We start from the raw sequence: 144,179 nt of genomic DNA on the forward strand, positions 1-144,179 counted from the left end.
AAGGTAAAGTTGTAGAAAGAAAATAAAAACTTTTTAGACTAGAAGAATATCGGTTCAAAAGAGCCCCCAAATTTGCATTTTTCCAAAGGGGCTAGTCCAACGTTTTTTGTCAAAAATTGAGATTTTTCCATTCTTTGTTTTTATGCAAAATAAATCGAGAAAAAGTGCTGAAGAAGTTCTAGCAAGAAAATGAAGACTTCCTTGTCTATAAAATTATCGATTTAATCTCGCCCTTAAATTTGCATTTTTCCAAAGGAGTAAGTCCATGGTTTTTTTTTCAAAAAATTGACGTTTCTCCAACTATTGTTTTCATGCAATATGGATCGCGAAAAAGTGATTGGTGAAGGACTAGAGATTTTTGCATGGTTTGTTTTTATGCAAAATGGATGGAGAAAATTTTTTTTTTTGAAGTTCTAGACAGAAAAGGAAGACTTTTTTTTACTATAAAGACATTGATTTCAAAAAGCCGCAAAATTTGCATTTTTCCAAAGGGGTTAATCTATGGTTTTTGTCAAAAATTGAGATTTTCCCGTCTTTTTTTTGTAGAAAATGGATCTAGAAAATGCGTTTGGTAAAGTTGTAGAAAGAGAGCCTTTTTAGACTATAAAAACATCAATTTTAAAAAAAAAAATCCAAATTTGCATTTCTCTAAAAGGGTCAGTGCACATGCATGGGTTTTGTGAAAAAATTGTCATTTTTCCAAGTATAGTTTTTATGTAGAATGGATCCTTGTAGGTCTAGAAAGAAAATGAAGCATATTCCAAACAAAAACATCAATTTAAAAAAGCCGCAAAATTATCATCTTTCCAAAAGGGGTAGTCCATGGTTTTTGACAAAAAATGGACATTTTTCCATCGTTTGTTTTCGAGAAAAAGTGTTTGGTGAAGTTCTAGAAAGAAAATGGAGCCCTTTAGGCTAGAACAATATCGATTTTAAAAAAATTCCAAATTTCCATTTTTCTAAAGGGGTTAGCGAATGGTTTTTGTAAAAAAAATTGACATTTTTCCAACTGTTGTTTATATGCAAAATGCATCGAGAAAAAGTGTTTGGTGAAGTTCTAGAAAGAAAATGCAGCCTTTTAGACTGGAACATTATTGATTTAACCCCCCCCCTTCAAATTTTCATTTTTCTTAAGGGGTTAGTCCATGGTAGTTGTCAAAGATTTGACATTATTTTTTGCAACCAGTACATTGTTCTTATTGAAAATGGATCGGGTAAAAGTAATTGGTGAAGTTCTAGAAAGAAAATAAAGCCTTTTAGAGTAGAACGATTGAAAAGAGCTTCAGAACTTGCATTTTTCTAAAGGAGTTAGTATATAGTTTTTGTGAAAAAATTGACTATTTTGCAACTATTGTTTTTATAATATTGTTTTTATGCAAAATGGATCGACAAAAAGTGTTTGGTGAAGTCTAGAAAGAAAATGAAGCCTTTTACACTATAAAAACATCGATTTAAAACAGCCCTTAAATTTGCATTTGTTTTGTTTAGGACAACAAGTTTTTGGTCAATGGAATAAGAAGAGAAAGATAGTCCCAGTTGAAATTATAAAATTCCAATGTGTAGGCCTTTATAAGAGCATGATCAAATATGACAGACTACCAAGTAACGTAGCCATGCTGGTTAACAACACGGAAAGTTTATATTTGTTTAGTTCCCACAGATAATGGAGGTATGCTTTGTCTTCTGTCAAAAGATAATCCCTAATAAACGTTTTCACAATAAACATCTTGCAGTGTATTAATTAAAAAGGGGTCTAAAAATAAACCCATTGTTCGGCTTTATTCGTCGATGTTATCTAAACATTGACCTAAGCGAAGAGATGGAGAGTCACGCTATCGAGATTATTACTATTATATCTGTTCTAACGGGAGTCACCCAGTGAGTAAGAAGCGTTTAGTGTCGCCGAAAGTCCTGCTTTTGGCGCAATTAAGGTCCATTGTTACTTACGTTATAAAAAGCTAGGAGGGAAAAGGAACGAAGCAGTAGCCGTGTGTTTGTGACTAATCAAAGTGTGGATTTTATTTTGATTTGATTAGGTGAACAATTAAGGTGCAGTCTCACGTCTGAGTTTGGGGAAAAAATGACAGCCGATCAGCTTTCATTTTGGGATCCAACTGTCATTATTACTACAATATTTGCCTTGCTGCTATTCTCCTATTGGTATGGAACAACTGGCTTCTCAGTTCTTCAGCGTCTCAAGGTTCCGGGGCCGAAACCTATTCCATTCGTTGGGAATATTCTCGATGTTCGTAAGTACGGCAGCGTTCACTTGATGATGCTCGATTATGCTAAGAAATACGGAAAGGTCTTCGCTGTTTCGCTCGGAAGAAAACCCTCTCTAGTCGTCGCAGACCCAGAAATGCTGAAGAGTGTCATGGTGAAGGATTTCATGTCGTTTCACAATAGAATGATACCATTACCTCCTCCACCAATGAATGCAAATGTGTTCTCCGCGCGTGACGAGACTTGGAGGCGGATTCGCAACATTTTGACGCCATCGTTTAGCTCCAAGAAAATGAAACTTATGGTTCCTCTGATAGAAGAGTCGTGCGATATATTTCTGAAGGAACTTGATCAAATTGCTGACACGGGTAAGAGGATGATAGAATAGATCATGATTGTAGTTCTGACGGTGCATGTTCTTATGAACAACAAAAGCGCTCATCCCGCGATGTATGATTCATCGCCAACCTGCGGGATATGAGATTTTTTTGTCAAGCGGCCAATTTTCGTGGTGAAAAAAGCAAAGCTTATTTATCTGCTTAATTGTGATTTGCAGATAACTACAATGTACTAAGGATAACGAAAATCGATTTGAAAATCGAAAATCGATGTTTAACGGAAGTGTGTGACGCTTTTGAAATCGAAAGGTGACCAAACGAGCGGGAGCGAACGGCACCTCCCTTCTCAATGTAATCCCCGCTTCTTTGGCTGTTGACAATACTCTATCCACTAGCTGCCCTCCACAAAAAAGACCAGTCAAGTCCAGTCCAGATTTTCCAACCAGCTGTGCGGACGTCATCAACAGAATTGACGTGAGTCAAGAGAGAATATGAGCTGTTTGACCTGATCAACCTCGTCACTCTCCAGGGTTCTCTTCTACCCATAGGAGAGGACAAGGTTGTTTCCTGATTAGTCATAGATATTTGTAGCGGTCTGCCAGTTCCACTTACGCAAGTGAAAGCTGGCTTCGTTGCGTTGAGTGAACGACAATTCAGCAATGCATTTCCGTGATAACAGGATTGCTGAATGGGATGAATACATACTGGACTGGACTGGGCTGGACTGGTGGCTCCTTTTGATTCACTCTTGTCACTGTAGTAAATTATTTCGCTGTATTGGTACTATACAATTCCTGGCTTTTGCAACCATTCAAATGTTCCGACTGTCGTGCCGTAAGTATTTCATTTTGTTGCCATGTCCTTGATTCGAGTTAAAGTTGATATTAGGCAGTTTCCATGGCAATATTCCAAAAATATTTTTTTATTTTAATTTCTTTGTAGGAAAGACAGTGAATGTTATGGACTGGTTCAGTAAGTTGGCTTTAGAAGTTATCTTCTCGACTGCTTTTGGCATCAAAGCAGACGTACAAACCGATCCAGACGAGAAACTTCTTAAGAAAGTAAGGACGCCTTTTCATTTCCGTTTATATTACGCATCCTTAGTCGCATTCCCATCCTTAGTACGGTTCTAAAGCTTTTATTAAGTCTAAGATCCAATATGGGCTATTTTGGAAAGGTCGCTTTGGAGATTATTCGTCAGCGTCGGGAGTCTGGGATCCCGGAACGTCAGGATCTCATGCAGCTTATGCTAAAAGCGCAGCAAGAGTCCAACGTTGATGGGGTCAGCAAAATCACTGATGAGGAAATCGTCGCCCAGTGCATAGCATTCCTCCTTGGAGGTCACGAGACCTCGATGATATCACTTTCCACTTCCGCGTACCATTTGGCTTTATACCCGGCTGTCCAAGAAAAGCTGCGAAAGTGTATTTGTGAATACATGGAGACGAACCCGAGCACTTCATTTTATGAGATATCACAAGGCATCGAATACCTTGACTGTGTCATAAACGAAACGCTGAGGGTGTTCCCGCCGGCGCATCAACTGAATCGCGAGTGCACCCAAGATTGCGTCGTCAACGGCATTGCAATTCCCAAAGGCATCGAAATAATTATACCTTTCTATACTCTTCATCACGACCCTGATGCCTGGGAAGACCCGGAGAAGTTTGACCCCGAGCGATTCCGAAGCCCTGCCAAAGAAACCCGACACCCATATCAGTTCATGCCATTCGGAGCAGGCCCAAGGATATGTCTTGGGATGAGGCTCGCCCTGATGGAGGTTAAGATACTGTTGGTAAAAATCCTGTTGAAATACAAGTTTGTGCGATCACCCGAGACTCAAGTGCCTATGGCCATGCATGCTGGTAATACCCTGGCTCCAAAAGATGGGGTTCATTTGAAGATCGAGTCTATTTAGTGTAACGTTATCGAAATTTACCAAAAACATTAACCCATCATAATCAAATTTCGCAAGCCTCACGCTAAGGCCATCTAAGCAGAGAATTATATGGAAAGATAATACTTTTTACTCTCTTAGGAAATTGTATATTGGTTCTGAAAAACCATTTTATGGAGAACAAGAAAGCTCTTACAGCGGCGTTCAGTCTGACTTGCTTGGAGGTTAGATCGAGAAATGAGGAGGCGATTAATTGTACACGAAACAAGATTTACTCGCGAGAAGTTTTTTACTTCCTACTTTATCGACGTCGATACTTTTTATTTGTTTCTGAACTGATTTAGTAGGCGTGTTAGCGACGACCGGAAATACGTCTGCGGTCGCAGGGTATACGCGTGTATTATTACACGAAAATTGAAGGGCCTCGATTACAGCGAATAATATCATTACCAGAGTTCAAAAAAGTGATTTACATGGCACGTCATTTCAGTCATCACCGAAAGTAAACCGCATACTCATCACAAGACCCATTTGCATCCAATGAAAGTTTTCACCTTCCGACCATCGCAGTTTTGCCAATCAAGATTCTTTTTTTTTCCGACCACTTAGTGTTCACTTGTTCCAAAGTAATCAACGTTTTGAAGCGATACAATTCGTCGACCGACAGGTTTTGGAAAAGCTCTAAATTTAATCTTTCCTAAGCTTTATTCACCAAACGTGCTTGGCTTCGATCACGCAACGATTCCTATTCCTATTTTCCACGGTCTCCGCCAGGAACGCCAGGCACAATGACTCCCCTTTCGTGTCATAAATACGAAGAAAAACGCGTTAAAGATTATGAGTCCTGCTGCTTACGGAAGGGAGACTAATAATAAAAAAGTTATTTGTATTTGTTTTTTATACACGGATAAGGTACGATTAGACAAGTTTAGCTATAATTAAGCAAGGCCTAAAGGCGATTTTACAAGGAGAGTAGCTGTACGCAAACAAGGTATAATTAGTAATGAGTAATGAGTAGTAAGATTAAGGTAAAAAGTAATACTGAAAGGCTCAGCGTGTACTTTGAGTTATAATTACGCATGCGCGCGGGAGGTTGCTACGCACTAAAGGCTCGTGCGACTGAAGCTTCTTGGTCCTTCTTGAGTGCTTAGAAATTCAAGGTTATCCGACATAACTCAATAGTACACGTTTAGCCTTTTACCATTTGTTTTATAACATAATCAAAAGAGAAAGACATTTACATTAAGTAAAGAAATGACGTGAGTGTTGTCATCTGCGCGCGCTATGGCGTGTTCAAATCATTCTTAGCAATGTGTTTTCGTTCGTAAAACTATCTTCCTGAACAAGAAGTTCTCTGTCTTCATGTAGATTGTGAAAGTATTTTTATGTAATCTTAAACGACGTTTGTACACATTCTTTCAACACTTAAATAAAAACCGTAAGTTTGAGTAACTAATACTAATAGTCTTTTGTCTTTTTCCATTATCGTTCAGCTAAACAACGTAACAACGGCTACAGTTAGACAACGTAAACACTCTCCTCTGTTTTTGAGAAATCATTTTATTAATGAAAAAAAGAAAAATCCATTCTTAAACTGATATAAACTAAAGTAACATGGCCGCGCTCCAGCGACCTGTCTCCAGGCACTTAGCGACGTTTGCAACATGGTGGCGGGCAGGTTCGGATGCATGTGTGTGAGCAGACCACTGGACAGGGGCTGGGACCGCCGGGGGGAGCCGGCTGACCTGCAGCACCGGGGAGACCTGGGGGACCTGGAACACAGGAAAAGGTGATTTCTCTCTCATTATTGATTCTCTCGAAAATTTCTTATCTTTATTAACGTGTAAAACTAATGGCTGGGATTTGAGATTTTCGAACCCGAAGGCCAGTAGCACTTGTGCAGCGAAGATGGCCCACTCACTACCCCTGTGGGGGAGATTGCTTGATGGAGACAGACTAGACTAGACCAAGTTAAAAGGAGTAATGTGCGTCTTTCGCTTTACCCAAGATGCAATTTGTTTTTCCCCAAAAAACTTTTTATAGCGCTCACATCCACCAGTTGTTCGTGGAGCTTTACAACAATATTAAAAATAATTATTTATAGTAATAAATACATAAAATAGAAATAAGAAGATATAAAACATTAAACTCGAATAATAAATGAAACCATTATTAATAAATTTCCTAAAAGGGTAGGTCTTTATATCTTTTTTAAAAGTAGAAACACTGTTCGATTTACGAAGGTTTAAGGGAATATTGTTCCACAGTCTTGGAGCACATGGACAAAATGCACTGTTTTAGTGTTGGATTTTTGTTGCAAAAGAATTTCTAGGAAATTTGAACGAAGTGTCCTAGAATGATTCTGGTACTGAAGTAATTCGACCAAATACCGAGGGCCAAGACCATTTAGAGCTTTAAAAACCAGCAAAAGTAACTTGAACACAACATGGTAGGAAATCGGAAGCCAATGAAGTTTTACCAGGATTGGACATATATGATCAAACTTACGAGCACTAGATACAAGGGTATTGTATCGTCCCCAATTTCTTAAAGGACGATTATTAGTCCAAGAGAAATTGAAAACAATACGGATGCAAAAGTTTGTGGGGGAAAACAAAATTTCATCATGGAGAACGTGAAATTTGCAGATTTTGAACGCGAAAAAGTCATTACCTGGTGGTCCTGCATCTCCAGGAGGACCTTGATTTCCTGGCGGGCCTGGGGGTCCCATGGGGCCATCACGTCCAGGTGGGCCTGTAGAGAGAGAGAAAAAAGGTGAAATTTGATCTATGAACCAATGCAAAGTCTATACGCGGTTTACTAATAATTATACAAAGCGTTTCTTTTGGCCTGACGATTTTGTGGATAAAATGCCAAAATGAATGCTGCGCTGCGAGTGGTCCAGTTTTGAAATATATCGTGACTGCCTCTGAATCTGTGAATGGAATACCCCTGAGGGAATCAGTGATTCTTGCGAGCACCAGTGTTTCGATTCTGTTAACTATAGTGTAATTAACTTGTTTCTGTGCTTTGGTTGGGACGACTCTTTTAGCTGCCAAAGAGGCGAAAGGTTTGTTATACGATGGACATGTAAGGTTTGACCCTCGACAAGTATATGATAATAAGTATGATAAAGATTTATCAAATTCAAGCCCTAGAAAAAAACACTTGGCACTAAACTTTACCTCACATTACCTTGAGCGACAACTGCATTTCTAATTGAAGCCGGTATCCACAGAAAGAAGATTTAAAGAACAGGGCCCAGTTGTTCGAAGGCCAGTTAGCGCTTAACCCAGGGTTAAAATTAACCTGGGTTTCTTTTTCTTTTGTTAAAAAGCAATTTCCCGGATAATTTTCTCTGTTATTTTTAAGAGCATCCAATCATCAACTTGTTGACAAAAAGAATTAAACTGGATTTACTTTATAAGCTTCCGTGTCTGAATTCAAATTTAGCACTGACCCTGGGTTATCTTAACCCAGCTTTGAACAACCCGGGTCAGGATACGAAAAATGAACAGTGAAATTCGTAGCAATTCCTTGCAATTTACCTGCTGGTGCACCAGGAAGTCCTGGAAGTCCAACTGGTCCAGGGAGACCGAGTTGTCCTGGTGGTCCCTTGGGACCATCTGGTCCAGGAGGTCCTTGAGGTCCCATTGGACCATCCATACCTGGGGGACCGGGGGGTGGAGGTGGAGGAGGTGGGGGAGGGGGTGGTGGTGGCGGTGGTGGTGGTGGTGGAGCTGGATTACAACATGTTACCGTACAACGCGGGGCGCAACTTTCGGGACAACCTGGCGGACACGGATTAGGACTTCTTTTGTAGTGCCGAAGATGTTCTGCAACAATAACAACAACAACAACAAAAAAGAATGAAATGTATAACTGTGTTATACATATCTTTACTGTTAAATTAATATTGTTTTATTAGAACTCGTTAGTTCTTTTTTCAGAACAGTACCAGTAACAGAATATGCTAGGAATGCGTACTATATCCTATTCAAACGGGGCCATCATACCCTTGACTGTCAAGGGTAAAGTTGTAAACCATGTAATTATCTATCAAGACATAGCCTCTCTTAGTAGCTTCTTTTTCGTCGATACCTTGATAAGATGAAGTAGCTTCGTCACATTTCAGAGACACAAAAATAGAAAAAAAAAATCAAACAAAAGCCTTCAATTTTGAATTCCTGTCAACAAAATACAGTGGTCTGAGTAATACCATGAAATCTGTTTGGCGGTATTTTTACATTCATGCCGCTGTTTGTTGATCACAACGGTTTTTTAAAACGTGAAATTTGCCTTTTATAATTTCAATTTTCAAGGGCAATGTTGAGAAGATGAATGGTAAATGTTTTGATCTCTCGTTTTCATTTAGCAAAATGCTATAAATTCGTCTGAACGAAAACCTTAAAAAAAATCGCATGTTTTACCAGAAAAAATAATCTACCCAAAACGAAACAAAACAAAACACGGTGAGTGGTAGGTCATTATTCATAATTGCCTGCTGGTATTACGCTACTGGAATGTTCACGCTCTTTTTAGCCAACCAATCATCATCAGTTTCGCACATAGCAGGCTCCCTTCCTTTAATTTCGTTCATTCTTTTCTGAAATAAAATAAATTTCGGGATCTGCTCTTATGTAACTATGATTATAACATCGCACTTGGAACTTACGCTTTAACATTCATTTTTGATAGCTGATCAGAACGCGCAATAAATTTGTCTGGATTCTACAAGCTCATTAATAATTCTTAAAGTTTACACAAAGCTGGTCATAACTTTATGGTAGTTACCTATTTTAGATTTTTTCTTAGATAATTCCGTCTTCGTCGAAGAAGATGATTCAGCTTGTAACTTTACCTTGTCAGGGTTTTATCATTAAGTTTAATATAGATTTACATGGTTTTCCGAGAAGTAACCAATCATAGCAGCCAAAAGCTTACTTCCTAAAATATTAAACAAGAAAACGTCTTTGCTTAAAGGAAACTGATATAGCGGAGACTTACCTAGCGATGACGCCGAAGCGAAGGAAGATATATAAAGAACAGATACCAACACTAGTAGTAAGCCCTGCATCTGACCGAAAGGGAAAAAAAGACAAAATTTAACTTTACGTCGATAAGGAAAGTGTTTATTATTTATTATTTGACATGACTTCTTGTGCCTCTCAAACTGTGACTTATATAAATCCTCTTTGTTAGATTTTCATAAGTTTCCTTTACAAATACAGTACTTTCATATAAAGAAAAATAAAAACTGAATAAATTCAACTTAATTAGAAATATTAGCAAACGGTCACTTAAGTTGTAACGTCCTCTCGTGTTCAAACTAAGGTTATTTTAGACCAGTTTGAAGGCTTGAGAAATAGAAATTTATCATGTTTTAACTAAAACCTTCAATGTAATTCGAAATTTGCTGCAATGTTCATTGCAAAGTGTGAACTGTTCAGTATACACTTTTTTCTTAACATCTCTGAACTGCTCGCTGGAAAATTCTCCAATGATAATCCTTGACATTTAATTTATAACTAAAAATTACAAGTGACCAAATATTCGTGAGTGTAAAATGTGCAGTTGTAAAACCAAGCATTGCTACAGAGCATATATTCAAAATAACTAATTGGTTATAATAATAAAATCGATGTTAGCAACTTGAAAATTTCCTAACTCTAAATATTGACTAATCGGATCACGAAACAAATAGACTAAAAATCAAAATAAACTCATTTGATTTGTCCCAAAATTTACAAATAAAACCAAAGGAAGCCATAACTAATAAATTAATCGAAACATCAAGAGACAACCAATAAACTGAGTGAAGAAATGATAGAAATTAAGACAAAAAAAGTTCTCTTACCTTGTTTGTGCAAAGCTGTCTTCGAATTGTGTTTCGCGTCTTTCAAACTCTGGCCCTTAAACGTCTGATATTGCTGAATAATTAATCAGTTCACTTTTTGGTTCATCTGGTTTTTTTAACGCTTCATAAGATTGGGATGGCTGGTAAAGTTTCGGAGCTGATCAAGCATTCGAAAACAAATTCGCAAAGAGTATAAAACATCCATAGCTAACTGAAAAGCGCGGACATATTAACAATCAAACTATCTCCTTCGAGATAAGCTAGGCTCTACTCGTGCCCTGTTGAAATGCGGCAATCTAGTTCCACGGTCATGTTGACCTAAATTGCGTCACTATGAATGGCGTTTTGATGAACCTATTGTTCGGATAACAGGTTACATGGTCAAAAATTTTGGTTTCAACGGGTGGCAATGGGTTCTAAACGGATCTTTTTCGTCAGGCCAGCGAGATGTCAAAAGAAGTGTTCAGTGAAAAACCAAGACGTCGAAAGGGCAACCGGGCCACAACCGCACGATACAAGAAGTGCTCTTAAGGCAGAAACTAACGCCACAACTGTAGAGCCACAACGTGTTTTACATTTTTTACTGATGAATAAGACTTCCAGTAAGAGCTACTCGGTCGTGAAGTTTTCTTTGCCTTGAATTGACCGGTACCTGCTTAGCTCAGCTCAGGGCAGTGATTCTGAGAAGGGATTTCAGCCATCAAAATTTTCCTAATACTTACCAAGCTGCAATAAAATTAGATTAGAAATAGATTTGAACCACAAAAAAGTACAAAAACTATCATCCATATTTATTTTGGTGGAAAAATGGTACAAAAACATATTCTCTACCAACTACAAGAAACGGGTCACAAGAACAGATAAATGAATTTCTCAAGTACCCAGCCTTCCAATTAAAAGGCTACGGTGTAAATCTTAGGTCAGTTTCGCCTAACTAGTATATAATAGAGAAATGAGATGCTATTTTCAAAGCACTTAGCTTTTGGAAAGTTTTCATTTGCCTTTATCATTAAATTTGAAAGCAACGGATAAAGGGTCTCTTGCAAACCAAAACATATGTCTTTTTGGATGTGATTACATATAAATAGGTCAGATATAGCCCGTAGAAATTACAATGGAATTGTCATTGACTTTATATCGCCTTTAAAATTCTAGTTTTAAAAATACCAGCGTCAGAAATGTGCCACCGGCTGGAGAAACTATTCCCTTTTGGTTGCTGACCGTATTTTGGACTTTTGATTGGCTGAAAGCAGCTCTCAATTGTTTATTTGTGAATTAAAAGTAATCAATTTTACAAACACTTAGAAGCTCTCCCAAGTTGTTCAAAATCTGGCAAGCGTTTTAATTTCTTAGATTGATCATGCTGGCTGTTTGAGGAGGTGCATGCGTCGCAAGAAATGAAAGAGGGTAGAATCCCAAGATAAACGAGGTCCAAAACTAGTGATTGAAAGCAAAACATAACATCGCGGTTTCTCGGCTTTCCAATCAGCGTAACGAATAATGAATGTACAACCAACGGCATCCAACAGGTGGCCAAAAGATCCATTGTTTTTTTCGTTTTAACGCATAGTTGGTACATTTAAAAAGTCTATTGCGAGATTCTTAACGAGAAGACTAGCGGTGACTAACAAGTTAAGAAGAAGAGAATTTAATTGTTTTCGGAAGCAATTTTAGCTGGATAGAGGTAAGAAGAAAACGAAGATGTTTATTATTCTAATCAATCGTACGGCTTATTAATTTGAAACAATATTTAGGCTGGGTTAATTTGTTTATTACTCAAAATAATAAATAGCCATAAGAAAATTCATTCCTAAAATAATACATTCTCCCTAAGGCTTTACTTTAATTTAACAGGAGTTCTCAATTTTTAATATTCTCCGTTATAAACTCTCTTTCCTTGAGTTTGGTCTGAATATTTTGAGTTCTGGGTTCCGCATTTAAGGGAAAGGCATGCAAAATACAGTGTATTTTGTAGTGTTTGCCAGTATAGAATGCTTTAATTTTTTCTCAGTATCTGTTCAATCATTATTCCTAGTTGCAAATAATAAGTTGAGCCGACAAAAATAACTAGAGACCTATCACTCTCCTTACCGACAACAGATGAATTAAAAGGGCCAATCTTCTTTCGTGCGAAAAGAATTTGGCTTTACAAAAAAGGAAATACACGGCAAAAAAATGAAAAATACTGCGTACAATCAGAGCCCGAAGATTAGTCAGTTCGCCATACATACACAAAACAGAGAATTAACACTTGAGAAAAAAACTTAAATGCTACAAATAACCCATAGACCTCAACAAGCTTTAGTCCTTGTGAAGGAATTTGGAAACCGCGCGAGGCAATGAAAAGAATCTACAATGAATGTTCTCGTAGAACCCGGCCGTGACCTCAAAATAATAGATCTACCTTTGCTTAGGATAGACAGAGGAAATTAATAGTAGAAATGCCTGATAAAATAGATAAAAATCAAAATGTTTAAGGAAATCAACAGGACTAACAAATATTTTCATTATGATTAAACTTTATTCATATACCATTTGCTAGAGGGAAAACACTGTTGTCGCACATTTTTGGCGAGAATACTCTGATTTGATAAAAATTAACAAACGGATAAAAAGCAAGTATTGACCAGTACCTTATACGAAAATAACGAATAACCAAACTAGAGGACAAGGAAAAACCGGAACTCTTCTGTTAAGCCCTGGGGGACTTCGGGGTGGGGGATATTTCTTCAAGTATTTTGAGGGAGCTGAATATTTATGGCGGTGAGGTGGGGGCAGCAAAGAAAGGAGACAAGCCGTCTGATCTCAATTCTTGTCATCGATTAGTAGACTGACTGTTTGGATGAAAATGGAGATTTGCTGGGTGATATTTTGATGCAAATTGAAAGGAACGACACTTTGAGGGGTTCAAGCAGTAAACGTCATCTATAATCAACAACCTTGATTAATACATTCGTATATTTATTACTTTGAGGATGAGAGTGAAGATGGGGCTACGAGGAGGGAGAGAGCGAGGGCTTATTAACTGTCTTCCTCTGAGAAGGGGGGCTTATTAATTAAGAGAGGAGGAGGGGGCATAACAGACGATATACGGTTTGTCCATATATTGACACCCCTACGATACTGTTGAAAACATAGTGAAAATAACTTACCAATTAATATCTTTAAGTCGACGAAAGTCCTAATGCACTTCAATTGTTTTTGACCTCATATTATAGGTTGCTTTTTCACTAGGTTAACAATCTATTTTTTCCTTAAGAAAGAGAAGAAACACTTTAATTTGATGATCAACAAGCCGAAGACAAGATTTCAAACCATGCCCTTCGGTCTGTCGATGCTTCCATAAAAGGATTTCCTGAAGAGCCATATTTCACGTACAAATGAGGCGTTGTCATCGTTTTCAGTTCAACAAGTGCACTGTTTCGCTTGTCACACGATTTCAAAATGAACCAATGGCTGTCAGAGGTTTCTTTTCCAGAATCAAACTAGGGGAGTTAAGAATAGGCAAGCCATCTATTACCACTTAGATATCAGAGTAAAATGTTAAATTCAACTTCATCATTATTAGGCCCTTTGAAACACCTTTTGATCAATATCTTGACCTCAATTTGATGCTTTATTTTGAGGGAGGGCAAACACAGCTTTATGTTTAACGTAATGCATATAACGAGTGCTAAAAACTAAAAAGTGAAGAGTACTGACAATTACCATGGCAAGCTATTTAACAAGGGAAATTCGGCTTGTGTTTCTCTAGGAACCGAATTTAACTGCGTAGATGCTGTGAATAGAAATTCTCAAAAGAGCAAGTATTGCCCCTCTATATCGAACGATTTATTTTAGGAAACGCCACTACGCGCGCGATATATTTTGTATTGCCCCATGTAAGATAATCCGGAGTCACGAATCTGAGAAACGTTTTGCTTGTGGAATCTGTAATCCAGCTCAAGACATCCGCAATCCCGCTAACGATCGGAATCCAGAATCCAAGTTCCACTGACAAAGAGATCCGGAATCGATTACCCGGAATCCGGAATCCACGGAGTGGAATCCAGAATCGAAGACTGTCTTGGATTCCCTTACATAGGGCGATTTGTACACAAGAAAGAGCAGTTAGAAAGCCAACCGTTACCTTAATGATTAATTTCCCTTCTTTCACAGCCAACACATAATTTTTGTCGATTTCCCAATGGAAGGACACTGCAAAATTAGATCCATTGATGGCTCTTCGCTCTTCGATGAATTCTGGAAATATTCAATAGAAAATTTTGCAAACGTTATGGCTAGTCCTGAGTTTGAGTAACGAATCAGGGCGAAGCGAAAACCACTGTCCACAAGCTTAGTGCTCTATATGATGAGGTGAATTGGGTCCCTAATTAAAATTCTTCATAACGACTAAAAAGATAAATAACTTACTTGAAAACTTTATCTTAGTGCTGTCACAGGCGCCACTAATCGATACGTTTGTCGGGATACCAGCCGTATCCAAATGAACACGAAGGAGGTTGCCTTCACCAGACCCAATTTCCCGAGCGTAAAATGATTGAATCTGACACGGGGATTGCTGAATGGTGATAGCGTCATTACAAATGATCAGAGATAAAATAAGCAAAAAGGCTGTATTCTGGAATAGTAACAAAAAAATCAATGAGCAAACAATTAATTAATGTGATGGCGCCTCAGAGTAAACTATCGTTTTTCTATTTATAGGAAGCAAGGGTGCGTGCGCAGTGGTAAGAGCACTCGCACCCCACGGATGTGGCCCGGGTTCAAATCCGATCCTTATGTGTGGGTCACGAGTCTTTTGTTGGTTCTCTCCTCTGCTCCGAGAGGTTTTTCTCCGGGTATTCTGCACTTCCCCTCTCCTCAAAAAGCAACGGTTCCAGTTGAATTCCAATTCGACCAGAAATGTGAGACGAAGAACCACTTTGTGGATGTGCTACCCCTAAATTGTCATAATTATTACTAGAAATACGTAAATCGCAGGACCTCGCGAAGGACTTCAGGGGAACGGGAAGTGAAGCCGAGAAGAAAATTTGTAAATCTAAAAATTGTATATAGAAACATAACAAAACTGTTATACCTAAAATGAAAACTAAACGAAAAGAAAAAGGAAAAAAAAGAAGAAAAGAAAAGAAAAGAAGCGAAGAGAAAGAGGTTATACCCGGAATCGAAGCATTTTCGAAGCACCGGGCCAAACCTTTACCAATAGGCCACGTGGAACACACGAAACGGCCTGTCGAAATTTTATTATTAAAACCTTCGAGCCTTATTAAACTAAACGTGAATTGAAAGATATTTTTTAGAAGAATGACTGCAGTTTCGACTGTGAAAACCCAACGTAAATGCATTTCATCGCATTTACATGTAAAGAATGGAAGCCCAACGGTCTAGGCCGATACGGTATAACCTCGTCTGCGAGCAAAACGTGTTTTGTTACCCGCGCGATGTTCGCTCACATGTTAAGATATTAAGGCTAATTATCCAAAATCGCTTCCATTTGCTCTTAAAGTACTTTAGCATTCGAAATTCATTGAGTGATGTTCCCTCTGCTCCGCTTTTTGTTGATGCCGTCTCCATCTTTGTTGCCTGCGCCGTTGAATTTGAAGTCGGCGTTCTCGCTCCAGAGGATTTTTCGGTGTCAAATCTTCCCCTGCGAGGATTGACAATTCGGTGTTCTTGTGTTTGCTGTTCTGTGTGCATGAGAAATGGCTTTAGATTCACCGATAGTAAACATTGTTTTGTAGATGATGAACAGACAGCTCTTCATGAATACTTTGGTCATAATCGCTTTCAGTCGAATGTTGCCTAGAAACAAATTGCGCCGTGACGTCAAACTATTGTATGACGTCATGGCGGACACCATCGGATATATAAAGATGAAAGCTGCGAGTTTGCAGCTCGCTTGGACCCACACGCGATTCACGTACTGCGACGAGATTATAAACTCACTTCGCTCGGCGCCGCGAGGAATTATGATCAATGTTATTATCATTATTATTATTATAAGGTTTTTGTACTGTTTTCCTCTTGATTTTGTAAACCATATCCACATGAAAAGAGAATAACTATAATAATAGAAACCCGTAGTAAATCGCGTCGAACAGGGTGTACTTGGCTGATCACTCTGCACACGAGGCCATCACGTGCCTCTATATAGCTATCTGAGTGGATCAGTTAATATCTTAAGCGAAGGGGTACGAATTCCACTCCCTGATTTGATTTTTTCCTTCATATTTTGAGAATGGGTCAATTGCAGTAATTTAAATCGGTCTGATAGCCCAGATATGGTAAGAGAAAGTGCAGTCGATTTTGACAATTTTGTTTTGATTTCTACAATAGCTTCCTCGATAACATACCGTAATTCACATCAAATGTTTCAAGAACCCACTTTTATCCACAAACTATAACCAAATTGCTGAAATTGTTCCTTATCGATCTGGGTTATTCATATATTTGTTACGGATGCTTTACAATGAAGAACATTACATGGATATCATTAGTACGACTTAAATTCTGCTGAAATAGTGATACTTCAAACGAATGTGACAAATGCACAGACACACGCAACTCATGATAACGGTATTAAAAGAAAAGACAAGCGCTCTACTGATCAACTTCTAAATCTATTCACGTTGGGCAATTAATCTTGTTGAGTCGGTTTCTAAAACGTAATAATTTTCCTCCTCTTTGCGAGCCGATTCTGCGCCAAGTCACAACTGTTGAATAACAAATTTTACGAAACAAGGAAACAGAAGAAAGAGAGAAAGAAGGTAAGAAAAAACACACATACATTAAAAACTGGGCATTAAGTGCCACTGCAAGAGTGGGAGGATGGAAGTGGTTGATGATTCATCAATCCTTTTACTGCCAGAGTTAATGATGAGGTTTTGTAAGGTGGCTCTTGCTTTTAAGTCTGTGGACCAAATCCTCTCTGGCAGTATGTTCACATGGTGCTTTTTGTTTTTTCAAATTTTGCAAAATGAAATTTAGGAATTTTTGTCGAATTTTTGCCTTTGGCCACATTTGGCACTGAAAGGTTTAAAACCGGCATATGACAGAACAGAAAAAATCAAACTCCTTATGCTAATGAAAGGAAAAAGAACTAAAAGCGAGCTCCTCGTTTGGAAAAAATGCAATATCCTTTCTATCCTTATAGGGAAGGAACAAAGTAAGATTTTCTAGGCACAGCGAGACATGAGCAACTTAAAACGCAAGTTTATAAGAAATATAACAACACGAGGAAAAGAAAGAAAGTTAGGAAAATAGTAGTACCTTAAACACCATCGTCCTGTCAGTGTGCGTTAAAGCGTCGATGAGTTGTTCAAATTTCTCGGCACTAAGAAAAGAGTGAAAGTTTCCAAGCAAGCCACAACCTTGAATCCACCCCAAGAACCTCAAGCAGAGTGGTTTTTAAAGGCGTTTATTGATTTTCTTCAGCTATATCATGTTTAAATGGACTTTGCGGTCTTTTGTTATCAATATATCATCTTATTGCATCCTTTATCTTATTATAGAGCTGTTACGTCAGTGGTGTGCGAGAAGGCCTCTAGCAAATGGCCACAATTGCCAAAACACATTTTTCACATGATTATCATTCACTATACTCGCCGGTAGAAATAAATATCTTGTTGAGGAGTTGAAAAGATATTTAACCACAACATCTGTCAAACAACATTTAAAAACCCATCCACTAAGGACCACACGTTTACCTCCATAGTGTCATAAGGTACCGATATTTCATGCAAGTGCGTGGTTTAAAGTTAAAGACTTCAATCGACAAAACAAAGAACTATTGAATTGAAATAACTGAAACTTATATTACCGTGTCTAATGGGGTGTAACCTCTTTAACTCAATGAATCAGTGGGGTCATTAAAGACCACTTTAATGTAAATTTTTAGACAAACAAACCTGGAGCGCAACAGCTGAAATGAAAGCTGTCTTACGGCTTAAAAAAATAGAAGTAGAGCAGTTTGTTCACGTAATAGGGCAATAATAATGATAATGATGACAATAAAACGTACTGTTTGTTTTACATCCTTTCCTTATTGGAGAGTGCGAAAGTTACGTGGTTGTGTAGCTAGACCTTCTGGCTGTAGTAATCACCAACACAAATGAAAAAGCCATTTAATACAAAAAGGATGCACCTCTTTCCGATTTGGCTTTAAAAAGGATTAACGTAAGGATACTATTAAATTCCTAAGGTGGAACTTAAGCCAGGATCAAGCATTGAAAAAAAAAAACGTTTTAATAAGTATCCTAGGGGTCGACTCGCCGCATCTTTTGATGCCACCGTCCATGCATACAATCTCTAGTGGCATCAACTTTTATTTGTTATGGCAGGAAATAAATACGACACTATTTGTCAAGAGTTAGTTAATTTACCAAGAGTAAGCCTGCAAACGGTTTTTCGCCTTTATATTAAGACTAGTGAAAACACTCACTGGAAGTTTTTCCACTCTTTTTCTGAAAACAAAACCCCATGATTTTTAAACCTTCTTCTAATTCTACACATCAAAGGTTTGGTTTAATTAATGCGTGCGAGAGCCTCCCTTGAGTCTTGCTTCCATGAAGTGATGTGTTAACCTTGGTACTTAGAAAAAACACGCGGCTTATCGTGGGTGGGGAAAAAGGGAACCGCATGACTTAAGGTCAAACACGTTAAAAACCAACAAACAAAAAACAAAAAGCGAGCTTCGATTACCAGTTGTTTCCACGTGCGCATATTAGAAAAAGGACATGAAGGAGAATACTGAACTGAAAAAGATTTATAGATAACGAAAAAAAAAAAATAACGATTTGTGGGTCGACGGAAACAATTGCGTAAATCAGCATTTCCAGTTCTTTTTCCATCTGGATTACAAGCTTTCATATTGAGCTAAGTGAATTTTCTAGGGAGCTTTCCCCGCACATATAATATACAAGCTATACAAGAGCAGGTCAAATAGATTTGCACAAATTTGCTCCTTGCAAATAAGTCACAAATATGTAAATACTGATGAGTAATTATATGGCAAAGATGGTAAATGGCACATTTGCATACCAAAATAGAAGGGGTGTAAATAACTAGGAAAATGTGGCATTTACCATCTTTGCTATATACTTACTCCTCAGTATTTATATATTTGCAACATATTTGCAAGGAGCAAATTTGTGCAAATCCTTTTTTTCGGCCTTTAGGACGCTGGCCATTCGTTATGAGCGAATGAATTCTGACCGATACAATTCAAAACTATTGAAATACGACAGCAGATACAACAAAAAATGAGACGGTTCCTGTACATGTCAGCCCAGCTAAGAAAAACAAATGCACCTTTAGACTTCGAGGTAATTGTTAAGCAAAAAAGAATGTACATTGGGGTGACACTGGGATTTACATGTACGTGGCATGGGGAGCTCTCCAGGTCTCGGAAACCTTATGTACATGCAGTACAGGTAAGAAAAAAATCACGATCTTTTGTTACTTTATGCCCAATGTTCTACTGACCATCGACACGAAAATTTAGACACCTTTCAGTTTGAAATTTCGTTGCTTGTAGTTGAATAGAAACAACTTCGACATAAGAAAAGATGAAGGAGATTCTGCCTGTTTTGAACAGATATTCTACCTCTTCGTTTAGGAAATCCTCTTTCCTTTTGTTTTTCGAGATCTGTTCTGACCCTTACTTCCCAAAGGAGCCATGGTTTTGTCTACATACACAGCATTTTTTTAGAAACAAAAGCGATAAACAAATGCCGAATGCAAAAAGGAAAGCGCAAAGATTCAAAAATTGTTTAGAATGAAGCTGATTGTCCCTTATTCTACCAGAAAAGGGTAGAAAGTAGGTAAACCTTAACTAATGAAAGCCCAGTATAATGCCGAAAGAATCATTCGTAACACTTATTGAGTAAATAAGATTAAACTTCTTCAGTACGCGAAAGAGTTTGATATCACGAGAAAATACCTGACTCAATCTCTGTTGTATATAATCTCACGTGAAGAACAAAAAATAATTTTTCTAACGTCATCAAGGCCTCCAAATCTCATGCAACAGAGCTTTAACTGAAGAGGTGGTCAAATAATGTGAACAAGAGCACTGAAATCGGCAACTTGACTGCTTTAGTTGTGGGTCTTTTGACTTTGCCTTTGAGAACATTGAGATATAGGCTAATCATCTAGGCTTTCATGGACTGAAAACTTCGATTAAGGCGGCAAATGTCTTTCTTTTATTTTTTCAGATTGCTATCCTTCTCTTCATTTTTTGCCGTAATCCCCAAAGTCGTTTTAAAAGTAACTGTGGAAATCATTTTAAAATCCATTATGAAATGAATTGTAAATAGAGTATTGCCTTTGATTTTACCTCCCAGATAACTACAAGGAAGCATCCGATGTTGGAATTGAAAAAGAGTTGAAATCTCTCTATATCTCAAACAAAACTAATTCACCGGATTATAAAGAATAATAGTGTTAAATACACCTCCACGTACTTCTAAACACAGCCACAACAAGTCGCAGCTGATGAAACCAGTGAAGGAAGTTGTTGCGTTTCCACCTACTTACAACATGACTCAAAGGTTCGAACCTTTTCCCACCAAAATGTGATGTTTTCTTCCATCACGAAATACCATCATTCAATTTCATCAATTTAAAACTGTAGTAAAATGATTTTAAGCTAAACTTGTACTGCGTTAAAAACGACGCAGTTTTTCAAGTTGACTGTCAGCATCAGCCAACAAGAGTGCCTGGATATTTCTTGCCAAAGAATGGGGATGTAGAAAGACATCACTTTAAATCTTTGTGTCGAGATTTGTATGCATGCCGGCTCTTTAAACGGACAAAAACGTGAAACTCGTCGGAAAAGTACCGATTCGTTTTATAAGTTCTTAATGAAACGCTTAAGACAACCGATGTTTTCCCCATTGTGTAAATAGTCTTTGACTCACTCCACTGGAAGAGTAAAAATGCATTCAAGAACGCGAAAGGGATGGAATCAGTCGACTAACCCTGCAAGCAACCAAAAAAATCTCGTAAAATTCTCAGCGTTAACTCTAGAGTTTTTGTACATTTGTAAATTCATATTATTGCGAAGACAAAGATGATCTATTCAGTTATTTAAAAAATGTCAAATGATGTACTGGGAATTAACAGGTATAATTGCAATGGATGTTAACCAACTGAACCCTAAAATAATAACACATACATCTTGGGACTGAAGATGTATATGCGGCAGTGCATAGAACACAAGATCTGTTCATTATCTCTGTCCCAGAAGCCCAAGATTAAAATGCAAACCGGCAGAGTATCGCTGAAACCATACCTGTTCGCTATGCTACTAGTAAATCCCAAGGAATGCCAGAAAAAAAAGGCTTTTAGGAAATGTCAGGCATATAGACGGTCTCAGAGATAAAGTAGTGCTGAAAAACTCTGCTATACCAGGATCCGCCATTTATGCATAAGTTGTTAGACGAATAGACCTAAACCTATGCTTTGGAAATGTTGGAACATTGGGAGAATCACAGGGTCGACTCTGATAACGAAATCTTGTCGAGGAAAAGCTGTGACGTGGAACTGGAATTTGAAATGAATGGATGAAATCACAAAATCACTTTAACAAGATTTAAAATATCAGTAGCTACAAAAAACTGACCTTCCATAAGATCGATCTACACAGCAGTTGTATTGATCTTCATATATAGACAATCACATTAACACACATACTCAGTGGTCTTGTATTCCGCATAAGTATTCAGTGTCCAAAAGGATTGACAAGCTAAAAAACAAAAACTAGAGAGCAGAGCTTGGCAAAAACATTTTTACAGAGGAAGTGATATTGAATCATTGCTCTGTTTTCCACCCTCAACTTGTCGAAACGGATTTCGACGCTCTGATCGTACAAATTGGGTTGTGACTGCACTGCTTGTGGATCATGGCACGCCAGGTACAAAGTCCAAAAAGTAAGGGAGAATACAGAAAGCATTGGCTTTAACTTCGAAGAGTTCTCCATTCTAAGAAGAAAGAAATTCTGAAACATTTATGGAAGCGAGACGCTTTACTACAAAGTTCTACACCGGTGTTCTTACAAGCAATCATCTGGTATAGATTAATAGTTCATTGCCACACCATACAAAGTCTTTACAATGGGACCTTCCCTCGGATCAAGCGTTTTTAAAGCACAGTCCTACTACATAACGTTAGTACGTTTTCGATTTAAGAATAACACTTTGGCCTTGAATCTCTAGCGAGCGATTGTATATATATTATTTATCAGTGTTAAATGCAACAACACAAAAGTGTCCCATCGAACGGGACTAATTCTACATCGGAATACTCGTCAGTTACTTCGACTAATATTAACGACGCTTAAAAACCACGCATGGAGTCCTTTGTTGGTTCGTTAAGAGTCAGATTTTTATTAAATGAAAAAAGCTTTGTATGTTTCCTTCAAATGACGGTGTATCGCTGAACTACGTGATTAACACATACGATAACTTACGATTGTGTTTCAACACCGCTTAGGGTAGCATTCAGTTCAAATTAAATTATCCACGGCTGATGTAAAAATCACGAAACCCGCTTGTCGAAGACATTTTGCTAAAATTTTGAACTATTCTAGCTATTTTTTTTTAACCTAAGAAAATACCTATATACACCTTTCTTTCTTATTTCAAAGAAGCTCAGTTAAAAATACTTGTTCGGTTTGGGGATGGAAACAATCACTAAGCTTTAATCTTAAAAAATAATAACATAGGGAAGTATCCGGCAAGTGTCACAAATTTCCTTCACACTGCAATACTTATGCTTCAAATAGGCTTGCAAAAAAACTTCCACAAAACGTCAATTACTTTCTCAAGGGGGACTCACCAGACCTCTGTTTAGGGTGGACTTCCGTCGTGTAATATTCCATCGACACGTGCAGGATTTCTGGCGCCTATGAATTCCCGAATGCCAAGTCACGAAATATTGCGTAGGCGTCTCTCTTCGATTTACCCTTCATGAGTTTAACCAGCTCTTTGAAAGTCCATCAGAATTGGTATTTCAGTAACTTTTTATTTCATCAAGAGCGGTAAACCGCGTTGTTTGTAAGTTGTCGCGGACAACAAAGTGATTGGATAGGTAGATATATGATAATGGTACATTTCCTTTGGCTTCACGTGCATTGAAACATGTTTTCTTGTTTCAGCGGATATCATTGGTTCTACTAGAAGTGTGTAGATAAAAAGTCAATAACTTTAACCTGAAGGGCAAATATATCAACATAGCAATAAGAATTCCATTATCGTCAATAATTTAGAGATTGGTTGCAAGTTGAGAAAATCTCTTATTGGGTGGGGGGAGGGAGGTATCTGGATGATGATGCGCATTCCAATAACATCGCAAGTCTGAGGCTCGCAAGAGTAAAGGCTAATATCACCACTCGACAACCCTTTTTAAAACAATAAACGAATAAGGCGACCAATAATTATAACGACTTCCTGAGGATAACCACTAAAAGCAGTTTGACCCTAAAGAAGATTTAATTTACAACAGCTATAGCACAGACTAAAGGTACTGTAAAACGGGCAACAAAAAAAGTGCAACTTGTTTTGCAACATTTCTGCGAAACAAGCTGAATAGCAATGTTGCGCGTTTTGCCACCGACATTCAAGCCTGTCTTGAAACAAATAAGGTTGCAGGGTTTTTTATCATGCGTGGTAAAACGCGCAACATCGGTATTCAACTCGTTTTGCAGCAATGTTACAAAACTAGTTGCACGTTTTTTGTCGCCCGTTTTACTGCACCTTAAGGGTGAGTCTTTACAAGCACACTCACAATTGTACTAAGGGGTCATTTTATTAAACATTTCAAACAATTCTTTCATTCATTGTTCCTACTTCAATCAGATTGTAAAAACAACTCTGACGTACAATCTAAATGAATCTTTCAAAACGTTTTTATTGAAAGCTTAAGGTCGTGTTCGTTTTTGTTCAAAAGAAAGCAACAAAACTAAGCGGACTGACAACTTTAACTACGAATATACAACAAAACAAACAAAATTGAACTGGATCTAACCGGCGACACACTGGCGTTCATAGGATGCCATGTCTTAACCCTTTCAGCCCCAAGATCCAAATACAAATTCTCCAGACCGATCTCCATACATTTCTTTTAAGAACAGTTGAGAGAATTTGGTTTAAGATCAAAGTATTCTCGCTTTGGTCACCAATTTAGTAATTTTCATAACCTTTACTCTTGTTGATCTGCTGATGTTGTTAGGAGAAAATTGATGTTGGACACTCTTGGGACCTAAAGGGTTAATTTAATTCGCTCAGCGATACGATTCTTGTTAAAATCACTGTTTGGAATAGGAGTATAAAAAAGGTACTGTGGTAGTTAATGTTGCTGATTTTATTGCAGGAGGTGAGATCTCTTCTTTCTGCCCGCGCAGCAGTGTGGTTGACAAGCCTTGATGCATGTTTTGACGCAGACAGGAGGACATGGAGGCAGTCCACCTGGGGGAGCCGGGGGACCGGGAAGTCCGGGAGCTCCTGGTGGTCCCATTGGTCCGAGGTCTCCGGGGGGTCCCTAAGGAATGGAAGGCAGAGTCAATTACGCGAAAACGTCTTGGAGCACCGTGACTAAGGTGCATAACGACATACATTCTCGAAATATGAACGGCGTGAAGGCATAGAACACGAAATCGTTTATTACTGGATGCACAGAAGAATAATATACAGCAGCAGTGCAACATTGTTTCTTGGAAAAATACTCAAGTATTAAGGTCATTTCTCATTTTCATTTTTCTGGTATACACGAAACAAACCTGACCCTTTTAAGCCTGAAATGGTTAAACACGATCACTTTGTGTATACCATTCAAGGACTTCATTCAGCTATTCTATAGCAAAATCGTCACCAAAGAAGTGCCCCTACAGAGCAAGCATATTTTCTGGGCTTCTAGTATCATACTTACTTGATGTCCTGAGGGTCCTGGAGGTCCCATTGGGCCATCACGCCCTGGGGGTCCAGCAGGGGCACCGGGAAGTCCGGGTAGACCGGGTGGGCCGGGAAGTCCAGGAGGTCCTGGGGGTCCTTTAGGCCCGTCGGGTCCAGAAGGACCAGCCATGCCCATGGGGCCGTCAGGACCAGGGGGACCAGGAGGAGGAGGTGGTGGTGGAGGCGGAGGTGGAGGAAGCGCCGGGGGTGGTGGTGGTGGAGGGGGAGCGCAGCAAACTGCTGTACAATCCGGTGCGCAATGACCGGGGCATGTGGGCGGGCATGCGTTTGGTCTTGCTTCCCTTTTAAATATACCTTAAATTAACAAAAGAAGTATCGTTAGCTTAAGGTGCGTTTTAGTTCAAGTCAAGCAAGTTAAATAAGTATAGGTAATAGCATGATTTGTAGTGATATTTGGCATAAATACCACGAGTGACATTTCAAAATTGTTATACGTAATTTCACTAGCTGTTAGGGGAGTGAAATTTGAGACAATTTTGAAATATCACGAGTGGTATTTATGCTGCTATTATTTGTTTATACTACTACCCGCAAAAGGTATGTAATTTTCACCTGTAGGTATTTCAAATTAAGCTGAAATACCACTACTCTAAGCCAATCAAATTGCAGAATTTTCTCCTGTGGTAGTATAAACGGTGACCTTTGCCTTGCTTTAGTCCCATAAACAAAACACGGCTTTAAAACTTCATGTACAATATGCGCCACTTTCTTCAACAGGAAAAAGGTTAGAAATCAAGGGTAAATTTCATCACCTACAGAGGACAAAAAATTACAACGGATTGAAAGAAAGGCAATCGTCGAAATATCACTATAAATAATTGTCATGCGAATTACACTAATAGTAAAATACCATGTGCACGTTAATTGACTATTGCTCTTTTGTGAACATTTGTCGCAATGGAGATGGTCTTATATAATCGCTACACGTCCACGAATTCAGCCCCGATGTCTCTTAATTGAATCAAGCGTTCACAGACTGGAAGATGTATGAAAATATCGATGGGCTTATCTCTCGCTGTCTTACTCAAAACCGCTTCTAACGGAGGCGAATGGTAAAATTCCAGGGGCACCCGACGGCCGAATGTTTCCAAATACATCAGAAGTGTCTCAAATGGTATTCACCATGCTTTAGAAGCCGGCTTGATTAATTTGGAGCTACCCTAAAAACTATTTTTGAGTGTTCGGATGTTTTAGGGGAACTTTGGAAGTTTTTGGCAGGCTTTCTGTCGCAACCAAAATTGTTAGCTACCCTGATAGATCAGGTCGAAAGTTCGAGGACACGGAGTAGCCGTGCGTACTTTCGTAAGAATTTTCAAGGAGAAATTTTCTCTTTATGCCGAAATTTTCAGTAGACATACTCTTTCAACAATAATCGCAATATCTTGGTAAGAAAATCTGAAAAACACAACCTCAGAAAGTCTAAGGAAAGTTCGAAAGTCCGAATAATAAGAAAAACGAATAGAATGGATATCCAAAGAAATTTTAACCTTTCTTGAGTTTTAGAAAAGTCAAGGCAATATTGACAATATCTGCAGATACTTTATAGAAAAAATCGTTGTTTCCCTTGAAATTTCCAAAAGGACTGAGGCTAACCACCTCTTATACATGTATACATGAATTGTTAATAACGCGAAACAGGTCTGTTTTTAACTTGTAGAGACTTAAGAACGTAAATAACCTTAACTTTCTATACCTTACTAAGCTGGCCACAAGAACTTCGATTTTAAAAACAAGGTCCATGTTGCAGTAACTAAAAATCTTCCCAAATGGTAAAAGAAATCTTAACAGAACTGTCAGGATAAAAAGTTTCCTCTATTATTTGCGATTTTACAACTAACTTCTAACTACAAACAGAAGTTTATTTCACTGACTTAAGTTTAATCGAATTTAAATAGAGATTGGTATTTTCAAATTATTTCTGTCAGTGATATTTTTAAGTTAGATAGAAGGTGAACTATAAACTTTTCAGAAGCCCCCGACATGAAGTTTTCTTGCGACGTGACACGAATGAATATGCCAGTCTAAAATTTGCTTGAATTAAAGTGCCTCACAAAGGATACTATCAAAAACTGTAAAATGGCGAGACAAGTTCAATAACTTTTAAGTCTCTATTACCTGTAATATCGTCTTTTTGAAATTCTCACCATCATTTGCTAGGAAAAGATGAAATAAAGACTTTTCCCCCATTTGCTGAGAAAACTTGAGTATTTCATTCTTCCGACATTACATTGAATACAGATTGAAGATTTAAAGTGTAATTGATCCGTCGGATGAGTTTTTCCTAACTTTGTTGATCTTTTTCTGTGAAACAATTTATCTTTTTGATACCATTGGCTAATTGACAACCGCTTTTATGACTCTCTGCAACGGCTAACAAAAGTGTGCACCATTAAAAAATAAAAGACGCGCCTATAAAATATAAATCCAAAGTTAGCGAAAGTGACACTTACTTTGATATGTTGCTTTGGAAGACACAGTGACAACCACAAATAAGAGGGAACAGAAGACCAGCCTATAATCCATGGCTAAGCCTAAAAATAAATGCAAGCCAAATAAGCTTTGATTGATATTTGACCTGATAAGTCAATACGACAAGTTATCTTCAGCAAGTCAATGATTAAAACAGAAAAGCTGTTCCTCACCTTTCCAGTACAGGGTAATCCGCTATATGTGGCTTCAATTGTAGGGTCAGTTGTTTTATGATAGCTTGCCAGTAAATAATTAACGATATTCATTTTGTCCAATGCAGGGATCGTGGCAGTCAGCTATTGTGTTCACGCTTGGTTTCTTAGAAATTGTTTACAATAGATATCTACCGGTAAATAACGGCACTATTAATAAGTGTCAAAAACAAGTGTTTTCTAAACTTACGAGCAAACATATAGCGGGTGTCTAATTGTTTGGAGAACGAAAAGCCGACTATAACTTGAATAATTACCTATCAAGACCAATGAATACTCGCTGTTATCCCACTGAAAACCATCACTCCAAAAAACACTAACCAGTTACAGGATTTACTGACTCGGAAATATCGTGGAGGTCTATATCCATTAATCTTTTCACTCAAGTTTGTTTTCCTTGAAACTAGCTGGTGCTGGATAAAGATTGGTAAGAAAATGACGATATGCATAAACGATGCTGCCGGTGTTTCAGTGTTAAGTGGTCCGTACAGCGGAATTCAATTGGTCCTTCAATAATCACTTTGAAATCAGTTTGACGTGAGTCAAAAAATAATGTTTGACTATAATCAGCAGAAGGTTTGAAATTTTGCAAGTTTTAGTTTGCCATCGACTAATGAACTGTTTCCTTATCTTTTTTTTCACTACAGGTAAATCGGCCCACCCACCCCTCCCCTAATCCAACATTATCACTTAGTTCTCACTTAGGGCAAAATGTTGGCTTAGGGGAGGGGTAGGTGGTTAGTTTCCCACCACCTAAATTGATCCGGCGAATTGACCCCTTATTTAATTCTGCTTGAGGATAGTATTTTTTTTAAGTCGATCTATGACCTTTCCAAAGTGCAAAAGAAAAGAAAAGAAAAGAAAACGGTAAATTGACGGTGATTCTAATAACTAAAAAAGTGAATTATTTTGCATATTATACCCCTGTTCCAATGACATTATTTATGGTAAATTAAAAAATTTGAAATTAGCGTCTTTTTAGCCAACACCAGCTACAGCTCAACAGGTGACAGACACAAACACTTTTCCTTGAGAGACTTGATTTGTATTTAATTTGAACAGAGGACTATCCAAGGGTCACAAACTTTACGGAAGCTTGAAGGCAAAAACTGGAACAAATGAAGCCACAAACCGAATCGATTTACAAAGGAAGTATGCCACTCCCGCTTTCTGCAATGCTTTTTGAAGTGATCAAGAAAGAAAGAAAACTGTTACAGTTGGTTGGTTCCTGTTTCAGCTTCACCAATTCCTAGTGAAGCGTTTGAAATCCGAGGCGATGAAGTATCGCAGTTTCGACAACATTAATTTTCAAAACTAAAAATTTTTTGACCGATGCGTTATTCAACTATCACGTGATCCCAAGAGTCTTCTGTAGGCGACAGGCTACAAACAGTGGAACGAAAATGCACAACAAGCCTTAAGTCCTCTTCAAGTGCTTCGGTTAGTCTCTGAGTTAAAAGGTAGGAGTCTTCGAAGGAAATCCTTATTTTTAGCATTGCATAAGCTAAAGCTCAAACTTCAAAGTATCAATATTGGAAAAAAATTTCACTGAAATATAAAAAACTACTTTTACTGAATATGAAGCACTAAAAAGGTCACATGCAGGATATGGATCGTCGTGTTAGAACTTCGTTAAATGGGGACACCAAAGGAACCTCCAAACTGACATTTGTCTTAATGGCAGTTACATTTTCTTCCCACAAAATAAAGAAAAAGTAAATCAGTGATCGCCCTTCAATGTTGGCTGTTTTAACCATAGTCTCTCCAACAGACACTCCGTAAAAGAGACTAAGTTTTCACTTTAATTTTTCCGTGACCGGTTATTTTCTTCAAATACGTCACCCTTTTAAAATGGCGGCGCGTTGGGAAATTAAAGGCGCTTCGTATGAAAATTTAAGACATAGTTTTTTGGTGAGTATTTCTTAGCATGTATATAATAAAAGATGTTAGTCGCTATTTCCCTTGTTACAAATAAAAAAAATACATTAAAAACAGGGACATTCAGCTTTCTGCGGGGGAGGGGGGGAAGGTAGACGACCTTTTTTCAAGTCGTGAAAATCAACGCGTTTCACTCTGTCCAGTCATTATTGCTATTTGTTTGCTGTTGTTATTGTTTTTATTTCTATTGATGCCAACAAATTTTTGTTTACCGTAATCGACAAATAAATCCAGCCAGTGGTCAGGGCAGAACACGAACTCGGGATACTATGAATTGTTGGTCTGACCCCCGGTCTGACCCCCGGTCCATCACCTCCAGTTAGCACAATATATCATCAAGCAAAACAATTCTAGAAGGTCAACTTTGAATTTTATTCGTCTAATATTAAAAAGAAAATAATAATTATAATACGTACGGCGTTGATATACAAAAGCGTGTTGTTCGTAAAAAAATAATTTACACACACAATGAGAAAAACTTTTTTAAAAAAATGCCTAACTAAACTAACAAACTTAAGTTTGCTCTGTTCTGGTTTGGTCCTTGTTGTCTATTTAAGATGTTAGATCTGCATGGTTTGACTAACTTGTAAAACACACTGACGTTCGTTTAAGGATGCAGCATACAAATTAGTTGCCTTGTAAGAATCAGTTTTCCTCTGCACGATTAAATCATGATTAACGTACACTGAAGTTCATTTGAGGATGCAACATACATCTGAGTGCGCTTGTATTAAAACAGTCTTCGTGTGGAAGGTCTGAATGCTTCAACTTATAACGCACATTGCGGTTCCATTCAGGATGAGGCTCAAGAAAGCTTCTTTCTTGAGAATAATAATGCTCGTGTGGACATGATGAGAGAGTCTGTTGGGTTACTGATATACTTTAGGGTCATTTCAAGAGTGTAGTCTGCTGAAATTGCTAGGCGGCTCACTTCATAAGTTTTAAAGCGAGCCTTGAAGGTTGATAATTGAAAAAAAAAATGTTCTTCCATGAAAAAAGAAGCATTAAAAGAAACGAAACCATTCTGATCGCGATTCCAGCGGTTGATATCATCTTTGGCAACTACCAGAAAAAACGCCACAACCTGGTGATGCATGGGTCAAGCTACAAGTATCTGCCAGGAGCTATTGATTACTCACCAAGACTCGAAGTGTTTAGTGTTTCGTCTTCGCTTTCTTCAGTGAGCCAATGTAAAGGATCTACTTCTTCGTGTGTTCTTACTTCATTGTCTACGATATGCTGGCCGGAGGACATGAATTGCGCAAATCTGGAAAAGAAGTTCGATGTGAACATTACTTATAAAAACCCTAAGCATCTCTTGATTCAGAAAACAGATTACAGCTGTAATCTGTAATTTATTGATTTAGCCAAGCCTAAAAGCGAAGCTTAAGCATATATACTAATAAAGCTATAAACTTTAAGCCATTGCAACAATCAACTTTAGTAGGAGCCCTCTGTTTACCTTTTGACGGAGGGGTTAGGTTACGTAAGGAAAAAATATCCTACAAAAATGCTTACACTGTAAACAGACATTCAGCTCTTCAAAAGTCGTAATTCCTTAAACTTCAAGAGCCAGTTTAAATGCATTGCGGTTTCATTTAACCCTTTAAGCCAAAATACACACAAATTGTCCTGACTGACCTCCATACACTCCCTTAGAAAATACGCTGACAGGAGAATTTGAGAAAAAAAAAAAAAGATCAAAGCATTTTCCGTTTGGTGATCAGTTTATTGATTCTCTTAAGCTTTTCAGCTGATTATGTATTGATATAGTAAGGAGAAAATTGAAGTTGATCACTGTTGGAACGTAAAGGATTAAGAGTCAAATATAAAATGTAAAAGGAAAAAGTACATGTAAACAGTAAAAAACTAAAAGTGAGTAGAAAAACTTTCCCATTAATTTTACGAATAGGGCAAGAAAAAAAGGATGTGACACGAAATCTAAGGTAAAAATAAACCAGCTAAACTTCAAATTTATTGGACTTCTATACAAGGTTTTTGCAAGAAAAGAGTATTGAGAATACTTGTGGAGTCAAAAAAGGAAGCTAGAATGGCGATTTTCGTGCGAATCGTCCAACCGACACACTCCGCCTTACTATTTGTACCATGATATTAAAGATTGCGCTACTCGACGTTAAGCTTCAGGTTCAACTCAGTGAAACTGCAGAAATCAAAGTGTGACCATTCAAGTACAACTGCAAGCCAATATTTAATTATTTTCGTTTCCTTTACATTTTCCTTCAGTTTTAATTTCTCTCTTTTTTCCTTGATTTGTTCGCTTTTCTACGCGTTAAACAAAATAGTAATTCGATGAGTTTCCGCCCCGAGGTCCAACCCCTTACCCTTTTTGCTCCGGAGCGACCGAAGGGAGCGAGCAGCAACATAATCAGGATTTAAAGGAAATATATAAGGTGCGACGAATTCTCGAATTCATCACTTTTTACCACAATGCATTGCATTTAACCAGAGTGCATTGCGCCACAAACAACTCAAATAAAAACACGGGGAAGTTCGGTGGGTGAGAGAGTGCATCGTTCGCTGCTCAGACTTAGAGTTTTCTTTGTGGCAAATTTTCTACAGCACGGTTAGAGGTCTTACCAAATTTTAAGACACGCAGGAGTCTTTAAGAAGAGTACGATGGTTAACTTGGGGATTGGATTTCAATTCAAGAGCCTTTTTTGCTCTTCGACTCCGCAACACGGGGGATATACAAATTCCAGCTTGCTAGAAGGTGATGTGAAAGTGAGAAAATGTCATGCAATGCTATTCTTAAGAACCTGTATGAGCCGAAAATGGATGTGATTTTGACCATTCGCTTCAAAATAACAGCGGAAATCGAGATAACAAAACAAATGTTTTGTGTCCTACTTTGCAGACGAGGACGTGTATCGGCGTTTTGAAAAGCATAATTATGTTCTTTCATTCATTTATTGCCATGGAATATCCGTTTACATTGTTGTTTTTCTACTGTTAATAGCTCGGTTTATGCGGCTGGCGATCATCTTGCCGGCGGAAGTTTCATGGGAAAGGAATAAAATCAAAGACTTTTCCTAAGGACTACGTAATCAGTCTCTGTGGTGTAGTGGTTAATTGTAGTCGCGTCGAGTCGAAGGTGCCGAGTTCGAATCCTACTGAGTTATTTGTTCCTTCTTTCTTTTTTTTCCCGCTTTTTGTGTCGTTGTTTTCTATAAATATATAGTGTATGTTCGCGTGACGTCACAAAAATTCCGAAAACGAGGCGCCGCCATCTTGGAGGAGTAATGTTCTATTTATAATGGCGGCAACTGAAGCGTGTCCTTCTGAGAGCGAGACAAATTCCAAGTTTATTCTGTCTGCCTATGGCGAGTCATTACAGGGCAACATAAGGAGAAGATATGTGGAGAAAATAGCGGCCATTGGTATCGACCCTTTCCTTATTCCGCAAGAAAACTGTACTCCGGAATGTCTTCCTCCAGTCGAGTCGTGCGATCTTCTGTCATATCTAGTGCTCGATACGAGTTTTTATACAAAGGAGCAGTTTAAAAATTTCAAAAGTCTCCTTGCGTACAACCATATGGTGTCCGGCTTTATTACAAGTGTTCTTGGACAAACATTGCGAGATAAATACGTGGTTCTCGCAAAAGTGAGACATTCCCAACGTATGAATGATCCGCACGTGCCATTGTGGATAATATCAACCAAAGAAGGAACTGTTCTTTCAGCTCACTGTGCTGGGTGTATGGCCGGGCTGGGAGAATGCTGTTCTCATATCGCAAGTGTACTTTTTTATATTGAAGTGTGGACGAGATTAAATGGGAAGCTTGCCTGCACCCAAGTAAAATGTACGTGGCTGTTGCCTACCACAGTTAAGCAAGTGGACTACGCGAGGATAAAAGAAATTAATTTTTCTTCTGCAAAGAAACTAAAAGCCGACCTCGATAAGTCCATTGAAACGGTTGCTTTCCCTGTTGTTGATTCAAGTCCACCATCTCACACCTCCACACCTAAACGTCAAGAAGTGAAAATGTCATCATCTCTAGAACCTTCTGCTGAAGAAATGGATGCTTTTTATCACTCTTTGAGTGAATGCAAAATTAAACCAGTATGTTTAAGTTTAATTCACCCATTTGCTGATTCATTTATTTCAAGTACTAGAAACATTAAGGCGGTGACAGACTTGTTTGATCCCAAGTATCTAGATCTTTCATATACTGATCTTCTAAAGGAGTGTAATAAAGTACAATTGAACCTATCTGATGAAGATATTAAGTCAATCGAAAGGGAAACCGTGGATCAGGCCAAAGGGAGTGCTTTTTTTAGACACAGGGCTGGAAGAGTAGGGGCTTCCAAATGCCGTGCAGCCAGTCATACAGATCCTTCACAGCCCTCCCAGTCTCTGGTCAAAGCTATTTGTTATCCAGATATTTTTCGCTTTTCCACAGCAGCCACAAGATATGGATGCAAACATGAGGATATTGCCATCGCAGAGTATGAAAAAACAATGCGAAAAACTCATGCCAACTTTGTTATAACTAAATGTGGAACAATTATAAACAAGAAGTACCAATTTTTACATGCCACTCCAGATTTTCTCTGTGAATGTGATTGCTGTGGACAGGGATGTGGGGAAGTCAAGTGCCCCTACTGCATTGATGGAGTTGACTTTGACAGTTATGTGCAAAAGAAATCTTCCTGTTTGCAGAAAAATGAATCTTGTTTCCAACTCAAAAGAGATCATGACTATTATTACCAAGCACAACAACAAATCCATACAAGTGGGAGAGGATATTTAGATTTTATTGTGTTCACCTCAGATGGGCAAACATCGAAATTTTTCTTGGAAAGGCTTGCTCCAGACATGAAACACTGGGAAACACAAATTCCCAAACTAGAGACTTTCTGGAGAATTTGCATATTACCAGAAATATTGGGAAGATGGTATACCCGAAAGATAGATTTAAAAGCCCAGCTTTCCCCAGAAGAAGTCACAAAACCTGGTGACTGTTACTGCAGGGAAACAATTAGTGAAGCACCAATAACATGTGCCAACCACACATGCAAAATATCCAAATTTCATCCATCCTGTTTGGGTATCAAGAATGTAACAGTTCCAAAAATGTGGTACTGCCCTCATTGTAGAAAATTGCCCCAATTTACCAGGGCAAAAAGCAAGAAATTGCCTGAAATGAAGGATCAATTCCTAAGTGAGGCAACAAAACTTGCAACTATCTGCACATGTCAAAAAAAAGCACAGACAAATGATAAACTGCTGAAATGTCATAATGAACAGTGCTCAAACGGTAAATTTTTTCATCTGTCCTGCATGTCTTACAAACGTTATCCAAGCAATGCAAGAACAACCTGGCTTTGCTATAACTGCAAGATTACAGCACCTAAAAGTAGACCATCAACACCAGCTCAAGGGAATTCTGATTTGGTAGGAGAACCAGCTGGAACACCCGATAGTGTAATGTCAGCCCCTATTATTAATGATTCAAGCTCCCAAAGTGATAATGATTTGAAGGCAGATTCACCTGCAACACCAATCAACATCAGTGCAAACACCCCACAGGATAGTGATGTGGAAGGAGAATCATCCCCAAATCCTGACCCAGATGTTTTGTTTGTCAAAGAAACTGTCAATACAAATGTTAATAAGACGGGTTCACTAGGGAATCTGACTGAAAGAGAATTTGCATTGATAGAGGATACACATGGCTGGTTAGACTGTTCTATAATCCACCAGGCACAAATCTACCTCAAACAGTTAAATCCGAACATTGAAGGATTTCAAAGGCCAACACTTGGTCCAATAAGAGCCTTTGACATTATCAGTGGTGAATTCATACAGATTTTGAACACTGGAGGTAACCACTGGGTATGTTTAAGTTCCATTGGTTGCTCCAGTGGCCATGTTAATTTATATGACAGTTTTTTTCATGATGTTGTCTGTGACGACATTGAGGAACAGGCAAGAAGTCTACTCGGACAGGACTTCAGGGGAATTAATGTTGTCCCTATTCAGCAGCAACTAAATGGATCTGACTGTGGGATATTTGCTATAGCATTTGCTACGAGCCTTGTTTTTATGCAAGACCCCTTGAGTATTCAATTTGATATCCCGAAAATGCGTCCTCACCTTTCAAGATGTTTGAGGTCCAGTAGAATGGAACTTTTTCCAGCCGTTGATCTTTAATAATGGACATTTTCCCAACTGGTAACCTTTTAAGCCCTAACAGCGCGTAGCAAATAAGTTCTCCTGACCTTACATTATCACTGCCTAATGAAACGTACAGGTCAGGAGAATGAATAAAAGGACCATCTAAGATAAAATGTGTCAATGTTTAACTGAACAGTACCATAAGAAATGCACTGTATGGCAGAACTTGATATGGGTTAGGGTTAATTATTGCACACAGTTATATAAAATTATGTAAATACCCTTGTTGTTATGATACGCTGTAAGTGACCATTGCCACATCTTGTACTTGTTTATTGGGAAAAATCCCATAGATGAGGGACAGTGATTGCCAGGTAGTACCCATAAAGATTAAATCCCAGTAGAGAACTAATTTTAAGGTAGAATGAAAGGACCCAGTTATCTTTGAGAGGCATTTTTTCATTCTGTACTAAAGGGATGTGTGGAATAAGGCCCCAGTTGCAAATGACTCCTGATATTACTACATGTACTAAATTCTCCCTTTGATAATTGAGCATAAACAAGACAAATTGGAAGGAGAATCTAGCAGTTCATCAGGAGGCACTTGAGGCATAATTCCAAAGAGCTAGAAATATTGTTGTAATTATTTTACTGCCTCTCCAACCCAGTGTTAGATATTAAAGGAGGATCACACTATCCATTCAATAATATTTTTATAGTTGATCAATTTTATTACCCTTATCCATGGATAAAAATATCATTTACTGCTAAGGCTCACCATATTTTCTACAGGATCAGAAAATTTGATGGAAACAGTGTCAAGTATCTGTGTGGGAGGCTAATATGAACCTTGCAATATATATATTTGTATGAAAGAAAGCTGCATTATTAAAATTATACAATAAAAAACTATTTACAAAGGAAAGCTAACATATAAAAAAACCAAATACATGGTCAAAACGTCTCTATAGCAGACACCAACTTGTTGGTCAAAAATATCAAGACAAAACAACCTTAGCTAGCAAAAACATAGTTTTGGTTTTCAAAGCCGACACTCTTCGCTACTAGTGGGCTGTAACATATAGCCTAGTAGTAGCTCAACCAATCAGAACGTAGCATTGATAATCGACCACTAGCTGGATTTTACTAAATTGAAATACACTGTCAAACTCTTTCAACTAAGCACTAGAACCCAAATAAGTGCTGCACTGGGTACTAGATTCTCAATCCCACAAGCACTGCTCTTAGAAACCAAAACAAATTTTTTGTTTTAGTAAGCTTGACTTCAATTGCTATTAATTAATATTACTTAATTAATTTCTGGGCCAACTGCATAATTTTTTTTTTAACCAAATGTTTTACCATACTGATCAAAACTTATTTGAATAAAAAAATGTTTGTGAACCTGCTGAAGCTTGTGACAAGGGTGAATCATTACCATGTAAGAAATGTTTACATTTTCTCAATAATCCTTATTTTTTTCAACCATTAAGTCGTGAGTTTACAGTCAAGGTTGGTCACCTGGGCCGGGTTGTTCGAAGCTGCGTTAAGATAACCCAGGGTTAGTGCGAAATTTGAACGCAGACATTAAAGCTTAAAAAGTAAATTCAGTTTAATTCTTTTTGTCAACAAGTTGATGATTGGATACTCTTGAAAATAACAGAGCAAATTATCTGAGAAAATCCTTTTGAACAAAAGAAAAAGAAACCGGGGTTAGAATTTAACCCGGGGTTAGTGCCAACTGGCGTTCGAACAACCGGGCCCTGAAACTCATCTTGCTTGAATGGATTTGCAGCTGACTCCCTATAGAGCTGCAGTGTTTTTAATCACCCTCTTTTCATGCATATTACTTTTCAGGCTTAAGTAACAACAACTACCGTATTTCTTCACCTATAAGCTGAGCGATTTTTTCACTTTTCGACCCAAAATTTTGGGAGATTTTTCACGGAGAACGGGGTTCGGCTTGTAGCCGAGGGTTTTACATTTTAAAAATATACAGTTGCTGAATAACTTTACCCCCCCCCCCCCCCCCCCCGGCTTGTAGTCAAGTTAGCAATGAAGCAGCAGTACTAAAACACAACAAAAATAACTTCTGAATATTGGTTATTCACTTTTATGAAATTGGTGGCTCCTAAAGGAGCCGTTTGACGGATATGTAAACCCAATAGTTTACTCGCCATCCGTTTCGTTTTCGCTGTCTGTCTCGAACTCGTTCTCTTCTATGTCTTCATCGTCTACTTCTGGGGTTTCCTCAGAGTAGACCACACCGTCCTCTGTTCCGTCCAAGGCATTGGAAATACCGCAGGTCTTGAAGGATTTGACAACCACACTTTTAACAAGCTTGCTACACTTCTTGGCTATGTATTTAGGTGTACCGTAAATGGACTGGGGCTCAGGCAAGATGTATGGCTAATTCAGACAACTTGACGAGTTATTACCCATTAAAGAAATCAATCAAAACTCACAATAGGAGGACAGAGGTTAACAAGGGCAGCACAAACTCGAATTATCTTGTCAATCAGTGGGGCTTTGCTCTTGTCCTCACATGCTAAGTAGTCAGTTGACAGAGTACTTTGTAAGATTGTGTACTTTTGTCTCAGAATTCCAATAACTCTCTCCACATGAATTCTGACATTGGCGATTTTACGTGTCTTTTCTACATCAACTGGATCCAGCTGTTGTTTGCCCCTGGTAAATGCAGGGACGTTCAGTTCTGCCTGGTGAAACCACACCTGCTCGTGGACAGTGAAACCTCTGTCTGCAAGGACAAGATCCCCAGGAAGTAAATTTTTTAAAAAGCCACAGTTCTCTGTAAGAAATTTGTCTGATGTGCGCCCCCCCCAGGCCTCACTAACAAATGATATTGTTCCTTGTGGTGTTATCCCAATCAACACTTTCGCAGTGTTATGGTGTTTGTAGTTCGAAAAGGTCTGTGCTCTTGCTAAAAGATTGGATGGCCTATCAATAAATATCTCGAAACAGTCAATGATCACACTTGTCTTTAGACCAAAAGAGTCAATGAAACATTTCGGCATTGTTCTTTGAAGCTGTTCCCGACTTGGCCAGGAAATTAAAGGAGATAAACGAACATCCATGACAGTTAACCAGGTAACAATAATGCGAGAAACAACAGTTCTAGAAACATCAAAACGATAAGCAAGATCTTGGTGTGGGACGGCCAGTCGTAGTTTTATCAACACCAGAACAAACTCCTGAAATTTACTCAATGACAGGGAGCGTCTGTTGACATGTGGAGATACAAAGGAGAATGTTTTCATTAAAACTTCCCACGAGGGTAATCCAGTGTAAAAGCGAACTTTACTGTCATCTCCCTCAAAAAATTCCTGTTCAAATACGGTGGATTTTTCTGGCATCCAAGGTTTAGGCGTTCGAAACATGTAATCACACTGCTCGGTTTGCGTTGACCGTGATTGCGTGAGTTCGCTTGGCTCAGTTTGCGTGGCCATGTTGTTCCCCTCTTCCTCCTCCTCTGGAACCTCTGCCAAATCTTCTTCATCTTGAACCGCGAAAGAAATATCCCTGATTCTATCGCCATGGGCTTCTGATTCATCTTCCCTTGCCTTTTTTTCTTTCACAGCCTGAACCTGTTCTTCACGCTCCCTCTCGCGTTTACGTCTTTCTCTTACTCTCTTGGCTCTTTCCTGTTGTTTCTCTTGTTGGTCTGAACTCTTTATCTTGCTGTGGCCCAAATGCAAGCTAGGCACCCAGTCTAGATTGAATTTATCCCAGAGGGAAGCTGCTTTTCCAGAGTGAAAATGAATTCCACAAACACGGTCGTTCTCAAGCTTGCTTTCTGTTAAGTCATCACGACTTATGGCCGCTAACCATCTAGTTCGCCGTTCATTCGACAAAATTTCCGTCTGCTCGCCTTGACTAGTAATAACTTTAGGCACCCTACAAAAACTAAGGTCTGGACGTCTCTTTTTATCGTTGGAACATCCAACGATTAGACAAAACGAAGGCATCGCTACAAGACGCGAGGAGTCGCGTGACAGATTTCACTCCTCCAATATGGCGGAACCAACTTTTCACCTACGTCATAGTCATGTGACCGCACAGACACTATAGCTAAATAACTGTTACTTAATAAAGTGCAACAAACAGCAAGAAAAGTATTGTGTTTCCAGAGAAAATATCGTGCACCCTATATTAAATATATGGATAAACGATCTGAATTTCTATTATTTCCTACAATTTACTGTGGGAAAACCAGAGTTGATAACCACTTGATCATTTTCTAAACAACGTTCCCACGAGTTCTTTCTATATAGACTGATAGTAATTATTCTAGTACTTTCCAACATGTAAATAGGACATTCAATGTCACTTTTGATTCTTTTAAGTCTCACTGCCCAACTAATGCCAGTATCAACAGAATATGCCGCAGAATTACTATACCCCTTTGACTGTAGAACATTGCATCCCTTTTAACTACTGTAAATACACAGTCTTTAACATATGGATAAGTATAGGTAATAGCATGATTTGTAGTGATATTTGGTATAAATACCACGAGTGATATTTCAAAATTGTTATACGTAATTTCACGAGCCGTTAGGCGAGTGAAATTTGAGACAAATTTGAAATATCACGAGTGGTATTTATGCCAATTATCACGTTAATCATGTTATTATTTGTTTACACTACTACCCGCAAAAGGTTTGTAATTTTCACATGTAGGTATTTCAAATTAAGCTGAAAAACCACTGCTCTAAGCCAGTCAAATTGCAGAAATTTCTCATGTAGTAGTATAAATCACAGAACCACGACGTTTTCTCGATTTTTTCACAGCCATAAAACGCATCTGTTAGCCTTTTCACCGATTTCCCTACCATTCCATACATTCGACAAGTGAATCCCTTCTCTTTCATACACCCGAAGCGTGAAAAAGGTACCCCTTTCGGGCGGATCCTCCCCGTTAAGGCCACCATAGGGAGAACCCTCCCACCGGGATGGTAACATACCTAGTGGGATTTTGCAGCCGACTAACAAGGCGCCATGTATCGCACTCGGGACTGCTGCAATATTCTCTAAGATCTTCTAAAGCTCTTCTAGTTTCTTCAGTTCCCTGCATCATGTATTCCTCCTCGGAAAGAAATGTGTGTCTTGGAGGAAAGAAGAAATAATAGATTCTGTAGGAAACCCTGCGAAAAAATAAATAAATAAATAAATAAGCAGTGTAAATCAGCGGAATTACAAAAGGCAGACAACACTTGTTCACGATTATTGTTCGTAATAGGTGGCCAAAATATGTTTGATCTGCTAAAACTTAATGACACCTCAGAGGCGTAGAGTAAGGTTTTGAGAGTGTACGCAGGGAAAGAAAGGTTAGACCTGCAAGGTACTGTAAACTAGGGGGAGTGAGGGCATGCTCCCTGAGAACTGAAAGGTTTCAAATTTAGGGGCTCAGAAATACCATTTCCTACGTTTTCAGTAAATTAGCTGTTTGATTTACACCTCGAGTATTATCGGAAGGGTACCGTGGTTACGGAAAAAAGGGTAAAACATCAAGGAGGTTACAATCAAAGGGTGAGATGCCCTCAGACGCGAAAATACACCAATATAATGGGAATAATAGGACAAAGAGGGAAACTTAGGGCGTTGGCCGGGATATGCGAACTTCACTTAAGTTATTTTTAGAGGTTGCAATTAAACGGAAGTCTAATTCCCAGGACGTCCGCGTTTGAAACGTCATCAAGTCCACGCCTGACTGCCTTAAAGCAAACAACGGTGTTTTCCTCTCTGTCCTATAATTTACTCTTGGCAGCATGAATGGTAGCCTTACCAGTGTTGCGGAAGCAGTCTGAAACAGAAGATAAGGATGCCACTTCTGCGAATTATATGAGACGAAACCACAGTAATACACAGAGCTATGGAGACCTCATCTGACCTTGTACTCATGTACAGCAGGCTCAATCCTATAAGCTGCAGCATCCAGCGAATGAGATCCAGTCCGCGGTCGCTGGTTACTGGGCCGTAATAATAACACACACCAAAGCTTATGAGGCCTGAAGAAAGCCGGAAATAAACACAGCTGTTATACAGCGTAATACGTTGACTAGGCCGTAACAACAGCAAACACATAAGCTTCTGATGCCTGACGAAAGGAAAAAACTCTACTGTTATAGAGCGTAATACGACAGTCAAAGAGTAGGAGTTTTTGAAAAATACAGACCATAATAATCTTTAATATGCAGGTTTTCCTTTTCGCATAAGAGACCTTTAGATTCTATTAAAAAACGAGAGCGCGACGACGAGGACGAGATTTATTTTTCTCAATATTAATTAAGTAGTGCGCACGCGTGATCCAGCGTTCTTTTGGCGGGAAAGAGCGATAGCCGTCTTCAATCTACTACGGGTTTTAGCAAGAATGTCGTTTTGGCGGAAACAAGTTATTAAAATGTTCGGAAATGTATTATTTTGCGATCGGCAGAGGGCTTAACCTCCTTCAATAAAAAAAACCGTACTAACGTTTCTGCTGAAAAAGAAAAAATTAAGGACAATGAAGTTTTCCGGGTTGTCTATGTACGTTTAGAGAATATCCGCGAAAAAACTTGTGGTTAAATCTGGTCCTCATATCTATAGGTCTCTTTTGTGACATACCTATAACAACAAGATATCCAATGACCCACTGGTTGTGGTTAAGTAGAAGGTCTTTTAAGTTACTCCAAGTCCACTGGATTAAATAAGCACCCAGACTCCATCCTCCAATTAAAACAGCATATGCACCTCCTCTCTGAAAAGAAATGACCACACAACAACAACATTTAAAACAACGACTCCAATACATGTAAATGCAATAAACTTCCCGAAAGGATATGCTTTTTGTCCTGCCATACGTTTTTGACTTGGACACCCAAAACGCGGGGATTAGGCTGCGTTCTCATGAGGTCGAACGCAGTGAAATATAACAATTAAACACGGCGGCCTCAGTTGCGAAAATGGCATAAAGCAATATGCTGAAATATTGACAACAATTGTTAAGCAAATGCATACATGCACGTTCAACATTCTTAAACTTCCTATTGCCAGCATAACAGGGGTTAACGTTCACCTCTGCTCGCTTTACCCCAGGACTTTGTCTAAAACATCACCCCAAACTGCTTTGTCTTATCCAAGGGATAAGTCTTAACAGTGGCCCTAACCTTTTTGTCTCACCCCAGGGATTAATCCGTGTAGCATGTGGACAAGCAGAAGAAGTGACATGATAAGACCAAGTGATACACCAGGGCTCGGTTGTTCAAACCTTGGATAGCGCTATCAACAGGCGTTATTGATTTCCATAATACTTATTCACTGGATAGTGATTTATCCGGTGGATAGTGCTCTCCAAAGTTTGAACAACCAGGGCCAGATCAACAAAAGAACAAGCTGTTTCTGGAAAGAAAATACTCCAAGGTTAGGTCCTAACATTGACCCCACACCGTTTTTTCTTACCCCTGGAATTAGTCTGTGCAGTATGTAGACAAGCAGAAGAATTGACATGATAAGACCAAGTGATACACCAGATGAATAAAAGAACAAACTGTTCCTGGAAAGAAAAAACAGCTCATTAATAATAGAAGAAACATTAACAACAGATTCACAGCTCTCCTATCTTGTGCGCATAAAGCTTGCAAGAACAACAACAAAGAACAAAAGTGCGACTTTCCATAGAATCTGCTTTTGATCAGTTTACTTTACTGCACCATGGGCAATAACAACATCAAAGGAATAATTATGGTGTGGAAAACAACTAGACCTACTACTGAGGCGCAATGCTACAGTGTAGTTGTAAGCATACAATAGACCTCCCTCACGCAGCGACCATTTTGTCTCAGTAGACTTAAAAAGCTTTGTTTATGCACAGCTAGCCTCGTTCTCTCTAAGAGGCTAGCCATGCATAAACAGAGCTTTTTAGACAAAATGGCCACCCCAAGACAAAGGTCTATTGGCAGCAACAGAAAGTTGGTATGGCATCTAAATAGACTCAATGTATCAACTATCATTTCTGTCACCACCACCATCATCATCATCATCATCATCATCATCATCATCATCAATCATCATCATCGTCATCCTTGATCATCATCATCATCATTTTAACAAATCAAGTTTTTGTTAAAATTTACATTGTGGAAGGGGACGTTTAGATAGTATACCTACTAAGTCTTTCTGCATTGTAAAAGATGACAAGGCCTGCTAGAAATGCTGCTGGAAATTTCCAGTCAATAACTAAAATGAAAAGAGATTAACAACATAATTATTTACCTTCTTCATGCACAAAAGTAAGGTGATCTAAAAAGGCTTGCTTTTTTGCTGAAATGGAATCATATCATTATTGTCTGCATGGTTTAGATTATTGGGTTGAAGCAAGTTTTTTTTATTATCCTCGCATAAACTCCACATTCTTCTGATTGGGTGAGCGTTTATTATTTTGATGGTGGTGTTCAAGGATATTAATTAGTGGTGGTATTTAATTAATCAAATACAGTACGTCACTAACTTTGAATGCTATGGACATATTTATTTCAAATCAAACAACTTTGGTAAAAACTTTAAAATACAGGTGAACTACCATTTATTTCTTAAGATTTTACAAAAAGAAGTTTGAATTTTCTTTTTGAATTTGCTCTTTGGCCATTGTTAAGTTTGAAAGGGTATTATCATGGATATTTGTCATGACCATAAAATTAAATTTGTAGAATCACCTTGAAACTCAGCTTCTATTGACACATCCTGTTTTTTCCCAAATTCCACTGCAAAGCATGAAGTTTTGAATGGTGACTGCTTGAATGTGATTTGATCCTGTATGTTAGTGCTTGTCACCAATGACTGAAACACAGATCCCCAAGTTTTATTGGCTGGGTTGAGTGCATGGCAGCTGTCAAGTAAAACAAAAATAAAAAGACTGTTTTAAAATTACTGATTAAAGTAGAAAACACATGTGAGGAGGCAATGCATGTAAGCGTATTAAAATGGCTCATTTACAATGCACTACATAAATACATGTAATAATGATCTGAATGTAGTGATCCCGTAATAATTAATACATATGAATGTTGCTATAACTGTAAAATCAAACAATAATAAATACTATACCCCTTTAACACTAGGCTCGATTTCCACCCCTCTCTTAGTCCTCCCCGAGAAGAGACGGCTAGATGAGTGAGTGGCCCATTGTGTCTGTGACGTAATTAAAATTTATGCATCTTTAAGAAATGTCAAAAATGGGAAATGTCATTAAATACTGAACATAATGTTGTGCTTTGCCTCGTCTTCACTTTGGCATTTGCCATAAGAATCAGCAGAAACATGTACTGATTGGATTTACATTGACCTTGCTTACCGGTGGACTTGACAGTTGTCTCTTTCACGATAGCTGCCAACAACCATCATTCATGTAGAAAGGAAATAATTATTGATCCAGTGAACCCGTTGGTTGAATTTCAAAAACATACCTACTATTTGCCCGCTTCTCTAAGCTAATACTTTTCTTTGTAAAAATGTTAGGTGTTTAAGCTGAAAACGCTCTAAAACACGATTGCACGCCAAATCAAACAACACCTAAGTTTGCATCCGCCGTTTAAATTTACTCCAGGAAAATAAAATGATTTATGCTGCCTGCTTGATTTGAGCAGGCAACGATAATAATAATAGTGGAAACTTCATTTGTGTTTTTGAATGTACAATTGTAAATCCTGCTACGTATAGGCAATTTACAAAATTAATGCTGCCTGAGATTGGATGATTAAAAAAAACAAAACAAAACAAAAGCAGAAAAAAAAGAAGACAAAAGAAATCAAAATAATAATAATAATAATAATAATAATAATAATAATAATAATAATTTAAACATATTTATAGAGGATCGCTGCATCAGTTTTAAGAAAAAACTGCAATCAATGCAGGTCCTGAAAAAAAAAGGTTAAAAATATGGATAAAAAAAATTACAATAGTATAAAATAGTTACATTAAAAGGAAGAGTCGAACAGTTATAAATTCTAAAAGTTATTAAAAATTTTTGCACCTTTGTAGAAAAAAGCGTGCTTGGTGCATTCTAAGTTAACTTTTTCTAAAATAAGGTCATTAATATTTCTAGTTTTGTGGCGGTGAATGTCACGGTTTCTTACATTAAAATAATTAAAAGGGTATCTGGGAACTCTATTTGCAATGCACTGATTAACAAATCTTAAAATGTGTGTCCGTCTTCTATAATAGAAAGGTTCCAATTTGATCAGTTGATAGTTTTGAGGCAGCTTTGAAGTAGACAGTCCTCGCTGCTCATCTTTGTAGTCCTTCAATCTTGTCATTGTTTCCTTGTCCACAGTCATGCCACACAGCATCACAATAATCTAGAACCGGGGAGACCATGGCTTTATAGAGTCTATTTGAAGCTTACAATATTGGTGGTCATTAACAGTAGCAAGTCCATGTGTCCAGCTGTCTGTTCAGGGGAGGACCGCGGGTTCATTTCCCAAACAGCTGCTGGTAATTGAGCCTACTTTAACGCCAACAGTGTTTCTCCCCATAAAATCACTGGTAAGACACTTTCAATACAAGTGACTACTAGAGCAACTTGTATACAATGAACATGCCAACTGAATTAAGAAATGTTTAAGGAATTAGTGCAACTAGTCACCATTTTGTTGTGGAAAAAAAATGAACTTACCTATCAGCTTCATAAGATTGAACATCAGTTTTTTCAAATCGAAGAGCAACTACCACACTGCCCCACAAGTGTGATAGTGAGACATCCCTACCCGATACACACATTTTCATGTTTTTTGCTTGGAACTTGGAAAATTCCAGCTTTCTTGATAGATCTAAAATGGAGATGTCTGAAGAAGACAAATTATCAAATTACTTTGTTGTGTTTCTGGTAGGGCTTGAAAAAAGCTCTAGCAGCTCTTTTATTTTGCTTGCCCAGGGCCATTGCTTGCTTACCTTAGCTAATGTTTTAAGTACTAGATGACTTGAATGGACCTTTGCCCATTGGACAAGTGACGAAAAAAGATTATTATACACTTAATGTCAGATCCCGAGGGAAACAGTTAGTTTTGTTTCCCCAGGAGTCATGATGTTTCCCGCGACGAAGTCGAGGGAAACATCAGGACTCGAGGGAAAACAAAACTAACTGGTTTCCCGAGGGACCTGACATTAAGTGTTTTATTATATTTCTAGACTTTCACTTCAACAGCAACAAAAGAATAACCGGAGCCAACCAAAACAGTCGACTCGGTACTTATAGCACCACAAATTTTAATTCTTAAAACCACTGAATGAATGATTTACATGATGTGTCACGCCACTTTCCACCATGCTTTGATCACGTGCTGTAATGTAGCCTAAGCGGGGTACATAGCTTAATCAAAAAACCTAAAAATGGCCTTTTACCAACTTTTTCACCTGATTTTACTTGAAATAGACAGATTTGGTTGTTTTATGCTGAAAAGTGGATTTTTTTCAAAAAGCTTGGTACTTTGCTTAACCCATTCGCTCCTGGAGATTTAGCCGAAAAACGCGTTTTGAAGCTAGTCGAGTGGTTTTCTGGTCACTGTCGTGCTATAAAGAGCTAAAACTTACCACAAACCGGTCTACAGGTCGTACACTTGGTGGCCTTCTGATCCAGATGCAAAATATCAGCTTGCGAAGTTCGGGCATGCGCAGAAAGCAAAATTTCGACATAGTTTTTGGGTTTAAAAGTGACACAGCAGTCTTGACTTTTACTTTTCGCTTTCTCTCCTCCCTTCTTTTTTCGCTTTTCTTGCCTCATTTTTTTTTTCTCTTGCTGGGCATTTAGTAGGCTTCATTTTGGTGGGAAGAGTTTTTAGGAAAGCTTTTAGGATCTTAGGATTAGGTGAAAGGAAAGGTAGGTGGGTAATGGAACAAGATTTTCATGGAGATTTTCAGGTCCTTGTCACGTGGTTTTTTGCTTCTTTCTCCGGTGTCCTTGACTGAATTGTGGTCATTCTGGTATGGTTTGAAAGATCTCTTCACTCTGCACAAGTTACCGAAGAAAGTTGTCCTTGACTGTTAAAACTGATGACGTCACAAAGGGTAGAAAGGACCTGGATCTGCACGGGTGGTTACGGGCGGTTCAGGGGCGAATGGGTTAATGTATCATGATTGGGATACAATTGATTTTAGTCAAGGCCACGTGACCTAGAATCAACCAACGGCAGTCCCTGTTGAGTTGAGTGAAAGTCTAGGAATATAACAATGTTTCTTACCCAACTTTACAAGCAAATCTACTAAATGTCCTGGAAAACAAGACAGGAATTTCTTCACGCCCTGAGTTAATGGGGTACGTGGCTTTACCACGCATAAATGTTTAGTAAAAATGATACAGGTATTTTGGATTGAAAAATTATCTGACTGTTGCATTTCACCCTGTCCAGCTTTGCCATCAATAAGTTAAACATTACAATGTTTTTATCCAATGTTACAAGGGTGAGACTGAGAAAAAAACCTTAAGTTGTCCTTCATTGAATTATAAATTGTTGGAATAAATAATGAAATTTGTTTTACGTGCCATCACGGCACAATGATCTTGTTTTTTTTTTGTTTTTTTTTTATTGTAATGTCTTTATTGTAATGTCCTTTTATTGTAATGTCTTTCGTAATTCAGCCTATGGCTGCAAGGTATTAAGACAATAAAGCATCTATCTATCTATCTATCTAATGATCGTACATGTAGCTCCGCTTAAACGAGCAGAGGCGCTGGGCCGAGGGGCAAATTTCAAAATTGTTTTAACTCTTTTCTCGATCTCCATTTTCAGAATTACTCATAATTCTGTCTTAAGTCAACGCAGAAAGTGTAAATACTTACTTTCGCAATCGTTACTCGCTTTGGCAAACCAAAGTATGCAAAATGCGCCATAAACGTAAAGAGCTTTCCTTGCCATGTGTGCCGCCATTTTCCTACAGGATCATACATGAAGTACGTACCAGGGAGTACCAGAAATCCGCTGCTCAAAAACGGCTCAGACAAGGAAGGGCGGGAAATCTCTCTAAAGCCTTTTAGTAAAGTCACGAGTCCATTTAATACTTCTAACTAGAGATACATGTCTAGCAGAACCCAAATAATAAGACTGAAAGGCCAACAGTGGCAAATGAAGTAGTTGAGTCTCACGTCAAATAGAGTGAGTCAAAATATCATGCCCTCGGGGGTATTCCACTCAGTAATGGCCTATTCGGGGAAATACGTCCGAAAGGGGTCCTTTTTCAGGCTTCAGGTATGCAGGAAAGGGTAGGGATTTCAATACTAATGAAAAACAAAAAATCCGTCTGTAAAAAGGGCTAACAAATGCACTGTTTTTGGCGAAAATGTTCTGGTTTTTTTAATTTTTGTGACGGTGTATTTACCGCAGTTTAAAGAGATAGTCGGTTTACAATAACACGAAGAGAGTGGCAGGGGTCACACAAACAACTGCCAAAAAAATCGACTGCATCGATGAATTCACACCAAAAAACCAAGGAATACATAAAAGGTAAGTCTCATTTATTTATTTTATAGAAAAAAAAGTAAAAAATAATGATATTTAGCGTTCGCAAACCTCAGTATTTTATTTCCCATACTAATTCTGAACGGTGGCTTGTAACGCGACACCAGCAGCCTCGTGAGAAAGTAAATTTACATTACAAACTCGCAAAGTGAGCTTGGGTAGCCTCCCCGCAGACGTCCTTTCGAGTTCGCTCGTCACGCATTCATTTCTCCCCCACGGACGTCCTTTGGGGAGAAATGAATGCGTGACGAACGAACCCTAAAGGACGTCTGCGGGGAGGCTAGGGCTTGGGACGACTGTAGTTGAACCTCTCCTCAATGGCCACCTTGGAGGCAGAAAAAAGTGACCGTTAGTGGAGGTTCGACTGTAGGGTAAAGGGCTAGACCTTGGGGGAGTACCCCTGCGCACAGGCCCTATGGTGTTATTCTCAATTCCTATCACTTGAAATTTCCTTTGTTCAATAAGGATTTGACTCCCTTGGAGAGCAATCGATGAAGGAAGCTGTATATTATGGCAGGAGAGCTCCTGCATGAGGCCGGTTAACTTCTGTTGATAAACCGGTCCATTAGAGACAAAAATAGAGAGGAAGGAAGGAAGTTGAAAAGAGTGGTCGGTTAATGAAAAGAGCTTAATTATTCAAACAGACCTCTCCAGGCTGCACGGCTCTCGCGTAGTGTTATTTATTTTCTGGTGGTACGAAGTTTGGAACTTTCTTTTCCCTCATAATCATGGGAGTGACGATCTGTCTTATTTAACCATAGGGTCAGTGGCGGATCTAGACCTTCAGATAGGGGGGCGGTCATCAAAAAAATTTCCCGCCCCCCCCCCCCCGGGTCCCTCCCCTGGATTCGCCAATGAGGGTTGAGGGTTCTTGTACACCAGCGACAAAACCCTACGGGTGTGGGCACAAATGCGCAAGAAACCCTTCTGTGCAAGCGGTGTTGACCACTGCGCTTTTAGCTCCTATCGCCACTTGCAAATTGAACTCAACAACCATATATTCATTTCGGACAATTCAATCAATTCAAACCACACTACCGTCTCAAAGATGCTATAATAATGATGTTTATTACCTTGATAATCTTAAAACTCCATTTCAACTAACTATAGAAGACAAAGACAACTGGTCACATTCTCCTAAAATAGACGAAAACGACTCATTCAAATTTTACAGTGAAAGCTTTGCAAGTCCCAACCCACACGCCAGTTGTATTATTTATTAGCTTATATGTTTTCCGCTATTTTTTCCACATCTATTCATTAGGATTCCACGTCCTCTTCGCTAAGTGCTGTGGAAACAAAAAAACAGCAACAAGGAAATAGTCAGTAAAATAACAAGAGTGACCTGCGTGCAGACGTTCTTTGCTTCCTCAAAAACTGGGGTGTCTTCTGTTCGTGTTGCGGATTTATTGTTGGTTCGCTTTTGCTTTTTGGAGTGGATACTGTTTAGAGTCTTTTCAGTCTTTTGTATTAATTATGTCATTTGGAGATCGCACCCGTCTGTAACACCAAAAGAACAGAGTAGGAGGCAACCGTGGTTACCGTGTTTGATGATGTAGATGACTAAGTCCAAAGCAGGAAACGCTGGAACCGGGCTAGCCTGTGTCACAGACGGAAATACGGTTCTGATTAAGTCCGTCTGCGAAACAGCGCCGAAAACCTAGTTCTAGGCCCCCACCTGTGTACCAGGATTTGAGTACGCACCATCTTTGGCCTGTTAAAAAAAAGCCATTGTAAATTTGCCAATCAGGTTGAGAGGAAATTTGAAACGCATTTCCGGTAATTCCGTTGGGGGGCGAGAACAAGGATATCAGCGCTGCTTCGCAGACGTTACTGACCGGGGTTAGATTACATCTGCGACGCAGGCTAGGCCCGGACGGGTAGGATCAATTTAGGTTTCTGGGAAACTGCCCACCTACCCCTCCCCTAAGCCAACAGTATCACTTACTTCTCACTTAGGGCAAAATGTTGGCTTAGGGGAGGGGTAGGTGGTCAGTTTCCCACTAACCTAAATTGATCCGACGGGTATAAGAACGAACCAACGAAGAAAAGTCAATAAAGAACGACTAAAAGGCTGTATGATTAGGTAGAAGATTATAAACATATTTACTTGGCTCTTTTTCTTTTAGCTGTATAGTTCTAAGGCGACTGTTAATTTTTGTTCTTATTTCTGATAACCCGCCTCGATTGGCTATGCTAACTGCGGATTGTCAATGTTTGAAATGTCGTTCTTTTAAAAACAACAGAAAATGTTGTTGTTGTTGTTCTGTCGTATGTGAGCTGCGGGTGACAGTTACTTTAAAAAAAAAAAAAGAAAATAGGGATACAAGTAGAGGCTGATATGATCGACTTACTCTGCAGTCTAGCGCATGCGCACTTACCACGCACAATCGGTGGGAAACACGTGCTCCATTCTTTTTTGCTAATCCCGGGTTTATGGTCGTAATCACATGACTTCAAAAAGCCCATCATGCAGTCTTCAGCCGGGATAATCATTCTGCCAATCTCGTCTTCGTCCAGTATACCATCCCCGTTTGTATCCCGGTTATTAAACTCCCACTAAAATGAAAACATTGATCCCGGTTACACAATACTGATACTGGATATGAAAACCTTGGAAGAACTTCCTTTTAACGCAGCATAGCCGGTTCATAGGATGTTTTTAAAGTGTTTAAAGTGTGATTAGCCTACGAACAAGGTCTCGTAAAGGTCACCACTCCTCCATTCAAAAAAAAGGCCAAGTGATCATTCATTGGTAGCCTGTGAGCAGGCTCTCCATTTGGTGAATATAGAGTTCACGCAGCTTGTTTAGCCATCACCAGGGCTCGCAGACTATCATCGTGGGTCCCGCACTTATCCCGTGTAGTTGACAAAACTGACCGAGAAACGACGCTTGATCTTATGTCTTATTTCAAGCTCTACTCACGCAACATCGCGTGTCCAACTCTGACTGAAACTGGAACGCAGCATTGTAAGGGGCAAATCAGAAGAAGAAAGATAAAATATCATAATCGTTGGTGGATAAATCATTGATTTTGTGAAGGGCAAAAAAACCGCCTCCTGTTGATAACAAGTTTAGGCAGAAGTTTTGTACAGAAAAGCAAATGCAAGTTGCTAAGCAGAGGGACGGACGCTAGAGGAAAAAGGGATCAAATTTACCGCAATAATTTCCTCCCGGTCCTCGTATGCCCAAGTCTCAACCTGGAAATCTGGGTACATTTCCTGCTCTCTTGCAGCTATGAGGTACGCAAGGTATCGATCGTGAAATTGAAGAAGGCGTGAGACTGAGCATGGCGCCAATTCAGTGTCTGCCAAAAAGATAAAAATAGAATAAAATAATGAAATAAAATAAAATGATCGATTTCCATCATTTGTTAGCACTTCTACTTTTATAGATGAATACTATACAACCCACTCCAGCGTGTTTTGATTGACGCGACAACCATAGTACCAACCAAATTCTAAATGATAAGCGACAGAGTTATAATCACACATTTTAAATTTAATTATTACAGGCTACCATAGCAACGTCATAACCTATAACACCCTTAACTGTAGCATCCAACGCTTATAACTAAAAGAAAGTTCGGTAACTTCGATTTTCTAATTATTGACCTGTAATCGGCAGTGAAGAATTTCTATCTAGTGGGCTGAGAATAGACTGCTCACAGTCAATTATCAAAGTCCATCAACGAGCCACTTTAAATTAAAGTTTCGTATATTCTCAACCGGTTGCTTCGCAATAATAAACGTGGTGTTCACAGATCTCGTTTCTAAGTTATAAGCACTTGACATGAAAAATAAAGGTTATGCTGCCCCGTTGGAGTAGGGGGCTCAGAGTGAAAAGGCTGTCTTTGCAGCTGACTTCAGGACTACAGTGGAACCCGGTTAATACGGACACTGATAGGATATACCATAGTGTCCGTATTTATGATTCGGGTGTCCGTATTAAGCGGGCTGTCAGAAAAACGTGACAGACACCTGATTTATTGATCTTAAAGAGGAAAGAGAACGGTAGGACAAGGAAGCATGTCACACTATTTTGCTACAGTTTTAAGTTATAAACAGTATAAAGTCGTATAAACTCAAAGAAATCTGTCTTCATTTTAAAAGTGAGTACAATGTCCACAATTGACATTGTGACACACAAAACACATTGTGACAATGAAAATAGAAAGTGCGCAGTTAAACCAGTGTCCGTAAAGAGGGGTTGACGATATATGAGAGTTTGTGACTCGGAACACAGAAAAGTATCTATTGTCCGTATTATGGGGGTTAATTTTAGAAAAAATATATGAGCTTTTCGTCGAGACAAACGAAAGTATCTGTTGTACACGGGTGTCCGTATTAAGTGGGAGTCCGCAGAGCGGGGTCCCACTGTAGTATACAGCTATTTCGAGAAGGGTTGTCGGAAAAAAGTGCCCGCGACAATCCAGAAACGTGTTGTGGGTGGTTTTCAGTTCACTGATGATTTTCAAAGAAATTTGAAAGAACGGCACGAGAGACCGTGGACAGTTTGTTGCGAGTGCTGAAGAAAAGCAACAAAAGTAGGTTCGACAGTTACAGTTTCAAGAAACAGTGTATTGATTATATCCTATAATTATTACCTTTCGGGATTGTCACTTGCACTTTTTCCGACAACCTTTCTCGACATGCGGATCTTGTTTGCTAAATACACACCTTTTAAATCGCATTTTCCCGTCTTTTCGATTCCCATCATGATGCCAATTCGACAAGCGAACTTGTGCAGTTTGCAAGTGTTGTTGAATTCTCGGAGGTAGACGCTGCAGACAGGTTTGTAATCATCTGGGCACACTTCTGGGCACACACATGTCGTTGAACGATCCGTGTTTACAACACACATGCGGCCTTTGGTGCAAAACACGTTATAACAGGGGTCTGAAGAGTAAAAAATATGAATGTCAAACCACTTCCGTCTACTTCTTTGTTCCAGGAACGGAACTTTAAATTTCAGAACTCCTAACTGAGGCCGTGGTGATTCAAACAGAGTTTCAATGGTTTTTAACAAGCAGTGTTCTCAGCCCTTTTGGACGACCTCACAGCTAAACATTGTTTGGTGTTAACAGCGTCAAGAAGGCTTAAAACTTGGACAAGAACACGTTTTATTTACTTGAAATAAACATCTTACAGGCAGATTTAGGTCTATCCTAAGTTCCCGGCATAGTAAATCGAACGTTCGAAAATCGAACTCAATCGAACTCAATCGAACTCAATCCGTGGATTGAGTTCGATTGATTTCGGCAATCGAACGAAATCGAACACCACACTTTCAGTGAGTTCGATTTCCGAACAAATCGAATTCAATCGAACAAATTGAACTCAATCCGTCTGATTGTGTTCGATTGAGTTCGGAAACCGAACTCAATCGCGAACACAATTAAATGGATTTCGTTCGATTGGCTCTGGTGAACCTATACAAAGCAAGCCCAAAGCAAGCCCGTCAAAGCAAGTTTTTCTTGCGCTTTTTTTACTATTTATTCAATAACACAAACCCCATTTATAAACTGTCCACGGCAGTTAAGAGAACAGAACAGAACAGAACAAAACAAAGCTATCATTATTCCTGCGGGCGTATTTCGAAATTGTCCTACCCTTTCCTTTTTTTAGCTAACTTACAATAGCGGCAAGACAACTCGAAGGATTACTTTTATGCAAAAATACAAGCAAATTACTAACCGCGACACAGGCTACGGCATAAAGTAGATGGATGATTATGAAAAATATCTTACTAACGATATACATGATTCTCTCAAATTCATCTTGGACAATTAACAGTGAACAAGAGAGCAAGAGGTGAACGAGCGTCAGTATATTGGACGTTTGGGAGCATCTTACTGCCATGATAGAAAGGAGAAATAGCAAATGCAACAATAAAATTATCTTTCTCTTTAGGTCAAAATCAAAGTAAATGATCAGATGTTCGTGTACATTTAGTTCTTGAGTGTCAAGAGTTATCTTGCCCCGCGCCCTTAAGAGTGTACCGCTTGAAGATGACAAAGCATTGTTCTTGTGGAAAAAAAGAGAGCTGACTGAATTCTCTGGTACCTCCCGTAGTTCCTCTGTGTGTAAATTCAATGAACGTTCGATTGGGTTCGATTGATTTTTTTTCTTTTCGGTGAGTTCGATTTCGTTCGATTGCCGAACTCAATCGAACTCAATCCACCGATTGAGTTCGATTGAGTTCGATTGAAATTTAGTTCGATTGGGTTCGATTTACTATGCCGGGTAAGTTACACTTCCCTTAGGCGGCAGGCCGCCTTCAACTAATATTTTGCATACTGCACCTACCCTTCTGTGTAGTGGTGGTCTGTGTCGCAGTCTTCATAGAAAGAAAAAAAGGAAAAGGCTTTAAGTAGTAGAAAACAGTTTATAAATCATAATACTTTTATTGTTATGTCACTTATTATTTATTTCACTCAAAGCGAGGAGAAATGCAAAAAATAAAACTCGTTATTTGTTACGAAACCCTTTTCCTAAAAATGACGTCAATAGAACTGCGAAGACTACTATAAACCGAAAATCATACGGCGTTTCGGCGGATGTTATCAAGTGTCGACCACAAAACTCATTTTTTATGAGGAAGCTAAGTTTTGCACTTAGCCTCGTCTTGAAAGTGAGAGTTTAATTCTCTCCTGCGCCACTTTCCTGTTTATAGGATCGGGCATTACAGAGTTTGAAATTTGCCTCGTTGTTCTTCATTCATCTTCTTCCGGCTAAAATGTTAACACATACTATCAACAGAAACATCTTATAGCGGATAACTGAATTGTTTAGATTTTATTGGTTCTACAATCCGGAAATTATTTTTAAACACTAATTCGCCTATGAAATTTAGTCTCGCTAGTTAAGTCTTTTATAAGCTAAGCCTATAAGCTGAAATACGGTACCGGTTGTCGTTGAACGATGAAAAGGTCATTTATTAGTCCGCAACTCTACTCATGAAAAAAATCTGAAGGTTGGAGATTGATGATACACCCGTCGAGGGGAAATGTTACACTGAACCGGCCAATGAACGAAAATCAAAGAGTAATTAAGTAAAGGTAAAAAGATGTTTGTAAATAACCTGCGGCCCATTTGACAAATCAACGACAGTCTCCTCCATGTGCTCCATGAAGGCCCCCCCTTCCAAACCTCATGTATGGTTATGACATGTGGCTTACTGTAGTTTGCGAAACGAAATGGAACGAAACGAAATGTTTCGTAGTTTGGCATAGCCCTTGCACCAACTACGAGAAAGTCGGTCAGATTGTACAGTAGACTATATTGGAGTATCACGCGAACGAAGAAAAGAAGTTTGTGCAGTAAAATAAACATCAAAAGAAAATATTTGCCCTTTCAATAAAATTCTCAATAGGCCATTGTTTACTTGTCACTGGAATTCGAATAACATCCAAATATATATATGGCAGCAAATTTGAACAGAAACTGCTACGTTACAGATAAATACTTTGATAATACACCTCAAATGAACCATAACGACGGTTTTGCCTGTGGTCGATGCGGCAACAAAGAAATCTTCTTATTGTCATGTAAATGTGCTTTGAAGAAACCAAAACAACAGAATGTGTGCTGTCGTGTTGTCTGAAAAACTTACCGCAACTTGAAGAGAAAAGACTCCTAACAGTACAAAGAAAGCGTGCATTGTAGCAGCTCGACGTTTGTCAGTTTCTACTGATGGTTTCGTTGTGGGTCGCTTTCGAGTGCTAGTTAGTTTTCAGGACTCGGGTCTCGCTAATGAGCGAGTGTAGGAAGTTTGAAATTTTTGAAGAGGCTTCACGCCTTACGGCTTTTGTAATCCTGTGACCTTATTCTAAAAATGTCATTCTTTTGTCATCGACCGGAAAAGGTCTGTCATAAAAATGGAATCCTGCAGCTTGGTGGTGTCAAAACAGGACTATGCGTGGTGGGGAGAGAGGGGGAGGGGGAGAGGGGAGAGGGAGAATAGAAATGATATGAGGTCACGGTAAAATGAAGAATTGAGGTAAATACGTTCAGCCATTAGGAAAAAATAAACAAACAAACAAACCAAGCAACGCAAACAAATACAAAATTTTATGAACACTTCTCTTTTTCAAGCTTTGTGTTACCCTAGCACTGGCACCCTCAAATTTAGTACACCCGGAAAGTTGGGCCGGGTCAGAATCTAAATAAAGTATCGCCGGAAGCACGTTACACATTTTTCGATGTTCAGGGAGGACAGAGCATGCACAAATTCGTTTGGTTACTGGCCAAATTCGACAGGAAGATTTACCTCAGTAAAGTTTAAGGCGCGAATGGCATCCAACAGGCATTCAAAGTTGGCGTGTAGGTCAAGGTAATCAGCTCGACGAACAACATTAGATCACCATCATCTCACGGACGATAAAACGATAACAATTAAACAAGTAAGTGTGTCATCGATTAAGTAAAAGAGCCAGTGTTGTGTGCTTAGATCGAACTTGGACGGAGTGGACTTAATTGGAGGCACTTTTCAATAGGATGTTTGCTCTTCTTATGATCATACAGTAATTTGTCATAGAGCTGTACGCTGTGGACGGACTTGCCTTCACACGCCGGGCCCAAAGGAGTTATTTGTGGCCATGATTCCAGTTAAATTTTACAGCTGATAGCACGAATCGCCTTTACACTCTTTATTGTCATCCTACCTCTTCTCGCTCCTCGCCGCTAGGGCCCGGACGCTAGGGACGTTTCTCCTGGAGAAAAGAAACATCCCTGGTGCGGCGGACGACGGCTGTTTTCGCAGACTGTTTATTGTAGAATCGTATATCAACTTGACCGATCAAATCGTCACGCGATCATATTACATAAATCTTGTAATTTATTACCCTTAATATTTCTCAATGCTCGGCAAGAACGCATTTGAAAAGGAAAGCTTTACGAGCGAGCGAGACCCGAACAAGTGGGAGAAGAAAGAGAGACAACCTTGTCTCTTTATATTATTATCTCTTATATTAGGCCAAGGTATTAGGCCCTGTTATTCGTCCTTAGTCATTGCGGTGCCTTCAGCGGTTTTCCGGAGCATTGGATAATATTTTGCCAGATTTGTAACACCTTTGAAATCTACAAAGGTCAGTCATTCTTGATCTACAGTAAACGAAGGCCATTCGCTCTATCAACTGTAAAATCTAACTGGATACAAGGCAACACATAATTCTTTAACGATCTGTGACTTGACTTATCCTGAAAGGATATCTACCAACTATTAACGCTTCAAACAAGTCTAACAAGTCCCTCGTCTTTCACATAGGCTCCTGTTCTCCTTAAAGAGGGAGGGGGCGGGGATAAGTTGGTGATAAGTACGGGCTCATATATTTTCCAGAACAGCGGCTGGAAAATGAAAATTTACGTAAAATAAAATAATGAATACATCGATAACACGGCTCATACAAAAATCAACAGACTGATTATAAAACATCCGTAACTCTATTTCAGTCATTTACACAGCTCCGGTTGCATTATGCGCGACAAAATTTCTGAATCCTCCCCAACAAGGGGAAGGATCACATGACCAAGTTCAAAGAACGTCTGCGTGGGATGCTAGACAGAAATCAGGTTAGTAAACAACAATGTATTTGCAAGAGAGAATGATCTATTCTCTCTTGGTATTTGATAACATCTTAGTTTTGAGAAACTTCTTCTAAAGAAAGTCAAAGACAAAAAAGAAGGGAAAAAACACTTGAGTTTGGTCTGCGTAGAGTTCTCCGCGATATTTAACAATTTTTTTCTTAGTCTGTTGCATTCCTCGCCTTTTTGCCTGTGAAGGTAGCTCTTTGTTTCTGTGTAAGAGATGTTATTCGATCCATTTGACCCTGGAAAAACCATGCATTTCTCTTCACTTTACACCTTACACTTTATATTTTATATGAGTTGACATTTGTCACTGGATTTTCTTGTATCAATCTTTGCATCACTCTCATCAACCTGAATGTGCTTCAACAATCTCTGCTCCCATTCACTCCTTTCCATGGCGCTGGAATAATCCAAAAATGTTCGTCTTCGCAATGTCTTGGGTAAGTTTTTCTTGTCGACGTCATCAACACGGATCAGCAAAAGAGAAGAGTCTGCCATTTTTGTACAGCGGTACAAAGCTATTTCCAGTTCTTCACGGCAGAAATGACTGGCCAGGTAGTTTTGTGAAATAACAGCCAATACCTTCCTGCTATTATACACGCTGTCCGCCATGTTTTCAATGATTGCTTTCCCGACTACAAAGTCTCGGCTGTGAATGCAGTAGTTGATTTGCTTTCTTTCCAGCATTGGAGTGAGGCTGTCTCGTACCCAGGGATAGTCGAGGGTGCTGAAACTGACGAAGACGTCATATTGAAAGTCATCTGTCTCCAAGTGAGCTAAAACACAAAAATAAATAACTAAATAAGAAAATTGATAAATAGAAAGTAAACTCAATACCTCGAAAAATGATGTCACTCATTTTGGTTGTTCTTTATTCATCGAATATCACAACAATTTGATCGAAAGGTGAAGGACGCAGTGAATTCTTGGTATAAATCCTTACATCTGTCTGCATTTTGTTCTGCTTTTGAAAACAGCTGATGGTCGATTTTCTATCATTTTCTTTGATAAATCCTAGATCAAAAGAATTCGAGATCACCGTTTAGTATTAGTAATAACAACAAGATAAAAAATCTTACGTTTTCGATCTCTTTTTCTTTTGGTCCTCACTCTGTGAACGAGTATGGCAGTTCCTAGAACCAAAAAAACTGCTGCACTCACCAGCAGATTTTCTATTAATGAAATGTTACCGTTCCTTCGCCGATGTGAAAAATCTGCTGTAATAAAAAATGACAAAAAGCTTGAGGAAATTGAGCTTTAAGATATATCTGGGTAAGTAAATAAACAACTTTAACTTTTTAACTTTTTATGCGGCATAATTTTCTGTTTTGTTTGGTTGTTTGTGTTCCTTTACATTGATTTGGTGGACAGTGTCGACTGCTAACAGCTCAGAGATGCCTTAATATTTGCATTAACATTTTCAAAATGGCAAAGTGAGGAAGAGGACAGGGGATAGGAGCCTAGGAAGGCGGGAGGTGGGAGTTTGAAAGGGAGGGGAAGCGGGAGAAATAAGGGGAAATTATCCAACAATGCATGAGATTTTGCAATCGACAAAAGGGCTGAAGGGAGGATAGCCTGCGAGCAAGCTCTCCAGGGCTCTCTGGCGGCGGGGTGAAGAGAGATCTATCGGCGGAGAGGTTGCTTGCAGGCTAAATGGTAGGAAGACAAGAAAAAAGGGCGAGGTCTGGAAATGCAAGGTACGGAAGGGGGTTAGTAGTTTTGATCCCCCTGTCTCCACCCCATCCCTCCTTGCTAAAGTGTTTGAAGCATGATCTGTAAACTTACGCGGTTTCACAAGGCTTAGGAAAATCATGTCAGAAGCACTCCATCCAGGTGTAATAACGCTGCAGCGATACTTCCCCGTATCTCGTTCAGTTACTTTCTTTATCAGAAGTGAAAAATTTACTTTGGGCGTCATATCCTCTTCAAAATACACATAGTCCAATTTATAATGTTCGTCCGTGTCCAGGTTCAGTTGTGACCCATTGAAATCCCATGAGATAACTGTAGTTACTTCTGTAGTAAATAGTCCCACGCATGTCAGGAGGGCTGGCTCGCCAGTGTATTTGGAGACCTTATTGACATGTGCGTGGGCAAGTGGTCGCAGTGGAACTTGATCTGAAATTTAGTTAATGAGAAGTCGAAACGTTCTTTAAGGACAGAGAGGTTTATGAAATTTTACAATCTTTGGCCGTCATTGCCAAACAAAGCGATGATCAGATAGACATAACTTGCCCTTATTACATCTACACTGTACCTAAGCTTACTTTTAACAAAACAGATAACTTTCCGTTCACCTACTTTTAACACTGATTTACGGGTTTAGTCGAAATGGTATGGATAGCCAGCGAATGCTGTTTATTAAATCCCTGAGAGGTTTTGAATTATCAGTTACCACACGGTAAACACTGTACTTGTCTTTAAAAAGTTTAAAATAATGAACATCAGGTTAATGGTTTTTTAAGGTAAAAAAAAAAATAAAAAAATTCCGAAAATAAGCCCCGGGGCAGGCCCTTTCTGAGGGGCTTATATTCAGAGGGGCTTTCTACGGAAGGAAATTTGCGTTTCAAAATCGATTGGGTTAGCCTTATAGTCGTAAGTAAATTTACCGTTTTTGCTTTGTTTTACTTTGTATTTGAGGGCAATTTTTCAAGTACAAGCCCCCTGGGGGCTTAAATTCGGAGGGAGCGATTTAACGGAGGGTTTTTTGTGTTGCCGGTTTGGGGGGCTTATATTTGGAGGGGCTTATACTTGGAGGGGCTTATTTTCGGAATTTTACGGTATGATTCTGACGAAGCAACGCGCTGAAAATGATGATTGAAGCTTTTGTATATCAACAAAGAAACTGAGACTTGCGAACAAAGAGCTAGAAGGTTAGAGGGGTTCTTTTGTAATGATCATCAAACGATTGTGAGTCTTAAGCGCCTTAAAAAAACTGTTTAGTCTTGGATACTAACTTTTAACCATAAGAAGAATGCCATATCGTCGCTCCCCGAAAATGTTTCTCGCCACACAGCTGTAATGACCTTGGTGGTCTTCTTTCGTCACAGAAAGAATATTTAATTCAAGGCCACCAGACCTTTTTATCAGTACATATGACTTGTCTACATCACCGTCTTTAATTTCTCTCCCGTTTTTCAGCCATGTGAATGAAGGCTTTGGCCAGCCAGAGGCATAACAGTGGAAGACGTATTTGGCAGTTCCTTCTGCAATTAGCTGAGGTGTTGTGGTGAAGTAACCTGGTGTTCTAGAAATTTTTGGAGGGCCTTTTTAAGGGTAAGAGAAAGAAAGAAATCCATAGCCATCCTTTTGACGGAATTACATTATATTATTTCAAAAAGAATTTTTAACCTCTTCGGGTTATTCACCTGTACTACTGAACCCCGTCATAATGATTTTTAAGTACCGTATTTATTCGAATAAGCGCCCAACCTCGAATTAGCGCCCACCTCGAATAAGCGCCCATCCTAACGGCAGAAAAAGATAATAAGCGCCCAGCCTCGAATAAGCGCCCACCCCCTCCTGCTTCCAATCAAACTGAAATAAGCGCCCACCCCCACCCCACCCACTTGAGTGACAATGAGATTGAAATTGAAACTGAATAAGTACTAATAAGAGACTTCCCACAGGAGGGAGTTTTCTTCAGAGTATTTTACAGAAACCCTGCTTTGTTACTTCTTCGCTTTTTTGTATTAGCATTTATTGTTTTGTTGCAAAATAAACATACTTCACTTGCTGAAAATGGTGAAAACTTAATAAGCGCCTAGCCTCCAATAACCGCCCACCTCGAATAAGCGCCCACTCCTAAGGTCTAAATATTTAATAAGCGCCCAGGGCGGTTAATCGAATAAATACGGTAAATGAAGCAAGTATCGAATCCCAGGATAGGAAACACAAGCTTTCGATTTCATCACGGAATGTTTTACAAGCGATGGAGTCTTTTTCAAGTGAAGTATAAAACACGTGAGAAAGCGTCCAACTCCACCACTTGCAAAAGATTCCGTGATGGAATCGAAAGCTTTTGTATGCTAAATACGTTTTCTATCCTGGGATTCGAAACTTCGTGTACGTTAAATTTTCTCCTATAGCTATTGAACCGAATTATTAGCCCACGATTTCTGGAAAGAGAAAAAAACCTTCGTGGAACATAGTAACAGAGAGAACGTAATTTTAGCTTAAGTATGAAGGCCTGTGTGAGGTGAATTTAAATTAATGGAGTAACGAGTGTATGATGCCTAAAATTTGGTATGATTAGGTCAAGAAAAGATGGCATCGATAGTCTATACAGAAGATGAATTCTCCTTCGTCAGTTCAGTACGGGGGAGAGGTTTTTCTATTGTCTGCTAGCACATCATGTCTATTTTTTATTTATATCAGCTGACACAGGACGAAAAATCAAGTATCCGTAAACTTAAACATGGTGGAAACACGTGACTCCGTTGCGGAAACACAGCGGCAAACGCGTGTTTCCGTTAGCGGATACATTACGGTTTCTCATGTTTCCGTCGCTGCGTTTTCAACGGAACCGGAACACTTTTTTACACGTTTCCGACTGATTTCCGTTTCAGGAATCACGTATTTCCGCAATCGTTAACGTGTGTTTATGTTGCGGAAACGCGATATTCCGTACCGGAAACCTGTTATTTCGTTCGTTCTACTGGCGGAAACGTGAAAGATACGGTCCGGCAACCTGACTTGTTTTTCTGTGTTTCCGTCTGTTTCCGTTACTGCGTAAATACGTCCAAAAAGTTTCATATTTGCTGAAACCAGGTCTTCCAATGGGAATTTTTCTTTATTCTTACATGAAATTAACCTTTGAGTATTTTTCCTGGTTAACTTATTACATGTAATGAAGACTTATTCTTTTTATAAGTCAGACAAATATATACCACCATAAAACTGAAATCCATCTGTTACATTTAAAATTTTATTCCATTTCCTGCACATAGACTCGTATCAAACAATGCTTATTTATGGTCCTATCTCATACGCAGAAGTTGCAAAGTGAACATAACTGTAGCGTGCTTAGAGGGTATAAAATAAGTGCAAAGATTCAAATGCACAAATTACATCAACAAAAAATGAATGGCTAAACTTTGACATAATACAAGTACTGTTTTTTGAGGTAAATTAATTGTATACTTCACAAATTGAAAACCTATCCTTTTTTCAACATACTAACAAATTTAACAGACACTAATGTAATCTTGAATTCAAGTGCAGCTTATGGCTAGTGATAGTTTTGTAGCCCATAATATTTCAGCAAAGTGGAATATGATGTGTCTGGTGAATGTCGTGAGTAGGACTGTTGTTGACAGCAACTGACGTTTTATCAACAAGGTGATCATCAATTTCATGGTCATTGTCAAAACATCAGTTCCTGTTTGATCATTATCCACTTTCTTATTTCAAATGAATCCTAGCCTTAAACCATTCAGGATTACAATAAAATTATTATATTGTGTCAGGTTCTGACATGGTGTTCTAAACTACTTACAATTCTCTATGACCAGTGCAAAGATTCAAATGCAAAAATACACCAACAAAAAAGTATGGCTTCAGTTTTACATAATTCAAGTCTGCTAAAATTGTTTTGTGTTTCATGTATACTTTTTTTTTTACAACCTCTCACAAAATCAACAGATACTTTTAAATGAATCTTATAAACTTGAACATAAACTCTATTTCATTATCACACATTGATGAAGGTAATAATTATTATTTCAAGACCTTGACAGGTTTTCAAATTGTTTTAAGGGGCGACATGTATGCAGGGTGCAAAGAAAATCATTTTCACAGCTTGCCATCCGGGCAAGCTGAGGCTAGCATTTTTATTTTACTAGCCCAGGCGTCATTTCAACTAGCCCCAAAAACTTTTTGATGAGCAGAATTTATTTCACAGTTCTTCTATTATTGGAATTTCTCAAAAAACATCACTTGCCTGTCGGGCAAGTTAAGAACAGAATTCACTAGCCCGATAGCAAAATCCACTAGCCCTGGGCTATTGGACACTGCTTTCTTTGCACGCTGTGTATGTCACGAGGATACTGGTGTTTTAAGTCACTTCTATTCTCAAGTCATTACTTAGTGCTCAATCGCTGGATATTGGCCAAGCTCTGTTTTGTGAGGCCAATTAAGTTCCATGATCTTGCTTGCTTTGAGAGAACCTTCTGCACCAAAACTGCATACCAAGGTGATCTGACTGTTGTATGAAAAACAAAACAAAGTGCTTTTAAGTAAAATTTGACAGAGGCTATTCCCCAAGCAATCAAGGGGAGGAAAAACCTTTTTGCAGTAAGAAAACTATACATACTAAATGAATAATATATAAATCACACATATACATGTATACAGTTGTGTTTCATAGTAATATAGTCAGGATGTTATGCAAACAGAGGCTGTCTGTAATGCATCAGTTCATTCCAGCTGCACCCAACCACCCCCCCTTCCAGGAATAAATTGAAGAGGGTTGTAAAGGTATGTTCTCGATTTTAGCATATGCATGTATTTCTTCATTGCATATCAAGCCAGAATTACATAGAGAAAACCGGAGCTATCGATGTGAATCAATGTGTTTTGGTTATTGAATCAAATTTCTGTTGATATTATTTCAAGAACATCCTTTCATATTTATAAAACTATTCATAACATAAAACGTTACAGCGTTCTATTAATTTTAATGTCAATAATTTTATATCAATACTGAAACCCTAAACTGGTGCATGTCATCGCGGCGTGAAGTCTTCATTAGAATCCTAGCGCTATTACAAAGGAAGACGTTAATTGAAACGAAAAATCACACATTTAAATGCTTAAAACAAGATTATTCGACTGTGCGATCAATGAAAACTGTTGCAGTTTTGACAGATGACGGGGCATTTGCCCCCTTTTTTGTCCCCACCCTGGGGGATTTGACAGCTCAAGAGTCCCCACGCCCGGGAATTGACTGATGCATAATTCCCGATACCAGTAACAAAAAGCCTATTTTTCCAGGGCACAAAAGAGAAAGTTTAACCTCCTGCAGGTGGCACATTATCAACTACATGAACAGGGTCAATACCAGGAGAGGCAGGGGAAAGTAACTAGGTGTGGGACCAAGAAATGATGTCCTCACAACTTGTAAAGCAATCACCCTGGTGGGCAGCAGGGAATTGCAGTCATGTACAGTTTATAACCACCCCCCTCCCCCCGGTGTACAATGTATTACACAAAACAAACTTCCCATCAAATGTTTCTGAATACAAGCTATCAAACAATATCAAACACAGCTTTTTTGAGCTTGATGCCTGAGCAAAATCAAAACAAACCAAATTATATTGAAAAAAAAAAATCAAATGTAAAAACTGAGTCACCCTTGGGAAAGCAAAAAAGCCAGGGAAATCTGACAAGCGCTAGATTCAGAAGGAAAATGCTTACTATTCAGGCCAATTAAGGAGCAAAGAGTAAAATCAAGATGATTTCAACTTGCAGATTTAAAGACCTTTTGCTTGGTAAACAAATGTACTGACATTTTCACAGAGAATATATATTTTAGAATTAACTCTGAAATGGAAATATTAAAAGAAGCAAGACCTTTCATCACTTTGCTACTTTCACACTGGATCAATAATTAACACACATGTCATCAAGAGTTTGGAATTTAAACGTTCAATGTTGTTCCATTCGAATTTTCCTCACGTGAGTTCCACTTTGTTTGATAACCGAACTCAATGTTTGATTGACTTCGGAAAATTGTATGTATGTACTCAACTTTTTTTGTGAGTTGGGTTTTGTTGAATGGCTAAGCTGCATAAAACTCTTTCATGTGCAAGAGGTTGATTTAGCTTGAAAACCAAACATTCAGTGTGATATGCTGGATACACATGTATTTCCTAAACTAAAATATTTTAGCAGTGAGAGGCATACCAACAGAGGAAATAAATCAATAATTGACAAAATATCATGCCTTTTGTTTTTCTCACTTGTATTTGTACCTTGGTATTGAAGTTGCAAGGGAAACTAAAAAACAAGTGACAGTCACTGCAACCATATAACATCTTAACCGACAATGCACACTGAGCTACGAGTGAGGATATCACATTACTTTAGTTACGATGCTGATTAAAAAATTACTGGAGAAAGTGTCAAATTTAGTCAAACTAAGTCTATTCTATAGAGCTTATGTAAATAGGAGCTTGCATATCTGAATAACTTAAGATACGATAAAAGTAAAAATTCTGCCAAACATCTTAAAATTTTAATGAGTAGATTTTGAGAAATCATCTTCTGTGTACCATTGCTTTTTTCGCTGCCTTGTTGGTTTGTCTAATTTAAAACATGCGCTGTCACACGAGTTACTGCTGACTGCCTGCAAAACTGTGTTTAGCCACCTTAAATTCAATGTCATGTTTGCCACAAAACACTACTCCAGCTCAACTCTTTGGTGGCTATTATTAGTAATGTGTTGCATATTTCAAACTCTACAGAGGAAACTGTTTAACAGGAAATGTCTGAAAAGCGATATACAGTTACATGTAAAATCAATACACTTGAGAGTAACCAAACTATAATAAAGAGAAATAATGTCTGACCTTCAAGTTCCGTTTTTTTATTTTCATTTTTCTCAAAACCACAGATCTTTGGTTATTTAAGGGACGATCAGTGAACAAATCTCCTGGTTGCTTTGCAAGTTGTGGGAACATTGTTTGGATATCATTTGACAGAACATATAAGGAGTACCCCCTCCCCACTAGTCAATAGTGAACTTACGCAACAGGACGGGAGAGGAAAGAAGACGGCAAACCTTGTGTGACAAGCGTGACAATAACTTTGTTTGAAACAACTTTTTGCCAAACTTTACTTTCCTTTAAACAGATCTTTCTGTAAAGGACCAGAAAACCTTGGTGTTAAGTGAAGGTCACGACAAAACCCACAAGTGATAGCCCTGTCACATTTGTCACACACAGCTGTTTTGCCGTCCTCTTCTTCCTGCCGTCCTGTTGCGTAAACTCACTAATATGATGCTTGCATAGACCTGCAGCGTAATACAGGATAATAGAAGCAGTTTTACCAGTTTAACTTCACTGCTGGTAGATGAAGACTTAAAGGGGCTGTGTCACAATTTTAGTATCATTCTGTGACAGTTGATTTCACACTATTTACCACGCCACATTACGAAGTTCATTTGGAAATTGGGTACCACATCATGAAGTAGCCAAATTACGTAGCGAGTTTATAGGAAATCAACTGCGAACTATGAGATGTAGTTGTCAACTTTGGTGCGACTGAACTTCACAAGTTTGCTCAACACCCGGAGTAGTCAATCGATAAAAATAGGTATCAATTTATCAATCGATAAATCAATAAAAATTGGTAAATCTGATTTGATTGACATTGATTGTATCGACCAATTGGTAGAAATCTGTGACACACTCATTTAGTTTATCGATTTATCTAGATTTTACCGATTCCATCACTTTTTATCGGAAGATACATCTGTTCTCCTGCTCATCCAAAAATGAAAACTGATTTCACACAAACAGTGAATTTGGTGACAATTGAGTTGCAAAAATTGAGAGTCGCAGGATCAAACAATTTAGTATCACTAGTCTTTTAAAAAATAAGGTTTTAAAAAACCTAATCTTTTCCTTAAAACCTGCTTTAAAGTCTTCTTCGGATGGCTGATATTGGCCAGGTTTTTTATTTTTCCCAGTTTTTCAAAATATAGATCTGCCGCCCATTCAAAATAACCTCAGTTCTGCCTGTAGTTACTTCCCCGGAGTAGGTAATAGATAAAAAACTAAATCGATAAAAATAGTTGGCGATCAAGTGATTTTATCGATTGATAACGGAAAATGGTGAAAAGCTATCCAGAGAAATCTTTTAGTCTGAATTTTGGGCATCCCTTTGATGTAATAATTATAAAACCGAACCATTCCTGTTATCATGTACAAAAGGGTCACGGTTTTAGAGAGACTCTTGTGACTGTAATAGTTTCCACATTTCTTATTTTCATGTTTGTTGATCAGTTGTTACTCGTGGATGAGTTTTCTCGGCTGCACTTATGCCAGAAAACAACAATGTTGGAAGTACTGTTATAAATTGTTAAAATCATGAAAAATCAATAATATCAATTTGACACAGCAATTTAGTTTATCGATTTTAACCGATTTCTGTTATCGATCAATAAAAATCACTTGATTGCCTTCAATTTATATTAATACCAAGTTTTATCGATTGACTACTCCGGGTCTAGAGTAACTTCTTTTCCCAGTTGCATTACCAGAAGTCACTGAGTTCTTGTCAAAAAAGTCCCCATTCCTGAGATCACAGTTACTGCAAACATCTAAATATTCTTCAAGTTTTTCTTGAGCATTCTCAGTAAAGCATTATTATATTATGAGCACTCCTTTGGAACTATTGTCAACTTTTTGTATGAGTAAACCAAATCGAGTGTCACTACACGACTAATTGAACCTTTGCGGGCCAATAACCTAATTTTTGACGAACTGTTTTTGTATTTCCGTATTATACATACTGTACTTGATCTTTGCCGTTCACAAAACTCTGTGTAGGGCCTTCCTGTATGTACAAATATTTATTGATCAATGATATTTGTTACTGTCTTTCTCGGTAAATTAAACTGGTGCACTATTTGGAATGGTTTCGAACCCTCTAACCATTTGTCTACAGTCAATCATTTCACAGGCCTAACACGGTAACCCTTGCCCTATTTAGTAAAAGGATTCGGGTTCATTACGTTGCAGTTTCCTGTTTTTAAAAAAAGATATGAAGTCATGAAGTTCAGTAGCACCAAAGTTGACAACTACGACTCAAAGTTCGCAATTTGATTCCCTTACTCGCCATGGTATTAGCTATTCTGCTACGTAGTATCCAATTTACCAACTTGGTGCAGTAAGGTCATGTGAAATCAACTGTAATTACACTTACACATGTCCATATCGCATTTGCCGTGAAACTTGAGAAACTACTTATCAATCACAGCTTTGTGTCAACAAACATATGTCTCCCAAGCATTATATCAAACATTGAAGACCACAAAAATGAAATCTGGAAAACTGTCAGGCTAGCAAGTTTCAAAAGGACCAATTGCCTTCTTTTTCAATTTTCTTTAAGTCTGTCCATCTGTTCCTCATTTTAACACTAACAAAAATCTTTATTTGCACTCATTCTTGCTCTTTGCTTTGTTACTTAAAACTTCTTTTCATGTTATGAGCAGTATTTTTATGTTTCACTGAGATTGGTGGCGGTTTCCACTGCTGTAATTTTTCGTGACACTGCTCCTTTAAGTTGCTAAGTACTAGTAGTTATTGATCAGTGGTTAAAGAAACTTAGATTTGGTATCAGGGCAGCTTACCTCCTCGTGCTATCTGTATTCTCCATCACATATTCAGTCTTGGATATCCTTAGCACAATCAAACACTCCAACTTTCAAATTACTCTTGGCCATCACGAGGTTTTTGTCTCACATCCTGCTCAACTGTGTCAGAAAAGGGTCGCTTTACGAGGGAAGCGATCGAGTACTGAAGGCCGATGGGTCGACAAATATACATAACAACCGTTAGATGTCTTGTGGTGCAATCGGAAAGCAAAAATATACCGACTCCACGCTCCTTGAACCTACAGAAGCTGACAAATTTGAAGCCGTTGCAATCACTTTCAAAATGGACGCCAAAAAGAACGACCGCAATGAGCATGAGCAAAAGAAACGTCCGCTGACCAGCACTTCGCTCTATTCTAGGCCCCATTCTCCCCATTCTGTCTTGTTTTCTCAGTCCAAGATGTCTAAGATCATTTTATTTTTATGCCAGTACTGATTGAGATCAATCTGGCAACTATCGACAGCTGTTGGTATTCTCTGCCATTTTAATCACTTAGAATCGAAAACAGTGGCAACCTCGCGCACTTCACAGTCGTTGCATCATGGATAATAGTGCAACGCGCGCGAGTATTTAATGCATGAGCCTGACCGTTTAATGGCCCGATCTCGAGAGTAAATTTACCTTTGTTCACCTTGATTGTACGCAAAGCCAAAATTTCTGAAAGATTTATCATGCGATCTTGGCCATGGCGCATGGGTCACCGGAAACGTAATGGAAACAAGAAAGAACGGAAATGTGATAACAGAAATGTGGTGGAAACATGATCGTTCGTTTCCGACGCGGAAACATAACGGAAACGCGTCCCGTCCATGGAAAACTAGATCACCGTGTTTCCGCAGGGCGGAAACAAGACGGATTTAAGCAACTTCACGTTTCAGTCGAGTTTACAAAATACGGAAACACGTTGTTTCGTCCTGTGTGAATTAGAGAGATCATTCAAGTTACATGATATACGGTATCCAAGAAGAACACTTTTCTTAAGTAAAGCGGATCAATCAGTTCTTATAACCAAAACTAACTTACAAAGAACTACTTCACAAACTTGTTTATCAGTGCCCTTCTTCACCTCGCATCTATATGTCCCAGCATCCTTTTGGGTGACATTTCGTATCTGTAGGCTTGACCACAGACCTGGTACCGACACTGAATCCACAGGATGCCAATATTTTTCATTGCTCCATAAAATGGTATTTGCTGGTGCTCCATGCACTATTGAGCAGTTTAGTGAAACAAATTCCACAGAATCCACGGTGAGATGTTCTTCGTGGAAATGATACTTTTGTATTTTACAGGCAATGGCGTTTCCTTCTAAACCTGAAGAAAACGTAATGGCCGTGTCAGCAGTGTTATGCTTTACATTCATATCGCTTTGCATTTTCATTTATTTAGGTGACCACCGTCTTGTATTTTAATGAAAAGCGACAATTATATAAGCAAAAAATAAACAAACAAAAACCTTAAATCCTGATTGACTGGTAAGACAGCCTCACATTTAAAAATATAAGACTTTAAACAAAGATCTCACTTAGACCTTTTGACCAATCTAAATCAGGATTTTGCGATCCGAAATTTGATTTTTTGTTCCATTAATGACTAAACCAATCAAAATTGCAATCTAAACGATCCACCTCCGCACTTCAATCGTTCAGACTGGTATCTCAATCTGGTTTCAGATTTTTGTTCCATTTAATGAAACTGCTTTTCGATCGCAAGAATGTGCTCTTTCATCGATAACCACGGCGGATCAAGGTTAGTTCAGGCAAACGTTATTTATACTCCTCCGTTGTTCTATGCCGCTAAAGGATTGTAGTGTATTAAACTCAAGTTCCACTGTAACTATAAATCCGTAAGGGAGCGAAAACGCTTGGATTTTCTCACCATAAAACTATAGTGTCGAATGTGTGTGTGTGTGTTTAGAGCGCGCGTCAAAGCACTTGAAAATTCGTAATTGTCTTCTGAATTTTCTTGAATCAAATTCCAGATACTTTTAAGTCGAGTAGTCCCAGTATGAACCACCAGTAGTTAAAGAGCTACTTTTCTTTTCATAGAAGACGCTTAATTTAGCGGAAAGAAATTAGAAACGCTATGTTGAAGAATTGAGAAGAAAATCAGTGCAAAAAGCAGCTGCTGTATACGGATCAATCTTATTTAAGATTTTTGTTCTGGCTAGCACGAAAATCCAAACAATCTAGATTGTCTAAATCCGAAAAAAGTTTGGCTAAAAAGAACGCAACCTTAGACTCCGACTGCGCTTCGCATTTCAATTTTTTTTATATTTTTATAATTAGCCTGTGGGCGTTAAGTAAAGGTTGACTTGCCTTTTTTGAAAAAAAAGAAGAAAAAAAGGCATTAATAGCAGAAATATAATGGCTGCCTCTAAAAATTTAGGCCCGAATTGCACAATAACGCATGACTCCTCAGTAGTAGTAGCATAGTAGCTAAAAAATTGCGTGAAAAAAAATCCATGATGCCTTCAAGTTGTTTTTTACTTCACAAGAATAATGAATAAGCATAAAAGCTGAACCTATAATCTACATCGCAGCAAGACATATCTCGTAGTAAAATCATGAAATAAAAGTACATATTACCAAATGGATGAATAAAAGACATTTTTGAATACATGTGTAGGTTATTAAAATAGATATCTAGTCCTATATAAACGTCTCAGACAAATGTGTTTTCCAAACCACTTGACATTACTGTAACTATAAACTGGAGAATTCACAGATTGAAAGAAATGAGTCGATCAGAAAAATTGAGTAAAAATACATGATTACGACATTTTTTATGTTATAATCCAAGTAGTTACTTTGATTCAACGTCATTACTTTAGCTAAGCAAGTATATTTCACATAAACAATAATAATACGACGAAAAAGTTCACGCTTTTGTTATAAAAATAATAATATGCGCTCGCGTTCTTCGCGTCTGGGAAACAAGCAATTCTGCGTTCTCTATAATTCTTTAAACTGTTACATAACATATAAGTTAAAAATGTTTCAAACTGCTTTGCGCTTGCAGAGCAGAATTTACTTACTGAAACAAACTTACCAGGAAACATCGCGCTTAGAATAATTGCAGCTCCACAAAAAATGAAATAATTAAATTTTACAGCCGCCAAAACATGTTTGATGCATAAAAAACTGATATAGGCCATTCCTTGATGTCACCGGGAAAAAAGACACTGAAGAAATCAAGGAGGCTTTTGGTGTGCGTCAAAATTGTTGAATGTAAATTTTTGAGACAAAAGTCAACGTTGCAGGATATTAACTTTGCTTACAGGATTTTTATTTGGAATTTGCTTTCGAATGATCTCCTCGGGAAATTGCATTTGAGCCATACGTAATTGCGCGCTAATAGTCAAATGTGTCAAAAGCCCGAGCTTTTCATTTTCTTTTATAATTTGTTTGTCATCTGACTGGCATTTCGTGTATAATATTACGTTTTCAGTAATTTTGTAACTTTTTAACCCAAAACATAAAGAAAATTAAAGCTTGTCCACAAGAAAACTTATTTATCATCATGATGTGTTTAAAAGCGCTTTCAAAAATTATGCCCCTTTTTTTGCCATTTAGCTCCATGTGAAGTCCATTGACGAAAAAGGCGCTAATTGAACATGACTCACAAATGGACGGAAATTGTACGTATATCTTCGTGCTGGCCACAAAATACTTGACTGATTTTGAAAGGAATATTATGGTACGCCATTCTTCTACACAAGAGCCATAAGCGTTATTTTGAGCAAGGCCTGCTTTTAGTATATTCGACGTGTGTAATAAAACCGGTGAGGAAATTGATATAGAATCTTCTAATAGCATTAACAAACCGCATCGAAATTGCTAATTTAGTTTTATTCGCAGAAGGAGAGCTTAACAACAGGGCTTTATTTTCATATACAAAGGGTTTGTTTTCCATCTATTCATGCTAGCTTTTTTCAGCCTGAATACTATTAATATCGCTGGTGGTCCACAATTCATGATGGAAACATTAAGCAGAAGGAGCGACTGATATTTGGCTAAATTAAACCAAAGACATCGGAAAACTGATGATCATAAAAAGGAATTAGATTTTTACCTAGATTTAAGAATAAAAAAAATTAAGAAATAGGTAAACGTTCGAATGGTGCATTCGTCGGAGCAAGCTCATGCGGTTTTAGACTGTTTAACTTCTGTCTCCTCTTCTTCCGAAAGATTTTTGAGATCACTGTGACGCGAGGCCCACTCAATGCATACATGTACACACGGTACACGCATTTGAATCCAAGATGGCTGCCCCATTACAGCGTAAGCCCTTTTCTCCACGATGTTTCGGAACAGTCTAACGCGACGTTATTTCATTCAGTAAAATCCTCGCAGGATAATATATGTCCAAAGTGACGTGACTTGGGTTTTATTGAATTACTGACGTAAGGTAATAATCACTGAAACTCGCTCTTTCAGTTTGCTGGTGACTTAAGCCTGAGCATGAAATTCTTTGCCTTAATATTTATTACAAGGTAATTATAACCTGAATGTCGAAAGTTAGCTTATGAAATAAGAGTCTTTGGAAAAAGAGTGCTACAACGTACAGGAAGAAAGAAACTCAAAGAAATGTCTTCTAACATTTATCTAGCCTTTTTTTCTACTGAATTTCAATGCTCATTCCGAATGACGGTTAGTGATATCCAAGATGCATGATTGTAGTAAGCTTCAGAAGAACGGACGACGACTGAATATTACCCCTTTAATTTTGACATAAAAAACCCTTCCACCCTTAAATTTACATATAAATGTAATAATTCGTTTTTTGGTTACATAAACAGAGCTCAAGGGCACTGAAGACCAGTAACGACTACATAGCCAGGACAACATCTTTCGATTGCAGGATCATATCCTTGGGTTCCACAGCTTCTTGGGTTTGTTCCTCTCTTGGGTGAAATGTGATCTGCACCGCAACACAAAAAGAACTCGGCATCAAATGCAACACTTCCGCAGCAGCCTGGCCGTAGACCGTCTTTCGGATAAATGTTTCCTTGGCAACACAATTCTGAGGCATAATCGTATGAGCGTGTTCCACAGCATTTTGGTTTTGAACCTGTTTTTGGTGTCACGACTCCACTGCAACATAAACCCAATAGAAAAGTGGGTCATATGGCACTCCACTGCAGTCACTCAACGCCACGCGTCGATTTTTGGAACCTTTCAGTTCTTGACCTGTTTGTAAAAAAGAAACATCAGTGAAAGCTACATCTAAACAGGTTAGTGAGAGCATCATAAATTTGAGTTGCATACATAAGATGATAAAGCGATTTAGTAAAATCCAACTAGTGGTCTATTATCAATGCTGCGTTAATTCTGATTGGTTGAGCTACTACTAGGCTATATGTTATAGCCCACTAGTAGCGCAAATCGCCGGCTTTTCGGCGGCAAAAAAGACTTAAAGTCTAGCTTTAACTAGCTAAGGTTGTTTTGTCCCTATATTTTTGACCAACTAGTCAGATTTTACTAAAACAATTATTCGTCGAGCCCGAATGGGCTCTGAGTCAATAGCCCATTTGGCCTTCGGCCTCATGGGCTATTGACTCAGAGCCCATTCGGGCTCGACGAATAATTGTTAAATATTCGACTAGTAGACGTTTTGCAATTAGAAAGCATTTCGTAAAAAAGTTGGAATTACCAAGCGGTTTTGGTCAGGCGCGCAAACAAGCCAAGGTGGGGGTAGTGAAACTGCGAGGATTAGGGCGGGAGCAACTCTCGTTAGCGAGCGCGCTTTTGCGGCTTCAACGCTCAGTAGTGCGCCCGACAAAACCGCCATGCTACGCAGACTATTTCTTCGCCGGAAAAATACTAAACACCCCTAATGACTCTCCAAATTGTTAAGTAGCCAGTAGCCTGCTTCAGGCGCTCAAATAGTAGAGCGCGGCGGTTAGTGGGTAGCGAGTTAAATTGACTATCTGAACGCCTGAAACAGGCTAAGTAGTCAGAAGCGCTGTAATCTAGGCTCTGTGGTCAGCGGCTAGTCGCCAGGACGGGTAGGCTAGCGAACCCTGCATGGTACAAGCTCTGACGTCCAACTAGCCTAACGGGCATCTCTCGTTTTTTAAGTGCAAAAACTCTTTGGCGCCGTCACATGAAATTTTATAGAAAAGTGCTTTCATAAAAGCACTTGAAACAATTTTAATTAAAAGAAAAAGACACTTGTAAAATTGTAAGAGATGCAAAAACGGTTTGTAGCTAATCTCTTTTAATACATTCTTAAAATGAGTGGTACCCTGCGAAAAGACGTTTCTCTCTTGCATGGCTTTTAGCGTTTACGAAGTCGTTCGCGTGGCTTGTCTGTCGCGTAGTTGGTTTGCCACGCCGGTAAATGAGTGGCTAAACTGAGCTCGTACCAATTTTTGAGTTTATTTTGTCTAATTCTTCCCTTCGGAATTTGAACCGTCTATAAATTATATACTCTAGATTAATATTTGCGTTATAGTCACCTTTGTATTTGATCCTATCCTATTTTAAGTAGTTTAAAGTGCTGTTATAGCTGTATAAAGCATCTATTGTTTACAGTTTTTTCATAGTGATATATATATATATATATATATATAATATACTGAACTGTACAGATAATTGAAAAAAAGCATCTAATTGTATCCAATTTGAAAAAATCGACATACCAAAATGTTTTATACGATCTTCCCTTTCGCCCTCTTTACCAAAATCATGTCTGTGAGGGATGTTTTCGTCCTGCTTCTTGTTTAAAGTAAACGAATGGTGGCAACAGAGAAGAAGAATTAGAAGACCTGCCCGAAATGCAAATGAAGTTGACCCCAAGCTTTGCCTTTTTCGCCTAATCTCTGCTTTCTACGTTTCAGCTTCTTTCTGTATGGGGGTGTAAAGTCTTATAGCTTCTTATGCGCACACAAATTATTCTGAATAGCCTGGGTCATTTATATTCTAACAATTTAAAATTATTATTTCATCCATGACAGATATTGAATCTTCTATACGTATATTGACTTGTTAAAAGAGAATGTCACGTTAAATCAAACGGCAGTATATGACATGACACCGAGAATGTGTATCTGCTAAATTTACCTTCCCTCATTAATTAATCCTATTCCTGTCTTAGAGGCCAGTGAACAAGTCTTGCTCAAAGAGCTCAAATAAATAAATTTGGCCAGAAAAATGTATTACTCATTCCGATTATTGGTATCAGCTACAGTATCTATTAGCTTTGGTTGGCAGCTAGGCAAAATCAGTCGTGTCAATCAGTAAAATGAATGTTACTCATTATGACTTATTGGTGATTTTCAAGGAACGAACGCTTTTCACAAAATTATTTCAGCTGGCTAGTAAATGTATGTTTTGCAAACTGAGATATTTTCAGAACGGCGAAAATTTAACGAAGAATGAGAATAAGAAACTGAAATTAGATTAGTTCCTTTACCTCAAGAACCTAGTCAAGCTCTTTATTTGAAAGGCACACTTTTGGGTTTTAAGCAAACTGGTCCGATGGGTGCTGCTGTAATTTTAGACAAACCAGACGATCGATAATCCGGGCGGCTATTTGGAAAAGCCTTTTTGCTGAATTTTTGAGCAGGTAGTGTAATTACAGTATCCTCCGGCTGTCAAACATAATCAAAAAACGTTAATGAGTTCCTTCCCACGTTTTCTCTTTCTTTAGAACGAAACAAAAATAAAACCTTTGTTCAAGTGATAGAAAACGATATTAGTTATCTTACGATAAAAACTCAATCTCTTGCCTATTTCCTTAATCCGGGGATCCTTTGACGCTATAATTATTTACATGTCAAGACCTTTTTTCCCTTACATGAAGAAGAGCGCAGACTGAAGAGTTAAACAAAAGGATCAAAACTCATCTTCTCCTCATCTTACTTAGAAAGCGTTACAGGCGCAAATAGTAATGAGAAGGAATGAATTGATCATTTCAAAAACGGTTTATATGATCAATCCATGAATTCTCCAATCATGTACCTGGTAATCCACTTGGAGAATTCAATTGTTTAAATACCTGTTATGGTACCAGAATCAAACAAATAAGGGTAAGCTATTTATGGTTAACATTATACAAAGAAAAATATCTCGAAGTTTATTAAAAATTTAAACTAAGGCTTCAAACAATAACTCGAAGAGCTGACTTAGTAGATTTTAGCCAAAAGAACTCTATAAAGGAATATTTAAAGTTCTCGCAGCCGAAATTTTTGGGAAAACGGCACAAAGTAAGTTTGCCTGTTATTGTCAACGCTCATCTTAAAAGCAGCTATTCTGGCCTGTTTGCTGTCTAAATGTTTAAACTTCTTTAAAGTTTCAAACGCACTATTATTATGTTAGCGTTTTGAATTGGCCATTTTTCAAACGGCTGACGAGAAAAATAGCGTAATTTTTTTGTACTCTTCTTTTAGAGAAAAATTTGAATTTTCTTTGTAATATAAACATTTGACTAAATATTTTTTTTAGTTAAGATTTCTGTTAAGTATCAAAGTGAATGATTGTACCTTTTGTTTTACTGTAGAGCAACTATCGCGTATGGACTGGACGAAATGGTCCCTTATTTCGTATTTAACATGGCTTATGATCAATGTTACCCTCACAAATCCTCACGCAATCAAGGAAGGTAAGTCAGATTCATGATAAACATGTAAAATCAAGCATTTAAAGTTATAAAAGCAATATAAATAATCTGTTTCCCGTCTTCTAATAAAAAGAGGTAGAGAAGTCAATTGCGTCCCGAACCGCTCTAAGATTAGCATCTGGACGTTAACTTTATATTAAGCACAACCCTAGCAGGGTTAAAACTCAAATGCGCCATGGATGTGATTGTCAACTTACAAGCTGCTGTAACAATAACAGCAGGTTTAGCCGGCGCTAGGTAGCTATGACCAATTCACAAAAACAAAAACCCGCAGGTTATAAATAGACGTCCCGCTTTTGCGAGAACGCAGGGAGAGGAAACCTTAAGAGCTTTTCAAATGGCTTTCAATTAATTTAAAGCCGCCAAATTCTATCGTGTAAAATATAACAAACATCTTTTATACATGACCTGATTCATGGTTGACGAACAAAAAATGTAGTAGAATTTTGTAGGATATCTGATCATTGGCTCCGGAAAGACTTCAGGTTATTATAAAAGGCATGTGCAACCTGGAAAAAGGGCTCGCATGAAGAATTTTCGATCCTGCCAACATTCTGCTATCCAAATGTTAGGTTGACTGACAACAAAACAACCATGCCTGTCTTTCCCTTCCCTCAAAAACTGAACAAATTTTAAGGTAAAAATCAGTTATTTACCGCAGTGGCCATTAAGAATGTATCAACGGCTGAAACATTTTCCCAATCAGTCGATTGATTTTATGGACTATTGCTTTATGCTTCAGAGCGAAGTCACCACATTATATTGTTTTAACGCTACACCCAGACTAGAAAATCTACGTCAAACCTTTCTCTTATCTCTGTCACACGATCCAGTCACATTTCGTGTAACCTCGTTATCAACACTTCAGGAGCGAATAGTAACCACAATTATTCATTCATTGATTCATTCATTCAGGTGGCCTCAGCCGAGCTAGTCGCCTGGCCGCCCAGTCTATGAATGTAGACACTAGGTGTCCGTGTGTTGGCCGCCACAGGACAAACTGAATTGCTGGTAACGGTGGAAATGGCTAGCAAGACCTGCCCTTCTGAATCCGATCCTGTCTTCCACCTCCAGTACCTCCAGTAATTTCCAGTGTTTTCTTTATTTTCAGATTTCAAACGTGAAGCTTTCCCTTGCGGCTACAGCTGTCCATCTTACTGCTCACCAGAATGTTCTGATACCTGCTGTAACCCTTACTCCATACCCCCAGCTCCTGCCCCACCTCCTCCTCCGCCACAGCCTGGACCACCAGGACCTGATGGCCCTGTAGGCCCGGCAGGACCTCCTGGGCCAACCGGGCCTAAGGGAATGCCGGGTCCTCCAGGGCTACCGGGACCCCCAGGACTGCCTGGAGCCCCTGGTAGCTTAGCTGGTCCGCCTGGTAAGTACGATACAAGCTCAGAAAAAAACTTGTTTACACACATAACAAAAATGCCTGTCGCCTTCCCTTATCCGTTAAGGGTAACACCAAAATTATACGCCTTAGTTTCTAGACCAAAGCAACACTGAAAAGAGGGTTGGAAGGGGGCTTACTTTATTACTTTGTTCTGTTTAGACGAGATGGTTGTATGGTGCGAAATTATAGACTACTATAAGCTAATTTTCAGTTATCGGTAAATCATCTTCACGAATATTTCTCTTCTATTAAGGCATTCCTGGGTCTTCTGGAAGTCCAGGACAACCTGGAAGTATGGGTGAACCAGGCGACATGGGATCCCCGGGCCCCGCTGGTCCCCCGGGACCAGCAGGCCAAACAGGACCAATGGGTAAGCTGCAAGGAAACTTGTCAAAGTTGTTTAGATCGAAATGTCTCTGACAGTCAGCGGCTTATATTATGGCGTAGTTTGTTAGCTTTAGCTTTTAATCTACTCAACCTCTACCCAGCAAGTTACGAAGATTCCCTAAAGTTCTTCAGGCGAGCAGATCAAACCACAATACAACCCAACATTAATTATCGGAGCCAAAAAATCAAACAAACATATGTAGTTGGACCTCGAGCGGGTGATTGTTGATTATCTTGAAAGAACAGAAGTCGAGGTAAGGTCACTTCTTTTTCACAATATGGAATAATTTGGTATACTTTGCAAAAATTAAACAAGGATTTAATGTGTTTTTTTTTTTTAAAGACCTGTCCTTTTGACATGTTTGTCATTTGGATTTCAACAGTTTTGAGTGGGTGGGGAGGGAGGGGGGAGGGGTCGAAAACCTGTCACTTTTAAGTCGCTATTTTCTACTCGATAAAGAGATGGTTACGTTCTGGTCGCCTGAAACCACTTGAACCTTATTCATTTTCACGCCTTGTGCCGTTTTGTGCCATGACATTGGTACTGTGACTGTATATACATGGATGCAAAGTGTATTCACTTCGAACTCTGGAAAAGTAGTAGGCCATTACGGTTCATTGTTCCCTAATGTAAATCCCGTTTGACTAGCAATCGGGGGGTTCGTTAGCTCAAGTTGTTTCTGATATTTTTCAGTGGATTGTCTATAAACCACAGCTTGGGCAGCTATTCAACAATTCCACTATCTATAAAAAATAACTATTCCTTTTATAACAGGACCAAAAGGAGTTCCTGGTGAAAACGGCCCCGTGGGCGCTATGGGAGAGATGGGCATCCCGGGAGACCAGGGTCTTCCAGGTCCCCCGGGTCTTCCAGGACCAGCAGGACTACCCGGAGTTCCAGGTACTCAAGCCATCGCGCCATGTCCAGAGATTTGTGAGACTATCTGCATTAGCACATGTCGCAGCGACTGTTGCAAACAGAATGATGCTGCTGCATCTGGAGGTAACCGGAACTTCTGTTCTAAGAAATACGTTTTTCCTTTGTTTGTAAGGGAGCAAGGATTTGCTGCTCAGGTCACCATTTGTACTCTTCAAATTACGCACTTGAAACCAAAAATGGTCCGCATGACGAGGGATCGTGAATTATTGGCGACTCTCTTTTATTTAATAAAAGGTCAATATTGCATGTTGCCAACATAGATCTGCTCAACGCATGAGTAAATTCAAAAATACAGTCGACTCTCTTAACGGACACCTCTATAAGACGGACACCTCTCTAAAACGGACACCTAGAGTTGGTCCCTGCCTTTGCTTATTCCCTTTATTTGACTCTTCATAAGACGGACATCTCCCTAAGACGGACACTTTGTGCCGGTCCCGAAGGTGTCCGTCTTGGAGAGAGTTGACTGTATGCCTAAAAGTATAAATCATAATTCATTTCTCCACGCTCTCTTAACAATTAAGGAATTGCTGCAGCGAGTGGCCTGACTGGAGCGGCAGGAGCTGCGGGAAATCAAGGCTCCCCAGGAGCGGTTGGAGATCCGGGTGCTCCTGGTCCAGCGGGACCTCCTGGACCGCCGGCAACAGCACCGCCCATTTTGTATGGTCCACCCCCCGGAAAGCCCTGGCCAGCAGGTTTGTGCTGTACTCTATATTAAAAAAAATTATGATAATAGCGAAAAGAGTACTGATTAATAAATATATGGTATCTTCAGATTCCGATCGTTGAGTGTTCTTTTTGTAATTCAGACGATCTCCAACCTACTTTTTCAAGTTAGCGGAAGAATAAGGATGGCACCAGTAAAACAGGATATCCAGTACGAATAATTATTATGATCCGCAGCAGATGTTTTGCCCAAAGACGGTGTGTGTCGCTCAAAATAAATTTGAACTGTCGCTCGTTGCGCGGATCGGGCAAAGAAATTTTATCTCGGGCTTGCCTGTCTTCTGAACGCGCAAAATGTTAGAAATAAGACTACGATAAACTTGAACGTACTAGCCTTACAAGCAAAAACATTATGCGAAAAGAGATGCTTGTCCTCCTGAAACGTTATAGTGAAAAACTTTAGTTTCATTCTAATTGTGGTCATTTATTTATGTATCCTGTCAAAAAGACAGGGTCATCTTGGCCGGATATTGTCCGTTAACCGGCTGTTAATTTGAGCCCTGATCTATTCCTGGCACTCTCATCGCAGGTGTGCCGCTGCCAGCCTGGACCAGCAAGGAAGGAGGAACTGGAGCAGACGGAGCACCAGGAACAGCAGGGGCACAGGGAAATCAAGGCTCCCCTGGTACAATGGGAGACCCAGGGGCACCTGGTCCACCGGGACCTCCAGGACCTCCGGCAACAGCACCACCTATTTTATATGGTCCCCCACCTGGAAAACCTTGGCCAGCAGGTATTAAAAATTTGCGGACAAAATACTCAGATATACCCAAGGAGGTATTTTTAGTTTGAACATGTACGTTCTTAGTTAAGAGAATGAGAAGACAAACTTATAATTTCGCACTAGTTACACTGGTACCGTATTAAATTTCAGTTTTTGTGAGTACTGCAGGAAAATCAATGATTATTCCCAAAATCAGTGCAATAATTCCTCATAATTATGCAAGATTGATGATCTGCCGACTTCATCGGCGTAAAGATGAGAACATGCTTTAACTTGGAGAAGACAACAGTATATACATGTAACTTAACCCCATGCGACTTCGGCATGTTAGGAGTTCCTCTCCCGAGTGGGCCAGAGATGGGAACAGGAGCGGATGGAGCAACCGGAACAGCAGGAGTTGCTGGAAATCAAGGCTCCCCAGGAGCAGTTGGCGATCCGGGCGCCCCTGGTCCACCGGGACCTCCAGGACCCCCGGCAACAGCACCCCCTATTTTATATGGTCCACCACCTGGGAAACCTTGGCCGGCAGGTATTACAAACTTGCTTTAAATTATTGTGAGTTTGTACGTACATAAGTTTCAAGAGAACGAGGAAACAAGCGCGTAGGTTTGCACAGGTACTATATTTATATTTTACTTTCGAAGTTTTGGCAAACATTGCAACAAAGAAAATTTCCAAAAATGTGTTAATCTCCAAACCATTACAATAATGCAATGCAATTATCAAAGGGAGCGAAGGTCTGCCAACTACAAGGCGTAACGCTGAAAACATGCTTTGACGTGCAGACAACATGAGTTTCTGAACATAGTGTTTACCCATGCGACGTTGGCTATTTCAGGAGTTCCTCTTCCGAGTGGGCCAGAAGTGGGAACAGGAGCAGACGGAGCACCAGGAACAGCAGGGGCACAGGGAAATCAAGGCTCCCCTGGTACAATGGGAGACCCAGGGGCACCTGGTCCACCGGGACCTCTAGGACCTCCGGCAACAGCACCACCTATATTATATGGTCCACCACCTGGAAAGCCTTGGCCAGCAGGTTTAGTTTCAATCATATTTAAATTAGATTTTAGTGGTGCCATCTAGTCTACTGAGTTTAAGTAAATTCGCTGAGCTCGCGGAACCTGAATTTACGCTCACCATAAGTTCGCCAAGGTTGCCCACAGTCGACTCACTGCTGGAAACGTACTACAATAAAGAGAAGTTGTCTTGAATACCTTGTTAAAGCACCGGACAGTTTTTGAGTTACAGTCATGTAAACGAAGTCTTAGCAAAATCACTGATATAAGGTGCTTAATCAAGTCAAATGATTTACCCTCTGGTCACTGACCTTTCATTATTCTCGTTGCTTCATCTAACCTAAGCTACGCACCACCAAGGGATGTTATCTACTGCTACTGGGGTCTCCGCTCAATTAAAGAACTATTTAATTAGTGGCAAAATCAAAAGAATCTACAGTTGACTATAACCAGTATTACTTAATATCATTCTCATTAACTTTGGCTTTCCTTCGTGCATCAGAAGTGGCTACAAGAGCGGACGGGGCTTACATAATAATAATGAGAGGCTGTTTCTCCCTTCTATTTTTAGGAGTACCCTTGCCAGTTTGGCCTGATGATGGAGCAACACTGAATCACAAACCAACGGGTAGGCGCCAGGCGGCTTTACCAGCTGGTCGGTTTTGCAGTCGAGGCAATAATCTTTAGCCATGGATACTTTAGAAGTTTGTGATGATAAGTCTTCTTCCTCACTATCATTTCCTTAATTCTGACTCAATATGGCTGTGAGAGAATATGCAAAATTATAATAACCGATTAGGTAAAAAAGTTAAAGACGTACTCTAGCAAGAGGCCCAAACGGCCGGAGCTTATCCCGGTTTATTAGCATGAAGCATGGGAAGGAGGACGAGATGCTATTCCATCGTAAGGTTACCCCCCAGCAGTATGTCGCCGGTACCCATTTATACACCTGGTTGAAGAGAGACAATGTGGAGTAAAGTTCCTTGTCTAAGGAAACAACGAGACGGGCGAGGCCCTCCAGATCCGGAGTTCGATGTATAAACCGCTCGGCCACACACGCCTTCTCATAATATGCCATTAAGAACGGTCAGATAGAATGCGCACCGTCCACTAGACGATAGTTTACAGTCCAATTACGAAATGCAGAGACGCTTAATGGATATTTTGTTTTGGATGGTTAGCCAGCTGCTGCGGCACTCTTTAGCCGTGCTTGTGAAATCATTATGACGATACTACGAAATCATTATGACGATACTAATGATGATGATGACTTTGTTATGGTGACGATGATGACGACGATAATGATATCAGCTATTATGATTAAATTTCGTATTTTTTTTTGTGATATTAGAACCAGTAGGCCCGGCAGCTCCTGCAGATTCCACTGGTGCACAAGGCGCAACGGGTAAAATACTTATTCTTTTGTGGTGTCAGTAAATGTAATCTGTAATATTTGTCCCTTATTACTTGTGTCTGTAAAAGTAAGTGCACTTTGATCGTAAACGACGCATTTACCATGTCATATCAAGTAACGTTGCATGCTTTTTCTTTTAATAAGGACCAGTAGGACCCCAAGGTTCACAAGGGGAAATGGGAGCGATGGGAGCACCGGGTGCTCAGGGAGACCCCGGATCAGCAGGACTTCCCGGGCCACCAGGACCACCTGGTCCTCCAGGCATACCTGGTCCACCAGCTTCAAACGCGTCTTCTGTAACACCTTCCTTCACCTCTGCGGCTTCTGGAGCAGCTGGACCGACAGGTAGGAGATTATACAGTTAACTCCCGATATCTCGAACCCTCGCTGACTCGAACCAAAATCGCTGTCCCCTCGATTTCCGTCATACATTTACTGTAATTTTACCCTCGGTAACTCGAACCCTCGATAACTCGAACCTCCCTCTAACTCGAAGTAATTTTTGTTTCCCATCAGATCATTTCTATATAATTTTACCCTCGATCAACTCGAATCATGTTTTGGGCCCTTAAAAAGTCGGGAAAAAAACAGTGTAATGGCGTCCGAAACATTGAATTTTGAATTTGCCATTGAGGTGTGGTAGGCATATAGATTACTAGTGGATTGATAGTGGAGTCTGATGTTGTTTGTCACAAATCTAACGTGAAACAGCTTTACTTGTCAAAAAGTAGAATGCATGCTCTATTTAGGCAATGTTTTGTTACTTTACGTTCTGATTTGTTACTACCGGGAGATTTCCCATTAAACTCACGCTATAATTCTAATCGTGAAAATATGCCTTTCAAGAGATTGAGATCCAGGGCAATATATTAGATGCAACACAGAATATTAAACATACAAAAAAAATAAAATCATAGTTGTAGGTAAGGAAAGGCAAATCAATTTTCAATTGGCAAGTTTATGTTGTACAGACCATATTGCTTCAATCTTGTTTCCGAGGCAAATTTTGTATCATTCAGGTATGACGGGACCTAAAGGTCCTCAAGGAGACCAGGGAGCAATGGGCGCAATGGGAGCACCAGGGGATCAAGGTGATCAAGGAGCCGCAGGACCCCCTGGACCCCCAGGGCCACCAGGACTTCCCGGAATACCTGTTACTTCTACGAGCGCTGCCCCTGTTAGTCCAGCTGCAGGAGCATCTGGTCCCACAGGTCAGGACTTCTGACAAACTTGAAATGTATAGTCATACTTTAGAAAAAAATTCGAATTATTTCCAAGAAGCCATTTGATGCTGACACTGATCCTATATTAGCTTATATTCAAAAGTTTGCAAATACTGAATTCTCTCAAATTTACTTTTTTCAACTTTAAAAGTTTATGTGTTCTTATAAATTAAGCCTGCTTCCTAATGTATTCAAAGAAATGTTTTTAACGACCAATCAAGTTCATTCCTATAATACCAGAAATTCAAAAACACACTAATTATTTCCTGCATGAACCAATATAAGACTTTTTCGTATAAGATTTCAGGGTCCTACAATTTTCAGTTCACTTAATTACGATATAAAAAGTGCTGCTACTACTTTCTTGAAAACATTTCATTTTAGCTGATTCGCCATGTAAATAACACTTGTTTTTTCCTTTTTTCTGTCTTGGTTTGCTTGCTTTTTATCCTAATTATGTTTCAGTATGATTTCGCCGCTTATTTATTTAACAATTAATGAATGAGGCTGAGTATCTTATGAGGAATGACGGAGATACGATCTCCATAATTCTTCATATGATACGAACGCCAAATTCAATAATTGTTTTATTATTCATTCAAAATAATTCCTAGTTTAAATACATAGCTAAAACATGCTTACCTCCATCGATGTTAAGTTGATCTTCGCTAGAGCACGTTTAGGGTTGTTCAGCTCCGCAAATATTCTCCAAATAGCAGATGTCGCTCTTCGAGTTGTCTTCTTGCTGTTCTTGCCATGTTTTTAGCTATTATTTCGCCTAGTTCTTACTCTTGAAACTAGTGAAATGTCCCCCATCAGTAGCTGGTTATGGTGAATTATGCGCGTGCTTTTAGCCAACCAGAATCGGGAAAATATTTTGAATGAATAATAATGATTATTAGTCTTAGGTTAAGGAGGGAGCTCATATAATAAACCCCAAGGGTTTATTATATTATTTATTTATTATATAAGGTTAATTCTTTTACATACAATTACGTCTCTTTAATATTTAACTGATATTTTTGTAATGTCTTGAATGTCTTTTTGTATACACATATATATTTTTCTGGCTAATAAACTGAAACTGAAATTACAATTAATGGTTTTGGGGATGCTGTTTCATGAATATTAGATATTCGAGTTTCTTATCAAATTTACTCCATTTCTTCAGGTGCAACTGGTCCCAAGGGTCCTCAAGGAGACCAGGGAGTAATGGGAGCTATGGGAGCACCAGGGGATCAAGGGGATCAAGGAGCCGCAGGACCCCCTGGACCACCGGGGCCACCAGGACCTTCCGGTATTCCTGCTACTTCGTCAAGCACTGCCTCCATAACTCCAGCTGCTGCTGGAACTTCTGGTCCCACTGGTGAGTACTTCCGAATGCCTAAGCAACTTGGGGTGTAGCTTTATAGATAGGGGGCTCAAATTTCTAAAGATTAAAACCTCTATTTTATGTTCCAGGCTTAACTGGACCCAAGGGTCCTCAAGGTGACCAGGGAGCAATGGGAGCTATGGGAGCGCCAGGGGATCAAGGGGATCAAGGAGCCGCAGGACCCCCTGGACCACCGGGGCCACCAGGACCTTCCGGCATTCCTGCTACTTCGTCAAGCACTGCCTCCATAACTCCAGTTGCCGCTGGAGCTTTTGGTCCCACTGGTGAGTACTTCCGAATGCCTAAGCAACTTGGGGTGTAGCTTTATAGATAGGGGGCTCAAATTTCTAAAGATTAAAACCTCATTTTTTCCAGGCTTAACTGGACCTAAGGGTCCTCAAGGAGACCAGGGAGCAATGGGAGCTATGGGAGCACCTGGGGATCAAGGCGATCAGGGAGCTGCAGGACCCCCAGGACCACCGGGTCCACCTGGTCTCCCAGGAATACCGGCAACTAGTCCCTCCCTACATGCATGTCCAGCAATTTGTGATAAATTTTGTGTTGGTTTCTGCCCTAAATTAAACTGCTGTAAAAAGTCTCAAATCCCTGCAAAAAAGGCGCTTATGAAAGACAAGCAGAACATTATGCCGAAAAAAGTTGAATTATCAGTAAATAGCCCAAAGGTGGCTTTGGTACCACAGCAGGCAAAGACAAATTTAGAGGTGAAACCAAGTGTTCAGGGACACCCGATAGCCGTCACACAAATACATGGCCATCCCCAAGTCCAGATGAAAGAAATGAATCCAGGGAAAACTCAAAATAACGCGAAAAGGAATAAGATTAGGCACATTAAACACAAGAAATTAAAATAGAGTTTATGTAACGTAAATATATTATAAAGGTAATATATGGTAGTCTGGTCTTCTAGTTTAATTTATTTATTCAATAGGTTTGTAATTAAGTCAAATCAATAAACCTGAATCCTTTTTACACCAATGACTACGTAGTTTGTTGACGAGATGTATCCGGTAAACTTGATAAGGCATAATGGAACTTGTTTTATAGGCTGATACTAAATTCGGGTCTATATAGCTACTCTGGGGATGGCCGTTTTTTACTTGTGAGGGGAAGGGGGAGGCGCCATTTTGCTTCATTAGCTACACAAATGGATCAACTTTCAGGATTGACACGAAAAATCGACTCACATGTTTGGTTTTCCGCCGGTCGATTATTCTCTCCACCTCGCACAGCTTCCTTCTTTTGGATTTTCTGCTGCACATGAAACATGTACATTATGAAGCTGTGCGTAATCTACGAGGAAAGCACTCTTTTTGTCCGCCATATTGGATTATCTGTTGTTAAGCGCTGCATACCACAGCGCGGGCTCAAATGCCCGTGATTTCTGGCCATAGGATCATTAATCTTGATTTTGGGTGGTCCTTTTCAGATAAGGGAGCGTTACCTGGAGGACCCTTCTCATAAATTTCATGAAAGTAATACAAAGGAAGTAGCAAAATTGAAATTAAATTCAACAGCCTGGAATGGTATACGCCGATCTTAGAAACACTACTGCAGATAAAGTACAGTCGAACCTCCCGTAAGCGACCGCCCAAAATGCAAAGGCTTAGTGGTCGCTTCCGGGAGGTGGTCCTTTACAAGAACTGAATCACAGGAGGCCTCATCCGAGAAGAGGCCCTGGCACATCTACTCTATGGAAGATAATTTATTGCATGCAATTTCTAAGTCGTACCATGTTTACTTCCATGTTGTCACTAAAGTTCTTTGTATATTCAAAGTAGCACAGTGCACACAGCGAGCAAAAAGATCAGAGAATGCGTCAAGTGGTCGCTTACAAGAAGTTAAAAAAACTAGAAAATCATTAAGCTTTTAGGCCCAAAAGGTGGTCGCGGTCGCTTACAGTGGGTGGTCGTTTACCAGAGGTTCCAACTGTAAGGCTTTGACTAGGAAAATTTTGGTGTTTTGGATTGACGGTCGTTTATAATGTTATTCAATATAATGTTATTCAATGAAAAAGAAAGATGCTAATGTTAGCACACATGGCATCATAATTTAGCAGAATGAAAAGCCCAACTGTTGAAGTTTTAATTAGCAATACAAATTTAAAGTATGGTAAATAAAACACTGTATGATTAAATTGAGCTTCAAAAAAAAACCGCTCCATTAGATAGGAATTCCTGGATAGTAAACTAGGCATGAGGGAATCAATGGGAGGAGACTTTTTTCAAGGAAGGGGGGGGGGGGGGGGGGAAAGTGGGGGGGCTAGACTTAATATTATCATTATTTGAGGAGGGGTTGAAATTAATTTTTGCTTAATGAGAGGGGCGTATGACTAGTTTTGGGGCATATTTCACCCATTTCCCAGCCCCTCTCCAGGTAATTATTGCACAGTCCCTAAGCCCCGTTTACAATGAACATATCATTCATGCACATCCTTCAGTGGACTTCAGTTTCACTTCACTGTCACCATTTCGGACAAACTGAGACACTGATGACTGTTGCTTAGTGATTAGCTCCAGAATGCAAGGACTCGGATATTCGTCGTCACATACGTGTAGTTACAGAATTAGGTATTACTTATAGGGAATGGACCGCCAAAATTCTGTTTTACTGCTCAGATATCACTTAGGAGTGCCAAGAAAAAGAAAAACAGAAAAGAAGAGAAGAGAGAAAACAGATTTCAATAACAGCTGCTCTGATCTCTTTATTGCAACTTAAGTTATGGTTGTCCTATTTACTACTTTAACTGTTTAGAGGTTAAAGAATGCAGCTGACAATTGCAACGCGCACGCCTGGCTTTCTGCGGGTGTAATTTTAGTTTTTTTCCGGCATGCATCACCAACTTTTCACGTGGAATCTTCCAACCTCGTCCTCAGGAGGTTGAGAGTCTTCGCCACGCGTTTCCCATGAAGTTATGTACTACTTAACGCAGTCAGTACCTGGAGAAGGGGGGGGGGGGGGTACTTCCTCATAAGAGGCTAATGGGGATGTGCTGCTGGATGGGGTCGCATTTTCACGACTGGATTGACTATAGTGGGTCGGATTTTCAATAGAGTTTCTAGAATGGGGTTGCACATTTTCGAATTTTTGGGGTGAAGACAGTTATTCATATTTACGTTTAGCAAACGTACCAGAATGTTTGTACCGCAGATGAAAAGTAAAGTGTTCTTTATTCAATCTAAAAAAAATGGGTCAATTCATAAAAAATAGAAAGTGACTAAGTTGGGATCGCAAAAAATTACATATTTGCCCAAAAGTGACTAAGATGGGTCTGTATAATTGGCCACAGAATAAACTACTATAATGGGGTAGTGGCTCTGAGAGGCCAGCGGCACATAACCAGCAAAATTTAAGCCGATTCCCTTCCCCTGCCCCCTCCCCGGAGTCAGTATCGTGCCCTTTGATTAACTGACTATTAGCTTTGGCAATCATTCGATACTGTTCGATGTTAGCACGTCGTGTTGACTGCATTGGTCTGGAAACAGACTGCTAGCGGTCAAGATCCTCTCATTTTTAATTCGCTTATTTATTTATATACCCTGGCTGAGAATAATTGAACTAACTGTTTTTAATGTACACTGCCAATGTTAGTGACTAGTGTAACAAATATTAACGGTGGCATTATAACTTTAATAATCCTATTCCTTTCTTCCGGTACAACATTAACGTTACAAGAAAAAATACTGTAAAAATAAGAAAATTACCCTTAAGTTGATAAAAATTATGTCATACGTTAAATAAAACCACATCAGTGGCGTAGCCAGCCTATAGACCTGTAGGAGCGGGCCTACAAAATGTTTGGTTTTATCACTCTACCGCTTGTAATAAATTATGCGTTGTTGGGGTGAGCTAAAAAGCTCAGCCCCTGCACATTATACTCTGTCGCATTAACTTATCATCATTTACTTCTGGACGGTTTAAAGAAGCAGTCTCGGTTAACTGTTGAGTTAACTCTAATTACAGATAAGTTTCCATTACAACTGCGAGTAAGACACATCTTACTATCTAGGCCTGGTATAAAAAACCCAAAATATCTGCTGTTCGACTCAAATAGGTTCACAAATTTAAACCAAACGTTTTCGCCTCCGTTTTGACAGGAAACATTCTGTGAAAGCAATAGATAATAAATCAATTATTGTTATTATTATTGTCATTATTATTATTATTATTTGGTTATTTATTTTTTTACGATAGACTCTTACAATAAGCCAGAAAATTACGGAGGTAATTCAACAAAACAGTCGACTCCCGATAACTCGAACCTCGCGCTATTAACTCGAATGAAAATCGATTTCCCCTGAATTTCCTTCATACACTTACTGTAATTTCACCCTTGGTAACTCGAATCCCCGATAACACGAACCTTCCGCTACCTCGAAGTAATTTTTGTGTCCCTTCTGATCATTCTATACAATTATTCTTTATCTTTACTTTTTATTTAGTCCACTTTAAATATAATGTTTATCCCTGTACTAATTAATCAAGCTTTTTTTTCCAAAAAAAATACATTTTTCTTGTTGCCCTTGAAGTGGAGGGTTGATACTTGCATTCCTCTTGATTCCCCTTAAAGGTTTGAGTTATCGGGAACCTATTTATCAAATCTATTGCTGCAGTAAAGGATAATCGGAAGGTCCATTTTTAAAAAGGATGATTGTTTCACAATTGTAAGCCTTATACTAAGCCTTGTACTCACTCACCACGAAGCTGACATTGTTTCCTTGTACCATAAGTGAATAGGTGTTGTTGAAAGAGATACATCTCAGCTTACTGAGCTTATTCTCTTTAGGTTTTTCCAACGTAAAATCTGCAGAAACATAACACCAATATATGAGCTTTATGACATTGCACCAGTGCCTTTTAGAAAATCTCACATTTTATTTTTTCTGACAAGTGATGAGACATTCCTGATCAAACCAGAGAGAGCCAAAGGGGATAATAGGAGACAAATTTTTAATATATTCAAAATTAGGTAAAAAGAAGAATAATATTGCAAAATTTCTAGGAGGAGTGAAAACTATTTTTCCGTGGGTGGGGGCTGGGTGTATCGAAAATCACGTTGTATCGCTAATAACATAGAAATTGGCCAAACCACATGGTCCTCGCAGTCGCGCGATTGTCTTTGGTAATAAATACGGCTAAAGATTTCGGCTTGTAGAAATCTTTTCCATCTTAAAATGATTTTGAGATGGAAAGTGACTGACGGCAGTCGAATCACTTCATGAAACTCGCCAACTTGCCTGTCTCATTTCGGCACGAATCGATGGTCCGTTAGTAATAAATGAAATTTGCTGCTTGCAAATTTTTTCCGTTTTAAAATAATTTTGAGATGGAAAGTGACTGAGAGCAGTAGAACAACATCAAGAAACCCGCCAACTTACGTGTGCTTGAGTTTCTTCTCGTTTCGCCATCCGCCATCGCTGGGCATTCCATTTGCGAGTTTTTATTTTCACGACATTCGTCCATGTTAATTCTCATATAACGCCCATCATAATTTGTGCAGGGATCACCCTCCACGGGCCTACGATAATTAAAACTGCGAGAGTATGCTTCCACAGTAAACAAACAGGCGAAAACAGTCTAGGAACAAAGAAAGCAGATATTATAAGTTGAAACAAAAGTCAAACAAAATTCGAAAATAGTTTACCATCAAACTCAAAATACAGTCCAACCTCTATGTTCGACCACCCTTCGTAAGATCTCTTAAGCGACCGCCTCCCACTGAGAAGCGACCACCTGCCTAGAAAACCTTTTTGTCCCAGTCAATTTTCAAGGATTAGAACCTCTCGTAAGCGACTTTGACCACTTTTTGGTTAGATGTTTTTATTGTTTCCCATGCACTATTTCTAACCTCTTGTAAGCCGGTGACCACTTGATGCATTGTTGCTCGCTGTATGTCGACCTCCGTTTCCGTAAAGGTTGATTTCCACTGTCGCGTAATTTTACGCGCTTAAATAAAATAGAGGCAATGTATGGACTCACGGCTTTCACGCGTGAGCGTGAAAGTTGAGCGAGGTTCAACTTTTACCCTTACTTGCGGCCTTTCATACATTGCCTCTATCTCATTTACGCACCTAAATCCGGCCTAAACCTTTGCATTTTGGGAGGTATGACTGCATATAAAGAGAGAAATGCTTTGTTTTAAGTTGTAAGCTCTGAAAAAAGCACTGCCTGCAGGCCCCGTCCGTAAAACTCATTTCACAAAACTCGGGCCCCAGAATTACGAAATCCCAACTTAGAACTGAAGTAGCATGCGACTAAATAAATTGGCCCTCTTTTGGTATACTCACTGTAAAAAAACCTCTTAACTCCATTTTCTTCTGTTAACCACGACTTTCAGTTCTACTTCAAACTCTTTTGGATGACAACTCGATTAAGATAAATGTTCGCCACCAACACCTTTATTTTATAGGTTAACCATGATGTTTTAGTACAATTGTATCATGTTTGAAGAATTCAATGTCCCTAAGCTTGTAAACTTTTGAATTCTTGATTAACATACTAAGAAATTCTTTTGCGATGAACATTCTTTAAACAAATAAAAAGTTTGAATAGTAATACAGTTTAACGGTCCGAAATCAGCGGAAGTATCCTATATTAGAGTGATGTAATAATCGCGAAGGTATTTAACTATTCCCTAGCCACTTAGTATCCGCCTTAGCGGCAAAAATGAGCTTGATTTTATGCCATTAATCCGGCAAGAATTACCCGACCGGTCCAATTTCAGGGATGCTTCTTTTACTACTTCCCTTTGAGAGCACTGTCGAGAAAAATCTGTGGTCAAAGGTCTCCTTCCTTTTGTATTGCTTATCCACTTGTATGACTATCGAAGCGTGAGGCGTAAGAAATCATTTTTCTGGACCGAGGGAAAACGGAGGGTTAAGTTGTCACAGATAGTCTGACTGAATTCGCGATCATGGCTTTGATGATTTTATATTGAGAAAACCGTTGGTAATTCATTTCAATTGTATTTATAAAGAATATTCTTAAATATCACAGGGGCACCAAACGAGGATATAGTCCAAACCACATATATAAACATAGCATTGTTGAACGTAATTTAGTATTTAAACGATAGATAAAGGCTTATTTTTATCCCCTAAAAACTTTTCATCTGTTCGGATTTCCTAGCTGAAAGTATCGTGATCCGAAAATTATAGGGATCAAAATTTCCCTTTTCGAAAATTTCAGCCAGAAGAAAGAAATTTTACAGAAAATGATCCGAAAATTCTAGATCTCAAATCGTCTTCCGAACAGATAATTTTCCGAAAATTATCGTTTGGTGCCCCTGATATCAGTTTTAACGACATGAAATATATTATTCATCTTGAATAATGTGTATAAAGGGTTTCATTCTGATTGTTTGTCTCACGACCGTCACGTAGATATTGATGGCGACGAACTGCAGTACACGGTCGAAACGTCGCGATCATTATCTATGTAACAATCGTTAGACAAAAGATTAACGAAACCCTGAACCCTTCATATATCAGTTACTCAAACTTAATTACTCCCTCACCCACATTTAATATATATGAAGTAATATAATGTTGCCTTAGAGATCTCAAGCATAGGCCGAGTAAGAGGTAAAACAAACGAAAGAAATCCAAACGAATGCCCTGAAATGCACTCATCACTAGCAAATTCAGTTAACCTTATTTTATCAAATTTTATCGGTATGTGACATTTCGCGTTGGCGTGGGGTCACGGCTATCATATAGTTTCAACAACAAACTCGGAACCTTTATAATCAGAAAAATACTCAGTCTAATCATGCGTTTGTAATTAAGTATGGGTGAATCAAGAAAATCCAGAAAGGGGCGATCAGGACAGTTGCGAGCTATATAGATACTTTTTATTCTACTGAGAATTCTTTAAAAATGTCTCAGAAAAAACGGGTTGCTGCGGTCCCCTCAGCCCGCCCCACCCCATAAATCCGCTCATGTTAATGCGGAGTGACAATTAAACTGTAATCACTAAACCGGACGCGACGAGGAGCATTTTTAAAACAAACATCATTTGTTTGTAAGGAACAGTTTAACAATTGTAAAAAAGAAAAGACCGTGACCCCCACTTTGTAAGAGCCACTCGGCCCTGATCCGTTTTCTCTTTCCGAAAAATGCTAGAAACTGGATAAATCAAAGTTCATGTTATATCTGAAATTGACTGTGATGCTATTGACGCTATTTGGGACTGTTGGTATACAAGATCTTTTTTTTGGCAAAATGGTTGGAAAGCCCACTTCGTTAGAATTTTTTCCCTGTTAATCTCTGACGACCACAAAACAGACAAGTGAAAAAAAAAAAAAAAATCATGAAGCTAACATAAAAAAACATATTTATTTTGTGCCTTTAAAAGGATTGTTTTAAGGCTCATGATTCTTTATATTACCGTTTAAGTGAAACCAAGACAAAGAAGACTAATTGAAATTACGCAGACGAACTTTTTGGTTAATTGAAAAACTGAATAAAACTACATTGTTGACTCCCGATAATTCGAACACTCGCGCTAACTCGAACCCAAATCGATTTCCCCTGGATTTCCTTCATATAGTTACCGTAATTTTACCCTCGATAACCCGAACCATGTTTTACAGCGCGTGACAAGCCGAGAAAAAAAAAAAGTGTACCGAAGTCTGAAACACTCGGAATTTATTTCATTAAAACCAAGTCACTCCTTTGTCCTTACCTTTATGTCACTCCAGCTCAAAATTAAGTGTCAATCTCTGTATATTAATCAAGCTTTATTGTCTAATTCCTTTATTCCAAACATCAATCTATGTCTCTTAGTACCCTCCCCGTCAATTTGCTTAATATTTTCTTATTTCCGGTTATTTGCTTCAAACTCCCGATAACTCGAACTTTTTTGATTTTCCTAGAAGGTTCGAGTTATCGGAAGTAGCCTTTATGCAGGCTATCGGAAGTCGACCGTATCTGCATATATGAAACATGAAGCCTACCTGTGATACATACATATACATAGTTTTACATACATACATACGTTTATTCAAAGCATTTAAAAACAAAGATAAATACTTTCAAAGAATGCCTTGAAAAGGGAGTTTAAGAGGTTGACCCTACGGAATAAAAACCCAAAAGAAAAATCTTAAAAATATTCTAATATTAAAAGTGCACATCCAAAACATCAAATTAATATCTTGATAGGCTTTTCCGGCGCAGAGAAGAGGCGGTTTTCGTTTTCAATTTCAGTTCCTGTAGAATTTTACCCATCACTAGAAATTTCAGTCTCGAGTCTCTAAGAAGAGTGTGGCCGTCTGGGAAAGACTGTAGCCCATCAAGTGTTTTGAAGAGAAGATGGCGATGTTTTTTTAATTTTCGATTCATGTTCCTATTGAGATACTAGAGTGAAAAACCGGAAGCACTGCGCGTGGGAAGAAAGATTCCCATGTAGGTCAAAACGAGAATGCTGCGCGTCTTTCTTGCGCCCACTACTTCGAAGTGCCTGCTACGCAGGCTATCAAATGTCTAAGGATAATTAAGAAAGGTAGTTTGAATTTTTCTAGCTTCCCATCATAACTAATAAAAATGATTGAAGGACGGGCATACAAATAAGAGGGAAGCCCATGGCTAGGTAATTTTTGTTTTTCTTTTGTCTTGGGGTATGGCCCGGGGGGGTACTTTAGGAATTTCTGGGTGGGGATGTGCCGCTGGGACCCTAGAACCCTTAAACTATACTAGAACTAGTTCAGCTGAATTTTGCTACCCTATACTAGAGTAAACTCCCCAAATCACCCCTATCCTAGAGTAGCTGTTTCCCTAGTCTAGATAAAATCTTCAACTGGTCAACAGATCAGTTTCCTGAAAAATCATACCCTATTCTAGACCCAAACGCTCTGATTTATATACCCTATCCTAGAGTAAACTGCTTGAAAACCATACCCTTCACAACGGCACATACCTATATAGCCCATATGTGGCAGTGCCCCCCCCCCCCGGGGGGTATGGTAACCACGACATAGATTCGTCTAGTGGTCTGTTAGTGAACAAAGTTTCCGCTTTCTCAAATTTTATATAAAACCTGATTCAACCGGTTTAAAAGCAGTAAAATCAACTACAAGACTCAATTACACGAGAGTTCACAAGAAAATAGCCCGCGTGGCAGGCGTTTTAATTAAGACAAATAAATTTGGTAAACATTGCAAATGATCTTGATAAGACCGACTGAGAACAACTGATGCGGTGACCGAGAAACTCAATTATATTTCACGGTTCTCCCACAACCGTTTGGTGGGAGTATAGGGCTACTGAACTGTTACATGTAAGGTGATAACTGAGCACAAATCGTCTAAGTAATAATCTCAAGAGAACGTAATGTGTGTGCTACGTTCTCTTGGTACTCATGAGATGTGAAAGCCTTTTCCTCAGTGACAAGCGTTATCCAGTGGAATATAGGTCAGGTATCTCAAGGAAGCACCGAAAACAGTTTTTCAGATCTGTTACGTCACATCATAAAGTTATTCAACATGTTCAAGGACAACGCAGTTTACTGAAATCTAAGGAACCACATAGATCGAGGGCCGTTCTGAGTTTGTGATCAAAGCTGATAACCTTAAAACAAGCTTGAAATCATTATCGTTTAATTGAAGACAAGATCAACTTTCGCCGGCTTCTGTTTTTTGCGTCATCACTGTCAAAAGTTTACCACTTCATTGGTTCGCACAAGATTCTCACCGATTGGCCCAAACCAATGACAAACAGCTTGGAAGTCCGAGTTTAATGATTTAAAAATGGTTGCCTGTATACAGTGGAGTCAGTAACATGACTTCAATTCAAGAAAATAAAAATGTTGAGAAGACATCCATGGTAAAGCCTACGGAAACCCGTGGGGGGGGGGGGGGGGGGGGCACATACTGATTTCGTTTTATTTTTTACTTTTTGATTTTCACCTCGCCATTTATATTTAGCTTTTCGGTTGAGATTTCGATTTTTATTTTTTACTTTTCCGTTTTCGTTTTTAACGTTTTGCTTTTCACTTCGCCATTTAGCTTTTCAGTTTTTATTTTTTACTTTTCCGTTTCCGCTTTTAACGTTTTGATTTTCCCTTCTCCATTTTTCTTTTCGGTTGAGATTTCGGTTGTTAATTTTTTTACTTTAACTTCCTTTTTTTCCGTACTTTTTATTTTTACCGATCTATTTCGTTTTACTTTTCAGTTTTTAATAAATTATATAATGAAAACCAAAACCAAAACGTAATGATAAACAAAACCAAAACCAAAAACAAAAACCGAAACCGATAGAGTAGACCATCACGCTTTGCTGGAAGATCAATATGGCGGATTAAGGTGTCCGTCCGGCGGAGTACGGCTTTGTTGACGATGTTAGCCCAGGTAAATTTTCTGATTTTACCTCCATTGATCGCTCTAAATCATAAACTGTATTTCTTTTCAACGTACCTTTTAATTCTTCTATTTAAGCTATGGAAATCGCGTTAATCGACTAGATCATCAGAAGGTTAGGATTGGAGGTACTAATGTGCAGTAAGCTACCGCCTATTTGTTAAGTTTTCCTTTACACTAGATCGTAATCGCCTAGACTGGAATATAAAATAGGGGGGAATATATTCTTTGAGCATAATGGAAAGATCAAAGTGTGGGCAGTAAGTTTTTAACACGTGTCGGCCGAATTCTCAACCGAGAAGCTAAATGGCGAAGTAAAAATCAAAACGTTAAAAACGAAAACGGAAAAGTAAAAAATTAAAAACCGAAAAGCTAAATGGCGAAGTGCATATCAAAAAGTGAAAAACAGAAATGGAAAAGTGAAAAATAAAAACGAAATCACTATTTGGACCCCTGGGCTTCCGTGAAAACCACTTTCAAAGCATCACCTGTGCCCATAACCATGATATACACTCGCGTTTATGTGATTTTCTATCCATATTAAACTAACTTGTACATTTTCTTAAGTATGTACTAGCATTGAATTTTGCTTTAAAAGCGTACTTACCGCACTGAAAACACTTTGTAAGCTCATAGCAACGTCTTTTTGTTAAGGATTCTCTCAGATAGTAGGACTAGATGTACTAGTGAACGTTACACTGCACATTACATCTGAAGGACTGAATTTACTAGCTTAGCATTTTATGTCTTCGTTTAATTTCCCCTTCTGTTGTAATTATCCTTTTCCGGTGATATATAGCCTCAAGAGAGAGTGATCTAGCTCATTACCTCTTGGTAGTCTGCGTGGTAGGCGTTCGAAATTAAAGGGAAGGGGAAGGAAATTAGGACGCGAGACCACGCGCGAGACGATAGCAATAAATTAAACGCTTGAGATCGGAGAGTAATTCGGCGTTCGGCGGTTGTTCGACGTTCTGCAAAATCGATACCCCTGCTGCTTATTTTATTCGTTCATGGATTAAAATGAAGAGTTAATTTTTCTACGTATTAAAAGATAGGACTAATAACTATTATTATTCATTCAAAATATTTCTCCGATTCTGATTGGCTAAAAGCACACGTTTAATTCACCATAACCAGTTACTGATGACCAAATTTGGAAGAATTTTGTGTTTAGCGAGGAAATGACGTCAAAAATGCAGCGTTCTTGCAGGTTAATGCACCGTTAACCGAGAAGACCTGGGGACGATGTTGAGTTGGTTTGGTTGTGAACTTGAAAAATGGCGGACATTTCACTCGTTTCAAGAGTAAGAACTAGGCGAAAAAATAGCTAAAAACATGGCAAGAACAGCAAGAACACAACTCGAAGGGCGACATCTGCCATTTGGAGAATATTTGCGGAACTGAACAACCCTAAACGTGCACTATCGAAGATGAACTTAACATCGATGGATCGATGAAGGTGAGCATGTTTTAGCCATGCTTTGAAACTAGGAATTATTGTGAATGCATAATAAAACAATCTTTGAATTCAGCTTTCGTATCGCATGTAGAATTTAGAATGTAGAACTCATAGAATTTATGAGGATAATCCTGGCTTAGTTTGACTGCAAATCACGTCAGAGTCCTTCGAGCATTGAATAATCAATGAGGCAAGTAATTTAAAACTGTTGAGTAAGTAAGAGACTCATTTTTATGAGGGTGACATGTAACAGTTACTGTGAACATTACTGATCAACTTGTGGCCCTCAAAAGAGTTCTCACTTGGCGGTTTAAATCAGAGAGTTTTTAAACGAAGCCGAAAGAGAACCGATTGAAACTGAAACTGATAATATAGATGCCGAAAAGACTTTTTCCAAATAGAAGAAACGGTATATTGTTCTTTCAACTTCGTTTCCTCAACTGTGATTTTAAAAAGACCTTTCAAATCACATTCCATAGGGGTATTACCCTTTTTCACTCCTTCCTCCTTGCTTGCCTCTTAATCATTATTTTGAGTGAGACAGAACATTTTGAAATCGAAAGTATTTTACTTAGAATCCGGAAAATTTTTGTTCGTGGAATGCAGAATCCCGGGGAAAATTTTTGCTTGTGGAATCCGGAATACAGCTCAAGGAATACAGAATCCTGTTAAAGATTGAAATCCACAATCCATGTTCCACTGAAAAAGACTGGAATCAGGAATCCACGACGTGCAATCTAGAATCCAAGACAGTCTTAGGTTCGCTTATATGGGGCGAAATAGAGGCCTACATGTACGCGCGGTTTCGGTATTCGGGAAAAAATCCGATGGGGTTTGCGGTTTTTTGGCGTACTTCTGTGCGGTTTCGCGGTTTTCGGACCCCTCTTACGCCCCCCTCTTTAAGTGTCACGTCCTCGCTGCTGTCGCCGTTTCCTGGTTGCCTTAGCTCCCGCCATAAGTGAGGCTCGGTGAACGCCCCTCTGGAAATGAGGTGAGGAGTAGGGAACTTTGAAACGAAAGCACTTGAAGCAGTTATTTATAAGATAACCCGTTCTCTCTAGAATATTTTTTGGAAAGAACAATTGGTGGTCTTACTTTCGAATCTACTTTCAAAATCCTATACAGACTGTACGGTTACCATTCAAAGTAGCCCATTTTTGTACAGTACTATTTATTTCTTAGGATTTGACAAAAGGAAATGTGAATTTTTCAGCAATTTTTCGCCCTGCCGGGCTACTGACAGTGTCTCACCTCACATGAAAAAAGAGCGGGCCTCTTGGACCGGGAGGAGGGGGGGGGCTCTTTTTTGGCCGAGACGGGTCTGTGCCGCAGAACAAGGTGGGTGTCTTTTTTTGACAGGAGAGAGTTAAGTTTGTCAGGTTGGCTGTACAAATGTTGAAAATTTCCCTTGTCGAAATGCAAAACGAAACTAGTCAGTCATAAAATAGGGTCAAACGAAATGCGGATTTGAATGCCTCGGTGGCACACGTTTACCCAAATGTCCCTTGAGTGCCTCCCCCCTAGCTTGCGTCGCAGACACTCTAAACCGCTTGTATATACCAATGGTCTGTAACCCCCCACCCCTCTCCCTTCAAAAGTTCATGTATTCTTATAAATTAAGCCTGCTTCCTAATGTATTCAAAGAAATGTTTTTAACGACCAATCAAGTTCATTCCTATAATACCAGAAATTCAAAAACACACTACTTATTTCCTGCACGAACAAATATAAGACTTTTTGGTATAAGATTTCAGGGCCCTAAAATTTTCAACTCACTTAATTACGATATAAAAAGTGCTGGTACTACTATCTAGAAAACATTTCATTTTAGCTGATTCACCAGTTGTAAATAATACTTGTTTTTTCCTTTTTTCTGTCTTGTTTTGCTTGCTTTTTATCCTAATTATGTTTCAGTATGATTTCGCCGCTTATTTATTTAACAATTAATGAATGAGGCTGAGTATCTTATGAGGAATTACGGAGATACGATCTCCATAATTCTTCATATGATACGAACGCCAAATTCAATAATTGTTTTATTATTCATTCAAAATAATTCCTAGTTTAAATATCTAGCTAAAACATGCTTAACTTCATCGATGTTAAGTTGATCTTCGATAGAGCACGTTCAGGGTTGTTCAGCTCCCCAAATATTCTCCAAATAGCAGATGTCGCTCTTCGAGTTGTCTTCTTGCTGTTCTTGCCATGTTTTTAGCTATTATTTCGCCTAGTTCTTACCCTTGAAACGAGTGAAATGTCCTCCTTTTTTGTTTTCACAACCAAAACAACTCAACATTGTCCCCAGGTCATCTCGGTTAACGGTGCATTAACCTAAAAGAAAGCTGCACTTTTGACGTCATCAGTTGATTAATCGCAAAATTCTTCCAAATTTGGTCATCAGTAGCTGGTTATGGTGAATTATGCGCGTGCTTTTAGCCAACCAGAATCGGGAAAATATTTTGAATGAATAATAATGATTATTAGTCTTAGGTTAAGGAGGGAGCTCATATAATAAACCCCAAGGTTTCAATTTGAGCTTCCTCGCCAGAAAAATACTTTTAATTCTTTTACATACAATTACGTCTCTTTAGTATTTAACTGATATTTTTGTAATGTATTGAATGTCTTTTTTTTTTTCTGGCTAATAAACCGAAACTGAAATTACAATTAATGGTTTTGGGGATGCTGTTTCATGAATATAAGATGTTCGAGTTTCTTATCAAATTTACTCCATTTCTTCAGGTGCAACTGGTCCCAAGGGTCCTCAAGTGCCTAAGCAACTTGGGGTGTAGCTTTATAGATAGGGGGCTAAAATCTCTAAAGATTAAAACCTCTTTTTTATGTTCCAGGCTTAACTGGACCTAAGGGTCCTCAAGGAGACCAGGGAGCAATGGGAGCTATGGGAGCACCCGGGGATCAAGATGGTCAGGGAGCTGCAGGACCCTCAGGACCACCGGGTCCACCTGGTCCCCAAGGAATACCGGCAACTAGTACCTCCCTAGATGCATGTCCAGCAATTTGTGATAAATTTTGTGTTGGTTTCTGCCTTAAATTAAACTGCTGTAAAAAGTCTCAAATCCCTGCAAAAAAGGCGCTTATGAAAGACAAGCAGAACATTATGCCAAAAAAAGCTGAATTATCATTTAATAGCCCAAAGGTGGCTTTGGTACCACAGCAGGCAAAGACAAATTTACAAGTGAAACCAAGTGTTCAGGGACAACCGATAGCCGTCACACAAATACATGGCCATCCCCAAGTCCAGATGAAAGAAATGACTCCAGGGAAAACTCAAAATAACGCGAAAAGGAATAAGATTAGGCACATTAAACACAAGAAATTAAAATAGAGTTTATGTAACGGAAATATATTATAAACGTAATATATGGTAGTCTGGTCTTCTAGTTTAATTTATTTATTCAATAGGTTTGTAATTAAGTCAAATCAATAAACCTGAATCCTTTTTACACCAATGACAACGTAGTTTGTTGACGAGATGTATCCGGCAAACTTGATAAGGCATAATGGGACTTGTTTTATAGGCTGATGCTAAATTCGGGTCTATATAGCTACTCTGGGGCTGGCCGTTTTTTACCTGTGAGGGGGAGTGGGTGCCCGCCACAAATGGATCAACTTTCAGGACTGACACGAAAAATCGACTCACATGTTTGGTTTTCCGCCGCTCGATTATTCTCTCCACCTCGTACAGCTTCCTTCTTTTGGATTTTCTGCTGCTCATGAAACATGTACATTATGAAGCTATGCGTAATCTACGAGGAAAGCACGCTTTTGGTCTGCCATATTGGATTCTCTGTTGTTAAGAAGAAAGCCGCATACCACAGCGCAGGCTCAAATGTTCGTGATTTCTGGCCATGGGATCATTAATATTTTCAAAATCTTGATTGATTTTGGGTGGTCCTTTTCAGATAAGGGAGCGTTACCTGGAGGGCCATTTTAATAAATTTCATGAAAGTAATACAAAGGCAGTAGCAAAATTGAAATTAAATTCAACACCCGGGAATGGTAGACACTAATCTTAGAAACACTACTCGAAATTCAAAAATGCAAATGCAATGTGCTTCATATATGTTGTCACTAAAGTTCTTCATATATTCAAAGTAGCATAGTGTACACAGCTAACATAGAGATCAGAAAATACGTCAGGTGGTCGCTTAGAAGAGGTTAAAAATCATTAACCTTTCAGGTCCAAAAGGCGGTCCCGGTCGCTTACAGGAGGTGGTCGTTTAACAGAGGTTTCAACTGTAAGGCCTTGACTGAGAAATTTTGCTGTTTTCGATTGACGGTCGTTTATGAGAGGTGGTCGCTTACGAGAGGTGGTCGCTCATGGAGGTTCGACTGTCTGTGGTGAACTTCGACAAGATTTGTAGCTAGAATGTTCGTAGTTTCCACAGCAATGGGGGTCATTTTTAAAAAGCTAGGATGAAATGGGGAGGTCCGTTTGAAAATCTTTTAAGCTTTCTCAAATAGCCGGCACCCCTCACAAGTAGTAAACGACCAGTGCCACTGGAATCTTGAAATTCTAATGTCTGGGTCGCAGGTAGTCTCTTTAATAATATAATTAACGGGTTTATCATATCATATGACATTAGATTGGTAGACGTGCTTGTAAATGATAATAATTTGAAATGGAAAAACCTCGAAACCAGTCGTTCACTTGTCAAGGCTACCCTAATGTACAAAACTCTCTCAATGATCAATCTGTCTCCATCAACAGGCCCTTAGAAAACTCAACGATAGTAGCACCAACCGTAATCTTAGGAATCTTGAAACTGATCTAGCACTTCCAAGGCCAAAAACGAATTTCCTCAAACGTAGTTTTAAGTATAGTGGTGCAATGCGCTGGAACAATTTTTCTTACGAGGCAAAACAGCACGATAGCTTTCCGAAATAAAGCAAACTTGCAACTGACTCTTTTCCTTCTGCTGGATCGCTCAGATTCCTTAATTTGTTTGTAAATATTTTAAAACCTAACTAAACCTATATTAATTATTCTCCAAACCTCGCACCAACATATATTGTAAAAATAGCTGCATTGTGTAAATTTTTACGAAATAAAATTATTCTCTAAAAATTTGTCACATTTTGCACCCCCACGGAACACCAAATTGCTTCTGTAATGCGTGTTTGCGTACGCGCCGGCCTGGAAATCAGCTTTTGTTGTATGTGGCGAGCGGAGTGTCGTCAACGAAGCTTACTGTAAGTAAGCCCTCTTTACAATGAACATATCATTCATGCACATCCTTCAGCAAAAAGGATGGACTTCAGTTTCACTTCAATGTCACAATTTCCGACAAACTGAGACACGGATGACTGTTGTTTAATGATTAGCTCCAGAATGAAAGGGCTCGGATATTCGTCGTTACATATAGTTGCAAAATTAGGTATTACTTATAGGGAATGGACCGCCATTAAAATTATGTTTTGCTGCTCAAGTATCACCTCACGGGATGTCAAGAAAAGGTAAGCAAAAAGGAGAGAGGAGAGAAAATAGTTTAATAACAACTGCTCTCTTTATTGCAATATAATTTAAGGCTACACTGGTTACATGGTTGTCCTAAATTCTACTTTAACTATTTAGAGGTTAAACAATGCAGCTGAGAACGCTCCAGGCCTGGCTTTGTCCGGGTTTATTTTTAGTTTTTTTCCGGCCAGCCGAGTCACCACCTTTTTCACATGGAAGCTAGTAGTATAGTAAATGTTGCCATCTCACTCACTCACTTTTTTTTCTAGCTCATCTCGCAACGTCGAAACTAATTGTTCACTCATTTCGCAAATCTCATTCGTTTCGTTCAATTCACTCGCTAGCGCTCGTTCATTTTCACTCAACTCATTCGAAATGCTCCATTCGATTCACAATTAGTTTCTCCGATTGCTCGAAGAACTAGAAAAAAAAGTGAGTGAGTGAGATGTCAACATTTACTATACTACACTATAATAAAGAAGTGATAAAGATATTGAAGCAGAAAAAATAAATTTGATTTAAGAAAAATAAAAATAAAAATAAAAAAAAATATAATGGGTTTTAAATCAAAAAACAATCAAACAAGTCAATCAAATATTTGTAAACGATTCAGAGTTCGTGGATTAGTATTTGATAGTGAAGAAGATTACCAATTATTTAAAAATATTGATGATAATATTAAACAAACAGTTAAATCAGTGAACGATGGTAGCATTGATTTAAAAGATGTTTTTAATAATGTTAAAACAATTAATGTAGAAGAAAGTTATTTTGATACAAGAGAAGAATTGGATATTTTGTTTAAAAATGCAACAGAATTATTATGTTACGAAGGCACAAGATTTGATAATGAGTACAAAGTTGGTTGTTGTTTTTTTTTTGATAAGATTAATGTAATAAAAAAAATAGTGATGATGATTTCTAAACTTATAACAATATTATGTTATAAGTTTTACTTTATATAACAATATAATAAAATGTATTGTCGTTTAAATAACGAGTTTGAATGGTTGATGGAAATGTTAAAACAAGGTAATTGTTTTATGGATTATGAACATCTAAATGAATTTATTGATGATGACTTGTTACAATTACGTTATATGAAAAAAAGATTTGGTTATTTATTTTTTGATGAACATACATATATAAAAAAAGTTAATGGGCGTAATGCTATTATTGTTAATAAAGAGTATCATTATGTTTGTAGAAAACCTAATGAACCAACTTATCATGGAATTGATGAAAATGGTCAAACTATTAATGTTACCATTCCTATGAAAGATACAGAGCGTTATGAAATGAAGTTTTTAGATGAAATAGATAGAGGAGATCCTTTTATTACAAGTGATGAAAAATATCAAGATGAATGTGTAAAAGATACTAAAAATATTCTTAAAAAAATTAAACTAGTACAACCTGAAATATATAATAGTGATGAATTTTATGAAGTTTTATACTCAAAAAAATTTGATGAAATTGAGGTTGAAGAAGATATTAAAAAAATTTATCAACAGGTAAAGAAATATATATTAGATTAAATTGAAGTTGAAGTTGAAGAAATAGTAATAGATGAAATAAAAAGAATATGAAATATAATTAGTATAACTATTAAATAAAAAAAATGGATGAAATCGAAACTACTTCTATAAAAGATGATGTAATTCAAGAAAAAAATGTTCTTACAGGAGAAGAGTTTAAAAAATTAACCAAAAATGCTAAAAAACTTGGTGCTGAATCACTTGATTATTCATCTCGTAAAAATAACAAATACATGGTTAAACTTCCAGATGGAAAGAAAGTACATTTTGGATCACCTAAATATTCAGACTTTACTATTCACAAGGATAAAGAGAGAAGAGATAAATATTTGTCTCGTGCTATGAAGATTAAAAATAAAAAGGGAGAATTAACCTATACTAATCCAGAATCGAGTAACTTCTGGTCTGTTAATTTACTTTGGCCTAAAAAATAAATTTGAAATATTATGCTTAAAGAAATAAAATTTAATATAAAATGGTTCTCATATTGGAAAATGATAAAAAGTTTTATACTCATCCTATTTATGAAAAATATGCAGCAAATAAATATGGTGAAATTATGAATGTTAGAATAAGAAAACCTATGTTAGGAAATATTAATAATAATGGTTATTTGAGATTTTGTATATCTGTATCAAAAAATAAAGTAAAAAATTATCTTATTCATCGTTTTATTTATGAGTGTTTTTATGGGATGATAGAAAGTGATAAATACATTAATCATATTAATTTTAATAGAAAAGATAATAGGTTAGAAAATTTGGAAGTAGTAACAACAAGTGAAAATAATAAAAAATCAGCAAATAATAGAGATTATAGTTTTGTTAAGGATAATCATAAAAATAGAAAAAAAGTTAAGGCAATTAATTTGTTAACAAATGAAGAAGTTATTTACAATAGTTTATACTCAGTTAACAAGTTATTAGGTATTAATGCAGGTCATGTTAAAATGATTTGTGAGGATAAGTATATATACTGTAAATCAGCCACTTCAAAAAAAGACGGTCAAAAATACACGTTTGAATATTTAAATGTGGTTTAAGGATTAACTAATTATTAATAAAATGCAGTTGTCAAGTTACAAAAATATTACCCAAGACAATATCGTTTTTAATAATAGTAAAGAGTACAAAGTAAAAGATAGCAAAATCAAATATAAACGTATTCCAATTGAAATCAAATATCCAAATAAGAAAAAAGGTCCACTTGTAATAGAAACTCCAGTTCTTTTCTCTTTTGGAGTAAATGAAAAGAAAAACCAAGATACCAAAAAGTTAGTAGGTTACTCAATACCAGTATGTCTTTGGTCTAAAGATAGTGAACCGAGTACTAAAGAAAAAGAATTTTTTGATGTTATTAATAATATAACAACTGCATCACAATATTATTTAGAAAATGAATATGGTCCTGATATGGCATCAAGTTTATCTTCACCACTTTACCATAAACAAATAGAATACACAGACAATAAAGGAAAAAAGAAAACAAAAGTTGATGAATCATCAGCTCCATTTCTTTACGCAAAACTTATTTACTCAGAAAAAACAAAAAAAATTTTATCTTTGTTTAAGGGAAAGGGAGGTCGTGATCTAAATCCTTTTAAATATCTTAATCAATACTGTAATGTTAAATTGGCTCTTATAATTGAAGGAATATTCATAAGTAAAACTATAACATCTTTACAAATAAAAGTACATGAGTGCTATGTTAAACCACTCAAACCTAGAGAGTCTTTATTAACATTTGAAGAGGAAGAGGAAGAGAATGAGAGTGATGGTGATTACACAAAAGATGGTCTTGAAGCATTACTTGAAAAAGTTAGTGATGAAGAGTAATAATAGTATTTATTTTTAATACATTATTTTTTTGTATTAAAAATCAACCAAATCTTTTAAACTTACCCACGAGTTAAATTTATCAGGATATCCACTCCATTTTACTAATGCCATTTTTTTCTTATTATCTCTTCTGATTATCTTTTCTATTCTATACGTCTGTTGTTTTGCTTTTTGTAATTCTTGCTCGTAAAAAGAACCTTTAATCTCTTCTCCCATTAAATCAACAATAATATACGTAATAGGTTTTGTTGGAAGAATTTTATCAATTACAAATATTTCCTCTGTCCAGTTTGGTGTATAACCTTTATCAAATACCTTTCTCTTATATTTTGAAATTCTAACATGATCACCAATTGCAAACTTTGGTTTACCAGTTTTCAAGTAAATTAAATCATTGTATAAATTAGACCAAACTTTACGCTCATTCTTCTTTTTACTTGCTTCAACAGGAGTTATTTTTATACTAGAATGATTAGTATTATTATAATCATCAACTAGTTTATCTATTTTATCCCAGTAAACAATATTGTTATTTACAGTAAACATCTTCCACATTTTGTTTTTTATTGTTTTATTCCATCTCTCAACAACACTAGATTTCTCTTCATTTTCAGTGTGATACAACTTGATTCTCTTTCTTTGAAGAAAATCTTTAAAAGTTTTACTTATAAACTCAGAACCTTTATCAGTCCATAACATTTGAGGTTTACGTTTACTTTTGAATATAATATCAAGTGCTTTACTTACAGTTTCAGTTTTTTTATCTTTCAAAGCTATAATCCATCCATACTTGCTAAACACATCAATAACCATTAACAAATATTTAATCCCTTTATTCCACTTACTAAACTTTTGCATTTCAACTAAATCAGCAGCCCAGATATCATCAATTCCGTTTGAAACTACTGATCTCTTTTGAAAGTTTCGTGTGATTGGTTTGTGAAGTTCTTCAGCTAATTGTTGAGACCAATCACTACTCAACGCTGAATCGAGTTTAAACCAAGACCAAGTTTTTGTTTTGTATTAATCAAGAATCTAGCAGTTGAACCCCACTTTGGCATTTCACCATATGGTAAGTCGTCTAATGATTTTACCATTTCTTTATCACAATCACCTTTGCTTCTACCCATGTCGTAACAAATATCATGATAAGCTGCTATTTCATCAACTTTGTTATATGGTTTAACTTTCCAATCTATCACTTTTCCAGTTTCAGGATCATAGCTTAATTGTTTTTCTAGAGGATTGTATGGCCCCATATACTTATATTTTCCAGGAGTCCATCCTGCTTTTGGTTTTGGAAGTTTTCCAATCAATTTGTGAACATCAATTCCTTTTCCAGATCTACCGTCTAATTCTAATCGATCAGTTTTATACTTTTTATTTGGTCTAACTTTTGTTGACAGTTGATCCATTGCTGATCCAACAGAATTTTGAATAAATGGTGTAAGTTTATTTATTCCATAGTTTACAGCTTTTTTTTGAACGTTTTTATTTCTCATTAACTCACTTGCTCCATATTTACCCATTTCAACTGCTTTTTTACCCATCCAAGGTAAACCATAATGAACAAATCCATCAACTGCTGTACCAACAACAGTATCAAAGACGCCCGCCCCTTCAGACGGGCTTACTAGTTTTTTGAATTTTCACTTTCAGTTTGAGTAGCTGTTCCAGTTTTTACGTATCTAACTTTTTTAATTCCACAAACTGCACAATGACAGAAGAATTGAGTTCTTCCTCTTTTATCTTTTTGGTAACCACTTGGTTCTGTACAAGGAGTTACTCTTTTATCTTTAATGCAATATGTTTCTTTCATTTAATATATGCTTAGATAAAATATGTCTATTAGATCTAATTTTTTAAAAAGTGAGCTTGAAAAGATATATAGTAACCTTAATATGAGTTATGAATATGCTGATCATTCTAGATTGGAAAATGATAATAAATTTATAAAGATATTTGAGTTGCTTATGGAAATAAGTGAGAAATCAAATACTCTTAACAAAGTTGTAAAAGGTAATTATCTGTTTATATAATAAATGGAGACTAAATTCTTTTCTGAGATTGAGAAAAAAATTGATGTTAAAACAATCAAGGATTTTGAAAAAGAAGTGCGATCAAAAATATATAATGAGATTGAGTCACTTAGAAAGAAAAATGATAATCTTTCAAGATTGATAATGGTTAGTGAATGTGAGATGTGGAAAAAAATTAGAAATGAGGAATATTCATGGCTGAGTTTAAATAGTGATAAAAAGAAGAAACTTTATCGTCTTATTGACATTTACTCAAATTTTGTTGACATAGTTGATAGTGTTAGAGATTTAAACACAAAAGTTGAGAAGGTTAAACGACTAAAGAATACACCAGTGGATAGTGAATAAATCTTTGACCTTGATTCATTTTATATTTTAATAATATAAAATGTTTAATATTTAATAACCAAAAAGATATAAATTTTTATTAAGTATTTGGTTAGTATCAATATTATATAAATCTAGGATTTTTCTTTGTATTTTATATAATTCATCACTATATATATCTACTTCAACAGTTGTTTCATATTTTGGTTTTAATTCTGTTTCTGGATTATTTAATCGCTTATATAATGGACTTATACCACATGTTTTGTGTTTATAATGTCTTTTTTCTAAACCATATTGTGTATATCCAATATATATTTTTCCATCAGAAAAATGATATGTATAAATTTCCATTTTATTAATAATTATATTAATGACCCTTGCAGGATCTGTGGTATATTTATCTAGGATTTTTTTTTTGATATTTGTATATTTCATCCCCATATACATCTACTATAACAGATTCTTCATATTTTGGTTTTACTTCACATCTCGGATTATTTAAATATTGAAATAATGGACTTGATCGAAACTCTTTATGACATTTATGTACCAAATCTAAACCTCTAATTGTAAATCCAATGTATATTTTACCATTAGGAAAATGATAAGTATAAATTTGTACTTCTTTAATTGAAGGACTACCGAGGTTTGGTTGTTAGTTTTTTAAATATATTGAGTTATTTTATGCATTTTATTTATATTTTATATTTTTTTAAACTATATTTATCCTCCAAAGTATGCTTTTATAAAATCACTATTGTCATCATCAAAATGAGGGTTATGTATTACATCTAGAATACTATTACCCCTCTGTCTCTCAAATAAGTAGTATAAACACCAATATCCGCAAAGTACAGTATTGCGATTTTGTATTTCATCCATTGAGTAAACTATTTGTTTTCCAGAAGTATTAAAATAGTTTAATGCTTCATTTGGCATTATTAGTCCAAATGGATCAAAATACTCAACTAAATTATCTATATTTCTATAACAAACCCAATGTGTTCCAGGTCCTGTAATATCATCTAGATTAATTATTCCACATTCTTTTCTAATATTTTTTGGTAGTCTATCACGACTATATATTCCTCTAAAATGTTTAATACCAAGTCTTTTTATCCATTCCATAAGGTCAAAGTTGGATAGAGGTTTAATTACAAAATGGTACCTAGAATGGGAATTGAGTTGAATGGGCTGTTTTTTCCTAGTAGTAGTCCTTTTCCCCTGGATTTGGGCTTTTTTTTTTTAACTCCCATTCCTATTGGGTTGTTCCATGTACCTATAAAAGGTGGTGAGTAATAAGGATAACCTTCACCATAAGTAGATGGAGGAGGAGGATGTGGAACATAAACATTTGCTGTATTAGATGATCCACTTCTATCTACTTGTAGTCCAGATCCAAACATCTTAGATACTAAACTAATTGCCATTGGTATACCAATAGAAGCAAGTGTTCCAAGAAATCCTCCTTCTATTTGTTTACGAGTTGGTTTAATAATTAATCGTCCACCTGTTTGATGTGCTTTGTTAATTTGGTTTATTTGTGATTTTGTAAATTCCCTTACAATAGGTGGTAGCATTGGAAAAAATTTATGGGGGATTGTTATTCCTTTTCCAAAAATTTTATTTAATCCAATTTCTCCAAGTGCAGTGGCAGCACCAGTAGCCAATGCAGGAACAACTTTTGATACTCCTTTAATCGCATATGGTAATACTTTTGCTCCAAGAGATGCGAGTGATGAAAATAAGTTTCCACCATGTTTTACAGAACGTCTAATTTGCGTTCTACTTATTTTTATATCCGATCCGGTACCATTTTTAATAGATTTTTTTATTTTAGCAATTTGTCTTTTTGTTAACATTAATTCATCAGGACCTCGAAGATGTGAATGTTTTATTCGAAGAGTTAGTTCTGATTTTTTTTTTATAGCAGAAGCCAATTTTGACTTTTGTCCATTCGTAAGTTTTACTCCGTATTCAATATAAGTTGTCATTTTTTATTTGATGTTTATATTAAATTTTTGTTTTGGTTTTATTACTGATAGTATTACAAAAGACGCCATATATTTTTGTTTTAATACTGGTGGTATTACTGGTGGTGATTTTTTTAACCAATAAAAATTATTACAAAAGACGTCATATAATTTTTGTTTAATAACAAAATAAGATATAAATTTTTGTGTAATAACAACAGACGCCACAAGAAGTTGAGTTTTAACAATGCCTCTTACTTTGAAACAGCTAAAAGCGCAAAGGGATAATCATGTCAAGAAAATAGAAGATTATCAAAGAATAGCAAAAGATTGTTCTGCTCAAGTTGTAATATTACGCATCGATCCTGAATCTTTTTTCAGTTCAATATTTCATCCATCTTCACAATTCACCAATATAATAACGGCGTATCCTTATCTTAAGCAAATACTGGAGTGTATGTATAAAGCAGCAAAAGAAGAAAAGAAAAGAAGAGAATGTGAACAAAAAATTGTAATTATGCAAGATATAAGATTAAAGAAAAGAAAACGTGAAGATGATGAAGATGAAGAAGAGGAAAGAAGAAGAAGTTTACGAATTAAAATGATAGAAGATGGTAGTGGGGAAGGTACATCACAAATCAATGAAATGGACACTATTTAATCAATGAACTGAACATTATTTAATCAAGCTCTTAATAATAGTTTTCCTCCTTGTTGTTCTATTTCTGCATCTCTTTCATGTAGAACTAAAGCGTATAAATTATAATCAGCATTTGGATTAGCAGATAGTTCGTAGTGAAATGCTAATTTTGTAACTCCATCTTTTATATCCAATTTTTGTTTTGTAAGATCAAAATAAACAAATGGAAACAAAGAACCAAAATTTGTTCTATTAAGTAGTGTTCCTCCTTGAAAGTCGTTATTTGCATATACGTATGTCATTACTTCTCGAAACACTCTCGCTGGATCTGTAGCTGGTTTAAAGTGAATATCAGGGTACTCATTTCCATTTCCAACCTCAAGATAACAACGAGACATATTAGCAGTATTTGGTAGATTAAAAGTGTTGTATAAAAATGGATTTGCTGTTTGAGAACTAATATTAGCTGTGTTAATTCCAAAAACAAATACATGACGAGGTTTTGAGATTGCATTTGTAATTCTAAATTGGCCTGTTTGCTGTTGAGAGTTATTTGATCGCTCTACTACTTCATTAAGATACACCCATTTGTAGGGCTTAAGATAATTTTCCATGTATAGTTTTTGTCCTTCTGAGTTAAATGTCATTCTTGGAACAAATAATTGAAATCTTGTTAGTACAACTCTACAATCGTTACCTCCAGTTCTCCAGATAAGATTGTTATCCGATTCTAGTTCTATATTCAACTCAATTTTTGTATTTGGAAGAAGTTTGTCCTCTAGAGATTCAAAGAAAGAATATCTGTTGAGGGGAATTTCACAACTAATTGTTACTGAGTTTCCTATTAGTGTTCTTCTTATTGCAAAACCTTTATTATAATTAGCTTCTCTACCTTTTACAACATTAGCTCCTCCAGTAACATTTGTGTTATTAATCGTAAATTCAGTAGCATGAGCATTTCTTGATGTATCAAGATAATAAAATTCATTTGTGCCAACACTCTTAACATAAGATGGATTATACTCAAGCAAATTCTTAATATTTACTACATGATTAGCATAGTTGCAACTGTAAACATCTCGCCCATTTGCTAGGATAGATAACTTTTCTATGAGAGAACTACTTCCATTTACTATTCCAGATTGTGCGTTATTATTATTAAAATCATTTCCGTCTAAAAGTTGAACTTTGAAATCTACTGAAAATCGCGCGTTATACCAGTCAAAAGGAGTAGCTTCTCCTGTGTTATTAGCAATAAATCTATGACCTGTTTTAGTTTGGTGCACATTATTTGCTGGTGTTGCTAAAGCCTGTTCAAGGTCAAAAACAACATCTTCATATCTTTCTAAATATTTTGGATTTCTAAAAGACTTCATTTTTATTTTAATAATTATATAATTTTTTCTTACGTGTTGAACCTCCACTAAGAATGGAAAGAACTCTATCATGTGCCTCTTTTTGAGTGTTTGCATCTACACCCCATGTATTTGGTATTTTCTTAACTTTTTTTGTAGGTGTTTTTTTGGTGGATTTTACCTTTTCTTTGGATAACATTTGCACTATCTTATCACCAGCCTTTTTACCAGAATATTCACCAGTTTTTGTTGCAGTCATTTTTAGTAATTTATCACCACTTTTTTGAGCACTTTTTTTAGCAGTTTTTTTCATTGTCTTTGCAAATGTTTTTTTTCCAAACGATTTAAACCTATCCATCATTCCTTCTCCATAAATATGTTTTTTTGTATATCTTCCCAATTCAGGGTCAAGTTTCATTTTAAACTCTGATTGTCGCATCATTTTTATTTTAATAGTTATATAAATATGAAGTATCACATTGAGTGGAGTATCAAAGTCATATACCAATCTATACCATTAAAATTTACTGGTCTTCCAAGTGAGTCTGTAACATATATTCTCATTTCATCAATTTTAAACGCAGATATATCACAATACAATGGTCTTTTAGGCTCGAATGTAAATGGAAAAGATCTTGTGAGATTGTCTGTTGGTACCACAGCAATGGTATTTGTATTTATTCCATTTACAATACTATTAGTTATTGCTGTTGTGTTAATATTTAACACATCAATAGAATTTGTTATATTTGGTAGTTTTGTTCCATACTCAGTTTTTGTAATAAGTTTTTTTTCAAATCCAATCAAGTCTCCAAATTCTGTTCCTCTCAGATCAAGTTGATAATCACCCTCAATTGATACTAACACTCGATAGGTGGATAGTATAAATGTTATATTAATTGAATAAGTTTTATTTCCACTTGAACCTGATGAGTGAGATTTTTGATCCATATACTGATGAATGTAATCATTAATATCTGAGTAGGAATACATTCCATCTGTAAAAGTAATTGTTTGCCAAGTGGATCCATCGTGAGTATATTTAATCTTATTATTTTTATAATCACTTCTAATGTTGTACCAAGAGTAAGTCATGGACAACCGATCAAGAGCAAGTTGATGTTTCTTTTCAGGGTCAAGTTTCAAAGATGGATTAAACTTAATAGTAAAATCACCGGGTCTGCTTGTTCCTCTTTTTTCCCTATTTATTGAAGAAATGTGAATAGCTCGTTCTTCCATTTTTTATCTAATTGTTATATAAGTTTTTTTAATAAATCATTCATTTGTTTGAGAATATTTACTAGTTTAGAAAACTCATTTATTAGTCCATTATTAACATTTACAATTGATTCATCAAGTCTTTCAAGAATTTTATGTGGGTTGTTAAAATTAGTAATTCCACTTCCAGTTACTTCTTTGTAATTTTTAACTTTAATTAAATTTTTACGATATATGCTTAATGCGTTAAATGTATCTATATCTTTTAAAGTTTCAGGTTGAAGATATTCACTTTTTGGTTCAAATAAAGAATAATCTTCATTATTATTAATTAATCTAGCATTTTTTTTTAAATCAGGGTATAATAAATATAAAATTTTATTAATATCATCAATTCTGGTATTAATAGAATTAATATCCTCTTCTAAAAAATAAGCAGGTAAATTATCATAACCATAATCTTTTAACACATCTATTGTTTTTTTATCGTTTAAATATTTGTTAAAATAAGATTTATTAATTTTATATTGTTCTTCACCTTCAGATTTTTGATGTAATAAATTCTCTAATCCTTCAGTTATAGCCATCCTGTTTTGATTAAGACCTTGTGTAATAGCAAGATTATTAGCTTGAAGTTGTGCTATAGTTGCGTTTTGCTGCTCATCAATACTTTTTTTAATGCTATCTTGAGACTCAATAAGTGGTTGAAATGTTTCTTTAAAACCCTCTCTCATATCTTGTTTTTGCCATTTTGTTTGTTTTATTACATCTCTCACCTGTTTAGTCAAAGCATCAGCCTCAATTTTATTTCTTGCAAGTTTTTTGTATTCTTCAATATCCATTTTATTTAATAGTTATATATTTGAATAAATAATTATTAAATAAAAATGTGAATATCTCGTTCTTAAATTTTTTATCTAATTTTTATATAAGTTTTTAATAAATCATTTAGTTGTTTATTTGATATTACTTTAATTTGTTTGAGAAGATGTGCTAATTTAGAAAACTCAGGTATTACACCATTATTCCCAGCAAGAATTGATCCACCGAGTAGTTCAAGTCTGTTTAGGAGTTGATGTGGGTTTTTAAAGTAAATCATTCCAGAGCCAGATTTTTCTTTGTAATACCTAAGATTACTTAAATTTGATGCATATATGCTTAATACGTTGTATTTACTAATTAAATCTAATGTGTTTTTATGTGGTTTTTTATTTTGTGGTTTAGCTAATAAATAACCGTTTGAATCACGTTCAAAAACTGCAGTATTTTTTATTGATTTACTAGTATCTTCTAAATCTTCGTTAACATCTTCGATTACTTTAACAATAGTAGAAATATCCTCTTCAAAATACTCAGAAGGGAGTTTGTGGTATTCATTAACTTTGAGTATATCTTGTGCTTCTTTATTCATTAAATTTCTATCGAGGTCTTTAGGAGTAAATTTTGCTATTTTTAGTCCTTCCTCTGATGTAGAGGGTAAAAATTCTTCGTCTTCTTTGTCTTTTTTAGTCTTTTCAATCGCCTCAATACCAGGTAATTGAGCCAAATCCCATTTTTTTACTTCATCAAGTTTATCAAATCCTTCAGTTATAGCCAATCTGTTTTGATTAAGTCCTTGTGTAAGAGCAAGTTGATTAGCTTGAAGTTGAGCTAAAGTTTTATTTTGTTGCTCATCAATACTTTTTTTAATACTATCTTGAGATTTAATAAGTGGTTTAAATGTTTCTGTAAAACCCTCTCTCATATCTTGTTTTTGCCATTTTGTTTCTTTTATTACATTTCTAACCTGTTTAGTCAAAGCATCAGCCTCAATTTTATTTCTTGCAAGTTTTTTATACTCTTCAATATCCATTTTATATAATAAATATATAACTATTATATAAAATGGAAATACCAAATTATGATAGTGTTGATGACTCAGATAAAAAGTATAAACAGTTATTTCCTTACATGCCATCAGATACTTTTAGAATGTTAATTTGTGGAAACAGTGGAAGTGGTAAAACTAATTTGCTTTATCATATGTTAATTAAACCACTTTTATACTATGATGAAATTTATCTTTACGCACGTAATCTAGAACAGGATAAGTATCAAAAGTTAATTCAAAAAATGAGAGAATTAAGTCATAAAATGGGATATGAAATACTAAATGTAAGTAATGATGAAATAACTCCAGTTACAGAAATGGAGTATGAAGACAATCAAAAACTTGTAATATTTGATGATTACGTATGTGATAAAAATCAAAGAGAACTTATTGATTATTTTATCCAAGGACGTCATAAGAATTGCTCTGTAATATACCTCAGCCAGTCATTTTACAAAACTCCAAAGGATATACGATTAAATTGTTCTCACTACTGTCTGTACGAATTTCCATCATCGAGAGAAGCAAATCGTATATCATCAGAATTAGGAGTTGATAAAGAAACATATAGAACAGCAACAAAAAAACCATTTACATTTTTGTACATTGATAAGCCTAAAAAACGTATTGCTAAAAACTTTACTAGTAGTCTAAACTAATAAATAAAATGGGAATATTTAACGAACAAAAAGATAACTCATTTGCTAAAGGAATTCAAGGAGCACCAGGAGTTGGATTTAATCTTACTTCTGATGGTGATTATGATATGATAAATAAAAAAATAAGAAATGTTGGTACACCAACTGCTAATACTGATGCTGCTACAAAAAAGTATGTTGATGATAATTCTAGCGGGGCACCCAAAACATCAAGATTAACAGTTGATTCAAACATTGATATGAAAGATAGATATCGTATTTTAAACCTTAAACATCCAAATGATGCAGATGAGCCAGCAACAAAACAATATGCAGACAGTAATTTTCTTAACAGAGATGGATCAAGAACAATGATTGGTAATTTAAGCATGAATAATAATAAAATAACTAATGTTGGTAAACCAACAGATAATAATGACGCAGCAAACAAAAAGTATGTGGATGATAAACCCACCTCGACATCAAAGCTAACAATTGATTCAAACATTGATATGAAAAATTCATACCGAATTAAAAATCTAAGCACACCACTGGATGCAAAAGAACCTCCTACAAAAGAATATGTAGACAATACATTTCTTGATAGAGATGGATCTTACCCAATGAAAGGTAATCTTAACATGGATAATTATAGAATTTTAAACCTACCATCTCCATTAGGTGCCAGTCAACCAACACCATTAGCCTTTACAGATATAAAGTATCTTCATGTTGGTGGAACAAATAAAATGTTAAACTCACTTAATATGAATAATAAACCTATAATTGGTCTAAGAACACCTTTTAATGATACAGATGCTGCAACCAAAAAGTATGTGGATGATAAAGGATTTACAACAGGTTACTTTAAAAAAGATGGAACGGATTATATGAGAGGAAACTTAAATATGAATAATAAAAAAATTATTAGTTTAAGTAATCCAACCCAAGACAATGATGCTGTAAATAAAGATTACGCTGACAAACTAATTCATCACACTGCAGTTCAACCAAGTCATTACAACGATCAATTTACTTTTCTTATGTCTAATGCAGCACAATGGACTGATGAAATAGATACTGGAACTAGTTTTGTTATATCAAAAATAGCAGACTTACCTCCTTCAAAAGGTAATTTTCATAACTATAACCACAAAGTAATTTATGTAAAAATAAACAAAAATTCTCAAGGTGGGTATAAGTACAAAATGTCAGTTAACTTTTACAGATTAACCGCTAATGTTGATTACACACTATGTTTGGAAATACTAAACACTGACTATCAACTTTGGCATAAGTCTCAAATAAGTGTAGACAGAGGAACTTCAACAGGATTATCAATTGAAAATGTAAGTGTAAAAAAACTTAGTCATAGATATACAGATGCAGCAAATCAAACACAATTTATGTATTACCATAGAATAATAGTTAATTTTAAAAAGTTGTCAACTGGTAATAGGTTCTTTCTTCATTTTCTTGTTAATATACCACAAGAAGGAAGTGACTTGGCTGTTTATCCAAGACAGTTTTCAGGAGTTTATTTTGTTACTTATGGTATTGTGGGTAAGGTAAGCAATATCGACCCAGATAAAGTTTATGACTATCACACAGCATTTGATATCAAACCAACAGAAGTTACATTCAATGTTGACATAAATGCAAATAATAAAAAAATATTAAACATTAATCTTGATAAAAATAATAATAGTGCAGCAACAGTTGGAATGGTAAATGAAATTAATACAGCAACAGTTGGAATTGTAAATAAAAATTTACCTTTTATAAAAAATTATGTTTATAGAAAATATTTTGAACATTTTTTTGACTTTAGCGATTCAAACTATTATGTTCTAAATAAAAGTTCAATTGGTGTTGTGTTTAATTCTTTAGCCTCTATTACAGGAAATTCTGCACAAAATATTACATTTCCAAGTAAAACAATGGATAACATAAAAGAAACTGGATTAAGAATAAATAATTATAAGATTTCTTTTAAACCACCAGTTAAAAATACAAGTTACACTTTATGTATTGTTTTTTCTCATTTTAGAAGAAATAATTTTAGTATAAAGAAATATGATGTGTCTAATGCAAATTCAAAACAACAACTTTTATTTTTATACTATTTATCTATAACTAATTATCTAAACATAAGTATTGGTAATGTAAATAAAAATTTAGCAATACCATCTAGTTTTAGTGGAAAAAAAATAGTTTTATGGTTAACAGAAAGTATTAATGATAATATTACAAAAGTTAATATAAGTAACTATTCCGCAGACTTAGAAGCTAATATTGTAAGAACTTCAGCTAACCTTGAATTTGAATTTTTATGTAAAGATTCAGTGATAGAAAAATTTATGTACTCTCCAAACTTTTACGACATTGACTCTTCAGTACATCATCATATATTACTACAAGAAAAGATAAACGGAAATTATGTATTATAGACTAAACTAAGATTATATACATAAAATAATAAAATGAAGGATATCTTTGATTTTAATCACATAGACCCATCTCTATCAAAATCAGATGTTAAAACAATCAAGGATTTTTACAGTTACTACCATAAAAAATATTGGTGTTTTAAGAGATCTTATAAAAGTTATAAATTTCTTGATAATTGTTTTACAATCTCTGGAATATGTTTGGTAGCAATAGGAACTATTATTGGTGGAATTACACTTAATCCTGTTATTCTCGGAGTTGTAAATGGTGCTGGTGTTATTATGACTGGAGTTGGAAAAAAACAAAATTATAAGAGGAAAATTGAGATGACAAAAATTGCATACACCACTTATGAAAAAGTTCTTGTTGAACTTCGAGCTGTACTTAGAGGAGATGAATGGGATAAACAAAAATTCGTAGATAGAATGAAACTAATAGATGATATGATAATTGATCAATCTCCTGAACCAGATAGATTTGAGATTAAATATAATAATAAATTTAATATATGTGATTAATAAAAATGATAAAAACTATTGTTAATTACGTTAACTTTTACTACCCTACAATTAAAAATATAAAACACACAGAAGATATTATAAAAACAGCACTGATATATCGATTTTTATACGAACATTATGTAAAAGATTATATTTCACTTGAAACAATAATTTATAAACTAAATACTTTACCTATTAAATCTAATAGTTCGATAATCAAAAATCATTTAATATTTCATAGAGCGTTTAAATCTTTTCACAAAAATTACAAAGCTGGAAGAGGATGTGTATACTTATTTGATTCACCGTTTAAAAGTGAAGTACTTGGTTATCTAACTGGTATTTTATATTGGATTTTTCATAAAGGAATAATATAATTATTAATATAAAATGAGTGCTTGCATTATTCAAAAAAAAGATCTTGAAAAACTTGGTAAAAAATTAATGAAAGAATTTTATTATCATTTACATGACGAATACTTTTTAAAAAAATTTGATGAAGTAAAATTAAAAAGAAAATACTATGATGAAAATCTTACTAAAGAATTTTTATCGTTTTATGAAAATGAAGAGAAAACCTTTCAAAACTTATATTTTGATAATAAAAGATATGAAGATTTAGTTGAAATGAAAACTGAAATTTTATTTAAAAAAATAGAGGGTCAAATTAAGTATGAAACTCTTGATTATAAATTAATATATAATTTTTTAGATCAAATGGATATTAAATTAAAAATAAGTAAAGATATTGAACATGATATCTACAAAGATCTTTTTTATATGAAAAAAGCATTTATGCATATGTTTGAAGTATATCATTACGATTATATATATTTAGAAGATTAAAATTTTATATTAAACACATAATATAAAATTATTTTATCAGTTCTTTATAAGTTTCCCACCAACTATCATAAGTTTCTAAAGTTTTAGGACTTATTTTAAGCTCTAAACTCTTATACTTTTCACACCCCATTTCATCCAAAATTTTTTTTATTACATAAGTAATATTTATCATTCTCTTTCTAAAATATTGTTTGTTAATATTTTCCATAATGCAATTATCTATTTTTAATAGTCTGTTGTAAAGTTCACATTTTTGTCCATCAGGAAGATCTATTAGTTTAGAAATCTGATTAACCTTTTTATCATAGTAATACTTCCTGTGATAAATACTCTTTTTTCTATAATGTATCCTATCATAATCATTCACATCATAAAATCCTAATACATGCCCGTTTACCATTCCACAATTGTAACATATTTTTTGACCAAAATCAATGAAAAAAGATTCTGTATTTTTACAGCCTAAACATGAAGCTACTTTTGTCTTCTTAACCCCCTCACTTTTTTTTACCTTATAATTATGTAAAATATTTAGATATTTTTTTATTTCTTCTTCTGTATATGACATTTATTATTTCTACTTGTTACACCTTAAATCTAATATTTTTCTCTAATAGCTCGAGTATGTATTTGATCGTTTAATACATGTCTCTTATCATCTTGATTACTTAGAGCTACTTTGTTAACCTCTTTTGAATACAGATCATGATTCTCACTTTTTATTATTTTCATTTTTCTCATTTCTTTTTCACCAGAAAATAAACATCTAACATAATCATCAAATATTAATGACTTTTTTACCACATTTTTTTTTATTCCTTTACACTTCTTTAATTCTTTTTCACCCTCAACTTTATAACTGTATAGTTTAGGTCTTAATCCAACAAAATGAGTTATCTGTTTTCCTGATGCTTCATCCTTAAACATACCAATCACTTTTTTGTTAACTCCTGTAGTTATTCCAGAAGGATGATCTGATGGATAATCACTAGTATCAAATTTATTTTTTATATCATAACATATATCTTCATAAAAATCTTTTGTTTTAATCTGATACATTAGACTATCTGTATCTGTAAACAACAATTCAGCTTTTTTTCCATATTTATCTTTGATATAATTATAATGAAAATCATACATTAGAGTTTTTGATAAGTCTAAAATTGCTTGACCAACATATACTGGTTTATTAAAATACACTTCTGTCTTTTTCATATGAATAGCAATAAGATTTCGATCAAATATTGTACATCTATCAAAGTTTGGACGACTTGATAGTTTTAATGCTTTTTTACGATCATCAACAAGTACTATATTTTGACGCTTTCTAATATTTTCTATTGTTTTACCAAAAACTGAATTGTTCATTAGTTTAAAAAAGTCTTTCTCAAAATTGTTTGCAGCACATTTTCGAAGTTCTGTATTTTTTCTAATATATGGTTCCATCCAAGGAGACTGGTAAAATGATATTCCTCTATGTACAGCAGTAATTTTCATACCCAACTCAAGACATTGTCTAAGAGCTCTGTAATGAATAACATAATTTTTTCTTGGTTTAAAATGACATATTAGTTTTTCAACTCCATTAACATTCATTAATTCAGGTGCAAGAGGATAGTCATTATGAAGATCCCATAAGTTTGGTGGATACTCCAAATCAACTTCAAAAATATATCCCTTCTTACCAGTATTTGCCATACTATCATTTGTTTTTTCTAAAATTTCCATTACCTTTTCTTTTGTAATATTTTTCATCATTTTAAAACCATGTGTTGGTAAATTCTGAGACATAGCCCAACCATAAAGATTGTTTGCGTCCAAATATTGTATAAATGATGATTTCTTTTCAGGATTATAATTTTCCATATATTTATTATTTGCTTCTGCATATCTTTTTGATATATGTGTTATTCCACCACGAATACCACGCTCAATCATCATTAACATATCGTAATCACTTAATAATTCTAAACGTTGTCCTGTTGTTTTTAGACACGCATCCCAAGCTAAACCAGGAGATGTAAAGTAATGAGCTGGATCTAACTTGTAATGTTTAAGACAAGTTTTCCTAAGATTTTTCAAAAACATCAGCCAAAAGCAATACATCAGATTTTAGGTAAAGATCATGATAGTCTCTTATTGTTTTACACCCAAATGTATTCCAAACTTTAATAGCATGTTGGTAATCTTCATCACTTATATCTTCATCATATAGTTTTGAATAGAACCCCTGTTTTGGTGGTAATTGTTTTTCAGATAATTTTTCAAATGATGATACATAGTCATAAGGAAAAACTCCTTTACGAGTTAGTAATGAAGTATTATTCTTAAAAGTATGTTTTGTTATATGAAAGTCATCTTTGGTTAAATTTGAAACAAGATTGGCTAGTGATGTTTGAAGAAACTTGAATGAGTCCACAAATCTGATTTCAAAATTTATTGCTTTATTATCACCATGAATATCTTTATACTCTCCAACTTTAATATATTTAGAAAATGAAATATATTTTTCTTCAGTAGATGGAATACAACTAAGATCACCATCTATTTTAGCAAGTTGTTTGATAAATAGATGAGCATCATAACCCTGAAGATTGTGAAATATAACTGGTAATATTCTTGGTTTTTTACACATAAGATTACATTTGTTATGTGCTGCACCACGGTACTTACCTGTAAAATGACAATGATCTCTAACTTTATCTTTACCTAATTCACCACCACAAATATGACAATTAACCGCATTATGAAAATCTTTATTTGATTTTTCACTCATTACTAAAGGTTTTGGTTTACGATAAAAATCTTCATATATCCCTTTAGTCATTTCTGTAAGTTTTTCTACAAATATTTTAGCAATATCTTCATCATCTGATTGTTTTGTATAAATGATTGGTTTAATTATTTTATTAACAATACCCTTTGCATAAAAACAAAATCCTGATGGTTCGTGTTTTTGATAGTTATAGTTATAAGAATCTTTAGGATTGGGGGAACAGCTATTCATTGGTTTAGTAAAACATTCAAAATCTGCATATATAACAAAAGGAATAGGAAGTTGTCTATCATAGTTAGTAAAATGTAAAGTTTTGTTTTTTTCTGGCATTTTTACAAATGCTGATTTATTACTAGAACAATATTTGATGTGTTTATCTAATAATTCTGGTTTTGTAAAATAACAAAGACATCTCTTACAAATTTGTATAGGCTCATATGTTCTTGAAGTAATTTGACTACGTACAAGGCGGGAAAAGTTTTTAATTAATGAATAATGAAATTTACCATCTTCTTCATACAAAAATAAATCAATAGTATTTTTACAATCTTTCTCAGCCATTTTCAAAGGATAAATAGTTTGTCCATCATTTGAAAAAACATTTATTCCTGGAAGATTTGGATTAAGTTTTTCAAATTTGTTAATGTCTTTTACTTTCATTGGAAATGTAATTCCTTTAGTGATAAGATCATTCTCATACTTTTTTAAATCTGTAAATCGACTATCATTCTTTTCTCTTGGATGAAGATAACGAAGTACTGACCAAATAAAACATTTATCATCTTTATTTCGAATACTAACAATTGCTTTTTTTCTCATAATCCAATCTGGAAGAGGAATATAAGAAGAACCCTTTATTGGTTTTAATTGAGTTGTATGAATTTCTAGTTGATAAATTTCTTTAAAATACCACCCACTTCCATTTTTTTGATAATTAGACACTTTTTCATTAATCTGGCTTATACTTTTTTTTAATATATCTTTTATATCAGTTGATGTAAAATTATTGAATGTAATAGAATTAAAATATGATTTATCTTGAACTTTAAAATTTGAACTACTATCTTTTGTTATTTTTTCCTTTTTTTCCATAATACAAACTAAAATAAACCTTAGTTTAATATTTCGATGATTTCTCAAAAAATCTTTAATAACACGTTTTTTATTTCTAAAAAATTCAAGAGGTAAAATACCTGGTTCCCCTTTTATAATATATTTTTTAGCAAATTCGTTTAGAGCTGATTTTTCAATTTCAATTCCTTGTTCATATTCTTTTATAGCTCTCTCAAGAGCTTTTCGTAAATAGTCCGGAGTATCTTTAGGAATTTTTCTATTTTTTATACATTCCTCAAAATAATCCTCAAATGATTTTATCTTTTTGGTAACCACTTTAGATTTAATCTTTTTTGGTTTAACTTTTGGTTTAACTTTGGTTTTAATCTTTTTTGAATTAACTTTTGGTTTAATTTTACCTTGTTTAATTTTATTTCCAAATTCTCTCACTTTTTTTATTTTTTCAATCACTTTTATCTTTTCTTCCAATTCCTTATAATCTTTCTTAACTTCTTGTTTGTCTTGTGATAAAATCTTTTTTAATTCGTCCAAAGACAAATTCATAAGTTGTTTATTTGTAGATGATTGAGACATGACTTTTATTATTTATTTATTTTATTTTATTTTCTTAATTCAAATTTATTTTTTCTGCTTCAATATCTTTATCACTTCTTTATTATAGTGTAGTATAGTAAATGTTGACATCTCACTCACTCACTTTTTTTTCTAGTTCTTCGAGCAATCGGAGAAACTAATTGTGAATCGAATGGAGCATTTCGAATGAGTTGAGTGAAAATGAACGAGCGCTAGCGAGTGAATTGAACGAAACGAATGAGATTTGCGAAATGAGTGAACAATTAGTTTCGACGTTGCGAGATGAGCTAGAAAAAAAGTGAGTGAGTGAGATGGCAACATTTACTATACTACTGAAGCTTCCAAACTCGTCCTCAGGAGGTTGGGAGTCTTCGCCAGGCGTTTCCCATGAAGTTATGTACTACTCAACGCACTCAGTACCCGGGAGGGCGGAGGGGGTTAATTCCTTATAAGAGGCTGGTGGGATGTGCCGCTGGATGCGGTCGCATTTTCACGACTGGATTGACTATAATGGGGTCGCACATTTTCGGATTTTTGGGGATAAGACTCTAGTTCTTCATAAATGTACGGTTAGCAAACGTACCAGAATGTTTGCACTGTAGGAGAAAAGTAAAGTGTTCTTCATTCAATCTAAAACATGGGTCAATTCATAAAAATAGAAAGTGACTTAGTTGGGATCGCGGAAATTACATATATGCCCAAAAGTGATTAGGATGGGGTCTGTATAATTGGCCACAGAATAGACTACTATAATGGGTTAGGGGCTCTGAGAGGCCAGAAGCACATACCCAGCAAAAAGTAGCCAAAGTACCCTCCCCTCCCCCGCCCCAGTATCGTGTCCTTTGATTAACTGACTATTAGCTTTGGCAATCACACGATACTGTTCGATGTTAGCATGTCGTGTTGGCTGCATTGGCATAATTATGCATATCGGCTCCATGGAACTGTAAAAAGACGGCCTGCGGTCAAGATCCTCCTATTTTTAACTTGCTTATTCATTACCGTGGCGGAGAATATTGTAATAATGAATTAACTGGTAATGTACACTGCCAATGTTAGTGACTAGTATAAGAAATATTAACGGTAGCACCATAGCTTTAAAAATCCGGTTCATTTCTTTCTATGGAATGCGATACAACTTTAACGTTACAAGTAAAAAAGACTTTAAAAATTGGAAAATTACCTTAAATTGATAAAGAATTATATCATACAGTAAATAAAACCCTATTCTGTTCTGTTACATTAACTTATCAATTATTATTATTAAGAGTAAAAGAGCATTTCCGGTTTTTTAATGGGAAGTTAACACGAGTTACATTCAAGGTTCCAGTACAGTCGCGAGTAAGACACATGAAACTTTCACCTTGTTTGTAGTAAAACGCACGATAACTTTTATAGTCACTCTTGATTTCTTGTTTTCCATAATTAAACCAAACTACTTTATTGACATTATCTTTACTGTGGCAGGAAACATTCTGAAAAAGCAGAAAAAGATCGATTGTATCTTCTATATGTAACAATTCAATGGTGACGTTATTACTACTGACGATTATTATCAATTACGATAGACATAAAAGTATAAGAAAGGGATTCTTTGGAATGCTCTTCCAGCTATACTTTTCACTCACGAATCCGATTGAATGTCTCTTGGGTTTTAAATAGAGCACATGACGACACGTCCGCCATATTAGTGTCCCAAAAAGCAATAGAAAGGCGGTATTTTTGGTTTTCCTAACCATTACCGTGGGAGTTGAAACTTTTCATGTAAAAACGTCCTTCCAATAACTTTGCATAGGTGTAGGCCATATGAGTGAAAAGGCTCTACAGAATTTAGAATCCGATAACCATTTATACAGTACCTCAAAGTATCCCATGCCACTACAGCCAATCCGAAAGCAAGAAATTCACTGCATCTATTGCGGTAGTGCAACGGGTAGTACTTCCGAAAAAAGTCCCAGCGATTCTCGGGGCATCACATTTTCCCGCCGAGAACTCTCCTTAAAAGTACTTGTGAACGACTTTTGAGAGCCAACGACTTTAAACCGCGTTCTAACTTTTCTAAAATAACAGACTCATAGATCATTTTGCCATGTGTGGTGTCATCGATTACCTGCTAATGATCTTATAGTAAGCTGACGCACGTTCCTACGGCAGGGCTTTGCTATCGTTTTGCTCTCGCCACATTTTGACGTCGAAGTTGTGATAACTAACTAAAAAGACACCCACCGGCAAAATTGAACCTACTTATCAAATCTATTGCGGTATAAGATAATCGGATAGTCTATTTTCGAAAAGGATTTTCGGTCTCAAAACTGTAAGCCTGCAGAGGGAGTTTCTTTAGTGATTTCACTCACCAGGAAGCTTACTTTGTTTCCTTGTACGGTAAGTGAATAGGTGTTGTTGAAAGAGATGCATCTCAGCTTACTGAGCTTATTCTTTTTAGGTTTTTCCAACGTAAAATCTGCAGAAACATAACACCAATATATAAGCTTTATGACATAGCACCAGTGGCTTTAAGAAAATCTCACATTTTATTTTTCTGACAAGTGATGACACATTCCTGATCAAACCAGAGAGAGCCAAAGGGGATGATCGGAGACAAATTTTCAATTAATCAAAATTAGGTAAAAAGAAGAATAACATTGCAAAATTAAATATTTCTAGGAGGAGTGAAAACGATTTTTCCGCGGGTGGGGGGTGGGGTGTATCGAAAATCACGCTGTATCGTCAATAACATAGAAATTAGCCAAACCACATGGTCCCCGCAGTCGTGCGATTGCCTTTGGTAATAAAATACGGCTAAATTTTCGGCTTGTAGAAATCTTTTCCATCTTAAATGATTTTGAGATGGAAAGTGACTGACGGCAGTCGAATCACTTCTGATGAAACTCGCTAACCAGTGCCTGTTCTTAAATCCGTCTCTTTTCGGCACGAATCGATTGTCCGTTAGTAATAAAATATGAATTTTTCTGCTTGTAAATTTTTTCCATTATTAAATAATTTTGAGATGGAAAGTGACTGAGAGCAGTAGAACACATCAAGAAACCCGCCAAACTTACGTGTGCTTGAATCGCTGCTCGTTCCCCAATCCGCCATCGCTGGGCATTCCCTTCGCGAGTTTTTATTTTCACACTTGGCCTTGTTAATTCTCATATAACGGTCCGCGGAGTTAGTGCACCCAGAACCGTCATCTTTTCTATAACTAAAACTCCGTGAGCTAGAGTATACTTCCGCAGTAAACAAAAAGACGAAAACAGTCTGGGAACAAAGAAAGCAGATAAGATAAGTTGAAACAGAAATCGAACAAAATTCGAAAATAGTTTACCCTCAAACTCAAAATACAGTCAAACCTCTATGTGTGAATACCCTTCGTAAGATCTCGTAAGCGACCGCCTCCCATAAGAAGCAACCACCTGCCTAGAAAACCTTTTTATCCCAGTCAATCCTCAATCAGTAAGAACCTCTCGTAAGCGACTTTGACCACTTTTTGGTTAGATGTTTTATCGTTTCCCATTATATTTAACCTCCTGTAAGCCGGTGACCACTTGATGCATTGTTGCTCGCTGTAAGTACTACGCTATACGACGCTCAACGAAGAACTTATGAAGCGTCAAAACAAAATTACACGTATATGTAACTTAGAAATTGCAAGCAATAAATTCTACGGCAAAAAGTGGTTCGATTCTGAGAACTTAAAAAGTGTCAAAACAAAATTACATGCATACGTGACTTAGAAATTGCAAGCAATAAATCCTACCGCAAAAAGTGGTTCGATTCTCCAAAGCGACGACCTCCGTTCCCGAAAAGTTGATTTCCACTGTCGCGTAATTTTACGCGCGTAAATAAAATAGAGGCAATGTGTGGACTTTGACGCGTGAGCGTGAAAGTTGAGTGAGGTTCAACTTTTACGCTTACTTGCGGCCTTTCATACATTGCCTCTATCTCATTTACGCACCCAAATTTTACATGCATTCGCACGGAAAAGTTACGCGACAGTGGAAATCAACCCTAAGTGACGCACCCTAAACCTTTGCATTTTCGGAGGTTTGACTGCATATAAAAAGAGAAATGCAATTCTCTTAAGTTATAAGCTCTGAATAAAGCACTGCCTGCAGGCCCCGTCCGTAAAACTCATTTCATGCAAAACTCGGACCCCAGAATTACGAAATCCCAACTTAGAACTGAAGTAGCATGCGGCTAGATAGATTGGCCCTTTTTTGATATACTCACTGCAAAAAAACCTCTTAACTCCATTTTCTTCTGTTATCACGACTTTCAGTCCTACTTCAAACTCTTTTGGATGACAACTCGATTAAGATAAAAGTTCGACACCAACAATTTTGTTTTTATAGTCTAACCATGATGTTTTAGTACAATTGTATCATATTTGAAGAATTCAATGCCCCTAAGCTTGTAAAATTGTGAATTCTTGATTAACATACTAAGAAATTCTTTTGCAATTAACGCTCTTTAAACAAATAAAAAGTTTGAATAGTAATACAGTTTGAAGGGCCGAAATTAGCGGAAGTATCCTTTTATTAGAGTGATGTAATGATCGCGAAGGTATTTAAGTCTTCCTTAGCCACTTGGTATCCGCCTTAGCGGCAAAAATGAGCTTTATTTTATGCCATTAATCCGGCAAGAATTACCCGACCGGTCCAGTTTCAGGGATGCTTCTTTTATAAACTTCCCTTTCAGAGCACAGTCGAGGAAAATCTGTGGTCAAAGGTCTCTTTCCGCTTGTATTGCTTATCCACTTGTATGACTATCGAAGCGTGAGGCGTAAGAAATCATTTTTCTGGACCGATGTTCATCTATTGTGTAAACGGAGGGTTAAGTTGTCACAGATAGTCTGACTGAATTCGCGATCATGGCTTGGTTGAATTTACATTGAGAAAACCGTTGGTAATTCATTTCAATGGTATTTATGAAGAATATTCTTTAATATCAGTTTTAACGACATGAAATATATTATTCATCGTGAATAATGTGTATAAAGGGTTTCGTTCTGATTGTTTGTCTCACGACCGTCACATAGATGTTGATCGCGACGAACTGCAGTACACGGTCGAAACGTCGCGATCATTATCTATGTAACAATCGTTAGACAAACGATTAACGAAACCCTGAACCCTTCATATATCAGTTGCTCAAAATTAATTACTCCCTCACCCACATCTAGTATATATGAAGTAATATAATGTTGCCTCAAAGACCTCAAGCATAGGCCGAGTAAGAGGTAAAACAAACGAAAGAAATCCAAACGAAACTGAAATGCACTCATCACTAGAAAATTCAGTCAACCGAACGTTTCCTAAGGAAGTTCGAAATCAGGGTCACCCAACGTCAATTTTCGGAAAATATCTGTTCGGAAGACGATTTGAAATCTAGAATTTTCGGAACGTTTTTTGTAAAATTCCTTGCTTGCCTCCCTCTCCTAGGATTTTCGAACATATAAAAAAAAAGGGGGGAATTGCCCATTTTTAGCGGATTTACCCTAAAAGGTCACTTGGAATTTTCGGGAGCCTTTTTTCTGGCTAAAATTTTCGAAAAGGTAAGTTTTGATCCCTATGATTTTCTGATCACTAGACTTGCAGCTAGGAAATCCGAACAGTTGTAAAATTTTTAGGAGATAAAAGTATGCCTATATCTACACTTTAAATACTAAAATGTGTTCATCAATGCTATGTTTAAGTGGTTTTGAACTACTGTATATTCTCGCTGGGTGCCCCTATCGAAATCTTGTCTCATTTGGAATTTAAAAACCAAAACCAGCGAACTTGATTTTTCAGTGTTATTAATTGATCGTTACAGTTTATTACTCGATATGCTTTCTTTGTAAAATCTTAATTATTTATTATGTTATATTTTAGTTTATTTACCATATTTGTCCACATCAGCTGTATAAGCTGCCACTATTGACCTGCTAACCAAATAAACCGTGTATGTATGTAGTTATTCATTTACCCCCCCCCCCCCCCGGGGGGGATATTCCTTACTATTCTTGGTGGGTGTGCATAGAAGGCCCACAAAATCTGTGTGTGTAATCGATTGTCATTTTATAGTAAATGTGTTGGATTTACCATTTGCTTGATCTATGTATAAAAATCAATGTTAAATAAACGTTGAATTGCTAACCCTAACCCATAGCTATATGGCTTATATAAGGGAGTACCCCCCGGGACATTTACAGTAGAGGAACTTTAGATCCGAATGCTTTCTAGCACTTCAATGACTTGTCATTCTGTACTCGTTTATTATGCTACACATATACTATATACAAGTACCTTTAAAGTTAAACTGTTGATGTTGTGATTAATATTTTAAGTAATTTAGCCTGACTCTAATTTCCCCAATTGGTGATTCTATTATACTACTCTAATGACTATAATTTCTTATTCTTAAGTCGAGTACGTTATCTTAGTCTTCCAACTTCCTAAACTCAAGTGGATTGTTATAAAATCGAATCATGTTACATTGCTTTTGGCGATCTAGCAGATCAAGGTTAATTTTAGTTTCTTCTTTATCAGACAAACTTCTTGTGCGTTGGCGTGGCTTGGCACTGTTTACATTTAGTATTGGGCATTTTAAAAGCAAATTAGCAAAAATTAGTTCAGCTTGAATTCGCCTGCGTAGCAAACGTTTCCAATCGCGAAAGTTGAAACCACAGCTGCAATAGATATGGAGGATCGTTTTTGCTCGCTTGCTTCGCAGGCTAAAATTCAGCAGTTCAGCTTATTAATTGCTCGGTTATTGGTTTATGAAACGGCCGTTTGTCATTCTGGCTCGTGTGGGTGAGTGGGTCCTCATAGAAATGTAAAACGCAGTACGTACGCGGATGATTCGTGATTCAGTGTACTTCAGTGCTTTGTAAAATTAAGGTTACGTAGACATGAAATTCTTTCGCAATGGCTAATAAATTTAAAAAAATCACAAAGTTAAGGAAACGGACAATCATTTGAAAGCTCCCCGCTGGTCTTCGCTTATTTTATCATATTTTATCGGTATCTGACATTTCGCGTTGGCGTTGGGTCACGGCTATCATATAGTTTCAACAACAAACTCGGAACCTTTATAACGAGAAAATACTCAGTCTAATAATGCGTTTGTAATTAAGTATGGGTGAATCAACAAAATTCAGAAAGGGGTGATCGGGACACTTACCAGCTATAAAGATACTTTTTATTCTACTGAGAGTTCTTTAAAAATATCTCAGAAAAAAGGGGTGGCTGCCGTCCCCTCAGCCCTCCCCACTCCATAAATCCACTCATGTTAATGCGGAGTGACAATTAAACAGTAATCACTAAACCGGACGCGACGAGGAGCATTTTTAAAACAAACATCATTTGTTTGTAAGGAACAGTTTAAAAGCAAAGATAAATATTTTCAAAGAATGAGTTGAAAAGGGAGTTTAAGAGGTTGACCCTATGTAATACTCCAAAAGAAAAATCTTAAAAATATTCTAATATTAAAAACGTAATGTTAAAAATGTACATCCAAACCATATAATTCATATCTTGATAGGATTTTCAGGCGCAGAGAAGAGGTGGTTTTCTTTTTCAATTTCAGTTCCTATAGAATTTTACACAGACGTACTAGAAATTTTAGTTTTGAGTCTCTAAGAGGACTGTGGCCGTCTATGAAAGACTGTAGCCCATCAAGTGTTTTGAAGAGAAGATGACGATGATTTTCGATTCATATTCCTGTTAAGAGACTAGGGTGACAAAACCGGAAGCACTGGACCTGAAGAAAGATTCCCATGCGGCAGTAAAATTTATACATGTAGGTAAATACGAGCATGTTGCGCATTTAAGCAATTAGTAATGAATCATTTTCATTGTTGAATAAAAAAATTGTATCGTCAAATGTCTAAGGATTAAGATAGTTTATGTTCCCTTGAATTTTTCTAGCTTCCCATGATAGCTAATAAAACTGATTGAAGAACGGGCATAAAAGGGAAGCCCATGGCTAGATAATTTGTTTTTCTTTTGTTTTGGGTATGGTAACCACGACATAGATTCGTCTAGTGGTCTGTTAGTGAATAAAAGTTCCTCTTTCTCAGATTTAATATTAAAGTATTTACAAAACCCGCTTCAACCGGTTTAAAAGCAGTAAAACCAAATACAAGACTCAATTACACGAGAGTTCACAAGAAAATAATGGCCATTTTGGTCAATAATTAAGGCAAAGAAATTCGGTAAACATATATGGCAAATGAGAAGACTGACTGAGAACAACTGATGCGGTGACCGAGAAACTCAATTTCACTGTTCTTTCACAACCGTGTGGTTTGAGTATAGGACTATTAATATTGGGAGAACATCGCTGAACTGTTACATGTAAGGTGATTACTGAGCACAAATCGTCTAAGTAATAATCTCAAGAGAACTTAATGTGTGTGCCATGTGGTAATTTTGGGAACGCCTTGTGGGTTATCCGTCGTCTTCTTCTTCTAGTGCATGAAGTTTGCTTATGTGTTAGTTAGCATGCGGCATTAGAAAAGAGTTACAGTTCTGGCGAAATCGTGCCCTCTCACTCAATTTTCATACCCACAGTCAAATCTGAAGGATGCCGCATTGTTTACACTTTTATGACGAGCACTTAAACTCAGTATTTATTTATTATTGTTTTTATTTCGGCAACTCTCTTACTAAGACTCCTTACTGCATATAATTAGCGACAGATTGAATTTTAAGGGTATTTCATCAACCAGTGCATGTTGAAAGGAAAATTATATGGTCACCCGGAGAGGCGCTGGGAACGCTGGGAACGCTGGGAACGCTGGGAACGCTGGGAACGCGCTTCATTTCCGGCCTACTGTGTTTGCTACACGTACACGCGCGCGGTAGTACTAAATCCTGGTCTCAAACGTGCCACTTAATTTGAGTCGATTAATTGATGAGTTCGGCACTCCAGGAGTACAAGGTCCAGGTTAAACCTACTCCTAGCTTGTTTTCCATTTATACATGGGCAAACCGGTCATGCAGTTTACAGTTTGGGTAAATGGTAAACAAATTCAGAAAAGGTAAATTTCCTCCGGAATAACGTTTACCATTTGCACAAACCAGTTCCATTTAAGGGAAAACGGCTGAGAAAGCCTGAAACTGGCATGGTATCAAATACGACTTTTTCAATAGAACACGAATTTCCGTCCGGAAAAACAGCATTACCTTTTCAGATATTCCCTTACTCCTGACAACGACTAATTCACATAATGATCACATTATAATAGAATATAGGGTTGTTTATCATTAACAAAATGTTTCCGGAAAAACCAGTCGGAGAGTAAATTAAACACGATTTTTAGGGTCATTCCAGTGGAAAATTGAAAACCCTATATTCTATTATAATATGATCATTACTGAATTAGTCGTGGTCAATGTCAGATTCATTTCATCATTCTAGTATCCCTAATGAGTAATTAATTAACACAGTCACCAGGCGTACTGATTAAAACTTCTGTCATCTTAGTTTTCCTTTTGCACCCTGTATAATGTTTTTTTTAAACTTTTTATGAAAGTCTTCAAATGTCTTCCTATAAAATGAAATTTCTTCTAATGACAGCTTTGTTAATTTGACCGAATACAGTTAGATTTTCAAGTTTCTTGTGGGCAAACAGGTCAGTTCACGGTTTAAAAATGGTAAGCAAATTTCACAAAACGTAAATTTCCTTCCGGCCATGATAGCGTTTACCATTTGCACAATCCAATTCCATTTAAGGGAAAACGGCTGCGAAAGCCTGAAACCGTATGGTATCAAATACGACTTTTTCAATAGAACACGAATTTAACAGGATTACTTTTTTAGATATTCTCTTGCTCCTGGCAATTTTCCACTGGAATGACCCAAAAAGTCGTCGTCAATTTACTTTGCGACCGAATTTCCGGAAACGTTTTGCTATTTATGTTAATTAGTCGTTGTCAATATCAGATTCATTTCATCATTCTAGTATCCGGAATGAGTAGTTAATTAACACAGTCAATAGGCTAGTTAAAATTTCTGTCATCTTATGCAGAATGCAGATTTGAATCGTCTAACGACTTAACTGCCTCGATTTCTAAATAATCAGTTGTCTGAAACAGTGTTTCAGATTAACCATTATATAGAAATCGAGGCAGTTTAATAGTCTTTTGCATTCTGCATACACTAGAGAGCCCGTTGGGGGATTGGGGAAGAGACGAATTACATTTCAGACTTAATAATCAGTCAAGAGCCTGCTCCTGAATCAGTCCTTTTATAGACTTTTTTGAGGAGAATCCTGGCTGAGCTTGACTGCAAATCACGTCAGAGTCCTTCGAGCATTGAATGATCAATGAAACAAGTAATTTAAAACTGTTTCAAAAGAGTTCTCATTTGGCGGTTTCAATCAGAGAGTTTTTAAACCAAGCAGAAAGAGAACCGATTGAAACTGAAACTGAAACTGATAATATAGATGCCGAAAAGACTTTTTCCAAATAGAAGAAATGGTATATTTTTCTTTCAACTTCGTTTCCTCAACTGTGCTTTTAAAAAGACCTTTCATATCAAATTCCATAGGGGTATTACCCTTTTTCACTCCTGCCTCCTTGGTTGTCTCTTAATCTTTATTTTAGTGTGATAGAGGATTTTGAAATCGAAAGACACTATTCTAGCTAATAAGGCCCTAAGTCTTACCGATAGAGTCACCCCACGTAAAAGAATCCGGAAAATTTTTGTTCATGAAATGCAAAATACCGGGGAAAATTTTTGCTTGTGGAATCCAGAATACAGCTCAGGAAATTCAGAATCCTGTTAAAGATTGAAATCCAGAATCCATGTTCCACTGAAAAGGACTGGAATCAGGAATCCACGACGTGTAATCTAGAATCCAAGACTGTCTTGGATTCGCTTACACGGGGCGAAATCGAGGCCTTAGTAGCGCGAACAGTCGTGAAGTTGTTAGTGGAACGAAGCCGATTCTCGACAAGACTAATCTATACTGATCATCGACAGTTGGTGTCGAGAACTTGAATCACTAACGGCAAGATGGTGTTACGGTTACTCTGACCTTGCCTAGTCCCTAGGCCTCATTATTATGAGCGGCCGATGCGTTTCGGGTCACGTGGTCCGAGAAAGTTTTTGAGGCGTAGACAAACTCGGTGAAGTGAGACATTTTGTCTCACTTGGGGCGGAGTTTTTGGAAGCGGACGAGCTGTCAGTAACTTTTCCGCGCTAATGAAAGATGTCCAGCAGCCATGGAGAGTAGAGAGGATAAAGAGGTTAACCGAGCATTTTTACTCTCTGCACGTTTTCATTGTTGAAAGTCCTTTGGCCTTTCTTTTTCATTTATCTCATTAAACTAATTTGAACTTTATTTCATCTCAAAAACAATTTGTAGGCTAAGCATAACAGAGTCGCAAAAAATTATTTGATCAAGGATCGGATGGTAAGCTAAAGAATTAAGTTTATATTTATTCCTGGATATGAAAAGCTATCTTTCGTTTCTCTATTTTCTCAAACTAATCGGACAGGCTGTTGAATTTGGTCTCTAAATTTGCTAGAATGGCAACAAACTACTGTTTCAAATCTTTTTATCAATAAAGAAATATCATTTTAATGGTTCATTTGAAAATGAACTAAAAGAGAAATTACTTGCACGTTATACAGTAGTATTCTTTCCGATTCAAAGTAATATTTTTGTTCTTTAATAACAGAAACCAGGTTAGTTATGTTTGTAATAGTGTCAATAGTGCCGATCTTTAAGCGAAGGATATTCACACGCAAAGTTATTTATAGATTATTTTAGTTGAACGTGTGAACTTTTCAAAAATGCAAAAATGCTCACGCATGCGCACTCCTAGATTGTCTAGGCGTCTCCTGGCCGTTCGTCTTCGATATGTCACCGAAATGTATTGACCGAGAACGGCCTGGAAAGATGCCGTATAGGGACTAGGCAAACTCTGACCCAGATCAAGGGACTTAAGGGTGACAACGAAGAGCACTTTCCTATGAGACTTCCATAATATGGAAAAACCGTGTCGATGAGGTCAACGGCAATGCCAAAAACTGCAATAAGGTTTTTTCAACGCTCTACCTGTTTGTTTCACTTTTCGATAAATTTCCTCGCCGTCAGTGCGTCGACTACGACGAAAAATTTCCTGAGTTTACGTGAACAATGGTCGACGGTAAAACAAGAAGACGATTTTCTTTATCTTGTTTTGAACTGACCTAAACTTCGATACAAAATTAGGAGTTTTCCCTTCAAAAAAATTCAGCCATGCATTTAGCAAAAATGCTCGAGGAAAGTGTTGAGCTCAGCCGGTTCCTAATTTTCTATTTCATCAGTAACGTCCTTGTCTACGCACCAATTCTTCCAAACTGAGAGCCAAAAACCAGTGATTTTCGCAGTTTTTTCGTTTTTAGAGCAGTTTTTCAGCTCCTTTACAGTTGTTTCGGTCGCAAAAGCAAATGTGCTGCAAACGCTAACCATTGCGGTTTTTTCTCGAAATTGGTCCGGAGCGGATCCAAATTTTGCGCCATTTAGATGACGCATTGGATTGGCTCTCTCTGAGTTCCTTTGTTTATTAGCCAATCAGAGTGTCACCTTTGTTACTCTTTTCTGCACTCAATTACCTTTATTCTGCACCGTGTTACCTAAACTGCATTTCTCTTAGCCAATCACAATCGAGAAATTTTTTCATGTATATTATTGACAAGTAAAACCAAGTGTTCAGGGACACCCGATAGCCGTCACACAAATACATGGCCATCCCCAAGTCCAGATGAAAGAAATGACTCCACGGAAAACTCAAATAACGCGAAAAGGAATAAGATTAGGCACATTAAACACAAGATATTAAAATAGATTTTATGAAACGTAAATATATTATAACCTAAGGTAATATATGGTAGTTTGGTCTTCTAGCTGAATTTATTTCTTCAATAAGTTTGTAATTAAGTCAAATCAAAAAACCTGAATCCTTTTTTCACCAATGACTATGTAGTTTGTTGACGAGACTATCCGGCAAACTTGATAAAGCATGATGGGACTTGTTTTATAGGTTGATACTAAATTCCGGTGTATAAAGCTACCCTGGGGCTTCACAGCGGTCAAACGAGTGAAATTTGCAAAAGTTAAGCGAAATACTTCAAAGTTAAGGTTGCTACTTTCACTATCGAAAGTTTAGAGTATTACCAACATCTTGTTAGTTTACTAAACTTTTTAAAAGTTTACTAAAAAAGTTCTAAGTGATTGAAAACCGATGCTGACGTTATTATCGGCGCCATTTTCAAACATGATTCTCTTTTAGCGCGAAACGTTTTCAGCGAAAAAAGCTCAAAATTTTGAGAAAAATGGAAAGATAGTTATGTTGACTAACTGATTTATACATCTTTGCCCATTTTTCTCTAACTGGTAAATGAAATCCCAGCAATAAGAAACAAAAATAACGATTTAGACGTTTGACCGCGGTGGTCCCTGGGGCTGGCCGTTTTTTACCTGTGAGGGGGAATGGGTGTCCGCCGTTTTGCTGCGTTAGCTACACAAATGGATCAACTTTCAGAATTGACACGAAAAATCGACTCACATGTTTGGTTTTCCTCCACTCGATTATTCTCTCTACCTCTTACAGCTGCCTTCTTTTGGATTTTCTGCTGGATCGACGTGAAATATTATAAAGCTGTGCGTGATCTATGAGGAAAGCACGCTTTTTGTCCGCCATATTGGATTCTCTGTTGTTAAGAAGAAAGCCGCATGGCACAGCGCGGGCTCAAATGACCGTGATTTCTGGCGAAGGGATCATTAATATTTTCAAAATCTTGATTGATTTTGGGCTGTCCTTTTCAGATAAGGGAGCGTTACCTGGAGGGCCATTTCAATAAATTTCATGAAAGTAATACAAAGGCAGTAGCAAAATTTAAATTAAATTCAACAGCCGGGAATGGTGTACGCCGATCTTAAAAACACTACTGCAGATAAAGTACTGTCAAACCTCCCGTAAGCGACCACCCAAAATGCAAAGACTTAGTGGTCACTTGCGGGAGCTGGTCGCTTACAAGAATCGAACCATAGGGGGCCTCATCCGAGAAGAGGTCCTGGCACATCTACCTTATGGAAGACAATTTATTACGCCATGTGTAGTTCCATGTTGTCACTAAAGTTCTTCTTATATTCAAAGCAACACAGTGCACACAGCGAGCAACAAGACTGAGAGAATGCGTCAAGTGGTCGCTTACAAGAGGTTAAAAAACTAGAAAATCAGTAAGCTTTCAGGCCCAAAAGGTGGTCGCGGTCGCTTACATTTTGGTGTTTTGGATCGACAGTCGTTTATGGGAGGTGGTCGCTCATGGAGGTTCGACTGTATGTGGTGAACTTCGGCAGATTTTTAGCTAGAATATTCGTAGTTTCCATAGCAATGGGGGTCATTCTACAAGGCTAGGATGAAATGGGGAGGTCGGTTTGAAAATCTTTTAAGCTTTCTCAAACAGCCTGCACCCCTCACAAGTACCTAGCTGTTGTTTAGTGATTAACTTTAGAATGAAAGGGCTCGGATATTCGTCGTCACATAATTATGTGTAGTTACAGAATTAAGTATTAACTAGTTGACACTACAGCTGCCTCCGCTCTGTATATTGTCGGTCAATAGCATTCTTGCTCGTTGTGTAGCTCTTTGAAATATACCGATTCATAAGGAAGATTTTCACACATATTCCATACAATAGGTGAGATAAATACACGAAACGCAAGGTTCCATGCACAGTTTCAGGTCCAATTACAAAGCTTTGATCAAAACATCCTCAGTTTCGAGAATAGTTTATTCTAAACCATATATAAGAAAAGATTTAATTAGAAGTTGAATTTTTCTCTATTTCTCTTTCACTTTTTACATTCAGTTCATTTTATTTGCCGGAAAGGAAGCCTTAGAAATTAAAAGGACGTTTGATCAATTCACACTCGCGCATTCTGGCTTATTTTAAACTTTATAGCGGAAGGACATCTGTGAGCAGGGAAAAAGTCAGCACAGAATTTGATTGTCGGCGAATTTCTGTAATCGTCCATCGTGCTGCTAGTGAGAAGCTAGCCGTTGTTCACTCGTCTTGCTTATTTGGGGCTGAGTCTTATTCCTGTCAAAGAGAGAGAAAGAGTGTCTGGCAAGGTTTAGCTAGGTTTCCAATGAAAGATTTGTGTCTCGTGTCTCGTGTCTCTCTACCTGAGCAGTCCCTTCGGCATGTTCTGTCTTTACGTCATCCTAACCATTTCTTACTTGCGGGAGCAAACAATAGAAACGTCATCATTACCTACTGATTCCTCGCGGCCCCTGTTCAAGCAAATCGAGATTTTTTCTATATTGACTGTATGACTGTATATTTCAACTGTAAATACTTTCCTTGATATACACGCGAGTTACTAGAGTGCTTCCTCGGGATTTCGCCTTCTGGGCGAAATCCCCGTGGGAGCAATTACAGGGAATGGGCCGCCAAAATTCTGTTTTTGCTGCTCAAGTATCACTTAGGGATGTCAAGAAAAGGAAAGCAAAAAAGAAGAGAGGAGAGAAAACAACTTAATGACAACTGCTCTCTTTATTGCAATATAATTTACGGCTACACTGGTTACATGGTTGTCCTATTTTCAGCTTGAATTATTTAGAGGTTAAATAATGCAGCTGGCAACGCGCCAGGGCTGGCTTTCTTCGGGTTTAGTTTTATTTTTTTTCCGGCCTGTATCACCACCTTTTTCCCGTCATGAAATCTTCCAACCTCGTCCTCAGGAGGTTGGGAGTCTTCGCTAGGCGTTTCCCATGAAGTTATGTACTAAGTAACGCATTCAGTCTCCCCACCCACCCCCCCCCCCCCACCCCTCCCCGGGAGTCAGTATCGTGTCATTTGATTAATTGACTATTAGCTTT

The 144,179-nt window shown here is 37.2% G+C and overlaps 10 protein-coding genes and 1 pseudogene across 10 annotated transcripts; 3 read left to right on the plus strand and 8 right to left on the minus strand.

Annotated features, from left to right (window-relative positions):
* The first annotated feature begins 1,865 nt into the window (after positions 1-1,865).
* LOC140930141 (cytochrome P450 3A8-like) lies at positions 1,866-5,863 on the plus strand (annotated as a pseudogene).
* Positions 5,864-6,000: 137 nt separating this feature from the next.
* Positions 6,001-10,400, minus strand: LOC140930142 (uncharacterized). The gene is made up of 5 exons (XM_073379808.1): positions 10,316-10,400; positions 9,466-9,535; positions 8,007-8,294; positions 7,132-7,212; positions 6,001-6,230 (listed from the first exon to the last, which is right to left on the minus strand). The coding sequence occupies exons 2-5, from the start codon at positions 9,533-9,535 to the stop codon at positions 6,106-6,108; spliced, it is 564 nt and encodes a 187-aa protein (XP_073235909.1). The 5' UTR covers positions 10,316-10,400; the 3' UTR covers positions 6,001-6,105.
* Positions 10,401-12,820: 2,420 nt separating this feature from the next.
* On the minus strand, positions 12,821-17,876 carry LOC140929251 (uncharacterized). The gene is made up of 4 exons (XM_073379056.1): positions 17,588-17,876; positions 14,729-14,936; positions 14,445-14,557; positions 12,821-13,800 (listed from the first exon to the last, which is right to left on the minus strand). Exons 1-4 carry the CDS (start codon positions 17,597-17,599, stop codon positions 13,603-13,605), a joined length of 531 nt encoding a protein of 176 aa, XP_073235157.1. The 5' UTR covers positions 17,600-17,876; the 3' UTR covers positions 12,821-13,602.
* Positions 17,877-24,105: 6,229 nt separating this feature from the next.
* Positions 24,106-27,891, minus strand: LOC140929252 (uncharacterized). The gene is made up of 3 exons (XM_073379057.1): positions 27,738-27,891; positions 25,244-25,581; positions 24,106-24,856 (listed from the first exon to the last, which is right to left on the minus strand). The coding sequence occupies exons 1-3, from the start codon at positions 27,808-27,810 to the stop codon at positions 24,680-24,682; spliced, it is 588 nt and encodes a 195-aa protein (XP_073235158.1). The 5' UTR covers positions 27,811-27,891; the 3' UTR covers positions 24,106-24,679.
* A 2,373-nt stretch (positions 27,892-30,264) lies between these two features.
* On the minus strand, positions 30,265-48,965 carry LOC140930144 (nuclear envelope integral membrane protein 1a-like). The gene is made up of 9 exons (XM_073379810.1): positions 48,878-48,965; positions 46,718-46,886; positions 44,757-44,929; positions 44,208-44,280; positions 43,504-43,597; positions 42,670-42,802; positions 41,852-42,074; positions 41,031-41,210; positions 30,265-31,173 (listed from the first exon to the last, which is right to left on the minus strand). Exons 1-9 carry the CDS (start codon positions 48,963-48,965, stop codon positions 31,038-31,040), a joined length of 1,269 nt encoding a protein of 422 aa, XP_073235911.1. The 3' UTR covers positions 30,265-31,037.
* Positions 33,121-36,275, plus strand: LOC140930143 (uncharacterized). Its single transcript, XM_073379809.1, has one exon. The coding sequence runs from the start codon at positions 33,181-33,183 to the stop codon at positions 36,079-36,081; it is 2,901 nt and encodes a 966-aa protein (XP_073235910.1). The 5' UTR covers positions 33,121-33,180; the 3' UTR covers positions 36,082-36,275.
* Positions 38,320-39,718, minus strand: LOC140930145 (uncharacterized). Its single transcript, XM_073379811.1, has one exon. It carries the CDS (start codon positions 39,510-39,512, stop codon positions 38,496-38,498), a length of 1,017 nt encoding a protein of 338 aa, XP_073235912.1. The 5' UTR covers positions 39,513-39,718; the 3' UTR covers positions 38,320-38,495.
* A 1,630-nt stretch (positions 48,966-50,595) lies between the features above and the next one.
* Positions 50,596-57,316, minus strand: LOC140929253 (follistatin-related protein 1-like). The gene is made up of 6 exons (XM_073379058.1): positions 57,169-57,316; positions 55,863-55,893; positions 54,234-54,452; positions 52,713-52,861; positions 51,935-52,112; positions 50,596-50,842 (listed from the first exon to the last, which is right to left on the minus strand). The coding sequence occupies exons 1-6, from the start codon at positions 57,214-57,216 to the stop codon at positions 50,814-50,816; spliced, it is 654 nt and encodes a 217-aa protein (XP_073235159.1). The 5' UTR covers positions 57,217-57,316; the 3' UTR covers positions 50,596-50,813.
* Positions 57,317-59,127: 1,811 nt separating this feature from the next.
* On the minus strand, positions 59,128-73,700 carry LOC140929254 (hemicentin-1-like). The gene is made up of 6 exons (XM_073379059.1): positions 73,577-73,700; positions 71,549-71,839; positions 62,102-62,410; positions 60,930-61,262; positions 60,224-60,361; positions 59,128-59,920 (listed from the first exon to the last, which is right to left on the minus strand). Exons 1-6 carry the CDS (start codon positions 73,680-73,682, stop codon positions 59,433-59,435), a joined length of 1,665 nt encoding a protein of 554 aa, XP_073235160.1. The 5' UTR covers positions 73,683-73,700; the 3' UTR covers positions 59,128-59,432.
* Positions 73,701-78,633: 4,933 nt separating this feature from the next.
* LOC140930045 (uncharacterized) lies at positions 78,634-89,291 on the plus strand. Its single transcript, XM_073379702.1, has 16 exons — positions 78,634-78,737; positions 79,031-79,132; positions 80,262-80,531; positions 80,800-80,916; positions 81,709-81,936; positions 82,398-82,568; positions 83,129-83,332; positions 83,655-83,852; positions 84,162-84,359; positions 84,911-84,967; positions 85,691-85,744; positions 85,898-86,098; positions 86,773-86,964; positions 88,148-88,342; positions 88,438-88,632; positions 88,724-89,291. The coding sequence occupies exons 2-16, from the start codon at positions 79,045-79,047 to the stop codon at positions 89,218-89,220; spliced, it is 2,865 nt and encodes a 954-aa protein (XP_073235803.1). The 5' UTR covers positions 78,634-78,737; positions 79,031-79,044; the 3' UTR covers positions 89,221-89,291.
* A 35,199-nt stretch (positions 89,292-124,490) lies between these two features.
* On the minus strand, positions 124,491-125,108 carry LOC140930046 (uncharacterized). The gene has a single exon (XM_073379703.1). It carries the CDS (start codon positions 125,106-125,108, stop codon positions 124,491-124,493), a length of 618 nt encoding a protein of 205 aa, XP_073235804.1.
* Positions 125,109-144,179: the final 19,071 nt, after the last annotated feature.

Source organism: Porites lutea, chromosome 3 (assembly GCF_958299795.1).
Source record: "Porites lutea chromosome 3, jaPorLute2.1, whole genome shotgun sequence".
Lineage (NCBI taxonomy): Eukaryota > Metazoa > Cnidaria > Anthozoa > Scleractinia > Poritidae > Porites > Porites lutea.

Coding starts and splice junctions, on each gene's coding strand:
- LOC140930142 (XM_073379808.1), bottom strand. CDS start 9,535: ATGCAGGGCTTACTACTAGTGTTGGTATCTGTTCTTTATATATCTTCC. Junction 7,213..8,006: donor ACTTCCTGGTGCACCAGCAG/GTAAATTGCAAG, acceptor CTCTCTCTACAG/GCCCACCTGGACGTGATGGC. Junction 6,231..7,131: donor TGGAGATGCAGGACCACCAG/GTAATGACTTTT, acceptor CCTGTGTTCCAG/GTCCCCCAGGTCTCCCCGGT.
- LOC140929254 (XM_073379059.1), bottom strand. CDS start 73,682: ATGGCCTATATCAGTTTTTTATGCATCAAACATGTTTTGGCGGCTGTA. Junction 60,362..60,929: donor CCTAAGCCTTGTGAAACCGC/GTAAGTTTACAG, acceptor TTTTTATTACAG/CAGATTTTTCACATCGGCGA. Junction 59,921..60,223: donor AAGAAAAAGAGATCGAAAAC/GTAAGATTTTTT, acceptor TTTGTGTTTTAG/CTCACTTGGAGACAGATGAC.
- LOC140930144 (XM_073379810.1), bottom strand. CDS start 48,965: ATGGCGGCACACATGGCAAGGAAAGCTCTTTACGTTTATGGCGCATTT. Junction 42,803..43,503: donor TGCACAGACTAATTCCAGGG/GTAAGAAAAAAC, acceptor ATTTCTTTTCAG/AGAGGAGGTGCATATGCTGT. Junction 42,075..42,669: donor TGGATATCTTGTTGTTATAG/GTATGTCACAAA, acceptor GGCTTTCTTCAG/GCCTCATAAGCTTTGGTGTG.
- LOC140929251 (XM_073379056.1), bottom strand. Junction 14,558..14,728: donor CACTAAGATAAAGTTTTCAA/GTAAGTTATTTA, acceptor GAATATTTCCAG/AATTCATCGAAGAGCGAAGA. Junction 13,801..14,444: donor AAGGGAAATTAATCATTAAG/GTAACGGTTGGC, acceptor TAACTCCCCTAG/TTTGATTCTGGAAAAGAAAC.
- LOC140929253 (XM_073379058.1), bottom strand. CDS start 57,216: ATGCACGCTTTCTTTGTACTGTTAGGAGTCTTTTCTCTTCAAGTTGCG. Junction 54,453..55,862: donor GACCACCACTACACAGAAGG/GTAGGTGCAGTA, acceptor TTTACTCTTCAG/ACCCCTGTTATAACGTGTTT. Junction 52,113..52,712: donor ACCGGGAGGAAATTATTGCG/GTAAATTTGATC, acceptor TTTTCATTTTAG/TGGGAGTTTAATAACCGGGA.
- LOC140930145 (XM_073379811.1), bottom strand. CDS start 39,512: ATGGCCACGCAAACTGAGCCAAGCGAACTCACGCAATCACGGTCAACG.
- LOC140929252 (XM_073379057.1), bottom strand. CDS start 27,810: ATGGATTATAGGCTGGTCTTCTGTTCCCTCTTATTTGTGGTTGTCACT. Junction 25,582..27,737: donor TTCCAAAGCAACATATCAAA/GTAAGTGTCACT, acceptor TGTTAATTTAAG/GTATATTTAAAAGGGAAGCA. Junction 24,857..25,243: donor CAGGACCCTCAGGACATCAA/GTAAGTATGATA, acceptor TCCATTCCTTAG/GGACCCCCCGGAGACCTCGG.
- LOC140930045 (XM_073379702.1), top strand. CDS start 79,045: ATGGACTGGACGAAATGGTCCCTTATTTCGTATTTAACATGGCTTATG. Junction 84,360..84,910: donor TGGAAAGCCTTGGCCAGCAG/GTTTAGTTTCAA, acceptor TTCTATTTTTAG/GAGTACCCTTGCCAGTTTGG. Junction 86,099..86,772: donor TGGAGCAGCTGGACCGACAG/GTAGGAGATTAT, acceptor TGTATCATTCAG/GTATGACGGGACCTAAAGGT.
- LOC140930046 (XM_073379703.1), bottom strand. CDS start 125,108: ATGAAAAAGACAGAAGTGTATTTTAATAAACCAGTATATGTTGGTCAA.
- LOC140930143 (XM_073379809.1), top strand. CDS start 33,181: ATGGCGGCAACTGAAGCGTGTCCTTCTGAGAGCGAGACAAATTCCAAG.